Source organism: Podarcis tiliguerta (genome assembly GCF_965153285.1).
Source record: "Podarcis tiliguerta genome assembly, chromosome: 6".
Taxonomy (NCBI): domain Eukaryota; kingdom Metazoa; phylum Chordata; class Lepidosauria; order Squamata; family Lacertidae; genus Podarcis; species Podarcis tiliguerta.
In genome coordinates, this window is record NC_139539.1 from 16,650,577 (window position 1) to 16,794,755 (window position 144,179).

A 144,179-nucleotide genomic window follows, 5' to 3' on the forward strand; every position below is an offset into this window, starting at 1 on the left:
TGGACCCAAGCATCTGGGCATTAGATAGAGAGTCAGTGGTTTCTCTCAAGCATCCATTAAGAACAGACACAGATTTGCCAGTAATGAACTGAAACAAGTGAGGTCTATCATCAGCAAACTTTACAATAACAAGGTTTGGTTGGAAGGCACTTGAGGCCACCACCTTTCTGAAGAACTGAGTCTGGCTGGGTGACCACCTGAGAACCATGGATGGCATCCAGTGCACTTGCTTGGCATCCAAACCCGTTCCTGATCCCCTCCCCTAACTTAAGCAGGGGTGGGGAACTTTGTTCAGCTCAAGGGCCACACTGGCCCTTGGACAGCCTTCCAGGGGCCACATGTCAGTGGTAGGTGGGACCAGGGCTTTTTTTCAGCCAGAGCTTGGCTCCGGCATCTCTGGTGGGCAACAGTGCCATTCTAGGAGGAGAACAAGGGAGAAGTTCATGGTGAGCTCCAGCTCCTCTTTTTCTAGAAAAATAGCACTGGGCAGGACCATAAATTGAAGCTGGTGGCGCAACAGATGTGATGCTTTGTACCATAGGCTACATTCCAGCTGTGCAATAAGCAGAGGTTCCATATCTCTCTCTATCCAGACAAGCAAGAGGAATGATCCAAAACAAGCTTTCAGCCCACGTTAAAGATGCATGTAGCTGGTTCTTTGTGGTTGCTGCCTTTCCAGAAGAATGGTCATCAGTTATCACATGCTAGCAGTATTCTACCCAGCATTGCTCAGGAAGTCTAAGAAACCAAAACATCAGAGCAGTTTTAAAAGGTTCAGCCCGCCATCTTGATTCAAAATGGTGGCCAAACAAGCTGCTCCTTGATCTCAGGAACCATCATGGAAAATTTGGTTACAATACCTTAAGAGCTGTCCCAATTCATAGTGAACAAACAAACCACTTTCCAAAAGATATGGTTGATGAAGATTCAGCAAAAATAATGAAATTGCTGCATCTAAATATTTATTTTGCAATGCCGAAGGGGGGAGGGAAGAAACGAAAACAGTTCTGTGATTGTAATCTTTGCTGATCTTCGGTTTCCATTATTATTTATGACTTGAAGTGTACAAGAAAGGCTAGTTATTGCCCTTTATAAAGATAATGTTTTATTACACTGGTTTGCCTATGAAAACATTGCTCATTATTCCTAATAATTCCTGGAGATCCAGGATGGCCTAAACCATGAGTAGGCAAACTAAGGACCGGGGGCCAGATCCGGCCCAATCGCCTTCTAAATCTGGCCTGCGGACGGTCCTGGAATCGGCATGTTTTTACATGGGTAGAATGTGTCATTTTATTTAAAATGCATCTCTGGGTTATTTGTGGGGCCTGAAAATGTGGTCAGGGTTCGAATTATAAGCAGCAGGATGAAAGCAATGATAAATGAAATACAGTGGTACCTCGGGTTAAGAACTTAATTCATTCTGGAGGTCCGTTCTTAACCTGAAACTGTTCTTAACCTGAGGTACCACTTTAGCTAATGGGGGCCTCCCACTGCTGCCGCGCCACCACTGCGCAATTTCTGTTCGCATCCTGAAGCAAAGTTCTTCACCCAAGGTACTATTTCTGGGTTAACGCGGTTTGTAACCTGAAACGTCTGTACCCTGAAGCGTCTGTAACCCGAGGTACCACTGTAGAGGATAATTGTATTAGATAAAAGTATGTTATATAAAGCAATAGTTAGAAGGTGGGAATAAAAACATCACAGAGATAAGGTGGGAAGTCAAAATATTAGGAAAAAACATATATTGAAATTTAAGTAAATTTGTAAAGCTTGTGGAAATCAATAATAAAAAATATATTTTTTAAAAAAGGAACTTGGTGTGATTTACCTCTGCAAAAACATCTCCTTAAGTTGCATTCAGAGTACAAGGAGTACATGATACTTGACTGTGCAGACTGCTAATTTACTCACACGGAGTTAAGAGGCATCATCAACTCCAGAAAAGGACGCTTGTAACTGAACAGGTTTGGGTGGCCCTGGAAGCCAGGAAGCAAAAATACTTGAGCAGGGACTCCACCCTCTCCATATGTGGCTAACCCAGTGTTTGCGCTATTTGGTACGGAAGATTGCCCAAGGCACAGCAAGGCACCTGTTGGCCTCTGGGAAGGACTTTTGTAAACTGCAGCACCTCTTCCTGAACAGCTCCGAGAGAACTACGCAGCAGTGCCAGGGTCTTGGCGGAAAAGCATCCAAGGTAAGCTGTCCTTTTCTTTTTTGTTGCTATGGTCTTCTCAGAGCTTTCAGGCTTGGAGCATTTCCTCCTCCTCCTCTCTCCCCTGCCCCAAGGCATTAAGAAAGCTGAAGGTTGGCCCTTCCTATGGGATTTTGCCAGTTTCTGGAGCTGCAAAACAGTGTTGTTTTGTTTGCCTGTCAACATGGCTCTGTGTGTGTGTGTGTGTGTGTGTGTGCTGTTCCCTCTTGCTTCTGCCTTAGAGTAGAATCATTCCTCCCCCCTTGTTGAAATCAGATCTCTGATAGGGGATAAGGCCAGCTCAACTGCACAAGCAATCTCAGATTTCTTAAGGGTCGCAGAAGGAAGGTGGATAAAACTCAAGAGATGTGCTTAAGGGTCCCTTGCAATGTTGGAGAAGATCCAAAGCAGCAATGCTTTAGCTTAGGGCAGGCTACTTCATTCTCACAACAACCCTGTGAGGCAGATTAGGAGGGCGATGTGCTCAGGGGTCACTCTGTGAACTGAGATTCAAGCCTAGGACTCCCCAAGTCAGTTCCAACACTCTAGCTGCTTCTCAGTGGGATATTGATGTGATCCCAGCTCAGGCATGGAAGATCACTTTGCCCAGTTCCTATCTCCAGGCTAATCTACCTCGCAGGGTTGTTGTAAGGAAAAAATGGACTATGCTTCTTGCTTGGAGCCCCTTGGTGGAAGGTTGGGGTAAATGAAAATACAACAGGAGAGCTGTATACAGTTTGAAGTGACTTATATAGAACTGTAGCTATATCTTCCTTCTCATTTTGATATAGTCTCTGCATCTAAACATACTATAGTAAGTTTTAACGTGATGATGCAGCCAATACATTGGAGTATTTCTGTCCATTATCATCTGAATTTTGGACATGACTACCAAAGGTGATGGTGGTATTATATTATCACTATTTGTTATTGTTGTTTTAGTTATATTTATTACACACCCTTAACCAGAAGGTCCCAGGTTAGGTCATGGCAAAATAATAAGAAAAAAGCATTAAAGACAGTTAAGAAAAATAGTAGTGGCAGCAGTTGTTCCTCTAGTTGTTTACTTACACGGTGTGTAGCTTAGCTGGTGTAAGGTGTCATCGTTTTTAAAAAAGCATTTTCTTAATCATTTTCACAACACTCTTCTAAGGTTGATTACTATCATTCCCATTTTATAAAAGGAAACTGAGGCTGAGAGAGAGAGAGACATTTCAAACGGAGTGAGTCCAAATTACGAGATGTTCCACTCTTTATAATGAGACACGGATAAGAACCTCACACACACCTTTTCACACTTGTGGAGTTTGCACAACTTGAGCATTATGCTGTCGGCAAGAGAATGCAGCTTGCATACTTCACCCTTTGCACGACACTCAGAAGTGTTGACAGAGGTTGCACAAATGGTTTTGCACATCTCCTCTTGCCAGTGTATTGTAATGCACAAATCAACCCTGAATCGGATTTGATTTGATTTCTTTCATTGAAAAGGACTGGAGGGCTTTGTGGGAAAGGTGGGCTCTGTGGAGGAATGTAGTGCATTCTCGTGAATTATATAAATACATTGGTTAAGTATGCCATGTTTGGAACCAATTCACATGTTGCACCTGGGTGCAAATTTCCTTTTTCTTCTCTCCTCCAGCTCATATTAGCAGCCACGGGTGGCACCAGCAGCCAGAAGCCTTGGGCAGCTGCCAGGGCTCCACTTGCCCATTTACTACCTCTGGTGTAGTGTTGCTCCCAGGGCATTGTGGAAAATTAAAATGACAGATCACATTGCCTAGGTAGATCAGGCCTGACCCTATGACCAGCACTGGGTAACAATCTGATGTCTCACAAAGTTATGGCGCAACACTGCATCAGATGCATTATGCATTAAATTGGCACCTCACTCCCTACATCCAAGTGCTGCCTCTGCGAGGTAAGCCAGACATTGGGCCCCAGTGATGCACGGTGAACTCTGCTAGAGGGCATTTCAGCAATTGCCTGGCACTGACCCTGCTTGCAACCTCTATGAATTTGCAATGTTGTGAATAGGCCAGGAAATTCCAGAGCATTGCAGCAGCAATGTTCATGACACATGGCACTCCCGGATTACCTGCTTACTGAGCCTTCACCCGGATTACCTGCTTACTGAGAATAAATGTTGTCCACACTTTACAGTGTGATTCCCCATCATTTTTCATATATCAAAAAAAGTCTGATTGGGGGGAGGCAGGTCTGTTGCGCGAGATCACCAAATCTTTGTGCAACCTGAATTTGCCAGTAATGATTGAATCCCATCTGAAAATAGCAACAGTTTGGAAGTGCCCACAGTATTCTGACTTGCACATTACACTGGCCACCCAAGTAAACCCTGCATACAAGCAGGCAGGAAACAGAGATAAGAAGGGGCAATGAACATTATCACATTAACATGCCCTGATCCTTGCTTTTTCTGAAGAAAAGGAGGCTTGATTAGAGATGTGGCAGGTGAAGAGGGGTTGCTTAACCCTTTCCACTGCCAGTAGTTTTCCTGCTCCAAATCACCCTCCCCTGATCCACTTCCCCCCTTTCAAAATTCCCAGGACCTGTTTGCCTGTGGAGTCCAATGTGTGAGTTTCCCCTGTTAGGAGAATTCAGCACAGGGAATGAGCAATCTGGAGGCTTGCCTTCGAGGCCAAGCAGAAATCGCAGAGGCTTCAAATAGGACGTGAGCTCAGCTGGGTGCCTGTTTGAATTGTTCAAGGGTGGTTCTTGTTTACTCCGAGTGACTAATCCCAGTCCCTTCCCTTAGCGGTCGGCTCTGAAGCAGGGAAATTGCTTTCAACGCAGAGTAGAGACAGATAGAAAACTTTGCCCTTCAGATTTGTGGTGGGCACCACTTGGCACACATTTCTTGGGACCAGCAAGACAATTGTAGAAATGCCAAATGAGTGTTTCTACAGGTTGCCAACCCTTCTTTCCCCTCGGGTGTGTACACAGGCAGTAGCATCCGTCTACTGAGTGCCACTGCTGGCTGTGCAGCCGGATATTTGCTTAGCAATAAGTCACGTGTCTGACATATTTCACATGTTCCACATTTTTCCCCACCCGTGTCTTTTGCCATAGGCAGGTTGGCACCTAAGGCTTCTAGGCTCATGATCCAAACTTCATATTCCTGAATTTGGTGACAAAACTTCCTGCCTTTTACATTGTATTAGATATTGTATACATCATGCAGGGTTGTCCATTGCTAAGCAAACTTTGGGCTGCTGACTAACTCTAGTTCGCTTTGTAATGTTATGTACTTAAGCCTAGATCTTGGTTGTAGGGGTTTTTTGTTGTTGTTGTTTTGCAGGATTGAATTTATTCTGCATTTGCCCAATTGTTGATTTTTGTCATTCTTGAATTTACTGGCATGTTCTGCATTTTGTATATTTGTATTTCCAATGCTCTGTATTTTTATGATTTGAATGATTGCTGTAAGCCCCTTTGAGCACCGTTCACTGTGGAAAAGCGTCATATAAATAAACTTGTCCAGTCAATCAATCAATTAATCAAAATGGATGATACTTGATGGTGGCAGACTCATGCTTTTGCATGTAGGTCTGCCCCAATCATGTGCAAAGGCAGTGCAAATTAAAATATAAAAATGGGGAACAGTTTGCTGTGGAGTATTAAATTTTCCTGCCTGACTTTCAGGTACTTTTTGAATTATTGAGAAAATCCCTTCCAAGTGAGATCTGCTTGACACTTTCATTGCACCTTTTAAGGGACCACACAAGGTCTCTCTTGTTCGCTTCATTTTTAGTAGTTTGATTTGATTTATTGGGTGCTATCTTTCTTTCTTTCTTTGCATTTTCATAATGCTGCAACAGCTAGGCTCCAACAAGTCAGGTTCAGTCTGTGGAATTTCTGGGTCAGGCTAGGAAAGGTTCAGTCAGTGTAGGCAGTATTGAGTTAGACATACCAATGTCATAAGGCAGCTTTCTGTGCCATTGGTAAAATACATGCTGTACGTTAGGAGTGAGAGACCTCAGCCCTCCTGTCCTCTGTCCAGCTATTGGGGCTTTCCAGGCCACATGCCCATACCACCCCTGCTCTGCACATCCTCAAGGGATTTTACCTGGCTCTAGTCCTGCTCACAGGCTTCTCATAGGCATCTGGTTAGTCCCTGTGAGAACAGGATGCTGGACAAGATGAGCATTTGGTCTGCTTCACCAGGACTCTCCTTATTCCTCATGTTGTGAACATAATTTGCATGATGGAGGGCAGAGGTGTCATGCCTTGTCTCTACCACATGAGCAACAGATCTGGGTTTGAACAGGACAGGGTTAATGGTGTCAGAAGCACTGCTGGAGACTTCCTTAATGGGACATTTATTGTTAGGGGAACTGCAGATTAAGGCTAGGGATTTTCATGTGATGTTGATTCCATGGGACTAAATTGTTGAACAATTGCTTATTGATAAAGCATCTGTAGTTTTTCAAATGGGAAGGGCAACACCTTCCCCACCCCAGCTAAGGATGATGTGATCTAGGTGTCTGTGTGTGAAAAGAGCAAGACTACATTTTGAAATAGGTGCTGAGACAGAGCTGAGTTTGGGCTCTGCATCTTGAGGTGCAGCCTGCCTCTCTCAAGAGGTCCTATGTGGGTGCAGTGGATTGCACAGGGGTAGAATAGATGCCCCTTTGGGTCCCTTCCAGGCCTACAATTCTATGAACCTATGGTTCTATGACTTTCACTGTCCGGTGGAGTATTTGTAAGTTAAGCTGTGCTTCCGCCTGTGCTCTGCCAGTACATTTGTTAATACATGTAAATACTGCCTAATGCCACTAAGCCTCCAGTAACCACCTCCCAAAGCTAATTTAAAACTGGGCAAACAGATGCATCTGAAACTTCTCAGTGATTCAGAGAAGTGGTGGAGTATGTGAGAATACAAACTACGGTTTAGTGTCTCTCACATCCCCTTAGGGTCCTGCGAATACATCCCTGCTCTGAAGTGTGGCTAAAGGCTGCTCAGTCAGCCCCATGTTTCCTAAATTCTGTATTTTCTCAAACACAGCGTCCACTATGGGAAACACAATGTCCATGCAAAGGGAACCTGAAGACGACGAACCTGTTCACATAACAGCATATTCAGAGGTAAAAATCTGTAGATTTCTTTGTTCTGCTTCGTCTGGTCAAATTGTATTGAAAATGCACAAGCAGCAAACTTTTTCAGCAGGGGCTGGTCCACTGTCCCTCAGACCTTGTGGGGGGCTGGACTATATTTTGGGGAAAAAATATGAACGAATTCCTATGCCCCACTACTCATGTAAAAACACCAGGCAGGCCCCACAAATAACCCAGAGATGCATTTTAAATAAAAGGGCACATTCTATTCATGTAAAAACACACTGATTCCCGGACCGTCCATGGGCCAGCATGAGAAGGCAATTGGGCCGGATCCAGCCCCCGGGCCTTGGTTTGCCTACCCATGGCACAAGCTGTGTCTCTGGCAGCCCTCCACTACACTTGCTGGGCTGAAAGAAATGCAGTCTGTATTTAGAGACTGGGAAGAGATGGAGACCCAGCTATGCAGCATTTAAATGTTGCTTTTGTGTTTTGTACTGTGTTGGGAAATTGCAGGGATATGTGCATGCCTGGATGGATGCCTCTACCTATAAAAACGGCACATGTAAGGGAAAAGCTCCAGGATGATGGTAGGGATGGGATACATCAAGCAAGGACTGTGAAGGGTAGCAGTGGACAGGGTGGATCTCTAGCTAAACGATGATTAGGTAAGCAAATAGAACACCAGCCAGGGATAGACAAAGCTTTGTGGCTCAGAAGGATCAAGTCCCATGCTATTTGTTTGTCGAAATACCCAAATACAAATGGGAGTGATCCAAGTACAAAAGTAAATTTAAGAATTCCATAGCTGAGTCTCCTCCACCCACACATCTCCTCCCAGGATGCAAACACACTAAACATTTAAAGCACATTTGAAGCACATTGTTTCCCTCAAAGCACTCTGGGCATTGTACAGTGGTAACTTGGTTCTCGAATGTAATCCGTTCCGGAAGTCCGTTTGACTCTCAAAACGTTTGAAAACCAAGGTGCTGCTTCCGATTGGCTGCAGGAGCTTCCTGCAGTCAAGCGGAAGCTGTGTCTGTTGTTCGGCTTCCAAAAAACGTTTGAAAACCAGAACACTTCCGGGTTTTCAGTGTTCGGGAGCTGATTTGTTTGTCAACTAAGCTGTTCGAGAACCAAGGTTCCACTGTAATTTTTTAAGCGTTGCCAGGAATTGTAGCTCATTGAGGGGTGAACTCTAGTGCCCAGAATTCTTTCATGCTTGCACATCTTAGGCTACCTTCCTCTTCCTTCCTCTATTTGCACTTTCCCATTCTTTCCCTGACTTCTAGTTTAATGGCAAGCCATGGTTTGTTGTTACACCCTGAGCCTGGAAAACTGGTTTGAGCAAAACATAGTTTGCCCAGTTCTGATGTAAAGGGCATGATGGGAACAGGGAGAGGAAAGAGGGAATGCACAAGCCCAAGGTAATAATGAACCACTCTCTTCTGAACCGAGTCAGGGTTTATTACTGCAGTGTTCAAAATTGTGCAAGGGTTTGTGACCAAGCAATTTCAATGACTAACCTTCAGTCTGATGCTCTAGGTTTCATCTGAACCTCCTGAAAACCTTAAGAATGGACCTGTCACAATCGGGACTATACAGACTGTTCCTTCTGCAAATGGTGATGCAGGTATGTTCAGAGAAGGAAAGGCTGTCATGCCCATTTCTGGGTGGGCCCTCCAACTCCAGCTGATTTAAACAAGCCCCCTGTGCAAAGAGAAATCTACTCGCAAACATTTATGCAAATGTTTACTTCCTGGGTATGAAAATGTCCAAGATTTCAGGGGACAGTTGTTATGTAATCTGATATGAGAATGTGCCTTTGTGATGCATATTAGTGGGTCAACCTCTGCTAATCTAGGTGTTCAAACTCTTTGCTAGCTGCAATGGATAGAGGGTTCAGGACAGCTCTACGTGATTGCTACATATAATCCAGCCCTTGTTCTTGGACATATATGGGGACAATGGGTGTTTCTTAGTTATTTCACTTAGATCATTGTCTAGAAACAAAATACTTTTTATTCTGTGTCATTCATCGGTTTGCCTCTTCCTATACTGATTGCAGTTCAGACCAATAAAAGATATGATCTCTTTGGCATTTCTCTCTGGCATTCCTTTTCACAGGAGACGTATGTAAATCATACAAATTAAGCAGACATTAATCATATTGGTATACAGTCCATACTATATGCTATAGTATATTATAGGCAAAGGCTGGGAGCCAGAAACAATGACAAGCCAGGAAGCTTTTATAAAACATGCATGAGATAAAACCATGTAAGACAAAACCACATCATTTATCACACCCCTGAGGAAACACCTGCCTGCTTAGTACGAGCTGTGTGGCTTCTGCATGGCTAGTTTGCTGCATTTATGAAAGTGTGTGTTTAGGATCAAGGTATGGAAATCTATTTGCAAAACAGAGAGCTGCATTTGTGTCATGCAGTGAATATTAATGCAGCTGGCCCTTAATGTGATCAAGTGATTTCACTTGGGGTCTGTAATGACTCACTTCCCAAAATGAGTGCAACTTTAGTCTAAAATTTGAAATCATCAGGAAAAGTGATAGGGGAAGAGAGAGGGACGTGTTGTAAAACATAAAGTTGGACTTAACTTGAGGGAAAGTTGATCATTGCCAGTAGACCAGAAAGGAGGGGTCTGGCCTAGCTGGTTTTGTTTTCCTTTGAAACTGTGTAATAGAAAAGCAAGGCAAAGTTTGAATTCTTCCAATCTCCTAGCCTATAAAGGGTTTGGATGCTTTTTGCTGTGGGCTTTAAGGCAATCTTCCAATGTAACAATTGGGATGGGGACTGCAGAGCTTCCTGGGTGTGTCTGTGAACAGGTTACGAGATTACTACTGGATCTCATGAACAGACAAATTTGTGTGGACTAATTTCTGCATAACATTCCCACAAGCAGACCTCCAGGGGATTGTTTCAAAATGGCTGTCCATAATCTGATGGCACCAATCTACAAATGAACCCTATTCTCCATAGCCCTGCTTATATTTGATTTATTTATTGGTCACTTGACTCTTCTCTGTGTACAGTACATAGGTGGAGGTTCAGGCGCAGCACAAAAAGCAGATATGTCAATATCATATATAAGTTGTGGGTGTTAACTCAGAGTGATTAATGGTATTTGACTTCTTTCTCTGACTCATTCAGAAGTTGGCTTGTCTGCCAGACTATGCTCTCTGCAAAAGAGGATTGACATTTGCCCGCGCTTATGTCTGCCTGTCTTGTGTGTATGCACACTCAAGGACAGTGGGAGTCTCCCCCAACTTGTAACCCATGAGTCTTGCTCATGGGTTTCCTGCGGACATCTGGGTGGCCACTTTGAGAACAGGATGCTGGACTAGATGGGCTATTGAACTGATCCTGCAGGGCTCTCCTTATGTTCTGATGACAATGCCTATACTCTCCCGCCCGCCCCCCACCCTTGGAGAGAAATGAAGAAGGAAATCAGAAGGGTGTTGTTCTTTCTCACTTTCCATTTTACTCTATGTGCTTTTCAGTGTGGTGTAGTGGTTAAGAGCGGCGGACTCATAATCTGGGGAACCGGGTTCGCGTCTCCGCTCCTCCACATGCACCTGCTGGGTGACCTTGGGCCAGTCACACTTCTCTGAAGTCTCTCAGCCCCACTCACCTCACAGAGTGTTTGTTGTGGGGGAGGAAGGGAAAGGAGAATGTTAGCCGCTTTGAGACTCCTTCGGGTAGTGATAAAGTGGGATCCCAAATCCAAAACTCTTCTCTTCTTCTCTTCTTCAAAGCTCAGATTAATTTTACTGAATCTGACTGAATCCTACTGAGTGCACAGCACTCACTCAAAAATCCAAATGTGCCCATGGGCCCAAAAAGTTTGGTCACCCCAGTTGTGTAGCACAACAAGCAGAAACAGCCCAACACAGCCCAGCCTCCTGTTTTTGTTTTCTGCTGGGACTATAAAACAGGAAAAGCAAAAAAGCAAAAAGCAAAAACAAAACAGGAGGGGATGTCAAGCAATTGTCAGAATATAGACAACAGGTGTGCAGGCTTGGTGGCATTTAACTTGTTTTGTGTAACAACCTGAACAAGTGCAGCTGTTCACATAAAGCTTCTCTGAAGATGGTAACGTTTGTTTTAATGGAGATCTTGATTAAAAAGATAAGCACGTACTTCCCTCTGCCCCATGTCTGTATTAAATCAGAAGCATTTCTTTCATTAGGCAGCATGTTTTTGCAGCTGTTTGCTGTCTGTCTTATGGTGCCACATCCAGCACACATCATTCTGACGCATCAAATTTTAGCTGAACCCCATTCTCAACAAGAAACTTTGCTTATGTGGATAGTTGCTTCCAAGTTGTTGGGTCCCACACGGCATTCAAAACTGTGCATCTCTCAAGGCCTTCCTGTTATTTACCATCATAGCACAGGAAGTATTTTTACACACCTGCCCTATATGCTAAAAGTAAAAAATGTCAGCAATATAGCAATCACGCTTTATCCAGGTTTGTATCTAGCCTTGCCCACAAACAAAAGTGTGTGGGGGGGGGGGAGTTCTGCTCTCCCTTTCTCAAAGGCAGTGGTGTGATATTTGGAGTTGCACCTTTGTTTCAAGGTGCATGAAGCCATCTATATGCCTCTTAACATGTAGTCATGGCTGAAGGCACAACTGTGTAGTCAAAGCCCTAATTGGCCTAAATGCCATGGATTAATAACCCTTTCTGCCAGGGCAAATAAGTTAAGCCCTTTCACTCAAAAAACAAGCCTGGTCTTTCTGAAAAACTGGCACTTGTTTACTGCACTGGCATGCATAATTTAAGAAACCATAAATCATTGCAAGATAATCTGAAATGTGCTGGATCTTGAATTTCAAGAAATGTTGCATTACTCTGTTAAGCTACTTACAAACTAAAAACAGGTGCTGGTTAAGAGTCAAACAACAAGAACCCTGCTGAGAAAGTTAAGGTGTAGCATGTGTCTATAAATAGATATTGATAGCTTCTATACTGAGGTCTTTAGGAACCTCAAAGTGTTTTCCATGAGGCTCCCAGGAAGCCTCCTCTGCAGGGTAGGGCAGGGGCATCAGATGGGTGAGTTGGTGGGTAAGAAAGATGATGTCTCACTCTTACTCCCACTCCCCACACCATGCAAAGGGAAATTATATGGAGCAAACATAACCAGTCCCAGCTCACAATTACTCCGTACACATTTATACCATTTGGAGATCAAGGTCAATAAGTGGCCAAGCTCCAGCGAAGCTTTCTAGATCCTCCTCATGAGCAAGAGAATGAAGTATTCATAAATTAAGTGCCCATCATAAAGTGCTAAAGAACAATGCTGCCAAGGAGTGTGGTGGAATCTCCTTCTTTGGAGGTCTTTAAGCAGAGGCTTGACAACCATATGTCAGGAGTGCTCTGATGGTGTTTCCTGCTTGGCAGGGGGTTGGACTCGATGGCCCTTGTGGTCTCTTCCAACTCTATGATTCTATGATTCTATGAATGTATCCTAGTGATGCCAAAGGAAACTATAGAGAAACAAAGACATCTTGCAGCACCATCAAATTTACAATTTCTGATTCTTTCTCTGTATCTTTCATCTTGTTGATACTTTCCCAGACTTCATAGCACCCTGGCTTGTGTGTATTTAGCAGCATATTTAGTAAATGGGTGGCAGTAAGTTTACCAATCTGCTAAAATAACAAAAGCAACCCAGATAGTCAATGTGTCCAAGCTATTCCTGTGTTCTGGTGGAGCTCCAGTGCCTGAAAAGTTGCCCTCTTCATCTGTGGACCCAGTGGAGGCTACCTGCTTTGTTATATGGCCTGATTCTGCAGTTAAAATACCCAGCTTGTCCTTATTATTTATTAAATTTGTATACCACCCTTCATACGTGGTTCTCAGGGCAGTTCACATTATTATAATAGAAGCTGGGTCATATGAATAGGCTGAAAGCTATGTCTAGACCAGGGGTGGCTAACTTGGGAGCTTCCAGATGTTGTGAACTCCCATCATTTATCATACTGGCTGGGGCTGATGTGAGTCGGGTGCCTCTTAGAGGTGGAACTGTATGTGTTCAGTGAAGATGCATTTCTACCTAGATTCTGCTACACAGATGTGAATGGGGAGGAAAGCCAATATCTGTGATTCTCGTGGGGCAGTTAATTAGCTGGGTTTATTAGCTGATCCTGGATTGTTTGGACCAGCTGCAGAATATGCATCAAACATAAGTACTACTTGATGAAATTCAACCTTGGTGGGTCACAAGCTGTGCAGACATGTTCGTGCAACAGAGCTTGAAATGGAAAGTGGTGACTGTTAAATATCATGTGAATATTGCTCACGATCACTTTCTTTTCCATTTTGCTGATGGTTCTAGACATCCTGAAATAAGCCCCATTCCTATAATGCTTTACTAGTTCACAGCTGCAAAGGCACCATCGCAGTGGGATCTTTCCATTTTCCTGCTTTGTCTTGTACACTCGGCTCATGTCTTTCCACAGCTGTTTAAGAAACGCATTTAGAAATGATTTTCATGTCTGTCTTGCCTTGGTGTAGTTTCTGAAATCAAAGGTATGTCAATCGACCGTGACATGCTTTTATCTTTGTGCTTGATTTCACTTGCGTGAGTGAAAGGACACCATTTTCAGGCTAGATCCTGCTGCCTTGTACATGCTGATTAATGAGAGCTTATGGCAGGTTTTTGGATCCATTGCTCTAGAACCAGAGTTCTCAAATTAAAGCCTCTCTAAGGAGGTTCAGGGATAGGACAACAGTGACTCAAGGGAGCTTGAGGATTGCAGGGATGGCCCCAGACCAAGGACAAGGTGCCATTAAGGACAACAGAGTGGTAGGAAGTCATGGTTCAGCCCTACCCAGTCCTGGAATCAAGGCTCTCTCTCTCCATGGAGAAGGAGGAGAAAGAGTGTGATCCCTCAGCAGATCTCCGCACCCCTAACGGCCCTGAGGACCTTAACAATCTGGCCCCAGGACTGCTTGGGTTCTTGGCTGGCCCTTGGATCTTCCCTTAACACCCACCCCCAGGTTTACAAGGGCAGAAAAGAAAGAAAGTCCAGCTAGCTCAGGATTTCCTAAATTTGCGCCTCCAGTTGTTTTGGAACCACAATTCCCATTATCCCTGACCACTGGTCCTGCTAGCTAGGGATGATGGGAGTTGTAGTCCAAAAACAGTTGGAGACCCAAGTTTGAGGAACACCGAGCTAGCTGCATGTGAGCTACTTGGGAGGAGGGTGAAGCACATGTAACACCTCAAATCAGGACCCGGGCTAAGTGCTAGGAAAGGATGGAGCCTCCAGGAAATATGGTCTGCTCCACTGCTGATCAGCAGCAGCTGGCAGAGCAGGGTAGGTGTAGCTGTGTTGCTGTCCTGACAGTCCAACCAGGAGAGTGGGTGGGCCAAGGCAGCAGAGAGTTCGGCACAGTGTGGGCCTGGTAGCAGGAGCATCAGATTCGCTCTGCCACCAGGCCTGTACCTGCCAAGCTCCCTGCTGCCTTGCCACCCACCCACCCTCCTTCCCTGTAAGCGTCCACGATGCACAGTGTTGGGAAGTCAGGAGAGCAACACAGCCACACCTGCACCACCTGAATGCTGCTGCTGAAGTGGCAGTTCCAAGCTCTAGAGCAAAAGACAGTTGAATGCAGGTTAGCAGTAGGCTACTTTAGGGGGTTAATGATATGCTGGTTGGCACACTCAGCTCTGCCATTCAAGGGAGGGGAATAGCCAAAGGTAAGGCTGGCTCTGATTTAAAGGCAGCATTGGAATAGTCACAGCAAATAAAATTCCTTCAGCTATTGTGCTTTGACGGGAGTTAACAATTAGATTATTCATTCTGCAATAAAAGAACAGGTTTTGTTGCATTTCCACATTGTTAATTCTCAGAAACTGTACCTTGAAACCTCACAATTTCCCTTTCCCTTTGAGGACAATTTTACACTGTTTTTGGCAAGGGGAATCTTGCCTTTACTTCTAGAAATCTCATCTTTCTCACAACAATGCAAATACTTATCAGATTTCTAAAGATTTCCATCCCCACATTTTCAGGAACTAGCTACACTCAACTCAAAGCATGCTCTGCTTTTGAATTCTCCAGCATGCAGTTTCTTATGTGGTTTCAGTTTCTAATGATTCAACAAAGAATAACAAGCGGGAAGCTACACTTTTGTAACTTTTGTCTTTAAAAACAAAATAATAATTGTGCCCGTTACCACACAGGGCATGCAGAGACAAAGCCTTTGACAAATCCAAATTGCTGCAAATGATTAACAGTAGGATCCTTCTAACCCTGTCATTCTATGCCATCATCAGGGAATGTGCTGGTGAAGCAGACCCCTGCATCTAGCAGGCTTGAACGCTTAACACATCAGCTGGTGAGTGGGGAGTTCTATCCTGCTCAATTGGCTGTATCTACCTGTCCCCCTACAGTCAGCAAACATACAAAGCCAAAATACAGTTCTGGGCTATTTAAGAAGAAGAAGAGAAGAGTTTGGATTTGATATCCCGCCTTTCACTCCCTTTAAGGAGTCTCAAAGCGGCTAACATTCTCCTTTCCCTTCCTCCCCCACAACAAACACTCTGTGAGGTGAGTGGGGCTGAGAGACTGTGACTGGCCCAAGGTCACCCAGCAGCTGCATGTGGAGGAGCGGAGACGCGAACCCGGTTACCCAGATTACATGACTACCGCTCTTAACCACTACACCACACTGGCTCTTAAAAGCCCTTTTGCAAACAGCCCCATGTTTTGGACATTCAAAGTGCAGCATGGGGCTGTTTGCAAAAGAGCTTTCAAACAACCTCCATGTTGCACTCTGAAGTCCCAACAGTCGGGGCTTCAAAGCACAGCATCACCTGCTGTTTCTAGGACACTCACCTTTCCAATTTAGCTCTCCAGAGGTAGGGAGATAAGGATCTGGCCAGCTGGCCAGGAAGAGTTCCTCACCCTTGCCCTATAGTTTAAGGGAGCATTCCAGTGTCATCAAAGTGTGGGCCATAAATAGTCAACAATGACAATACAGTGAGCTTCAGCAACCCATATTCCATGTGTAAGCGGATAGGCCAAAGCTCACACTTTGTAACGAGAATGACACGTACACACTGTGCTTGTTTAGCCATTGCAGTTTACAATCAGTCCATTAAATACACAGGCAGCTATGATTAATAGTGCATCTTTCCTGTCATGATGGATAATTGCTGTTTTCTTGTTTGTACTTGTAGTGGATGCAAGAGTGAGTGTTGTCCAGGATAATGTGGCCGTTTCTTCCCAGAAGACAATGGAGCTCAGCTCCAGCTCTGAGGCCAGTGGAAATAATCTTGGGAAGGAGGCCAAGGCGGCCCCACCAGCTGCCAAATCTCGTTTTGTCTTTGCATTTTCACGGCCTGTACCAGGACGTACCGAAGAGAAAGCAGCAAATGCATCGGCTGGATCGGCTCAGCTTGATGTCAGCTCAGAAGCACCCCAAGCGAACAAAGCCTTGAGTGAGAATGTGGACCTTCCTGCTGCAGCTGCGACAGAGGAAGCTTCAGATAAAAACCTAAGGGAAGAATCTCTCAGTGAAATTGAACTCACAGCACCGGGGAAGGCAGAGGAGGAGGAGGATGCCGCTTTGTCCAAGCCCAAAGAGTTAAGCTTTTTTGACAGACTCTTCAAAGTGGAAAGGGGGAAAGACAAGATCAAAGCACAAGACCAAAGCCAAGGGGAGGTGAAGGAAGAGAATCCAGGTGTCATCATCACAGCAGAAGGAACTGCAGGATTACAAAGCACGCCAGAGAATGTCTTGCAGGGGAAGGCAAGTAAACAAAACAGGATGGTATAATTTGTTTCTAATTAAGTCTGATGTCTGGAGGTGTTTTTGGTTTTTTAATGGGACAAGATAGCATCACACTGTACAATGTGATAAGAAGCTAAATCCCCGTTGAGTGACATTGGTGGCACAGCCACCTGTTGGAGAAAAATAATAATCCACTGCAGCTGCAATGTTAGCTCTGCAGCACAATTTGATGACTAGGAGCCCAGAAGCCAAATTTGGCCCACTGAGCATCATTGCCTGCTCCCTGCCCTAGTCTCACTGAATGGTAATGAAGGTGTGGTGACAATGTCAACTACCTGAAATATTTCATTCATAAGAAAAGTTGTGAAAATTGGAGACATTTCTACCAATGCTCTTCTTGTGTTTTTGCGTTCTTATCTTCTTTGGGTTTGGTGTTCAAGATTCAGCCATTGGTCAACTTGTGGTGACCTTAGTGTGAGGCAGGTGCCACCAAATTTATGTATAGAGTTTCACCATGAAACTATATACACGGAGAAGGCAAGGTGAAACCAAAGTAGACTTCATTCACTTTCCTAGAGCAATTTCTGGATAATACTCTTGAGATTACAACCATTTCTACAGTTTAAATTCAGCCATGCATTTTGAACTAAACCCTTTTATTTTAAAGAGCAACCTGCACAATAAATAGAGTTTACTTCTTTACAAGCAACTGCTTGTAAAGAAGTAAACTCTATTTATTGTGCAGGTTGCTCTTTAAAATAAAAGGTGGAATTACTACTAATAGGATTCTGTGAATCGGGGGGGGGGGAGTTTTTAAAATAATCTCTCTTGTACCCCACCTTTTTATTTTTATGTTGGGTTTTGAGTTTGCCTGCAGTTAAATTTTGAGTGTAAAGACCCAATAGCTTTTATTTCTAACAACATATATTTTGGACACTTCATATATAACCCCCAAACATTCTGATGGCTTAAAAAAAAACAAAAACTTCTGGGGAATGAGAATCCTATGTGGCTCATTCCATTACTGAGAGTTAGAAGGCTTCATTTATTGCCTTTACATTTAGCTGTAGACTATCCACACTGTCTGGTAGTAGCTCTCCAAAGTCTCATGCCTTTCTATCAATGGGTCAAACTAAATAAGATGTGAATGATCTGTTCTTGGGTATCCCAACTTTTTTTTCTTTTTTAAAGCACACACAAACCAAACTGGATTTCGGCTATGGTTAACCTTCATCCGATTACATTTTTCTTATAGGGATCCATCTTATACCAACCCAGAACATTGATCCACCCAGCCTGGTGTTGTCTACTCTGGCTGGCAGCAGTCATTTAGAATCTCAGAGGTCTTTCTGTCACCAGGTCTTTTCCTAACCAGAGATGCCAGGATTGAACCTTGGATCTTCTGTGTTTAATGTCAGTGATAGGACATAAGTACTTGTGTGTTCTGCATGATAAGGCAAGTAGCACTATAAGGGAAACAAGTGAGATTGGGAAAATGTTTTCCCCAGCTATGGCCCTGGTGCAATGCACACCACCCAAGCACATCTGCAATTGCAGGGCGTTGGACTAGATGACCCTCAGGGTCCCTTCCAACTCTGAAACTATGAATTTGGAGAGAGAGAGAAGCTATATCCCCTCTATGTTGGCCCTTAACCTCTGCAGAAAATTTAACTGATTACTCTCCTTTGTCTTTCTGACATATTTCAGTTCTCTAGTTTGGCTGTTTACTGACATATAACTACATTACACTTTGTCACCATGCTATGGGACATAGTAATTCATTAGGCAAGAAAACTGAAAAGACCTAACCAGGCCACACTAGACAAAATTCACCACCACCGTACAGCAAGAGGAGCCAACACAGGGTCCTCCAGATGTTCTTGGACTACAACTTCCATCATCATTGGCCATGCTGGCAGGAGCTGATGAGAGTTGTAGTCCAACAAAAATCTGTACGTCACCACAGTGACTACCCCTATTGATTGGATGAAACAGCATTGGTAGTGGTTCATCCCATGGTTTGGGTTCACAGTTAGTTTTTTATTGGTCCAGTTGGTAAAGTCAAGTTTTGTGGAATGAAGTGAGGCAGGTGGCTCAAGAAACAGATTTTGGGCAGCAGGAAGGGTTGGCAATGTTTTGGAGCTCAGAACTGCATCCTCAAAGCTACCCTGAAGCCCTCTGGTGCAGTGAGTGAAGTTTTTCTGTCACTTGTATTGAAGTAAGATTCAGCTGCCAATCTAGTCAAATTCTTTTCCTGGAATGAGAGGGATGCCATATTGCCCTGTGCTTCAGGCAGCAAAATGTCGTGGGTATTTCTATAGCTCCTATTTACATATACCAAACCATGGGTTTTAACTGCATTCATGCAATTAATGTTTGTGTTTTACTTTGGTCCTTATAGCACTAAAATTTTAAAGAAGGCATACAAAAGAGCAAAAGATAGCAACAGTGAATGATATCCAACATTAGCAATGTTCAGAATGGGCCCGTTGACTTAGTTAGATATCACCCAATTATTTTCCATGGATGCATCCCAGAAAACAGCAATATTTATTGGTAACTAGAAGCAGTTTGAGCATAGCGTGCTTACTGCCAGGATACGGTTATTGAGATAATGTATAGGAAGCAGGGTTTGTTTGTTTGTTTGTTTGTTTGTTGAGATTCTACTCAAAAAAACCTGTGTGTAGAACTTGAAATTCCAAGTATTATAAAATGCTAATGATTTTTATTTTGCCATCAAGCTATAAACTTTATGAGGCAGATCTTTACTTTTCCAGACATATCTCCTGAAATAAATGCAATCTGCAGCTCTTATTTGACTTCCCATTAATTCCGAAGTGGTTTATTTATACAAGTGTTCAGGTGGGCAGAATTAGGCTCAAATAAAAAGCTCAGTGGTAATCAACACACTTTTTGGTAATCAACAATTGGTATCTTTGGCCTCTGACAGACGGCAGAAAGCCGAACGTCTGATTACTGTATACAGATGAGATATTTATACTGGAAGTCTAAATATTTGATTTAATCGTAATTTTCCAGATTTTGCTTCAGGCACACTTCACTCTTTAAGTAAGCCATGACTGATAGCTTCTGTGGGAGCTTAATCACTTCAAAGCTTTCCCCGCATGTCACAGTGCCAACAAACAACAACTAACATTGCTGAGAGGGAGGGAAAGAGAGAGAGGGAGAGATGCCTCCATTTTAGATTCCAGTCTAGGAACTACACAGGCATTCTGTGTTTGGCTGAACCATGGCCTTATTTTCAAGCGCCACAAAACTACATTCAGGAAGCTGCATAATTAAAACAAGGGCAGGATTCATGAACCGATGAAGCGTTCGCTATTCAAGCCAAGGTAAATTATGTGACTGAAATGTTTCACTGAGTGAGCCGTGCTCTTCATGGGAACAAAAAAGGGCTTGGCAAGAATACAAGCTTTTCATATAGCTTCTCATTATACCCACCCAAAATGGCAGAGCTGATGCTAACACATACACATTTTATAATAACCAGAATATTCTGTATGCACACAAAAAATAAATGGGTAGTGCTGACTCCCCGCCCTCTGGTAATATAGATTTTATACCCCCCCCCCAAATAGATATAGATGATATAAAGGTAAAGGACCCCTGACAGTTAAGTCCACTTGTGAACGAGAACGACTCTGGGATTGCGGCGCTCATCTCACTTTACTGGCCAAGGGAGCCGGTGTTTGTCCACAGACAGTTTTTCTGGGTCATGTGGCCAGCATGACTAAGCCGCTTCTGGCGAAACCAGAGCAGCGCACAGAAATGCCATTTATAGATGATTACTGCAGGGCCAGACCATTAAGCAGAGTGACATGGCAGCCCCAGGGCGCAGATACTGGAGGATGTGGATTGGTGGTGAGGTTTTGAAGAATGGAGCGGTATGAGCTATGTGGCCTGTTATGCACCCTCTAGATCAGGGGTGCCCAAACTTTTTTCAAAGAGGGCCAGATTTGATGAAGTGAACATGCGTGAGGGCCGACCAAACTTGTTGAGCTTTTAGCCCAGGACATATACTGCCACGGGGGCCGGATTAAATCTGGATTAGGCTCCAGAAACAAACTTTGGACATGCCTGCTCCAAATGAATCCTCAGGTGTGGTGAAGAAGGATGCTCTGTTGCCAGTGCTGAAATAAGGTTCAGCAACCAATACGGTTGGATTTTTGTAACTGGGAGAGGTAGCCATCTTGTCTTTTGCCATAGGCATCAAAATGTCTCAGCAGCTCTGACAGGACAAATAGTGAAATGACCATCCTCAGAATAGCCATCTCTCTCTCTCTCTCTCTCTCTCTCTCTCTCTCTCTCTCTCTCAGCACGTTCCCATATAACCTGTTTGTTGAGCATTCATCCTGATTTGTTTGCAGGTAGATGAGACATTGCTGGTTGTTTACTGAGCATTCATTCTGATTTGCTTGTGGGGAGGTTAGATGATGTTGAATCGAAGCAAGTGTTATCTCACACTTTCTAGTACATTTCTCCATCACTTTCCTTACTGCAGAAACTCTGGTCTTTGGGAAAAGTGGGTTTGTTGCACAAGCTCTCCCAACCAACCATTGTTGCGCAACCAGAATTTGCCAGTATGTGACTGAATCCCACTCTATTGCATAGCTCTGTGGCCTTTCTCCAGCAGCTCAGCCAGGAATTTTATTTATCAGAAATGCTTATGAAACCAACAGATGTCTTATTTGTCATCTGCTTACCCCAAAAAGCCCAACCCACTCAACACACAAATCTAAGCCTTTCTGTTCATAACTCTTTTAGGCCCCTGTTGTGTCAAAGTTGCCACACACAGAGAGATATACAAACAAGCTTTTGGGCTTCCAGAATTCTTTCTGGCTTCCAGGGACAGCCTCTTTCCCCACATACATCTCCAGTTAGGGGCTGTCTTTAGAGAGGTATGCAGACTTTATATTATATATCTAGCCTTCTTCGGGCATTGTTAGCCTAGTGCTAAACATGCGAGGGAAGGACCAGTGTGTATGAGTGTGCCACCTCTACTGCTCGTTGCCATACTTGCGCCTTCCAACTGAAGGCAACTGAAACCACAATGGAGGTGTCAGTGGAGCAAGGACACTGCCTTTGCTGCTAGGCTAATGCTTTGCCTGAAGAGGGCTCTTGTCTGTCTGTCTGTCTAATAAGGAGTTCCACGTTCTCTCTGTGTCTCCATGGCTAAGGGTGCGTACAAATGTTCATTCCTATGAGTGCCAGTGTGGGTTTTTTCCCCTCTTGTACTTACCTACTTCCCAGTTGGTAGGAGGGCTATGGATCAGCAGCGGGTTCACCATGAGCACTTCTGAAGACACCCTAAGACGTAGGGCTATGCAGATGATGGATTAATGATACGGAAAGAGAAATTGGCTCAGTTCTGATTGACTCCCATTGAGAGATGGCAAAACCTGCTTCTCACTACAACCTCTAGGATCTCTGAGCTAGATTTACTTAACTATACAAGCAATAGCGGGGGTGGGGACGGGGACATGTGCACAACCCCTGAGCTCCTTGGAAGAATGGACTACAAATTTAATAGTAAGAATAACTCTCTGTACTTGCCTCTACCCTCCCTGGCCTGGCCTGGCAGTTTAATGTTTATTTCTTTAATTAATCAAAATAAAGGAGGGAGATTTCTTCCTACATGGAAGGAAAAGGAGAATGTCAAAGTGATGCTAAAATGCTTGCTTTCCAATAAAGGTGCTGCCATACAAACAATTATTTCTATTGCAAAGCCACAGTTTTATTAGCTGACTCTTGCTAAACATTCATTTATATCACAATATCACATTTTGATCCGCATCAAGTGCGGCACAATGACTGCAGGCTTGGCTTGCCTCATTTATATCTTTATCATTATTGTTACGATGACGAAGAATGGTAAAAAATGTGCACATTCTATACGGCACATTATTTTTTCTTGGAAAGCCTTCGCACTACTTTTTGGCAGCTGCTCTTGACCGCTGCATTAAGTTTCTTATTACACGACATTTCTAAACAACGTATTAGGACATTCCAAGCCAACTGATCTGTGTAACTTTTGGAGGTCAGCTTGCAAAATGGTAGGCGGGAGAGATTAAGCAGGCATTATCTTGTGCTTTCGCCTAATAAAACAGATTCATTTAACACATTGGATGCCAGCCGGAGAATGGGCCCTTTCTCCATGAACTTTCCATGAAGCTAAGAAGAACTTTTGTTATACTGCAATTCCATGCATGCAAAATTTCACACATATCAAGAATCTCTGTCCCCAACCCACAATTGACCCACTCAGATGTATGTTTCCCTCTTAATAATATGTAAACCATTCTCTATAAATTCTTTATAAGAAGGGGAGGGAAGGAGAGAGGGCAGAACAGACTCAGCAATGTACCAAAGCAATATTACCTTTTTATTATTTTACAAATACTAAATAGATTCATAGTAGATTTGGCTTTATTATGTACCCCCTGCAATGCCTGAAATTGCTCTTATATAGGGGCAAACATCCAAGCACACAAAAATAAAATAAAGTGTAAATATTTGGGATGTAGCAGTTGGATGCTGTCATTTGCAACAAGAACTAACAAGAAATAAAACTTACACAAATATTACACAAATACAAAGCTGGTTCTATCTACCTACTGGGTACCCTAAGGAGAAGCATAGGAACAAACGAAAAAATATGCATATTTCAAAAGGCCATCTGAACGTTATCATGATTTTGAAGGCATTATGATGTTTCTTAGTGCCAAACTATCTGTGAATAAAATCTCCCACTTCTTTAGAAGAGTTGGGCTGCATTCAGACAGCACTTAAATCCCTCTGGTGTTTCCTTACCTGATAGTTTCCACATTTTATGTGATCTTTCACATGATGTAAAAACAACTTGGAATTTGTTGGATGTTTACCATGTTAATTGTTTCCAGAGACAAAGAAAAACAAGTTAATAACCTCATTATTAACTCAGAAAATTACACGAAAGTTGCACTACAATTTTCTGAGGTGAAATTTGGGGCAGTATCCTAGCGTTTAAAATTTAGCATGACATGGAGGTATGTCCATCAAAAGGCCGCAGTTCCATAATGCAACAGGTACCGCAGTTTAAAAGGAACACTAGGTCAGAAGCACAAGCATTATAACCAGGAGAACCAACCCAGTAATCCCCACATCTGACTATCACCTTGATAGCGGCCTATTAGCCCACGTTCTGAGGGCACGTGATGGTTCCAAATTAAAGTTTACCTGGCTAATACAGTGGCCATATATGCAAAAGAGGACAAGGCTGTTCACTTCTAATAGTTGGGTAGAAAAGGGAAAATTCGGCAAGTGTAGCTACACCTGCTTAAGTTCCCTCTCCTACACAACTATTAAAAGCGCGGGAGTCCTGTCCTGCCTGCTGATGTTAATGGCGAGGAGGAGAGCTTATGTGGTGAGAGCCACATCATAAGACAAGTGTGCTGGATCATGCCAAAGGCCTGTTATCTAGTCCAGCATCCTGGTCTCACAGTGGCCAGCCAGATGTCATGGGGAAGCCCAAAGATAGGACCTGAGTGCAACAGCACACTCCCTTCCTGTGACTTCCAAAAACTGGGATTCAGGCACATGCAGGACTGCTTCCAACCATATAGGCTGGAAAGTAGCAATGTGAACATAGCCACTGAGTTCAGGAAGAGCATAGACATGTTCCCAGGGCTACCAGGTCCTTGTCGTCGTCGTCTTCTTCTTCTTCTTCTTCTTCTTCTTCTTCTTCTTCTTCTTCTTCTTCTTCTAAAAATCTCTTTATTGTTTAAAGATTGAATTTTTACATAGCATGCAGGTACAATGAGAAAAAGAAACCCCAGTCACCCCATAATGGATCTGGCAACAATGCCAGCAAAATACATTCTTCCGCAAGTGAACATGTGCGTTTGGCAGGTTCCAGATGTCTTGTTGCAGTTAGAAAAGGTTATGAATGGATGCCCAGTCTTTGTCTTGAGATGGTGCTTGCTCCTTTAAGTGCACGAAGCCTATATCCATGCTGTTTTTTTGCTCCATTGATCCTCCACTCCTCTTGGCTATCCTGGGAGACATCATCAGGGGGTTTGGGCTGGGTGTTCATCAGTATGCGGATACCCAGCTCTACCTCTCTTTCAAATCAGAAGCAGTGAAGGTGGTGAAGGTCCTGTGTGAGTGTCTGGAGGCGGTTGGAGGATGGATGGCAGCTAACAGATTGAGGTTGAATCCTGACAAGACAGAAGTACTGTTTTGGGGGGACAGGAGGTGGGCAGGTGTGGAGGACTCCCTGGTCCTGAATGGGGTAACTGTGCCCCTGAAGGAACAGGTGCGCAGCCTGGGAGTCATTTTGGACTTGCAGATGTCCAAGGAGGCGCAGGTCAATTCTGTGTCCAGGGCAGCTGTTTACCAACTCCATCTGGTACACAGGCTGAGACCCTATCTGCCCACGGACTGTCTCGCCAGTGGTGCATGCTCTAGTTATCTTTTGCTTGGACTACTGCAATGCGCTCTATGTGGGGTTACCTTTGAAGATGACCCGGAAACTACAACTAATCCAGAATGCGGCAGCTAGACTGGTGACTGGGAGCGGCCGCCGAGACCGCATAACACCCGTCTTGAAAGACCTACATTGTTTCCCAGTACATTTCCAGGCACAATTCAAAGTGTTGGTGCTGACCTTTAAAGCCCTAAAAGGCCTCGGTCCAGTATACCTGAAGGAGTGTCTCCACCCCCATCATTCTGCCCGGACACTGAGGTCCAGCACCGAGGGCCCTCTGGCGGTTCCCTCACTACTAGACGCCAAGTTACAGGGAACCAGGCAGAGGGCCTACTCGGTAGTGGCACCCGCCCTGTGGAACACCCTCCCACCAGATGTCAAAGAGAAAAGCAACTACCAGACTTTTAGAAGACATCTGGAGGCAGCCCTCTTTAGGGAAGCTTTTATTGTTTGATGGTCTATTGTATTTTAATATTTTGTTGGAAGCCGCCCAGAGTGGCTGGGGAAACCCAGCCAGATGGGCGGGGTATAAATAAATTATTTTATTTTATTTTATTTTATTTTATTTTATTTTATTTTATTTTATTTTATTTTATTATTCCTCTCTTGCTGTGACCACCAGAAGCTCGGGCACCAAGTGTGGGGAGCCATGGGGGCCAACACCCCTAATTTTCAATTAGAAGGTATGGGGCCCCCCAAACTTGTTTTCCAGCCATGCGCTCATTCTGCGGGGCGTCCACACACACACCAGCATGTAGCATGCACATGCAACATCAGCATGCCACAGTGTATGCCAACGTCATGCGCAAATGCCTCAATGATGTCGCACAGCCCTGGACCCCCTCAGTCACAGAGGTAAGGTGGTGCATATGAGCAGAAGTCTAAGTCCCACCCCCCACCCCACCCCACACAGTAGGTGTGGGAGGGGTCTAGCAGTGCTTCTGGAGGATATTAAAGGGTTTGTGAGTATGTGTAGAGTGGAGCATCTGCCTTGCGAGTAGACGGTCCAAGATTTAATTTCCAGCAATTCCAGGTAGGGGTGGCAAAGCCTCCCTGCCTGAATCCCTGGAGAGCCTCTGCCAATCTGTGTAGGCATTATTGGGCTGAATGGACCAAATGGTCTGACTCAGTACAAGGTAGATTTTAGCAATGTTCACTAGTGCATGTTACAAGCAGGCAAGAGAGCCCCTTTCCTCATCACTGAATGGCTGGAAGGTATGAAATCAATTTAAAATTGTCAGAAGGAGGAGGAGTGGGTGGATGTGTAAAGGTAAAGGTAAAGGTACCCCTGCCCGTACGGGCCAGTCATGTCCGACTCTAGGGTTGTGCGCCCGTCTCACTTAAGAGCCCGGGGGCCAGCACTGTCCGGAGACACTTCCGGGTCACGTGGCCAGCGGGACGAAGCTGCTCTGGTGAGCCTGCACCAGCGCAGCACACGGAAACGCTGTTTACCTTCCCGCTATAAAGCGGTACCTATTTATCTACTTGCACTTAAGAGTGCTTTCGAACTGCTAGGTGGGCAGGAGCTGGGACCGAGCGACGGGAGCGCATCCCGCCGTGGGGATTCGAACCGCCGACCATGCGATCGGCAAGTCCTAGGCACTGAGGTTTTACCCACAGCGCCACCCGCGTCCCTGGGTGGATGTGTAGCAGGTGCCAAAACTGAACTTTGGACTGTGACTTTGCTTCTGTGCATCATACCAATCAGCTGTACATTTCTTTGCACATTGGTGTTTTTGGCACCATTTGAAAGCAAGCTGCAATAAAACAGGGTTGACCCCAGCCAAAACTGCCACTCTCCCTCCAGCCTACAGTTAGAGACAGAAGAAGGTTCTTAAAGAAAACAAACATTTAAGGTCTGAGAAAATGTAATATTGTTTCTCCAGGCTTATATACTAGAGGAAACCTCATTTAAAAATAATAACAGATTTGCCACAGGTTGTTGGGACTTCTTTGGTCAAGCATATATCTACAGAGGTTGCATTTAATGGATGATTAAACTGTCTATGCATCCCATTAATTATATACTGAAAATACTAAAACAGCTTTCTCAGCTGTTCAGTTCTGTTCTTCTGAGAGCATTAGAGGAGACAGTTTTTGTACCCACTCTAAGGAAGCAAGTTCCTGCCATAAAAAGGATCCTAAGATGAGCTTTACTCATTTACAATGCATTGTGTCTAAGCAGATGTAAGCACCATTTAGCTCAATGGGACTTAATCCCAAGAACCTGTTCTTAGGATCACAGCATTAGGGTACAATCCTATGCATGGGGAAGGACCACAGCTCAGCGGTGAGGTTTTTGCTATGCATGAAGAGGGTCCCAGGTTCAATCCTCAATATCTCCATGTAGGAGAATGTCTCCTTTCAGAAACTGTGGCGAGCCATTGCTAATCAACATGGACAATAAGAAGCTAGATAGACCAATGGCTTGGCACTTATCCTTTTTACCCTGGGATAAGCCCCATTGATCACAGAGGGAACTACTTGGTGGTAGAACAAAGAGTATTTTGCTATTAAGAGTGTAACCCAAAGCACACTTCAAGGGTAGTAAGTCCAATGGAAATCCCGAGTAATTGTGTTTAAGACTGCACTGCATGTCTGCAGGAATGAGAGAAAGGATTTTGAAGAGAGCAACATTTTGATCACTCCCTGTATTTCCAAAATAGTGTTTTGTGAACGTTCTTATGGCCTGTAGGCACAGGAGACCACCACCTTACTGAAGCTAGGTAGGTCTGATCTGTGTATGTGGACCACTTTGGGTTCCATAGTGGAAGGAAAATGGCATAGAAATGTAAGGAAATACATTTGGGAATGCTCTGCCACTGTGTATATCTGATATATATATATATATATAGAGAGAGAGAGAGAGAGAGAGAGAGGGAGGGAGAATGTATACAGTGGTACCTCAGGTTAAGTACTTAATTCGTTCCGGAGGTCCATACTTAACCTGAAACTGTTCTTAACCTGAGGTACCACTTTAGCTAATGGGGCCTCCCGCTGCTGCCGCGCCACTGGAGCACGATTTGTGTTCTCATCCTGAAGCAAAGTTCTTAACCTGAGGTACTATTTCTGGGTTAGCGGAGTCTGTAACCTGAAGCGTATGTAACCCAAGGTACCACTGTATTTACTTTAAATAAACAAAGTAAATAAATACTTTAAATAAATAAATATCTCAGTATTGTCTACACTAACTGACAACAGCTCTCCAGAATTTCAGTCAGGAGACTTTACCTGGAGATGCCAGGGTTGTACCTGGGACCTTCTTCATGCAAGGCAGATACTCTGCCCCTGAGCTATGGTGTTCCACTGTGAAGGTACATTCCCCTGAGCTCATCGGCTAATGGACTTCACCAGAGATTTAGGATCCTTGTCCTCTGATTCAGACTCAAGAGTGCCCCTCTCCTCAAGCAAACAACATTGAATTTTTAGCTGGATTTAAACAGATAAGCCAACAAACCTGAACTTGCACAATGTGTGTGTGTGTGTGTCTGCCTTCCTGGAAAAGGATAGTAAACTGAGCACGAGTAAACTGTATGTGGTGTGAACTGACAGTAAAGAATTCAGAGATCAAAGCCGCAGACATGTGTTGCTTGCTATTCAGTGTTCAGCTGCACTGAACAGAAACGGAGATTGCATGCCATATGCAACCTGGCTTCTTGTATTTGCTATTCTCTCTGGTTCGGAACAACGTTCCCCCGGCCAACGGCAAATGCTGCATATATTAGATGGGGCTTGCATAAATGCCCAATTGTTCTGGATATGTAGGCTGAAGAAATATGGATGGAATTAGGATTGTGGCTCAGAGAGCAACATGATGCAAGTGGCAAACAGGCTACTTTTACAATCTTCTACTGGGCATTCAACAAGCGAGGAACTGACTGAATTGTGCTCCCTTTTTATACAGGACGTAATAGATGAGTGCAATCAAAACACTCTGCAGCCGGATTCAGCAGGTGTCAATTGCTTGGCTGCTGAGGATCTTGCTCAAGGAGACGTAAAGCCAGAGAACGTTAAGACAGCAGCAGCTGGGACAGAATATAACAACTCTGACTCTGTCATCATGAGTTTCTTTAAAACCTTGGTAAGATTTTTGCCATCACTTTATCTGAATGGAATTGGTGTATGTATGAATTGTTGCAAGATAAAATTGCTGCCCCGCGGTTACAGAGAGACGTTTAGGAGGGAAGAGGTGCTTTGCATCACGTGGGCAGCACAAACTAACACAGTCAAAGCTGCAAAGGTTCAGTACAACGTGAAATGATTGCAAACAATGTATGTGGGGCAGGGGATTCAATTTAGTGTGCATTTAAAGGGAAATTTATTTCATTTGCACATCGGGAAACACTACATGAATCAAACTGTCCTTTGACAGCTGCACTTCTCTGAATTTCGCAAGGCAGTTCTTCCTCCAAGCAATGTGTACAAAAATGCATACAGCAGTGAAAATACAAAAAAATGCTTTTCAGACATGGGTATATTGGGCACAATTGCATACAAAAAGTGCAAATGGAGGGGAGGGGGATCACAAAACAAAAACAAAACTGCAAACTGATGTGGAAACATGAAGAACTGAACTTAAGACTAGAAAAACAAGAAAGTGAGAAAAACCAAAACTGATATATTCAATAGAATGAGTATCAGGTGTTGTTGCAGAAAGCAATTTATTTGTCGTGTAGCTAGATGCAAAAAATGATGGTAATTCAGCACTTTTAATAGATGTATAGGAGAGGGCATTTCTGTGGGTGTAGCTTATTATGCAAACTACACCTGTTGAAACTCCTACACAATTACCTAAGAAGCAGGAGCCCTGCCCTCTTTTGCATTTAGCTACTCTACCTGAATTTTGAAATGTCATTTAACTAGAAAAAAATATATCTTAAGTGTGCATGGGGATGTTTTATTCATTAGCTGTGAAGGTCAGATTAAAACCATTTGTTATTTTCTACACAAGCATTTCCATCTAGGCACAGCTAAAAGCTTATCTACACTTCCCTTTGCCCCACTGCTTTCCCCCAAGAAAATCCATGCTCTTTAGCACCGAAAACCTGCTCTTTAGCACTGAATCAGAACAAATGGCAACTGGATTTTCTGCAGATTTCCATTTGTTCTGATTTAGTGCTAAAGAGCAGGTTTTCCAGGGGAAAGCAGTAGAGCAAAGGCAAAACCACTCTGAACAGTGTCTAGAAAGCATGGGACAAATGGAAAACCACTTGGACCTGTGCTTTCAAGGCACGAGAAAAGTGGAAGTGTGGACGATGCCTTGGAAAATTGTTCTGATGTTGTGGAAGGAGAAGGAAAGCTAAATTAACAGAGGAATCACAGACATCTTTATTTGGAGAGAAGGTCCACTGAGCTCAGTGGAACTTGTTATCATTTACGGAGGACTAGGGGACTGGTTTAGGAATAAAAATGCATAGGGTTGTGTAATAAATCTAATAAAACATCTCTGCAATATGACAGGAAATGTTACCAAGGAACTTTAACTTTCCTAACATGCACTTTGTCTTTGTCTGCTTTTTAAGTATTAATCAATTTAGTTGTAGGCAGCATTTGCCACAAAAATATTGTGTTCAAAGTAGTGCACTGGTTCACCATGGGGTGGCCGGATGCAAAAGCAGATAGGGTTCTTAACACACCAAGAAGGTGGCCTGGCTATTCCAACAATTGAATCCTTGCCAGATCCAAAAATTAGAAGGGACTTGGGCATACGGCGTAACCCCATCCCTTCAAAACTCACAACAGTATGTTTATTTAGACATAAGTCCCATTGAGTTCTCTGGGGCTTACTCCAAGGTCAGCAAGCAAAGGATTGCTATCAAACTTGGTCTAGGAAATCACTATTGCCTGTGATTGCTTAACTGCTGGTGAAACAAGCTTTGCAATTTTTTTTTTAAGCCTAACTAAATGTACATGGCTAGAGGCAATGGAAAACTTGAAAAGTTGTGTACAGTTATGGCCACTACAGCACTAAAAGAAGATCATCAAGCTAGAAAAGGACAACCAAAAGGATCGAGGGGCTGGAGCAGCTGCAAGGGTACAACATTTGGGGCTATGCAGGCAAAATGTGGTTAAGAGGGGACCTGATAGAGGTGTATATGTTAAGTTGTGGGTGAACATATCAGACGACACATAAACTATTGTTTATTCACAGGCCAGGCCAGAACTGAACTGAAGGGTTCAGTCAGCCTGCTTATATAGAGCTCCAGTACATCGTTACTGTAGCAACTTTCTAAAACTATCCAATCATTGAATGTCACTTTCGATCCCTTATTTGCACAACTATCTGCAGTATCCCCCTGCTAGCCCAGGGTGAGAACTTCAGTACATAACAACATAACATTACACAAGGTATGGTGAGAGTGGACAAAGAAGTTTTTCTCCCTTTCTCACAATACTAGAACTTGGGGCCAATAATTGAAGCTGAATGGTGATGGGGGAATCAGAGCAGGCAAGAGAGAACACAACACATAGTTAAGACTATGGAATCGGATGTAGTGACGACTGTCCATTTGGATGGCTTTAAAAGCGGATTAGACAAATTCAGGGAGAATACAGTAAGGCTATCAGTGGCTACTAGACAACCCATTGCCTCTAGTAACAGGGGCAGCATGCCTCTAAATCCTAGTTGGTGGGGAGAGTTCTGATGCACTCCTGCCTTGCCTTGCCCTGCTTGCAGGCTTGCAGAACCATCAGATTGGCTGCCGAGGGAACACTGAGCCAGACTGGCAGGCAGGCTTTGGCCTGACCCAACAGAGCACTTATGTTCTTGCATTCTTGGAACAGCATAACGGGAAAGAAGAGTGGGCACACCACAAGCCATGATGGCCCTATCATTTACAGCTAGGATTCTGTAACTGGGAGCTGAGCTACAAAACCCTTTGGGTCCCTTCCAACTTTACAATCCTATGTGTCAGGTGCTGATGTGGTTGCTCGAGAGCAAACAGGCAAGACTCCGACCTGTCTTTTCCAGGCTTTATTCTTAGTGCAGACTATTTACAGTGAAGAGCGTCGTAAGTTCATGTCTGGCTCAGTCGCTAGCAGAATCTGGGAGTGGTCGGTCCTTGTACCTCCCCCAGCATAACAGTTGTGTGACCCCCACAACCTTCAACTCCCCTCCCTGCGCTGAGTGGGCGCTGGCAAAGGGGTACTTCCCTCCTCTCCGGTTTGCTCAGGCTCAGTGTTGAGGCTCTCCCTAGCATCCCCTGGTCCCACCACCTCCTCTCCACTGGAGGTGGGGCTTTCCTCCTCGCCAGAAGAGGAATTGCTTCACAAGATTTTCGGAGGTTCCCTATAACACAACTGCCCTTTCACTTCACGCCTCTGAGCTGATGGCAGTTCCCTGACACTATGGTTCCACCTTACCCCTTTCAGCTTTCTATGCGGGGAGGGTGCTCTACAATCTTGTCTTCTTGCTGACAGATACCCATTTAATTTGCCTTTGAAAAATACCTCACAATCTCCCTAGGTAGCTGTTCTAGCTTTGAATTACTTTTACAATTAGGCTGTTCTTTCCAGTGCTTAACACAAGTCTGTCTCTGCATTTGAACACCATTGGCCTTTGTCCAATCCTCCTCCATAGAATTGGAAGGAACCACTAGGGTCATACAGTCCAACCCCCAGCAATGCAGGAATCTTTCGCCTAGCGTGGGGCTCAATCTCATGACCCTGAGATTAGGAATCTCATGAGCTGAGCTATCCCAATTTAAAATTTGCACACTTAATGTTTCTCTTCAGCTAAATTCTCATTCAATTCATGTCAAGAGTTTGGTCTGGTTTTGAATATTGCACATTTCATGGATTGTTTTCTTTTCTTGAATTGAAAGGTATCTCCAAGCAAAGCAGATTCCAAGGGTGACACTGAGGACAAGGTGAGTGATTGGATCCTGGCAATATAAGTTCAATATAGACCCCTCCTCCTTTTCTTGGGATACTTTTCTAAACTGGCTTAATGTGTACTTTGGGACTGGTTCACACATGCATGCACAACCCAACCTACATTGCAAATAATTGCATTCGATTTGATGTCAGGCAATATTAAAGACCTGCGTTATTGGTTACTGCAATTTATTTATCTGACTTATTGCTTTTCATGCCACCTTTATTTCAAGGTACTCTGGGTAGCATACCAAATCACTGCCTTGTTTTATCTCTACAACAACCTTGTCATGTAGCTCACACTGAGATACAGTGACTAGCCCAAGGTCAATCAGATTCCTAGCTGAGTGGGGTTGCTACATTTTTAAGGACTATACATGGGCAGAGGGTGTTTAGGTGCATGCCAATAATGTAAATTGGCAAATATATATTTGAGAGTACCTGTTCATGTGTGAGAAAACTAAGGTGTGCTGCAACTCCCTGTTGCAGAGGGGGGGGGGTGTCTGGGGAGTTGCTTTTTTCTGTTCAATGTATGAAATGGCCCTTAGAACTGATTTGTTGTTCGACTGTTTCAGCACTTCTCTTACCAAGCTGGAGCCCCAGCCTATTAAGAACCCAGATTTTGATATTCAATATTTCTTTGGCAATTTGACACATTTGTGCAATTGGTTTTGAAAGCATTCGTTGACGGCAGAAAACTAAATTCTGCATATAATGGTGCATTTCTGCAATATATCAATTTACCTTTTTATGTATAATGTTGTGCCTGAGCACACACTTAATAACTGGGAGGTCTTTACCACTAGGTGGCACCAACTTTATTTGGAAGCTGGCTGTTCTTGGCCCCCAGATCATTTTCTGGAGAGTACAGTGGCCCACAAGACATCTGTCTTCTAGACTATTAGTCCTAAGCAGGAAGTTAAACAGACTAAAGAAAAATCAGAAAGCTCCCTACAGCATATGACTATCCTTGGCAGAAGGACCAGTTTGCATAAGCAGTAGGAGACTCCCAATTATAGCATATTGCTTCTGAGCAGCCTTTCTTGAGGAGCATCATGATGCCAATGGCAAGTGCCCAGTTGTTTTGGGGCTGCAGGACTTGGGACATTATGTAGGAAAAGGAAGCATCTTTGTGTGTCTGCCACCTTCTTGGCCCTGCATGATGAGAAGCAGTGGCTCAGGAGCATAGCTGTCAACATTTCCCTTTTTTTAAGGGAAATTCCCTTATTACGAATAGGTTTCCTCACAAGAAAAGGGAAACATTGATAGCTATGCTCAGGAGTGCAGCACACTTCATTCAAAACACGTATTCTAAGTTGTGTTCATCCAGGACTGCTGCAAAGCTCAGCATGTGCCTTTTATGCCTTTGCCAAATGTTCTGCGACACCCCAAAGATGTAGGTGTTTCTCAGCAGATGAATCAATATTTGAAAGGGTTCCATGAAGGCTGAAGGTTTTATTAGTGCACAGAATGGTGTGCTTATGGAGTGCTGCATATAATAGTGATTTTTTTCCTGCTGTATGATTTACCTTAAAACAAGGGCAGGGGACATTTTTATGTTCTAAAGGCCACGTTTCTTCATGGGCAGCCTTCTGGGAAACACATGACACTTGTATGTGGGGGCCCAATGTAATGAAATAAAAAAAAGTAGGCCAATAGATGTAACTCTTGACCTTATTCAGTGGGCTGCGTTCCCAGCCACACCAAAGCCAGACGTTTCTTCAGAAATTCATTTCTCTCTGTTTTCCACTCAGGCAAACAAGAAACACTATCACAGTTCAAGGACACATTCCAGTCAGGCAAAAGTACTCAAGAGCAGGGCTGCTAAGGGGGGTGACCAGGGAGGGGGCTGTATTAGAGGCTCACCAGCCCAGCCTCAAGAATGTTTTGGGGGAGAGACAGTGAGATAATTCTTAAATAAGTGAAACTCAGAGTCCTTTTCATTGGAGAGATGTGTAGATATGGGAACTATTTTATGACATTATAGTGCATATAATTCTTCTCATGCATAGCCACATTTACAAGTGTCACAAAAGATTTGTTCTGCACTCGTAAGCAATTGATTTTTGAGTGTGCAGAACCTATTTTCTTGAACTCCCTGCCTATTAATATTTGGCCTAGGTTGTACTCAACACTGCTAAAAAGCTTTTTTTGTTAGGGTGAGCTCCCGTTGCTCGGTCCCTGCTCCTAACAACCTAGCAGTTCAAAAGCACACCAAAGTGCAAGTAGATAAATAGGTACCGCTCTGGCGGGAAGGTAAACAGTGTTTCTGTGCACTACTCTGGTTCACCAGAAGCGGCTTAGTCATGCTGGCCACATGACCCGGAAGCTGTACGCTGGCTCCCTCGCCCAATAAAGCGAGATGAGCGCCGCAACCCCAGAGTCAGCCACGATTGGACCTAATGGTCAGGGGTCCCTTTACCTTTTTAACAGGATGTGTAATTGTATTATGTACATTTGGGGGGGGGGGGTAAGAGAGCTGCTGATTTTTATCCATATTTTGATACTGTTGTTACCTGCCCTTTTTAAAAGCTTTTTAAAAATGAGTATTTTACGCTGTTCTGCAAACCTCTGCCATAGAGCTATTTCTTTGATTAAGTGGTATACATATATATATATATATATATATATATATATATATATATATATCTTGCTAAGTAAATAAATGTTGTGAGCGAAAGGACAACAGAGCCTGCAGTGGAGACTCAGCTTTGAATGATGTCGCCCAAAAGGGATCTCAAACAGGCCTTGGCGGGCAGCTTTCTGAGAAGACGGCGGCCGATTCCCATGTGAAAGGCACCAAGAAAAAGAAGCCAGACAGCCCCAGATTAGGACACAGTACATTTAGCAAACTGTTTAGGCATAAGGTTGGTACTGGAGACTAACAAAAATGGAACCCTGAATGGCAGCAGATGAGTCTTCGCATTGTTGACGCAGAATGAAAAACTGCAAGGATCAGACTCCCTGAAGGGCAAAATCCGGCTTAGTGGGGAGGGAGAAACAAGGCGTCTTGAGCGTTTTAGAGTCTGGAAATCTACTCCTTAAGCAACATCTGTGAATTCAGGGTTCAGGAAGGAAAACCCTCTAACCAATTCATAATGACCATTTCCCATGTTGTGTTAATAACTCCCTCTCACTAACAATGCCCTGGCTGCCTTTAACCTGAGGTTCGATCTGACAAACAATGAAGTCAAAAAGAGACTATTAAATTACACCTGACCTGCATGTAAAGCGTTCAGAGAATTTCACGTGCCATTATATTAACGATCCTGCAACAGGTAGGTGGCACAGTTGTTGTGCTATTTGTGGTGTCTCTTTCTAGCAGTCTCGAAGAAGCTCCAGAAAGCTACTGGACCAGCACTGTAAAACTGAAATATAGAATAACAGAATTCGATATAACTCCCATCAGTGAAAGGGGGAAATTTGAATGTGCGCTCCACTCGTAAGAAGCATTCCACACCATAGCGGCCACTTGCGCCTCCAGTAACAATGATGGATCCAAGAGTACCCTCAAGCTACAATCTTGCTCCTTTAGGATAACTCTTCAGATAACTGTAGACAGCTGGTTTCCTGCAACTCCCTCACACTTGTAGAGCAAAGCAGTAGCTGCAAGTCAGCAGTAAAGACCCAGAATGAATGCATGGCTAATTTTGAAGAATCGTAGGATTTGTATTAGTACAAAATCGTATCCAAAACCACGTCAACGTATTATTACTCAATATTAAGTATCAATATTTTTGTTTGGAGGGAAAGAATGGGAGCATTCTATCCTGAGGAATGCATATAGACAAAGACCCTTGAGCTGTGGATGGAAAATGAAGTTAATTTCTGAGTGCAGAAATTCCACTCAGACACCCACATGGAATTTTTGGGAGTAGAGGGGATTACATAATAAGTGCATTGATTTGGAATAGAATGGGACTGGGAAAGGCACTTAGGCTGCTCTGAAACGAAAGTATCGTATCGGTTGCTGTATTTGAAAAGGAAAGATCCACACATTCACCTAAAGAGTGATGAGTTGTAACTACAAGATCCTATTTAGGGTCAAGAGAAAAGTTTTGAGGCTCCAGCCCTAACCGTGCTTAAAAAGAAATCAATATCAGGTAGTTCAGGGGTAAGTATGTCTGAGTAGACACGGGGATCAAGCTGGGGAAAGGCTGCTTCATAGTACGTTTTGCTAATTAAATATATACGCTGATAGATGCACGCTCACACTTCAGCAAGACGTGCATCTTGTCCCAGAGGGAGATGTGCAAACTTCACGCTGAAATTTATAAATTGGCACAGTGAACAGGAGCTGCCAGACTTGCTTCCTGTTGTCCCCATACCTCATATCTTCTGAAGCCAGCACATTCTTCCTCAAAACCATGGTCACCTTCTGAACCAGGGAAACATTGTTTTTCAGGTCTTAATGTTAATACTAATTTCAACCAAAAGTATGTTTTCTAAAAAAACAACAACCGAAATAACATAAATACTAATAGCTGGATACAGGTTCATTGGTGCATTGGGATTACATGAGGAGGTCATTATTGTATACAGTGGTACCTCGGGTTAAGTACTTAATTCGTTCCGGAGGTCTGTTCTTAACCTGAAACTGTTCTTAACCTGAAGCACCACTTTAGCTAATGGGGCCTCCTGCTGCTGCCGTGCCATCGGAGCACGGTTTCTGTTCTCATCCTGAATCAAAGTGCTTAACCCGAGGTATTATTTCTGGGTTAGCCAAGTCTGTAACCTGAAGCGTATGTAACCCGAGGTACCACTGTATGAGAAATTTACAATGGAAGTTATGAATGCATACTTTGTTTTCAAAAATGGTCACTTTCACAAGGAATTTATGGTGGAACAGGAACAGTTGCAATGACTGTCACTTTGAACAACAACAAAATATCTAGGCACACTTTTTAATAACAAGAATACAAAGCTGAAAATGAAAGAACTGCAGTTAAAATATTATGTTCATTTTTCACGTGGTCTAGTCCTTCCCCTGCCCACCCCCCTAATATTCGTAAGAGGGCCTCTTCTTCAGTCTTCAGAGAGTAGCTGGAAGTGGGGAGGCAGAAAAAGGTCCTACTTTCCTTCCACTCTGCAGTTTTAATCTGACATAGCCCCAAATGACTTGTGTTGTGTATTTCCTCTTCTTTTAGGCAAAGAAAGATGCCCAGCAGGCAGCAAATACCAAAGTGAGTAACATTGTTGAAAAGCATTCATGAGTTTCCAGTTGCAAAGAACATTTCTACAAGTTTCAGATTAATAGAGAGCTGACAGCCTCGTACCTGGCATTGCTCAGGAATTCAACAAACTTTAAAAAAATAATCAGTGCCATTTTGAAACTAGTGGTTAAAATCAGTGCAGAACAGCTCTTGATTCAAAATGGCATCCAGTTGTATCAAAATAGACAAAAACGTGCTCTTTGATCTCAGGATCCACCATGTAGAATTTGGTTACAATATCTTAAGTGTCCAAATGTATCGAGAGCCATCATGTGCCCAAAATGTGACTTTAACAGTCATTTCCTATAAAAGTCATTTCCTCTTCGCCCATGCTATAACCCAGCCTTCCACAACTGGTACTCTCCAGATGTTTTGTACTACAGCTCTCAGCAGTATCAGCCAGTGCTGCCATGCTGGGAATTGTAATCCAAAACATCTTTGTTGTTTAGTCGTTTAGTCGTGTCCGACTCTTCGTGACCCCATGGACCAGAGCACACCAGGCACTTCTGTCTCACACTGCCTCCCGCAGTTTGGTCAAACTCATGCTGGTAGCTTCGAGAACACTATCCAACCATCTCGTCCTCCGCTGTCCCCTTCTGCTTGTGCCCTCCATCTTTCCCAACATCAGGGTCTTTTCCAGGGAGTCTTCTCTTCTCATGAGGTGGCCAAAGTATTGGAGCCTCAGCTTCACGATCTGTCCTTCCAGTGAGCACTCAGGGCTGATTTCCTTAAGAATGGATAGGTTTGATCTTCTTGCAGTCCATGGGACTCTCAAGAGTCTCCTCCAACACCATAATTCAAAAGCATCAATTCTTCAGCGATCGGCCTTCTTTATGGTCCAGCTCTCACTTCCAGACATCACTACTGGGAAAACCATAGCTTTTAGAGGGCACTAAATTGGGGAAGGCTGCCATAATGCACAGGGTATGCATAAAAATGTAGAAATGGATGCTCTTTCATAAGCTATAGTTGTGTCATGTTATCTTGTCTCTTTCCCCCATCCTTATTATTCCCCCCACTTTGTGAAAACACATTCAGCACACATTACTCTCCCCGTCCAAGAATCCTGAGAACTGCAGTTTCTCCCTCACAGAACTACAGTTCCCAGCACCGTTCAGAAACTATTGTTCCCACGGTTCTTTGGAGGAAGCCGTGTGCTTTAAATGTGTGTTGAGCTTCAGCTTAATGTCTGTCGTGGGCCAACACCGCCCCATTCTGCAAATCTTTAAATGGCCCTTTGTCTATTTACAAATTCTTGTGTATGTTTCCAGATTGCTGAGCAGCCTGTAATCACTGCTACCGTGACATCGGAAGCAAACGTCGCTCCACCACAGGAGAGTCCAGCCGCAAAGCAGAACACAAGGGCTCCTGACCCTCCTGCACCACAACCAGCCACAGCGACAGTGATTGTCACCAATGAAACTCCAAAAGAAATAATAATAACAAAGGAGAGATCTTCTTCTACTCCTACACCCCTAAGTAAATTCTTTCGAAAAAAGGTACGTGTGGATTTTCTGGGTAGCCATTTTCCTTTCTGGCTAGATTTATTTATAGGAGTTTTTTCATATACCTCACGATAGGTCCTGGGTTGAGCCAGTGTTGAAAGGCTTCTTAGAATAGATGGTGCCACAGCAAAGCCAGATTAAATGCAGGTTTTCCATGGGAGAGTCTTTATTTATTTACTTGCACATGTCAGTGACTTCAAAAATCCAAAAATTGCTCATTGGGCAGCACAGCTAAAGAAAATAACCGCTCATTTGTCTTATATGCATGCCCTGTCCATTTCTCAAAAGCTCAAAGCAACCTGCAATATAACAGCAACTTGAAACATCAAATGTCACTTTTATTTGTGCTAGATTTAATTACAGCCAATCGCTTCAAACATACCTCTATTAACACATCAGCTGAGGTATCCCTATCAACAAAAGTAACTGTCATCAGCAAATGAGAGCCAAATCAGTAGCAGGAGTACCATCAATAAAACATTATGTTTTTGGTAAGCCATAAAATAGCCAGTCATTTAGGCTTCCTGGGTGACTGGATATTTTCCTTGAACCCAGACGTGCCTGGAATTTCCTCCCAGGATACAACTGTTATCACTAGTGAAACTAAACCCACTGCATCAACATAGCATGAGAGACAGAACGCATTTGGTCTACAGCTGTAGCAGCACTGGCTGTAATATGATCCCACACTATACTGTTTTTAAAAAAACCAAATCCCAGGAGATTGCTTCTGCTCTGCCTTATTGAGGATGTATTCTGCTTTGGGAAGAGAACAAACTCCTACAGCTAGATAACTGGTTACATCTGGTGAGCTGGAAGACCAAATATAACTGCCAATGGCATCAGTGCAACAGCTAATGCCATATGCTAATAAAATTTACATCAATGGGGATGCAGTTTGACAAGCACCACATCAATATTTGTTGTTTTGGAGTGCTTAAAAGGCTTTCTTTGAACGGTGCCATTGGATTTTAATGTCCATACTGTATTTTATTTCATAGCTGCGATTTAAGGTATTCTGTCTTTCTGTTGGGTCATCTTTTGTTGCAATATAGCAAAGCTGCATTACATTTTATACTAAGAGTAAAATAAAAGTTGAAGATGACATGGTGACCATATCACAGCTGCTAATAATGGTGCTGGTTCTTTTTAAAGTTGTGTATTTTGTTGATTCCTGGTTTATTATTTGTTCTAACTGTCTTGTCAGTAAACTCAGAACCCCTCCAGACATCTATTTTATGTGAATTCATGATTATTTGTGGTGATGGTGGTATCGGGGCGATTATTTGCAATCCTGCTTTCAGTGGGGAAAACATACTGATGCATTTCAAAACAGTGCATCTCCCCAACTTCCTCCTGATACCCTGTAACATTCCATACCACAAATGTTCGCTGGTCATAATTTGCTGTGCCATAGCACAAGAGTGCCCCTTCAGACTCCTTCCCAACATTTCAGCGGCATCTCCCAACAACTAATAAAGCGGACTGTCTGGTATAAATCCACCACTAATGAACACCCACAAATTGTCTGGAGGGGTCCTCAACTGATGCAATTTCTATTACTACTGTTAATAACACCACAGGCTAAGTAGCTAATGGTTACTTCACTCTTGAATTTAAGCGTGAAACTGCACATTGTGATGCAAACAATGGGTTGCTGGCAAGAAAAGCAGCTCTGTGTTCAGTTTTCTCCTTTTTCCTTGTGACTATTTTGCTAATCTTGCCCACATGCTTGACAACACAGCTTTATGGGTTTCTCCAACTCTGCTCCACATAACTGACTGCCCCCTGGTCAGCAGCAGGGTAGCACATTATGTTGGTCAATACCATGGGAAATTTCACTTCACGCTACCAAGGAGAAACGGGAGAACTGGATCACAGACTGCCACCTTTCAGCAGCAGCTCTCTGCTGCCTAACATTCAGTTCCTCCCCAACATCTAAACAGGCAATAGGGATTTCATAGCCTACCTCCTTGGCACTTTGTTAACCACAGTGTTGCAGAAATTCCACCATTGCCATGCCAAAAGTGGACTGAGCAGCGATATTTACAGATACCACGGGCATGTGAATGTGAGCTTTATCCATACATACAATGAAATCACTTGTACTCTTGCTATACTATACCACTTCACGCTGCAGGCAGGCGGGATGGCATCTCTGAAGTTTCCCTCACATAAAAATAAATGTCATGCATGTAGAAATGTAGCATGCCAGGGGAAAAGGTTCTAACCTAATTTTCCACCTAGCATGCTAATTTTCTTTGGGAAGGGATCTGATGGTCTGTTTGTTTAAGTCATTTGTGGACTATCAACAGATCTCAAAGTAGTTTACATCATTGAAGCAATTTGTTAGCTTTTATAAGCAGCTAAATATACTCAGGAAGTTACTAGAAAGGATTTTCTCCAAGGAAACTCTAAAATCCAGTTGTGTTTCACAGAAGGTGGGAGTGGCATCCAGGGTGCAAAAATCCAACCTGTTTCCTATAAAATCGGTCTCTTTAAGTTTGAAATAAATGTTCATCCTTCTGAGATGATGGCTCTTATTCCCGTAAGTGATTCTGAATTTCTAAAGTAGGCCATCTTAATTTACCTAAATGCATTCCACTGTTCCTTAACATTTGTTACAAATAACCTGCAGACTCCAACAGATGACATTGAGGTGATAAACACAGAGAGGATCGAAGCATCTCCCCAAGCCCCAGCTAAAGTCGAAAGCAGAAGTCAGGAAGCAGCGGAAGTAAAGTCCAAAGGAGATGAGAAGCCCAGCAAAACTAAGGATCTGAGGAAATTATTTAAATTGGTAAGAAGGGTATTTTTGAATCTGTATGGGAGGAGGTATAAAGTATGACCTAGAAGGGATTAATTTGTAAAGTATTTGAAATAGCCAAACAGAGTAGTTAGAGTACCGCAACATTTGTTGTTGACCTATGGTGGAGCAACTCCTCTCATCATCTCACCATCTCACCTCCCTTCCTTACTCCCACCCCCTGCAACAGGGACCATATTAGAAACAGTCAGACCTATAGAGTAAACTCACCACCTCCATAAGTCATACAACAGATAATGGGCACTTAGAAGTTCCAGACAGGTGTGTATTGTGGAATCAAAACTCTTCATACATGCAAGTTTCTTGCATTCCATATAACACTGCCAGCATCAAAATGCCAATGTATAATTTCCTCCCATTTAATCCCCATTTACCTTGATTTCTGGAGAACCTTAAGGCCATTCCCTCTTCTAAATGTTTGTTGATTTTTCACCCCACACACTCAGTCAAACAGCACCCACCAGTGAACTCTAACAGCACCTGCCCAAAGTTGTTGGCTGCCTTCAAAATCGCAGAAAGCCTCTAAAACACCCGAGGAAATGAGAAGTCTCCACATTTGCCCTAAATTGACATACAGTATTTAAGGGGCTCCGTAGATTGGAAAGAGGGAGGTATGCATTATCTGGATTGGATTCATTTGAAAAAAGTTCACAAGTGTAAAAACAGGGGCTAAGGAATCTTGGATCCCTTCCAGTCGGGATTCAGGCCTCATCACGGGACTGAAACTGCCTTGGTCGCACTGGTTGATGATCTCCGGCGGGCTAGGGACAAAGGTGAGAGCTGTTTCCTAGTTCTCTCAGCGGCGTTTGATACCATCGACCATAACATCCTTCTGGACCGTCTTGAGGGGCTGGGAGCTGGGGGTACTGTCATACAGTGGTTCCGCTCCTTCCTCCTGGGCCGTGTTCAGAAAGTTGTGGTGGGGGATGAGTGTTCAGACCCCTGGGCTCTCACTTGTGGGGTGCCTCAGAGTTCTGTCCTCTCCCCCATGCTTTTTAACATCTATATGAAGCCGCTGGGAGAGATCATCAGGAGGTTTGGGCTGGGTGTTCATCAGTATGCAGATGATACCCAGCTCTACCTCTCTTTCAAATCAGAACCAGTGAAGGCGGTGACGGTCCTGTGTGAGTGTCTGGAGGCGGTTGGAGGATGGATGGCGGCAAACAGATTGAGATTGAATCCTGACAAGACAGAAGTACTGTTTCTGGGGGACAGGAGGCGGGCAGGTGTGGAGGATTCCCTGGTCCTGAATGGGGTAACTGTGCCCCTGAAGGACCAGGTGCGCAGCCTGGGAGTCATTTTGGACTCACAGCTGTCCATGGAGGCACAGGTTAAATCCGTGTCCAGGGCAGCTGTGTACCAGCTCCATCTGGTACGTAGGCTGAGACCCTATCTGCCCACGGACTGCCTTGCCAGAGTGGTGCATGCTCTGGTTATCTCCCGCTTGGACTACTGCAATGCGCTCTACGTGGGGCTACCTTTGAAGGTGACCCGGAAACTACAACTAATCCAGAATGCAGCGGCCAGACTGGTGACTGGGAGCAGCCGCCGAGACCATATAACACCGGTCTTGAAAGATCTACATTGGCTCCCAGTACGTTTCCGAGCACAATTCAAAGTGTTGGTGCTGACCTTTAAAGCCCTAAATGGCCTCGGTCCAGTATACCTGAAGGAGCGTCTCCACCCCCATCGCTCTACCCGGACACTGAGGTCCAGCACCGAGAGCCTTCTGGCGGTTCCCTCACTGCGAGAAGCCAAGTTACAGGGAACCAGGCAGAGGGCCTTCTCGGTAGTGGCGCCCTCCCTGTGGAACGCCCTCCCACCAGATGTCAAAGAGAACAACAACTACCAGACTTTTAGAAGACATCTGAAGGCAGCCCTGTTTAGGGAAGCTTTTAATGTTTGATGTATCACAGTATTTTAATATTCTTTTGGAAGCCGCCCAGAGTGGCTGGGGAGACCCAGCCAGATGGGCGGGGTATAAATAATAAATTATTATTATTATTATTATTATAGCTAGCATTGCCTGTTAAAGTCCTCTGTAACCCCAGCACTACAGAAACATGGCAAGAAAAAATGCATCTAACCCTTTGTTATTCTAGCCAGTCAGAGGTGACGCAGTAGTAGTTGCTCCAGAAGAGGTAAATGGGCAAGCCCCTGATGCCCAAGTAAGTGTATGGATTTGATCTTCTCTTGGTGATGGGTTCAGCTGGTATCTACTTCCGGAGCCTCACTTTGCTGTTTCTTCTTCTTTCATGACAGCAAAACTCATCTGTCCATTGAGCATGTTTTGTTCAGCCTCTGACCAATTGTGTTCCATGCTTTACTTCCTTCATTTTTTTGCAGCTGAATTTGGGACTGTTGGGTTTAAAAACTGTCACTATCGCCTTTGGAAACAAATCTCTGTATCCATAATTGCAATCAAAACTAAAATTAATAAATTGTTTGGGTTTTTAAATGACCAGATTTATGAAAAGCACTGCAAGCATATATCCAATAGTTCATAGGTGTATGGATTTTATACATTTCTAAAGAACCTCTAACATCATTTTAAGCTATCAGATCTTTACAAAAATCCAGCGTAAGGATAAATAAAGACAATTCCGTCTTATCTGTATGTTTGTTCTCAAGTTTGTCTTAAAACCCTCCCTGTGTTCTTATTCTTTATGTGTAGTGCATGTCAGTCTGGCATCTGTGTGAAGTTCTTAATACTGTATCAAGTCCATTCACTTCATATTAACTTAGTTTGCTATTTCTTCTACACTAGTGAAATAATACATTTAAAGTTAATGCGAGTGTATCCAACACCGCTGTTCTGCTCACACAGAACTTCAGAACTTCTCCCTCTTCTCCTTTCAGTCCCTGATCACCCTCAATAACTGTTCCAGAGGGTTGGGGGACTTTCCAGAGCAGATTTGGGGTGGAGGGTGTCACAGGAAGAGAAGAGGAAGGTCCTATCTTGCAAGTGGAACTCATGTTCCATTGCAAAAGTGAACTTCCAACCAGTATATTAATTTACTGCACTTAATTAAAGGTTAGCTCTTTATCTTGCAACCAGTGATTATAAGTACCTTTGCTTCTTTTTCCCAGTTATGTGCTGTTAAAACCTTTGCCACCATTAATACATAACGAAGTAGAAAGGGCTGTACTGCAGTCTTCATATACTGGATCAATTGATTTGAGATTTAGTACCTGATGTGGACAGTACAGGCAGCGGACTGATTGCTTTCATTTGTGAAATGTGGAAACTCCTTGCTGTCCGTTGTGAACCACAAAACACAGGCCTATTGCTGAAGCCTGTGAGCTAGCCGAAGCTTATCTTTTGGGGGCTCATTGGCCCATTGCAGCCCCTCCAGGGGCAACATGAAATTGGAAGATGCACCCAGTGTGCGAGGTGTGTAAGCTCTCTGGATGAAGGACTGACTGCCCATGAACCATATATAAGCCACTGTGAGGTCTTTGCAGGAAAAGTCAGCAATAAGTGTAACAAATAAACATCCCTTCTCAGTTTGCACTGGGTAAATAAGGGACAATAACTTTTCTTTACGATGTTTGGTGTTGGGCATTGCACTGGTTGTTATCAATTCATTTAGCCGACCGTCCCTTTCAGTAAGCCTTGAGGCCTTACGTTATAACACTGTACATATGCAATGTGCCTACAACACTTCACCGTTGCTAAGAGAACAGTTCCCAATCAGCTCCATTTAACTTCATGGTGGCGGCAACAGTATAGAGCCCTGAAAGAAGAGGGGAGAGGTCACCGCACAGCAAAAATAGTGCAGAAGCAGACTGTTTGCTGCACCACTCTGGAGCACTGCCAGTGCAAGGGCCCATTTGTCCTCTGATGGGGGCATCCCCTTCTTGGACGCTCTGCTATCCCTTTCCTGATCTTTACCGAAATGCAGTCCACCAAAGGTTGAAGAGTTTGATTGATTCAGGTCTCAAGTCAATTAAAATCTCTGGGGCAGACGTGAGTAGAATTCGTCGGGAAAACTATGATCCCGTTAATCTGGTTTCCTTTCTCAAGAAATGCTAGCTGCTTACAAGCTGAGACAGATTGTTGGGTCTGGGTCAGCTGTTAGGAAGGGGAGTGATACAGTTCATTATCTACAGCTTTCCTTTTTTCTATTTCCCTGCGTTCTTTCCTTCAACATTAAAATGTGCCAAATTTGCTGCTTTGAAACATGCTGATATTCTGCCTGATTCAAAGATAAGATGATATCCTGAACATGCTCTTTGCACTTAGCTCAAGGGTAACCTTTTCTTGACACCACCATTTGTTCTTCACAGTCAGCTGAAACTTGTGAAGAGAAGGAATGGGATGATCTTAGAAATCACAGGGTGGTTGCAGTGGGGCTGCATTTTAAAAAACGCAGAGCTCCTGTGTTTTTAACAGTTTCACGGCAGGTAAAAACGGGGGGGGGGGCAATTCTTTCCTCATAACTGTACATCCTTAGCAATTGCTAGAGGGTCACGTACTTCCTTTAGTGCTTCCCCAACCCACCTTTCCCTTATATCAGTCCCTCAGCTTTTAATTCAAACCAGCCATGAATAGTTTGTGTAGACATAATGGCCCAGTCTGCATGGAACACTAAACCAGATCATGGCTTAGTGCGAATGAGCAGGCATGTGGGTTCCTGGAGAGAACTGCTTTGCTTCCTCTCTGGTCCTGCTGCTGCCCTGCTGCAGAGAGCCGAGCCATGGTTTGGCTTAGTGTTACATCCTAACCCAGGCTCATTGTTTAACTAGCAGGCAAACCAGGAACTGAAGCCAAAGTTTGTTCCATGGCTTACTGCTCATAGTTTGCTTGTTTGCATTAAGCCATGGTTCAGTCAGCCATCCCTAGCCTTTAGTCATGGTTTTTTGTAACCATGGTGGACAATGATGCACCTAAGCTAACCTTTGTTTCAAATACTGGGCTTGTGTTATCACAGTGGTTAACGGTGTTGCTGATAAAAACTGTAGGTATTGGGAGAAACTGAAGAGCTACAGAGAGAAGAAGGGCAGAGCTACAGTGAGGGCAGGAGTGCCAGCATGGCCCCGCACCATGGTTGCCTGGGGCCACGGGTGCCATGCAGTGTGCATGACCATGGCACCAAAATTTGTAGGTGCCTGGCCCCTTCATGGGGAATTTTGTGGGTGCTCCCAGGGTCCCAGGGAGTTGGCAACTATGAGTGAGGGTCTCTGCAATCAAGCAGCCCACACCTACATCTCTTAATTATGGTTTGAGTCTTGAGCAAGGCACTGCTTGTGCACCAGCCTACACAATAAAGTAAGGATGCTTGAAAAGAAACAGCATGAGAACTTTCTTCATGCAGACTCCAGAAGCTGATTCTGCAAACTGTAAATGTTATTATGCCAGAGGTATGGATTCAGAGGTTTCATACACCAAGGCATGCTGCCCGAGCAAATTAAATTCAGAAACTTTTTAAAAAAATAATACTTAAAACTTAAGAGTTTTATGTTAACCCACAGGTTGCCTATAAACCCTGAAAATATCATGACCTGTGACTTTCAGCCACCTTTAAAGCATGTGTGTGGCTTCCAGATGTATAGCTTGGGCATAACATCCCAGATGCACAATAATGGCAGGGAAAGAGGTGCATATTATTTTGTTTCACTTTGTAATCTAACATTGCTGTTCACTTCCTCTTTCTTTTAAACAAACTGTAGCATTTTGTTGTGAACCTTTTTGAACTTTGTCCATATCCTGTTCTTATTTCACTCCCTTTGCTATAGTGAACTGTCTTGTAATAGTTGTTACTTTGGAAACAAATATAATAATATTTTAAAAATGAATGAATGTAAGAAGTCATGTTTTCTCCATTTGCAATTCCATGCAGAATTTTCTATGGCATTGGACTACCTTGACCAAATCATGGCTTGTCAATCTTCTGGTGGAGTATTGTAATTTTACACTGTGGAAATTTGTCCGTGCAATCTTTCTCTTCTGTAGCCCAGTGTTATTTATTTGTTATCTTGATCTTTCAAATCTTTCTCTGTCTCTGTCTCCCATCTTTTGGTTTCATGCTTCCTGACTTGGGAAGAGAACACTGTTACTGCTTTGTTGTAATGCTGTTGTTGCATGCATGCATGTGAAAACATTGTGTCTCTAGGGTTGTGTTTAGATGGTAACTTCCTAGGCTCCAGATTATAGATCCTATTATTATGCAAATTTGCTTGTTAATTGCTGTTCACGAAGTCATTATGCAAATTATACCTGATGACATTTCCTCCTCTGCATAACTATGAAAGGTGCAGGAGCCCTGATCTCCTTTGCATCTGGCCAGCCTAGCTGCCAACATGAGAAACTGCATTATACCAAGTCAAGCCAGCAATCTATATAGTTCAGTACTGACTACACTGATTGACAGTGGCTCTGCAGGATTTGAGAAAGGGAGATGCCAGGGATTTAACTAGGGCCTTCTGCATGCAAATAAAGTGGTCCCATTAGGGATTCAAAATTTTAGGGTTCGTAGTTAATGTTAAGTACGAACCCTGTGTTTGATGTGTCAATTACTCAGTTTGTGGAGTGCTGCAAAACATGGAGTTTTTGCTGCAAAACAACTGCAAATCTTTGGCACAGGTTTGGAGGGGATCCTAAATTTTGGGGTTCGTAGTTAATTTTCGAAAAGGAAGTGCTCTGTCACAAAAAGGGGAATACCTTTTTGGTTTAGGAAACTGTGGTGGTTATTGCGGTGTTAAGCAGTACGCCATGCAAATCCCACGTTCATCTGCAGCTGGTTCCAGTCAATTGGGTGAGCGGCATTGATTTAAACAGCCCATGTGTCTTGCCATGTGGTTCACATATTGCCGCAGCCTTGAAGTCACTAAGCAGCCTTCAGCAAACTGCTACCTCTTAGCCTCAGAACTCCATCTATACTATGGGAGTGGCAGTCACCCTGGACTGCTTTAGAGGATTGTTGTAACTACTACCAAGGTTATATTTGTGGCGTGCTTTGGACACTCTCTAAAAACATGTTAAGAAATGCTGTTTGTGGGATGCCTGAAAAAGATCCATCTAGACATGGCCCTAACTTAAAGGCCTTTCCTCAATTTTTTATTATGCATGGAGAAATAGAAAAACAACAGACATGTGTAAAAAGAAATGCTTTGCAGAAAGCCACTAGTGCATTTTCCTCCATGAGAGTAGTCCCAGAACTGTAAAAAGCGCAACTTGTGTGTGAGAGAGAGGGGAGGAGGGTGGCAGGCTGAACAGACTAGTATTATGATGTGCAGCCCGATCCTATGCATGTGCAGGGAGAAGTAAGCCCTACCATGGCTCTTATTTCCTCATTAAGTGTGCATACGATTGCAGCAAATAGATTTTCCACCATTTGGGTTGCATGTGCATTGGAGGCGAGGTAGCTTTAATTTTAAATAAACTGGGGGGCCTCCTGCCAAATGCATTTCTTTCTTTCTTTCTTTCCTTAAAAAATAACTGCTGTTTGAAACTGCTTTAGACACTGGACTTCAAAGACAGGCCCTTGACCCAGGCTGAGAACAGAGAACCTGTGGCTGAGAGGAGCCAAGAGAGTTCAACAGAGAACCAGCAAGGAAACAAACAGGAAGCCAAAGACCAGCCAGACTCCACAGAGCAACAAACAGCCGAGACAGACTCCCTTCAGAACGGAGGGGAAGCTGCGAAGGAAAACGCCGTGAAGAGGATAGAGAAGAGACAGTCATTCGGAGGGTTTTTTAAGGGCCTTGTACGTTACCTTTCATTTTTCTTTAGCAAACCTGGTGTAGCCACCATTATGGGAAGCTTTTGTGTATAAGCATGTTGGGTCTTAGCCTCCGAATCTGTTCCCAGGAGTTCACTTGTATGCCACAATTTGTCAATTGGGGTTGTAATGCATTTGGTAAAGAGCAGGGCCGGTGCTAAATTTGAGAGGGGCTGGGCAAGGAGCCTTCTGCTTAGGCATGGACAAATCTCTCAATTTTCGTTTCTCATTTTTCCAAACTTATATCCAGTTCTCCATGTTTCCATAGCAGTTTTCAACTTTTTCTTTTTTTAAGTCCTCTGCAAAAAAAAAATAATCTGGTTTTTCTCCTGATCTATACACTTTCGTGTGCGATTTTGCCGTATATACACATTTTTGCAAACAATTTTCCTACTATGATGCATTGCTGCATGCTGTTTCTGCATTTTAGTACACATTCCCCTTTTTATACATTTTTGTAAACAATTTTTGGTTGGAGAACTGAATTGCAAAATTCAGAAAAGTCTGGATTTTGATGGATAATTGTGTTATGGTTCATGCATTGTTTGGGGACATAAAAATTAGATATTTTTGCACTAAAATTGCATTAAAATGCAAGTAAGGTAAATTTCTCCCTACTACTCCTTTCTCCTTCCACCCCTGGTGGTCCCGTAACCTTGTCCGGTGGCAACAGAAGTGGGGTGGCACTTAGTCCAGTACTGAAAAGAGAAACACGGGGTAAAAAGGCTGATTCAACAGCCGCCACCATCATACATTTCCTGTGAATCTTGGACTGTGAACCTGACTGCCTGTTTTACATCTTTTCTTCTGCTTGATCAATCCCACTTCTTACCCTTTCCCATCTCCTGTTCATATCTGTGTCATGTCTTCTAGATTGTGAGCCTTTGGGCAGGACAGTTTGTGCTTTATTTTTTTCCAATTGCTAATCATTTAGCAGGGGGCACTAAATTAACAACAGCAATACATACGTTCATCTCTTCCTACTGCTTGCTATAAGGAAAGCTAAAGGCATAAGCAGAGATGCCTGGAACTTCTTGGGGCAACTGCTAAGAACACCATTTATTTGAGCCTTCCTTATACATGTGAACGCTAATGGTGATTTTTTTTTTAAAACAATATATGTACGTAGGGTCCAAACCTTTAATATGTTAGAACTCGCAATTCTACACTGGTCTAAGCTCTTCTTGCCCACCAGATCACATAAGGCCCCACAAGATACTGGCTTTCTGCATGAATAATTCAAACCACATGAAGGTTATCTTATGAATGACATTAAATGCAAAATAAACTTTCCTGAGACATGAGCTTTCAGATGCTACAGCCAGGACTGTATGTTTTCTGTGATTCTGCACAAGCACAGAGAAGGTGCAAAATGGGATCACTGGGTGCATAACCTTGTCTTTCTTTTCTTAAAAAAACCCAAGTTTCTAGTCCTTTTGCTTACCAACCTTAAGTTGCAAGCATGCAAACAGTCTCTGACTCAAGAGGTGCTGAATAAGATTTCCAGTAGTCTAGGTGTACTATGGGGCTCCTCCCCATAACTTACTGGTTATGGACATATTACAGGTTTTCTTTTGATACTGTTTTTGTTTTACTCAGTATTGTGCAGAATTGTTTTTAAGTGAAAATTTACACACAGCCTATTTCACTGTCTGTATAACATGGGCTACAAGCTTAGTAAGAATGTAAGTGGAAAACGCCTATGTGACGCTCCAACATAATCAGCTATTTAGCATCTTCATCAATATCTTTACATCTCTCTCTCTCTGTTTTTTCCCCCGTCAACAGAGCCCCAAACGGATGTCCGATGCCGAAGTACAAACAGATCCAGTATCAATTGTGCCTTTTGTGAAACCCAAGTAATGAATACACCGAACCAAATGACAGATCGTTGGATCTCCGCCATCATTTCCCCTCACCCATGCAGTGTAAAAAAGGAGACTTGCTTTGGTTCATTTTTCTTCCCTTCCACCCCCTTGCTTCATATGGTTGTTGCCAAACAATAGCTGTGCTAGGCTCAAGCAAAGACTGGCGTACATTCTGGATTTCTTCAGCAAGTTTTCTTCAAATAGGCTAACTTAAAGGACACAGAAAAGCAATGGAGAAACTCTTAGAGTTGAGGAGAGCTCAGCTGCTGGGAAGGTTAATGGGAAAGGAAAAGAATAGAGAGTCGTGTCAGTCCAAGGGGTAGGGAGAGCGATATTGACTATGGCCACCAACATAAAAATCCTCACCGCATAAAAGCTCACCATTCTTAGGGCAAAGCCAGATGTTACTTTAATAGCTCTATTATCAACCACATCTGTGTATGTGTGCATTTTAAAATTGAATACCAGGGGCATGTGGGGAGGGGAGGTTTATCCCTCCTCCCCAGCTACGATGCTGATTAAAATTAACCAAAGGGAGCATCTTCTCCCACTCTGTCAAAGCTAATTGCTGTTAGTGGAGGGCATTTTTTGTCAGGATTGCATCTGGGAAGAGAATTGTTAAGGTTCCCTTACCTTCATGCTGCAGTCCCTATGAAAATTGGGGAGGCGGGGCAAGCACGTGCCTGGTCTTGATTTTTTCAAAACAAGATGTGGTTGCTAATTAGAGCATTAAAGTAATGCTTGGTTTCGACCTGAAATGGAGACTTCTGCTCCCACCTCTGGCCCTGTCATGCCATCTTATGGCAAGGCCCCCCCCCCCCATGCTCTGTCTCTGGGCAGCCTCACTGAGCAAAGACATACGTCTCTGATGACCAGATCTTAATGTGCATGCCTTTGGCCAGGGCTGAGCCCAGCAGATTGATCCACTTCACATCCCCTGCAAGGGGAAAGCAAAATTATGAGAGTCTCTTATTACCCCCAGCTGCAATAAACATGTTGGGCACTTAATTAGAGCTTCCAAATTTAGTGTACCCAGTTAGCATATTCATAATTTGTATCTTCATTGCTTTTTCCCTTACATTGTGTTTTCCTGGTTTGCGGGCTGATCACAGCCTTAACCGTGCCTTATCCCAAGCCTGTATTCCAAGCCTTCCCTGCATGTGTACCTATGCAGATAAGGTCTACTTGTATGTGTACCTATGTGTACCTATGTGCAGATGTCTACTTGTTAACAATCTTTACAGCACATCATACCATTTTAATCTGGACTGATTAGCATAACAGTGAACACGCAGCAGTGTTGCAATCAAGTGGTGTAGAATCCTTCCTTGTCATAAGTGTGGAGAATAGTGCAGACTGAGTTGGTCAGGAAGATGGTGTTCAAAGCACAAAGTTTGCGTTAGCCAGCAAAACTGCAACCTGAAGATTCATATCTTCCCACTTGCCTATCTCTGAACATGGGGAAGTTATCTTATACTGTGTGAGACCATTCAGCATTGCCTCCTCTAAATGGTCATAGCCCTCTAAGATCTCAGGTCTTTCCCATCCCAATATGTGAGATTGAATCTGTCACCTACAATATTGCAAAGTATGAGTTCTCTCACTATGCTGTTGTTCCTTTCGATTGCCTGTGGCTACTCTAGGAATCAAAATCAGTTTCAGTTGGGAGTTTTGTAGATGTACGGTCAGGTGAGATAGACAGCCTTTTAAGAGGAGGCAGTCTTCTTACACCTCTCTGTAACCTGGTGCAGATATAATGGGCATGGTTAGCATTTGTTGCTAACCCTGGTTCTATCCTTTGCAGTGAAAAGATCTAGTTTTCCTAGTTATGCTCTATAAGCAGAGAATAGTTCAGTTCAGTTAATCATTCTCAGCTTCATAAATTTGTGGTTTCATCACCTGTGGCTTATGAAGCCTGAAACAATTGTCCAATGTATATAGGGAGAACTTGTTGCCTTAACCGTGGTTTGGTCATTACAGATGCATTACATAACCACAGCTAATGCAAACTATGGTTTGCAAACACACTTCAGTCCATAGTTTCCCACCCTATTTTCCAGGCAACTCTTAATGATCATCTAATTAATCAGATGCAGTGCTTAACCATGGTTAAGAAAGTAAACCACAGTTAAGTATTATGTCTGCATAGGGTAATGTGGAAGATGGAATGATTATTCTAACAAACAAAGTAAGAAAACATTCTAAGCCTGCAATTCTAAACAAAATACAATTACTCAGAAGTAAGATTTATTGAACAGTAAACATTGCATTGGGTTGCACAGCGTAATAAGGGTCCTGTTTAAAATAATTATAGTTAGATGGAGGTGATAAGAAGGATTCTGTTTCTGTGGCAAAATTATGTGGAGGGTGGAAGAATAAGTATAAAGCTTTTAAAATCATCATTTGATAAATTGAACATTGACAAGATTTTTTTTTAAAAAAGTTTGTGGTTATAAGTGCCAAAGTCATATAACTCAACTTTTAAGAGTGTGCTTCAAATTGATTTTCAAGTTATTAATATTGAAAAGGCTGAAATGTACAGGACTTCTAACTCATTCTCATCTATTTTCTTCCTTGATGTAATAAAATGGGGGGAAATTAGCTTTTGAAAATAAAGTGATTAAAGTATTAACAAAAATGCAGCACAATGGAGCCCTTTATATCACTAACTCAAAGGATGTATTTACTTTTGTTATTAATTTTTTTCTTATCATTAAAGAAAAACACTTCAGTTTTACAGAAACGTTTTTTAGTTTATGCCTGTAACTAAACTTAATTCCTTAAATGAAAACTATACCAGATTATAAGACTGAACAAAATTTTGCCTGCTTCAAAAAGATCATATGAGATGCAAGTTTAATAGTGTTCATGGAAAATTCAGATATGTGTGTTATTGTAAAAGCAAGGAAGAACAAGACTAATAATATAAACTAGCACCTGAATTCTAAATAGTTGTATATTTTGATTTTCTTCTGATTCAATAAACATTCCTGAAGAGAACTCATTTGCATTTTTAGTGTTTCAACTGAAAGTCATCATTCATGGTCACAGTTATTTTAAATCTGATATGGAGTTGATGGAAGAAGATTATACAATATTATTTAAAATAACCAGTGATCTACCAGAGACATCCAGTGATCTACCTGTTTGACGTGCCTGCTATAACCTTTCCTCTTGGGGGAATCACTCTACCCCCTTTTATCATTTTGGCTTACCTTTTCTGAACTTTTCCCAACTCTACAATATTCTTTTTGAGGTGAGACGACCAGGGCTAGTATCAGCCACTACAAGAACTTCAAACCTAGCCCGGTAGCACACAATTGATAGCAAAATAATTTTAATACCAAAAGTATGTCTCGCATGGGGAGAGGAATGACCATGTTCTCTGCTTTCTGGAGGGTTTTTTGTTTTGCTTTTTGCAGGGGGAGTTGAGAAGTGTGTTGGGTCATTTCATTTCACTTGTATCCTGCCTTTCTTCTCCTGCACTAACTGTAGTTGATGTGGTTCCCTTTAAAGCAAGAATCATCTGACTTTGTGAACAGCAATTAACAAGCATTAAGTGAATTGGGAAACAACTCCCAAGCAATTTCTACAGCACTTGAAAGAAGACATGTGTGCTTTCCTTTCACCCTTCATCTCTTCCACACACTGGAGCAATTGCAGGGCAGTTTTTTTTCCCACCTAGTGCATCTTCAGCTCCAGATGTGCTTGAGCGCAGCTGAAATCTGAGCCTCGCTTTATAGTGCTACACAATTTGTCGCACCACAGAACATCAGTCAGGCCAGTGGAGTGGGGGAATTCAGTTTTCCATAACAATGAAATAAAATGCTCCTGGCTCTCCCTGTGACCTCTGTGATGTTTCTGAAGGATATCTTCAGTTTTATTAGGTTAGTTCGTGAACTTAAGCACAGATACATGGATGCAAAGTAACTTTTATATCAAGGAGACTGCTTAGAGAAGCGTGACTGCGAACATCTGTCCTAAGAAGGAGGAAGGGATTGCATGAACAATTCAGAATTGGCTCTCGCAAGAGGTAGAAAAGGCCGCCAATTTGCATTGCTTTAAAAGATTAGACAAATTCAAGGAGGACAGGGCTTTCAGCAGCTACTAGTTAGAATGGTTATGCGCTGCCGCCACTGTGGGAAGTTGTATGCCTCCCGGGTGAATACCAGTTGTTGGGATTCACAAGTAGGGAGAGCACTGGTGCATTCATGTCCAGAGGTGCAGATTGCAGCTACAACAAAGGCGGCATTTCTCCATCTCCGCCAAGCTAAGCAGTTGGCTCCTTACCTCTCTCACCCTGACCTAGCCACTGTGATCCACGCAACGGTCACCTCCAGACTGGATTATTGTAACTCGCTCTACGTGGGGCTGCCCTTGAGACTGACCCAGAAACTCCAGCGGGTGCAGAATGCTTCAGTGAGACTCCTTACGGGATCTTCGCTGCGAGATCACATTCATCCGGTGCTATACCAGCTGCACTGGCTCCCGGTGGAGTACAGGATCAGGTTTAAGGTGCTGGTTTTAACCTTTAAAGCCCTATACGGCCTAGGACCCCCGTACCTACAGGACTGCCTTTCCTGGTATGTCCCACAGAGGAACTTAAGGTCTTCAAACAAAAAAAATTTGAAGGTCCCAGGCCACAGAGAGGTTAGGCTGGCCTCAACCAGAGCCAGGGCTTTTTCGGCTGTGGCTCCGATCTGGTGGAACGGTCTGTCACAAGAGACTAGGGCCCTGCGGGACTTGACATCTTTCCGCAGGGCCTGCAAGACAGAGTTGTTCTGCCATGCCTTTGGCCAGGGCACGGCCTGACTCCCTCCTTTGGCAATCTTCACAGAACTCTAGCCCAATGGTTGCCATCAATTTGATTTGAAGTAATTTTTTAATGAAATGATTTTAGAATGTTGTATTATTTTATTGTTGTTAGCCGCCCTGAGCCCGGCTTCGGCTGGGGAGGGTGGGATATAAATAAAAAAATATTATTATTATTTATTATGTCCTGCTTGCAGGCTTCCCATGGGCATCTTGTTGACCACTGTGAGAAAAAGAATACCGGACTATATGGGCCTTTGCCGAAAGGGAAGCTGAGGCTTTTGTACAAAGTAAGATGATTAGAAAGGAAAAGTAGATTGGAAAGAATTTGAGAGGAGATCTTTCAGGTAAGGCAGAGAATGCTGTCCAGGAAATGGTGGGAGGGAAGACAGAAGGAAGAAAATCAAAAGGAGCTTTGGCTATCATGACATAAAGCAAATTTAAAGAGGGAAAGGAGTAGAGATGCAGACCAACCTGAAAAAGGGCTGCACAAGACAGAAAATAGTGGAAAGTTTGATTGAGATACAAGATACATTCAGGCTGTGTTCATGTCACTCGTGCATGCTACACGATGTGTCACATGCACGGTGTTCACATGACATATCAGCAAATCGCCCCTCCTTGAAAATTTGGGGGGCCCTTGGCTCCTCTGCCCTCCTTAGATGGCACTCCTGCCAGCATTGCAGTGATACTTGGGCCCTGTTGCAAAGATTAAAGGTAAAGGTAAAGGGACCCCTGACCATTAGGTACAGTCATGACTGACTCTGGGGTTGCGGCGCTCATCTTGCTTTATTGGCTGAGGGAGCCAGCGTACAGCTTCCGGGTCATGTGGCCAGCATGACTAAGCCGCTTCTGGAGAACCAGAGCAGCGCACGGAAACACCGTTTACCTTCCGGCCGGAGCGGTACCTATTTATCTACTTGCACTTTTGATGTGCTTTCGAACTGCTAGGTTGGCAGGAGCACGGGCCAAGTAACAGGAGGTCACCCCGTCACGGGGATTCGAACCGCCGACCTTCTGAACGGCAAGTCCTAGGCTCTGTGGTTTAACCCACAGCACCACCCGCGTCCCTGCTGCAAAGATTAGGGATGGAAAAACTGGTTTCTCTCCATTTCTCATTATTCCAATAATAAATTCTGTTGTCCACATTTCTACATCAGTTTGCAATTTCTTTTTTTAAGGTTTCATGAAAATTAATCACCCTTTTAGTGCAAATTTCCCCTAAAATACACATTTTTGTATGCCATCTTGCCTAATAGGTGCAATTTTGCAAGAGATTTTCCCCAACAGAGTGCATTCTTGTAAGTAATTTTCACTAACACATATACATTTTTATCCATACTTTCCCCAAATATGTGCATCTTGTACGCATAATTTGGCTGGAAAACTGCACTGTAAAATCTGGTGAAGTGCAAATCTTGAAGGATAGTTGCATATTGGTTTGTGCCTTGTTTTAGTAAATGAGAATTAGGAAGGTCTGCCTTTCAATGCGGACTGAACCAAATGTCTACCCCATCCCTAAAAGAGATATACCATGACACAGGATTGGTTTGCTAACTGCTATAAATCCAAATACTTCAGCTTAATTAGCTGATTTGTTTGCCTTCAATTGTGTTGGAAATGAATAGAAAAGGACACAAGAATAAATGTTCTCTTCTGTACTTCCTGTTTCTGTTAAAATTCTAACACAAACCTTTTCCCAGATGACTCAGGATGCATTTTTCACTGGAACTTACATTTCTGGCTCACCCAGATTTTGATTCGCAAGAAAGTGGGTGTTCCAATTACATGTAGCTTACTCCAAACAGTTGTCCCTCTCAATATTTCTGTATGGTATTTGATTGGGTTTCCAGCTCTCGACCTTAAAATGGATCTCAATGATGTATAATACCAGTCTTGCAGGAAGACAAAAGCAAAAACCCCAGCGAACCTCTAATTCCACTGAGAACCAGTGTAGCAAAGTAGAAACGTTTTTTGGAATACGGGAAGGAAAGCTCTGGGCTCCTGCTTGAACAGAACTGATGACTAACCATAGAGCAAAAAACATGGCCTTCCCCTTCTCACTGCCTTCAGCCCGCAAAGTAGATGCTCTCTGATACCACATCTTTGCTCTGTCTTAATGACAACAACAATAAAGAGATGAAGCGATATTGTTTATGGTGAACATAAGATGCCCACCCGGAATCCTGTTTCCTGCCCTGGCCACCAGATGGCAGAAGTCCACAAGTGGGTTGTTGTTGTTTAGCCGTTTGGTCGTGTCCAACTCTTCCTGACGCCATGGACCAGAGCACGCCAAGCACTCCTGTCTTCCACTGCTTCCCGCAGTTTGGTCAAACTGCGTCAGTAGCTTCGAGAACACTGTCTAACCATCTCATCCTCTGACGTCCCCTTCTCCTTGTGCCCTCCATCTTTCCCAACATCAGGGTCTTTTCCAGGGAGTCTTCTCTTCTCATGAGGTGGACAAAGTATTGGAGCCTCAGCTTCAGGATCTGTCCTTCCAGTGAGCAAGTGGGATATGATGGCAATTAGATCAGACACTGAGCGAGTGCTCCCTCCTCTGTCTTTCAGCCAGCCAGCTAGCCAATCCTTCTTTAAGAATACTCCATTCCGTTCGCCTGCAGGATCAGGCAATTGGTCCATCTATCCTAGATGGTTTCTTTCCAAGATCTCCGGAAGAAAGAGGATTTTCCCATCAACTGCTACCTGCAAGTGTCCCCCCCCCCCCCCGTACTTACCATCGCAGAGTGCCAGCACCTCTTTATTTCCAGAACAACCATGTTGTGCCCCCCACCCTCTTATTAATATATGAGTACTGGCACCTCTTTTTTTACACCCCCCCCCAAAGCACTGGCCACCTGAGATCCTTTTCTCCAGTGTGGTATATTGCACACTGTTGGTAACATAAATTATATTTCCCTAGTAAATTTCTGCCCAGAAGAGCAAGCACCCCTTTTGACTTTAAATCAAAGCAGGGCAGGCTGTTGCAGAGGAAATTAATTCAGCACACAGTAGGTGGATAAGAGGTTTCAATTGTATTTTCACTCCATTGTGTTTAATTATATTTTTTATGATTATATTTAATGTATTGTTTATGTAAGCCAGCCAGACTACAAATGTGGAATAATGAGATATAAACATTATTTACTTACTGAAGCAATGATTGATATTCAGCATGTATGGGATGGGGGGGGTGATGCTTAGTGTGAGAACAGGTGTGCCACAAGTATACAACAATATCCTTAATTTCATCTTATGCACGTGCTGCTTGCATACTGGCCAAAGCACTAAAAAAGATAAAGGTAAAGGACCCCTGATGGTTAAGTCCAGTCAAAGGCGACTATGGAGTGCGGTGCTCATCTCATTTCTCAGGCTGAGGGAGCTGACGTTTGTCCACAGACAGCTTTCCAGGCCGCAGACAGCTTTCCAGGTTATGAGGCCAGCATGACTAAACCGCTTCTGGTGCAACAGAACACTGTGATGAATGCCAGAGTGCACGGAAACGCCGTTTACCTTCCCGCTGCAGCAGCACCTATTTATCTACTTACACTAGTGTGCTTTCGAACTGCTAGGTTGGCAGAAGCTGGGACAGAGCAACGGGAACTTACCCTGTCATGGGGTTTCGACCCGCTGTCCTTACAGTTGGCAAGCCCAAGAGACTCAGTGGTTTAGACCACAGCACCACCTGCGTCCCAAAGCCAAAGCACTGAAACCATCTGGAGAAGCCTTCCTGACGATCCCAGTTATGTCATATTCATTTACGTCCTTTTAGCACAATGACACCAGTAATTTGGAGTCCCAACAGGGGAAAAGGTGGGGTAAAAATAAACAGAACAACAACAAAATTTGGAGCACTGATCCTATGGAAATCTACCTACAATCCTGATATTTCACCACTTGCTGAAAATGTATTTGTTTCACCAAGCATTGGCCTGATTCCATATTGATCTTTTTTTCTGTATTTTATGATTTGATAATTTCATGATTTTTTTAGAAGCTTGTGGTATTTAATGATTTTATTGTGCAGCAACTTGAATCTTTTGTATACTCTTATAAACAAATAAAATATATCGGTGAAATTTTGGGGAATACACTGTTGCTTTCTGCTGCTTGCAGAGATCCTTTTTCTTTTGCAGATGCAGATTTCTGAAAACTTTTCCAGACATACAATTATGTCTTCATGACACAGAAAGATAAACACAAAAAGGAAAGATAGTCATGTTGCTCATAAGAAAAATGTCTTAACTTCACATTAGGGGGAAACAATTATTAGCCCAACCAAAGTGTTATAAAACTCTGCCCATAATAGCCTTTTCCTCCTCATTACAGTCATGGATCCTGATATATAAGAGCCAGCATCCATAAAATATGCATGGGCCGCCCATGACTATCTCACAATGTCTTGCGACAAAGCACATTTTCTCCTCTTTCCTTTGATTAAAAAAAAAACCCTACTCCTGCTCTATGAACTTTAAACTATAATACATCAATTGTACACGCCTCTCTCTCTCATTGTTTTGGCTCAAGGAGTGGCTGACAAGGGCATTGTAAACCAGCTGGTGCTTAGTGTTTCCATTTAAATAGGTTTCAGAGTGAGCTGCCAAAACTGTAAAGACGTTCTGCTTTGTGCGGAGGAAAAGAAAGCAACTTGGACGATATCTCAGTTCCATTTTTCTAGTAACTTCTGTCTCACTATCTTTAAACAGAGAGAAAGAGAGAGGCGTTAGCACAAGGCCTGCTAACAATAGTCCTCACTAATACTGCGATTAGAAGTTGCCAGGTTTTGCCCGGTTTCATTAACAAAGATCCTTCAACAATTGATTCACATCACTTCCACCCTCCAGTTTCTTCCTGCTTTCCCCCCACACAGACTCCCTTCCTGAGTTTTAACCTTCCATGACCAGTAGAGGGGGCCTTGCTCTAATTTCTGGAGACCTTCATCAATAATAGCTCTTTTTCTCTCTCTTTTCCAGAAAACATCCAAGAACGCTGTGGAAATGCACTCATTGTGTCTTCGTCAGATAGTTTCCCTTCCAGAAACAAGCTCAATGCAACTTCTCTTTTTGGTCCGTTTGCTACAAAAGCCAGTACACAACCTTTTCTTCTTCCTTTCTTTTTGGCCAATTTGTAGCAGAGGCAAAGAACCATAAAACAAGAGCGCTGAAGGAGCCCTATCAGCAGTGAGTCCTTAGACCCCAGATAAGCAGCACACAGGTCACCTGATTAGTTTCACCAGCTGTAGTAGTGGTTCTCAAACTTTTTTCTCTGGGCCATACTTTCAGAATAAAAATTTGCTTGCGTCACCCTGAAATTTTTTTATTGGTAAGAAATACATTGGAAATATATTAGAAAACAAAAAGAAACAATTCTCATCAGTGTTTGATTTATAATATAGAACACAACTGCTTTATAATATGATCATGAGACATCCAGAAAGTATATAACAATGCAGCTACATAAGAACATGAATCATTTCCAAAATATAATTATAAACGAGCCTCTTACATATGTCCCTTAAATATGTATACAAACTCAAAGAGAGGTGAGTTGGCTTTTGCTGAGTCCCCTCGTTTATATTAGGTTTAATTTGAGAACAAACTCCCATCTCCTCACCAACACAAAGAAGCCTTTTCTGATCTTTTGTATTTGTCATAGTAGAAAATCCCCATTCACTACAATAAGTCGTGGAAAACTGTAGAAGAATAGCCAGTGCTCTTGAATATCTATCCATATCCTGCAAATAAATATACTGATACGATACTATGCTATACCGAAACGTTTAAATGTTTCTCTGATTGTCCTTGAATCTTCCTGCGACTCTTGCCATTCTCTCCTGCCATGCCAAGAACCACTGTGCTATATTGCAATGTACTCTGTTTTCTGCTTAAATCATGGCAATTAGTTATAATCTAGACAAACATATTAACACACATAGATTTTATGCAAACCAGTATCTTCTTTTCCTTTTCTTTGTTGGAGAATGCATTTCCTACTTGTTATGGTGATGCTTATGTGGTCGCGGGTGGCGCTGTGCATTAAACCACAGAGCCTAGGACTTGCCGATCAGAAGGTCAGCGGTTCGAATCCCCGTGACGGGGTGAGCTCCCGTTGCTCGGTCCCTGCTCCTGCCAACCTAGCAGTTCGAAAGCACGTCAAAGTGCAAGTACAGTGGTACCTCGGGTTAAGTACTTAATTCGTTCCGGAGGTATGTTCTTAACCTGAAACTGTTCTTAACCTGAAGCACCACTTTAGCTAATGGGGCCTCCCGCTGCCGCCATGCCGCCGGAGCACAATTTCTGTTCTCATCCTGAAGCAAAGTTCTTAACCCGACGTACTATTTCTGGGTTAGCGGTGTCTGTAACCTGAAGCATATGTAACCTGAAGCGTATGTAACCCGAGGTACCACTGTAGATAAATAGGTACCGCTCCGGCGGGAAGGTAAAAGGCGTTTCCATGCACTACTCTGGTTCGCCAGAAGAGGCTTAGTCATGCTGGCCACATGACCCGGAAGCTGTACGCCGGCTCCCTCAGCCAATAAAGCGAGATGAGCACCGCAACCCCAGAGTCAGTCACGACTGGACCCAATGGTCAGGGGTCCCTTTACCTTTACCTTTTATGTGGCCACTCTATCCTTGGCTGGCTTCTGTGGGTCCACCCCTGTGGAACCAACTGGCTTGGACCCCCTTTGCTGGTAATCCCAAGGAGTGCCCCCCATTGCAAGAATCCAATATATGGAGTTTACTAGCTGACTTGGATGAAACAGGCTGATGCAGTTTGTTAGAATGGCCCATGCCAACCCCCCACCCCCATTTTAGAACCACTCCTACCACCTCCACCCCCAGAGTGCCTTTGCAACTTTTTTATTATCTTACAAAAACCAAGGGGTGAACGTACATTTAATGGAATAAATATAGAGATGGGCAGGTTACTTAATGCTTTAAGTGCCATGAATAAGGTGCTTTAAACTGAAAAGCAAGGGAAAAGGGGAGGCTAACCTAAAACATGGTTGATGACCAAATCGCAGTCCCATTGGTTGGTATTTACGTCTGTCTCTCTGAGTAAAGTTGGGGGCAGCTGGGCTTGTTCTCTGAAATGAAAAACACATAGTCCCTTGTTTTTCTAGCAAGAAAAGCAGTCAGTTTCTCACTCTGCAATAAAGCAGTCTGTGGTTTGCACCTCATGGTAGACCAAACTATGGCTTAGTGGGACTTCGCAAACGTGCTCTCATCCACTTTACTCCTTCCTGGTCCTTTTAGCTCACTAGCTAAGCCAAGGTTAGTGTGTCGTCCAAAGCGGGGATCGTGGTTAAGCTCTTTCCTTCTTAACCATGAACTGTAGCCAAGAACAAACCTATTAGCTGCAGCCTCTGTAGCTATAGGAATCTCCAGCTGCTTCAATGTTACTGCTAAGGCCTTGGAAAGACTATTTAGGTTACAATGTGATGTTGCCAAATCCTTTGATCCCGATAAAAGTAAAGGGGGGAGAGACGAGAGGGAGTGGGGAAAGGAAGTCCTATCTGTGGAGGCAGGAAATACCAGCCTTTCTTTGTTTATGGGTTTTGCCACACCGTTTTTGAAAAATTACAACAGAGAGACTTTCACTATGATGCCTTTCCTGGAAATCAGTTTAGGTTTTGTTGCAAGTAGTTACATGACTATGTACTATTTTCACGGAAGTTGCCCAGTGGAAAAAAATTCTTCTGGGTAATTTCCTCCAGCTGATAAATTCTTTTTTCCCCCATTGGTAGGGTGGCAAGTTACACAAAAATGTGGAAATGCATCACCCAAAAAAAAAGAGAAAGCAGACTTGCCTAAAATTAGCAGTTGCTAATGTACAGGTGCAGAATTAGAAGCCATTACTAAAATTCAAACAGAAATACAATAGTGGGAAAGACTGTGGCCAGGTGTGCTGTGTGCCTGCTCAGTCTGCTGCCCAGGTGATAACAGCTGAAGGCCAACTCCAAGGCCCTTCCTGTTCTTATTTCTCAGGGTTATTTGTCTTTAAAAATAGACACGTGCCTCATCCACACAACACATTTGAAGAACTCTTATACCACTTTTGACACTCATGGCTCCCCCCCGCAAAAATCCTGGGAACTGTAGTTTGTTAAGGTTGCTGGGAATTGTAGCTCTGTGAAGGGGGTCTCCTGACAACTCCCAGCACCCTTTACAAACCACACTTCCCAGGATTTTTTGGGGGGTGGGGGGAAGCCATGAGTGTGAAAGTGACATAATGGCACTTTAAATATGGAGTGGGTATGGTCTTGGACTTGGCAGTTCTTCAGACACAGCCCTATTCAGGGCTCCTTCCAAAGCAGCAGCCAGCCATGCTGTGCAAGAAGGAATAATGGAAGACCATTCCATTGGCCTGCTTTGACTTAGTTGCATTGCTTCTATTCAGTTTTGGAAAAGAAAGGAGGCAACCTATATACTAATTGCAAACTTAAATTCCTCAAGTGTTGATCTATTTGTAGTAGTAGTAGTAGTAGTAGTAATAATAATAATAATAATAATACATTATTTATACCCTGCCCATCTGGCTGGGTTTCCCTTGCCACTCTGGGTGGCTCCCAACTGAATAATAATAATAATAATAATAATAATAATAATAATAATAATGTGACAAAACATAAAAAACCCTTCCCTAAACAGGGCTGCCTTCGGATGTCTTCAAAAAGTTAGATAGTTATTTATTTCCTTGAGATCTGATGGGAGGGTGTTCCACAGGGCAGGTGCCACTACCAAGAAGGCCCTCTGCCTGGTTCCCTGTAGCTTCACTTCTCACAGTGAGGGAACCGCCAGAAGGCCCTCAGAACTGGACCTCAGTGTCTGGGCTGAACGATGGGGATGGAGACACTCCACCGACATGCAAGAGAGAGGTGTCAGCAAGCTGCATGGAATTCCAAGATTTAAAAAATCATAGAACTGTAGAGTTTGAAGGGCCGCAAGGGGTCTTCTGGTCCAACCCCCTGAAATGCAGTAGAACAATGCTTTAGACATAAAATCCGTAAGTGCAGCAAAAAACAACAACCCAGTAAGGACTGAGAATGATAGTGACTGTGGAATGCAGATGGAATGTTGTGGGAAGAGGGAGGGGAGAATGGAGCATCCCCAACGACGGCATCTCTGGAAGCTGGAACGGAAGCACCCTGCACTGATACATTTTTATACAGGTCCCCTTGTATCTGCAGAATAAACAAACTTTTTATTCTGCATATTGTTCCCACACCCCCTTTCTCTCACCCTGGGCTCTGAGACTTAGTTGAGAGGGGATGGAGAAGGCCTTTTGGTCAGGGAGAGGAAATGGAGGATGAAGGAAGGGTTCAGCTCACCTCCTTTCACCCACCATTTTCCCATGCAGAACTCTGCACCTCCCTACCCACACACTTTTACAGATATTTGGAAATGTGCACATGAAGGTCAGTGTCTGTTATGTTCACATGATGTAGTTCTCTTGCTAAAAATAGTCTATAGGGTTTCTGGTTAGTGTGGAATTCCCACAGTTCAGGTGCTTGCTGAGAGCGCAAAATGCCAATTCTAGCTATTCCCTTCCAGCGTTCTTTCTTTTAATCTTGTGGGACCTTGCCAAGGTGCTGTTTCATATGTTGAGTTCCATATGCTTCAAGTTACATCCGCTTCAGGTTACAGACTCCACTAACCCAGAAATATTACCTCGGGTTAAGAACTTTGCTTCAGGATGAGAACAGAAATCGTGCTCTTGCAGCGCAGCGGCAGCAGGAGGCCCCATTAGCTAAAGTGGTGCTTCTGGTTAAGAACGGACCTCCAGAACGAATTAAGTTCTTAACCCGAGGTACTACTGTAAAGCCTTACATGGACCAAGCTTTCTACCTGCACCATTCAGTCCATGAACTGGGCCCTACTGTGTCTCTCACCACCTGTAAAAGTGTTAGGACACAGGTATTGCCAGTTTGCTTCCAGAGATTCAAGGAACTCACATGAGTGTTTAAAACCCTAAACAGCTTAGCTTCCCTAAAAGACCACATCCTTTCCTACAGACCCTCCTGAGTACTAAGATCAGCAGAGGGGGCTCTCTGGGTGGTTCTGCCACCCTCGGAAGTTCACAGAGTGGTGGCTCAGAAGAAGTCATACTCTGTGGCAGCATCTAGGCTCTGGAACGCCCTCTGCAGAGGAAGATCTCACAGGCTGTGCTAGTGCTATGTACACACACAGAGAGAGAGAGAGTTTTATTGATTTTTACCTTTGTATGTGTCATTGATGTTTTAGAATTAGCTTTGATTCCAGGCACATCGTTTTGAAGACCTGGTAGAAAGGTGACTCAGAAATGTATCCATAAAGAAATAAGCCAGCCAGCTGAGGCCTTGTACAATGCTAGAAAATTACAGCCATTGTTTCAGGCTGAAGCCTTCTCGGTGTGTTTAGTGTATAGATCCGAGGACGTGTGCAACATGCTTTGTGTCATGAAAGATGGGAGAAGATGAAAAGGAAAAGGAGTGGAAATGTTGACAATAGATATCAAAAGAGTCTTGAAACAAAAGCCAGAAGAACAATCAGAGCCTTTCTCCCTGCCGCGGGAGGTATTCTTCTATTGTTGAAGTATCACCTTGAAAGCATTCCATTACCAGCACACGCCTAAATGCATAGAGGCAGACACAGGCGATCCTTCCAACATGACATTTTATGGGTTGTTTCTTGCCATGAGTCACCCCGGGTAAGTTCACCGGTTTTAGCTGTTTGTACCACACCTGTGGTTTTTATTTACCATTGCTAAATTTGTCGCAAGTATCGCTGTCACTACCTGATAAGCTGCTAAAGGGTTTGCTACATCATTTGCAGAGGTTACGCAAGTAGAACTTGTGAGCTGGCATTTGAGCGTGGTTGATCCAATTTGGCTGCTGGGATGGTGTATCCAAATGTACTTGCCTCATGCAATGAGGATGGATATCCATTGGTGACTTAGCTTGGTAGACAAACATACGGAGAAGTGCTGAGCTAATCGTCTGCCCACCTACGTGGAAGAGAAGAATTTTACCACTATCCTGCCTCCAATAACATATGTTAGGGTGCAGCCAAGGTCACCTCCTCGAAAAGGAAGCTGCCTTATAAGGAATCGGACCATTGCTTCATCCAGCTCAGCATCGTCTCCACCGACTGAGAGTGGCTTTCCAGGATTTCAGACAGAAGTCTCTTCCAGCCCATTGAGCCTGAGACCTTCTGCATGCAAAGCAGATTCTCTACCAGTGAACCACAGTTCAAAGACAGGGTTCCCAAGTGTGTGCATGCATGCAGTGTTAGAAAGTGGTCAGCTGGCCTGCCTCTACTCCTGCAGCAAAACAAGTCTTACATGACTCAGATTTCTTCCACTTCTGTTACCAAACACTTACACAGCACAAGATCGACCCACTTTATACTTTGGTTCGTTTCCTCTCCATTTGCATTACTCATTCCCCCTCCTGGACGCTTATACCCTAAATACTTCTGAATAGTCCTCATATCCTCTCTTAGTCACTGTGTCATCAGTTTATATGACCCCAATTCCAGCCTCTTTGCTTGCAAATCAAATCCCAGAGGGATAAATTTGCTTCTGCTTTCCAAATCATCCACCACCACTCTGTTTGGTTTTCTGGTCCTGTAAGGCAAGTAAAGGCATTTTGGTGAGTGGGCGGAAAGATCAGAGCAAAGATGGAGAGGAACCTTTTGCAGCATCAAGTCCACATTCCCTCATGGGCAACCGTCCACAAGCTGCATGCCAGTGGTGGGTGGGGCCAAATGCGAAAGTGGGTAGGGCTAAAGTCAAAAGTGGGTGGAGCAAAGGCTCTTGCTACATTCCGGCCATGCATAAGTTAGAGGTTTTTGTACACCCACTCACACAGGTCTCCAGGAAAGCAAGAGGTAGTATTACTATTTAAAGACACATTCCTGCCAGGCAAACACAGGACCAGTAAGGGGTGTGGCCTGAGGATAGGGGTGTGGCCTAGAAGTGGCCACAGTGGGGAACACATTTGGGTGCCTTCCCAGTCTGCTGTCATGGTTCCAACTATTGATATTTTGGCTACTGTATGTTTTCAGTTTTTTGATAGATTTTATTGTAATTGCATTAAGTATTTCTATTGTGTCTGTAAGTCATTTTTTATGAGTAAAGTGACTAGTGAATAATGAGGAAGATGTGCAGCCTCAAGCTCCTCGCTTCCCTTTCTTAGGATTCTCTACCTTTCAACAAGACTTGGACCAGGCAGCCTTCAAACAGAGGGCTGCCCTCTGAAAAGCAGGAAACTGTCTCCATCAATCCCTGTCTCAAAGAGCCATTCCCCTAAAAAGAGAGAGTTCCTCAAATGGCTGCTTTTCTTACGATACTTCCTCTCTCTCTGAACCAACCCTCTCTGTAGCTATGGAATTGTGGCTTGTCTCACCGCAGCTGACTGCCAGTGGTTAGATGCATGTGAGAATCAGCTTTGGCAGTGCTAATATGGAGAGTAAAGATTCAATGCTGACCTCAACCGACAACATGAAAAGAGAAGTCCTCATTCTCACAATGCATTCATCTATTTAGTTACACTTCTATTCCATCTTTTTCTCCAGTGAGGCAGGGTACAAAGGTCTCCCACGCCTCCATTTTATTCTCTGAACATCTATGTGATGAAAGATAGGCCGAAAGGTCACCCAGTGAGGTTCACAACAGGGGGGGGGGGGGGATTTGAACTTGAGTTTCCTCAGCTCAGCCCACTGCTCTAACCAGTACACCACACTGTCTGTAGTACAGAAATGATAATGTCTCTGGGTTATTTATTTGATATTATAATGCATATACCAGCCTTCTTCCTAAGGTTGTAGGATGAGTTACATCAATAACAACAGAAACAAATTACAAACCCAAAGTCTGGGTGCAGCTGTTTTTCCCTGTAGTATATTCAAGACCTGATCCAGTGGATCAGGGGGAGCTTATTTCCCTGTAATTATCACCCCGGCTAGATCAGGGCAATTGCTTGTTAATTACTGGTCTACTTTTTAAAAATATTGCATCACCGCTATTGACCACAATTACAAGAAAGCCTGGTATCTTTCCCAGACTGTGAGTCTATAAATTACTGATTACTCTCTCACGGTTTAGCAGAAATAGTAGTGCATTGTGGGGAGGGCCCCAGGGCCTTAAAAGAGGTTTGAATATTACCAAGCTGGTTTACAGGAAGTCTAGATTTGGGCTGGAACTGCCATGCACAGAGGAATTTGAAAACACACACACACACACACACACACACAGAGAGAGAGAGAGAGAGAGAGAGAGAGAGAGAGAGGATCAGTCACAAAACTACACTTCTGAAAACCTGTTTCCTTCTTCCTCCTTGCAGCTCACTAGTTTTCAGTTAATAATTGGTATTCTCTGCCTGTCTGACCTTCTGCTTTGAAAGATTTGAAGCTAATTTGCTTCGTCCCAAGTCGCTGTTCTATTTGTTAGAAAAGTTATAAAACACAGAGCCCTCCTTCTTGCATACTGAGCCTTCCGTTCTTATGGGTTATGTGCATTCCCACATTGTCCTTGTATACGTGATGTGCAGCCAGCACTGCAATCCGCTCTATGTATAATATTTCAAGAGAGGGACAGCTCTATCAATGTTAGTGAGATTAATGGTTTGCAAGGATCAAAATATTGTGCTAGCTAAATAGGAATGTTGGGTGGATTAGCAAAAAAGTGGGAAGGGAGAAAGCAGGATCAGCTGTGCAATGCAAACAAGGATGGGATGCACACACACCCCACACACACACCCCAGGGATCTAAATGTATAGATCCTGTGCATCTCCCTATTTGCAATTCTGCCCTTTGAACAATACACAAGAGCTGAAACTCCCCCCTGCTTCTCTCTGTATCTCGCCTCTTCTAAGCATACTCATTGGATGTTTCCAGACCACGTTTATTGATGGGTGCCTGCTCATGCATGCAAATAGTATCAGGATAAAAATGCCAGCCTGCATCCCCCCCCCACTCTGTTTTAATCTAAATATTTTAAAGCATTGGTAAACTGCTTTTAAAAACAAACAAGCCAAAACTCTTATGGGTACACAAAAATGCAACATAAACACAATAAAATAGTGTCCTAAACACCAGTTTTAAAAAACCAGAGACACAACATCAGTTAAACTTGCGTTATAAAAATATGAATTGAAGGATAGTAGTCTAGTCTTAGGGACGCAGGTGGCGCTGTGGGTTAAACCACAGAGCCTAGGACTTGCCGATCAGAAGGTTGGCGGTTTGAATCTCCGCAATGGGGTGAGCTCCTGCTGCTCGGTCCCTGCTCCTGCCAAGCTAGCAGTTCGAAAGCACGTCAAAGTGCAAGTAGATAAATAGGTACCAGTCCGGCGGGAAGGTAAATGGTGTTTCCGTGCGCTGCTCTGGTTTGCCAGAAGCAGCTTAGTCATGCTGGCCACATGACCCGGAAGCTGTACGCCAGCTCCCTCAGCCAATAAAGCGAGATGAGCGCCGCAACTCCAGAGTCGGCCACAGCTGGACCTAATGGTCAGGGTTCCCTTTACCTTTACTTTTAGTCTAGTCTTATGGGTCATGGAAAGCATGGACAAAAAGAGATGTCCACAGTAACAGATGGCTGGTGCTTCACTTACGGCAGAGAGAAGGGCAACAGAGAACACAGGGGAACTTGCAGAAAATATCTGTTTTGACTCACCAGAATTTACCCTTTCTGGGACAAATCTGGTAAGGTGTTGTTGCTCTTGTTTTTTAATATCTGTTGCCAGGAACCCATTTGCAATACTGAGCTCTCATCTAGAAGCACATGCATTTCCTTAGCAACTGCTTCCTTCTAACACATGAAACTACCTGCAGCAGCAGGTGGAAGTTCAGACCATACCAAAGATGCACACCCCCAGGAGATGGAGTGGGGGGGTAATTCTATACTTGTTGGCATAGGCAAGGCTGGCTGGTATGCTTAAACGGTTGGCTTCAGTATAGCACCACAGATTTAAATTACTTGTGTTTAGCTCCAGTTCCCCCATGTGTGAGTCTCTGTAGTGCAATACATTATGAGAGGATTGTGGCAAGTTGGTTGCTCTGTTTCTGATTTCCCCAATCTAATAGTTTGGCTGAAGACAGGAACAGAAATGCACAGCGGTCCCTCTCTTGAAAATACAGCTATTGTCGGCCGCAGTGTGCAGCACAGAAGAGGAAATGCAAAGGAGAACCAACGCACTGAAGTTTTAGAGAGTTTCTAATAGATTTCCAAATGGCAGGAAATTAACAGGCTTTCCATGAACATCTGTTCTACCTCAGGCTCAAAAGGTGGAAGGTAAATGCTATCTTGTTAAATTCAACAGCAGGCAAAAGGGTAAGCTTATTCCTCAGCGTCCATACAAAGGTTTTCATATTTCACCTATTAGTGACTTGTCATGTTGTAGGGCAGCAGAATGCTGCATCCTCTTTTTATTCTTTATTTACTAGTGGTACCGTCTATTAGGGACACGGGTAGCGCTGTGGGTTAAACCACAGAGCCTAGGACTTGCTGATCGGAAGGTTGGCAGTTCGAATCCCCGCGACGGGGTGAGCTCCTGTTATTCGGTCCCTGCTCCTGCCAACCTAGCAATTCAAAAGCACGTCAAAGTGCAAATAGATAAATAGGTACCACTCTGGTGGGAAGGTAAACAGTGTTTCCGTGCATTGCTCTGGTTTGCCAGAAGCGGCTTAGTCATGCTAGCCACATGACCTGGAAACTGTACACCGGCTCCCTCAGCCAATAAAGCAAGATGAGCACCACAACCCCAGAGTCGGCCACGACTGGACCTAATGGTCAGGGGTCCCTTTACCTTTACCTTTACTGTCTATTAATATACACTGCCAGGGCCAGCCTGGCCATGAGGCTTTCGTAAGGCAGTCACCTCAGGCGGCAAGCTGGGAGGGGCAGCAGATCTGGGGCCCAAGGAATGTGCCACTTGCCATTTCCTGCGCTCGTTGTCCACCGCCACCAGCAACCACTGCTGCCACCACCTGCTCCTCTCCAGCGTCATGTTTTCTCTCCCACTTTCAGCACACCACGGTTTCGCCAGTGGCAAGGGGGCAGCAGCAGCAAAGAAGGAATCAGGTGGCACCAATTTTAGATTTGCCTCAAGCAGCAAAACATCGCAGGTTGGCCCTGTACACTACTCCAAAAGATGACGAACTGATAGAGGTTGGGAACAGCTGCATTAGAGCTTAGAGCAAACAGCTTAAATATCATACATAGATCTGAACAACTACTAGCCACATTTTGACTACAGGTTTCCAGTTTAAACAGATGACTGTATGCATGTTTATGTCCAGGAGAACGCAGAGCTGTTACGTACAGCAGGGGTACCTCTAGAAATGTGGTGGTGTGGTGCTTCGATCGAAATCAGATCAGAAATGGTAACCAGCAATTACTGCATGAATGAAGCTTCTCTGCAATCTCTGGGAACGGCAAAACAATTAGTGCACTGCTAATTAACACTAATGTTTTAAAATATCTAGCTCCTACATCTCATGACAAAAATGCACACATTAACCTTGCAATGAGGTTGTGCATTGTGGCTCTGATAGGATTTGGAAATGGGAATCAGATCACTTCCTCCTCCCAGTTATAAAAATGCACATTATTCTCAGAGGAATAGCTATGTTTAGTGCTTTTTTTCTACAAAAAAAAAAAAAATGCTTAGTGGTACTCTCATTTTCCTACTCATATTGAAATACTGCCCCTCAATGGGGCCAAACTTAGATTCATAAAATGTTTAGGGGTATGCGTCCCCCCCAGAAAAAAAGCACCGGCTATGTTAGTCTGTTTCTGCAACAAAAGCAACATTTGAATCTTTTAGCAATTTATAGGCCATCTCCAACTTGGTTTCCTCCAGAGGTTTTGGACTACAACTCCCATCTGCCCACACTGACTTGAGCTCCTTGAAAGAAAGGAATGAGTGAATGAATGAATGAATGATGCTGCTGTGTTCTGTCCAGACTGTGGTCTGGACTGAGGTATGGAGGATTCCACCTGGGTCTGAATTCTGTAAGCTTCTGTGGTTACATAATGCTATCACTGACAATGAGTCAACCAGACTCTGCATTACTACTGAATCATCCTGATACAAGGGGAAATACTTATATGCAAGCACATTACACACTTATTTCCACTCAAAGTGGTAGATTGCATCTCTTTTTGAAAAGGTGAGTGTGTGGGGGGGAAATTGTCATCTCTTTCTTAGGATATGTCGGAGCATACATCCCAACTGGGGCTGAAAGAAATTAAGAAGATCCCAGCTAATCTTCAGCCCCATCAATGTGCCTCAAGGCATCTTCCATCAATGTTCATCTTTTCAACAGGTCCATGGTGCTATGCAGTTGTTACTCTTGCATTGTAAACTACAAGAAAAATGCAACTGACTTTCCATTCTAACAGGGATTTTACACTTCTTTGTGTACATCCTGCTGTGGGTGTGATGTAGCCTCTGTGGATGAAGCCATTTGAAGCTGAGAACACATTTGTTATAATCCTTGTGATGGGTACCATTTTGTGACTCCATTTCTTAAAACGAATCTTTTAATTAGCAGTGATGCAACACATACAAATGGCAGAGAGACGCAGAGAGAGTGCGCGTCATAAGACTGTGCTGACATTGTTTTAAGGATCACAATTTGAATTTGTCACTGTCCGTGTCAAAACCCCACTCTTTTAAAAAAATAAAAGTGTAGCGCTAAAGCATTTACAAATGTGGTGGTTTCACTACTATTTTTCTTGGCAGGGGGAAGGAACTTTCTGCAGTCTAAGAAAAACAGAAGAACTGCAAAGAAAATTCTGGATGCTGATGACTGGATGACAGTGTTATCAGGATGCCCAATAAAAAGTGAGGGAACAAAGCGCTTTGTTGCTGTTGTGGAAAAGGGTGCGGGAAGCTCTTTCTGGGGATGTTTGTGGGAAACAATTCTTGCCTCTCGGGGCACAGCCTGGGTGAGTTGGAGAGTGGGGATGAAAGGTATTAAGCTGTTCAAAAGCCACAGAATAGGCATCTGTTGGCACAGAATGGGGCTTCTCAGAGTGTGAGGGACAGAGTGGGCAGCACCAGGAAAGAGATGGGGAAGTATTCAACTAAGTTTTACTCACCAACCCTGGCTTCCTTTCCACAACCCCCTTCACCAAAGAAACCCTCTTCTTTTACTCCTCACCAAAGCCATCTTTCTTGCCAAAGCCACCCACCACTTTCCTTTAAAACGTAAAGGGACCCCTGACCATTAGGTCCAGTCGTGACCGACTCTGGGGTTGCAGCACTAATCTTGCTTTATTGGCCCAGGGAGCCGGCGTACAGCTTCCGGGTCATGTGGCCAGCATGACTAAGCTGCTTCTGACGAATCAGAGCAGTGCATGGAAATGCCATTTACCTTCCCACCGGAGCGGTACCTATTTATCTACTTGCACTTTGATGTGCTTTCGAACTGCTAGGTGGGCAGGAGCCGGGACTGAGCAATGGGAGCTCACCCTGTCGCGGGGATTCGAACCACCGACCTTCTGATCGGCAAGTCCTAGGCTCTGTGGTTTAACCCACAGCGCCACCCGCGTCCCTTTCCTTAATACCTCGCCAAAGGCACCTCCTCCCCCTAGTCCTTGACCTCTGCAGCTCACCTTAGCTGCCCACATGCCTGGTTTGCCCAACCACTTACTCATTCGCCAGGGTGAGCCACTCACTTGCCTGCCTCCATCTCCATTTCCCCTCCTTGTTCGCTTCCCTCACCCTACTTTGACTTGAGTGTGCCAGCACCCTCTCCAGCAGCAATGTGACAATTACAAATATGGTATGGGCTTATCTGCACTTACCTTTTCCCCAAGGAAAGCTTAAAAGAGTGGCTTTTTCACTTTTCTGCGGAGAAAAGTAAGAGCGGGTAAGCCCAGAGACAAGTACTTTTAAATCCAGTTTTATGGAACAGCCTACACAGAAATGATTATAATACCAAAATCCTTATATTGTGAGTTGCATTGCATGGCACGATATTTTCCAGACTGTATTTCAGCAAAGTATAGATGCCAATGTAACATGTTGTTGGATGCTTAATAATTAGGCCAATTTTTACAAAGGTAAATCAATGTTACGACCAACAGCTCGAGACTGACATTTTAATGAAAGGTCAAAACATTTGTAGATTAATGAAACTATGAAAAGCACAATTTATCATTTTTGGATTGTACATGCTAGGTATTTTCAGTGCAAATTGATATGCAGATCAAACACGCAAACACAAAAGCCTATCTCATATTAAATATATGAAATAAAGCTGGTACACTGGAGGCCTGGCATTTTATTCGCTGTCATTTTTATTTTTTTAAAATAGAGGTAATTTTCTTTCAGCATAATATATTCTGACTTCCTAATACATGTATATGTGACTGTTTTAACGATTCTTATTTATTTAGATATTTATAAAACCACACTTTCATTTTTTTAAAAATGCAGCAAGACAGAGTACATCCTATAATAGTAACAGCAATAAAATGGCAGTAAAGCATCAATGAACACCAGCCGGTAAAAATAACTTCACACTGTAAAACCTGGTCTGAATTACGAACTGCAAGTTATGTATGCAATTGTTTTATATGTGTTGCTATTGAATGGCGAGATCGCTTTGAGATGCATCATAGGAAGCAATACATAAATGAAATAAACAAGTGTAAAAATGCTAATAATATTATCCACTAAGGCCATGACCAAGACAAAGGGTGGATCCAGATTTCACTTTCCGTGGACAAATGGGCTCCGTATGTCCCCATAAAGCTTTTGATTCAGCAGAAGAATCTGATTGGAAAAGTAGGAGGATTTCCCATTTTTTCCCCAATCCCTGCAGACCCCAACACCATCTCCCACACTGATCTGGAGTATTCCTTAAGTGGCAACAGTCACATTCCGCTCTCCAAGGAAGAATCATCCCCTGAACAGAATTCTGCTCCCCACTGGCAGAAGCCACATCTAGATCCAGCACAAAATTTAGTTTTGATTGCTGTCTGTTCTAGTGTTTGTATTAAACCATGCATAGCGCTCTCTCTCATTTAAATCAACAAGACTTAGGTGCTTAACTTTATTTGCATCCTGCTCTAAAAGACTGCAGTGATACATATGCCTACTTTACCGGCACTTACTCACGAGTAAACAAGCTTAGGATAGTGCTGCATATGACTAAAATAGGAACGACTACAAAAGAGTTAAAACATTTATTACTTATTCATTTTTTCCGCTTTTTAAAAGGTCTTAAAGCAACTTACAATAGATGGAAGTAGATAAAGGTTATTTATTGATCTAGTAAATACTGGAAAAAGAGGTAGTGTCATTTTTTTATTTGGATGCCCTTTAAAATATGAGCGTTCCAATTTTTTAAAAAAATAAATAAATAAGGAGGGGTTTTTTCCATGAATGTAATTAGCCATTGAATGCATAGTCTAATTAAGGGAAAAAGAAGCTCTTAAGCTGCAGATAATTACACTTGAGTAACTTCACACAAAGGAGGAAGCTGTGGTTGTGTTCAAGAGGATTATTCCAGTGAGTTCACTTGGTGTAACAGCTAAGCTTGAAGTCTACAAACATACTTTTGATTTGCATCCAAGGTGCCTTAAAGATCAGCAGCAATTTGTAAAAACCTCAGTGCGATGAAATATTAAATGGATGCTTTCTCACCCCCAGCCCGTCAAAATATCTCTTTGTGTTTTGCAGCTGCGTCCTGATTGCAGGGGTGTCTGCTGGATATTGTTACAGCAGACAGTGGTGTTCCATCAGGGCAATTAGGCCAGATGTCCAGAGCAACACACAGCAGAATGGGGAGGGGCCTCAATGCAAGAGGGCTGGCTTGCCCCATTTTGAAGCATTGCTGGTCACTGAGTAAGACCGTGTCAGAACCCCTGGGCTCAGAGATCTACAATGGAGGCTAATTTGCAAGTACAGTGGTACCTCGGGTTAAGTCCTTAATTCCTTCCGGAGGTCCGTTCTTAACCTGAAACTGTTCTTAACATGAAGCACCACTTTAGCTAATGGGGCTTCCCGCTGCTGCCGCGCCGCCAGAGCACGATTTCTGTTCTCATCCTGAAGCAAAGTTCTTAACCTGAAGCACTATTTCTGGGTTAGCGGAGTCTGTAACCTGAAGCGTATGTAACCTGAGGTACCACTATAGGCCCTTAACAGTTTGGGGCCAGTTTCATACTCTCCAACATTTCTCCGATAAAATAGGGGCAGCCATTCCGAGCATCTTCTAACATACGCATATAAAAAACATAGTAAAACATTAAACATTAAAAAAAAACTTCCCTGTACAGGGCTGCCTTCAGATGTCTTCTAAGAGCTGTATGCAGTGGTACCTTGGGTTACATATGCTTCAGGTTACATACGCTTCAGGTTACACAGAAATAGTGCTTCAGGATAAGAATTTTGCTTCAGGATAAGCACAGAAATCGGGCTCCGGCGGTGCGGCAGCAGCAGGAGGCCCCATTAGCTAAAGTGGTGCTTCAGGTTAAGAACAGTTTCAGGTTAAGAACGGACCTCCGGAACGAATTAAGTACTTAACCTGAGGTACCACTGTAGTTACTTATCTCTTTGGCTCAGGCGCCATGTAACCACTTATCTTCCAACATTTCTCTGATGGTTTCTGTAAATCCAGGACTGTCCCTGGAAAATAGGGACACTTGCAGAGTCTGCAGTTTACCTATAAGATCACCTTACCCCATTTAGGCCCACTTGACTGCTTTGACCTGCAAAGCTGGCCACAAAATACTTGTTCCATATGTCTAAGAAATCAGTATTTTAAGGCAGCAGCACCTACACTTTGGAACATCAGGGAGGCGCCATTGCTGTACTCCTTTTGGAGCCTGCGTAAAACATGTTTGTTTAGGCAAGCCTGCCTGGACGCGCAGAATGTGCTTTAAGCTATTTTTAACTTACGGTTGATTTTATTTGGCTCTGATTGTTTTTAAAACACCTGTTTTAAACAATACCTTATTAATAATTTTAATATTTTTTTGTAAAGCGCTTTGAAGTTTTATTGCAATCAAGTGGGATATAAAACTTGTTGCATAAGTACCATCAAAAGAGAGCAAGACATGGAAGACCACTAAGACCAGAACATATAATCATGTAGCTGTGCTAGCGGGGAACATAGGATTCTGTGCCCCAACTGATGCTGTATCCCAGGGGTTGTTGACCTGGTCCCTACCGCCCACTAGGGGGTGTTTCAGGATTCTAGGTGGGCGGTAGGGGGTTCTACAGCACAAGTTGAATCCTCCTTCCATCGAGCACTGGTGTGCAGTAAGGAAATTTTACCATCAAGAAAGATGTATTCGTGGGCGGTAGGTATAAATTAGAGGGACGCGGGTGGTGCTGTGGTCTAAACCACTGAGCCTCTTGGGCTTGCTGATCAGAAGATCGGTGGTTCAAATCCCCACGATGGGGTGAGCTCCCATTGCTCGGTCCCAGCTCCTGCCAACCTAGCAGTTCGAAAGCACGCCAAAAAGTTCAAGTAGATAAATAGGTACCACTCCGGCGGGAAGGTAAACAGCGTTAATGTGCGCTCCTCTGGTTTCGGTGTTCCGTTGTGCCAGAAGCAGCTTAGTCATGCTGGTCACGTGACCAGGAAAAACTGTCTGCAGACAAACGCCGGCTCCCTCGGCCTGTAAAGCAAGATGAACGCCGCAACCCAGAGTCGTCTGTGACTGGACTTAACTGTCAGGGTACCTTTACCTTTTAGGTATAAAAAGGTTGACTACCCCTGCTGTATCCAGAGGGAAAGGGATAAACTCTCCACCATTCTCAAAGCAGTGAGAGTAAGCACAAATGCAAAACTGAAGTATCAAATTATAATCTTTCTCCTTAGATAAAATCTATGGTTTGCGCTTCCACCTGATTATTTAGACTATGTGTGATGAGCCCCTTAGAACAGGAGCTTCAAATTTCATTAACAACGTTTGGTAAAATAAGCTGCGTACGAAATGCCACCTGCTGCTGGCTGAGAGGCTTTCAAATGTACCTCACTTGTGTGCAAGAGGTTTCAGATGCTTAAATGAGCATTGAGCTCTTCATAATCTCTGTGCAGTTTATGCAGAGGGAGTGTTGTGGTTGTTCCAATCTGCCTCAGTCCAGCACTGAATAAAACGATGGCAACCCTAATCGTTTAAATAATAATAATAAAAGAAAATCGAGATAAACAAATGACATCATTCTGTGTGTGGATGTGGGGCTTATTTCTAAGTAGTAAGCGGGGAACAATGCTTTCAGATTCAGTATGTATATTAGAACATACTACCTATTCCTCTCTAAAAGAAAGTAAGGAATCTTACTGAATTAGTTTTGGTACAGTGGTACCTCGGGTTAAGAACTTAATTCATTCCGGAGGTCCGTTCTTAACCTGAAACTGTTCTTAACCTGAAGCACCATTTTAGCTAATGGGGCCTCCCGCTGCCACTGCACCGCCGCTGCACGATTTCTGTTCTCATCCTGAAGCAAAATTCTTAACCCGAGGTAATATTTCTGGGTTAGCGGAGTCTGTAACCTGAAGCGTATGTAACCCGAGGTACCACTGTATTTCTGCAGGTCTGAGAAAGAAGCAAGTCCTTAGGTCATTTCAGCTAAGCCTGATCCTATACATGTTTGTGCAAGAAGTAGCTGCCATTGAGTTTAATTATTTTAATGGAAAAGTTTGCAAGCGATTGCAGAATGATTGACTTGTTTCAAGCCAATGTTATAATTCTTGGCAAATCCTTGTGAGCAGTAAGGCAGTAAGGGAATAATGGAATAGTATATCTTGGCAGATGGCATAGCTGGCTGGCTGCAGCACTGTGTTATAGATCCCGCATGTTCTTCACTAAACTCAGGTTATTATCAGCTCTTTGTAACCCCAGATCAACTTGCAGCAGTGCAGATTTCTGCTTCTTCATTCAGGAAGTGGGCCATCGTCTAGAGAGACTCTTTCAGGTTTGGGGTGTGTGTATTTGTGTGTGTGTACCTAAAAACGCAAAAAGGAAGTCAGGTTAAATGTCTCTGGGTTTCTCCAGTTCTGCAAACTAGTGTTAAGAAAATGCAGCAGGTATTTCTTGTACTGCAACACTTCAGGGCTGAGAACAAAGCTTTAATTCCTTCCATTTACTACTATTCCTAAGCCGCTCTTCAGCACCCTAGCTTTCCCAAAACAATTTGCATGACTAACAAATCCAGAGTTAGTCAATATCCAACATTAATAATAATAAATAATAATAATTTTTATTTATACTCCGCCCTCCCCAGCCAAGGCCGGGCTCAGAGCGGCTAACAAGCAATAATAAAAACAAGCTGAATGAATACAACTTAAAAACAAGATTAAAATACAACATTAAAATATTGAAACATTAAAATATTAAAATGCAGCCTCATCACAGGAGGAGAAAGGGAAAAGGAAAAAGAAAGAGGGGGAGGGAATCAAATTGGCTCCAAGCCAAAGGCCAGGCGGAACAATTCTGTCTTACAAGCCCTGCGGAAAGAAATCAGATCCTGCAGGGCCCTGGTCTCATGAGGCAGAGCATTCCACCAGGCCGGAGCCAGAGTTGAAAAGGCCCTGGCTCTGGCTGAAGCTAATCTAACTTCCTTAGGGCCTGGGACCACTAGGGTGTTGCTATTTATGGACCTTGAGGCTCTCCGTGGGGCATACCGGGAGAGGCGGTCCCATAGGTACGAGGGTCCTAGGCCGTGAACATTAAAAACAAACAATTCCATTTACAATAAAATGAGCCAATTTAAGTGAGGGCCATATCTAGCATCTTCCAGGTTCATTCTCTGCCATTTCCAGGTTGGCTGGGAATATCCCATGTCTAAAATCTGGGAGACTCAACTGCCTGTTGGTGCAGACCAAGGGTAGCTATTGTATCAAGGTGGCTATATACGTATGTGATCCTATTTGCCCCTGCAAAAGGTTTGGGACAGGTACACCAGTTCATTTACAGTTACTGCATGCCCCATAACTTCCTGCTGAAATCCTGTGTCATATCATAAATGTTGGGCTGGGGTTTTTTGTCCCACTTTTGTCATACTACAGCACAATAATTGCCTTGTAGATGGCAATAATGTGGTAACACTGTAGAAGAATTGCATAACAATTAATAAAATGGAATGCAGTGTGGGTGGCCCAGTATAAATCCACTATTATTGCATCAAAGTCATGCTGCAGCTGGGGAAAAGATCTGCAGAACAAAAGTAAGAAATCCACCAGTCTAGTGGTCCCCTAGGTAGACCAATGGTTGATTCCGTATGAGGCACATAGCTGTCAACTTTCAGAATTGAAAATAAGGGATCAGCAGCCTCAAAAATAAGGGATCAGCAGCCTCACCTGTCCCAGGGACAGTCTACGGGATATCTAACAATCCGGGATAGCAGCGGGAAGCAGCGGGAAACGGCGCTGGAATAAGGGAATTTCCCTCAAAAAAGGGAAGGTTGACAGCTATGATGAGGCAGCTTCTGATGTCCCTTCCTAGTTTACCAGCTACTCCTTTCTTCCATTTATGCACGAAGCTGCAGGTTTTAAGGCACTGCCTGAACGTCAAAGCAATCGCGTTTTCTGTTCTGGATTTCCCCTCCATGCATTTCTCCTATTAATCTTTAATAAAAAAAGAAACAAAGAAACAAAGGAAGGAAGGAAGGAAGGAAGGAAGGAAGGAAGGAAAGAAAGAAAGAAAATCCAATCAAATGGCAGAACAGCCATCTCTCCCAAGGCCGTAGACCAAAGCAGGACAAAAGCAGAAGAAGAAAAACAAAACGAAACATGCATATCGTACTACAAATGCTAAAACCTGACTTTCCTATAAATTCATATGCATGCATTAGGAAACAATGAGAGAAAGAAATAATTGCAGGTATAGGACTTAAGAAATTTACCAGACAGACTGGAGACAGCTTATCTCTTTGATCAACAGATACCGGTTTTAAATCGCAGTTTATCAAGCTATATTGGAGACATTTACGCTACATGAAGAATGCAAAAAGTATTTTATTCTATCCATTTTGGGGGTGGGGTGGGGGAAAGTGAGCGGGTAGGAGAATGAAAATGTGGGTTTCTTTTCCCCCCTTGAATGCAAGATTATGCAGTATGTGCTACATCCTCTGAGCCCTTTCATTACTCAACATGATATTGAATAACTGGCAGGGGGTGGAGAGAAAGAGAGTGAGTTAATGAACGGAGGTAACAATCTTTCTTGGGCGTTTCTGCAAAACACACATGAGCAATTTTGATAGCTGTTAGCATAAGCATCCAGTTCATCCAGTTTCTTCAAATAATTCATGTATACTAGATGTTTTGTGAGGAATGCCTTCTCATTTGCTGAATTGCCCATTTATGGCCACTAGCCATACCAGAAACATACTGAGTATCCCATTAGGCGAAATAAGATATTTATCACCTCAAAATCTGTACCACTAAGGAAAACAACATGACAGGTTTCCTGATCCATGCCTTCCATTGTGACAATCTATCTTCTCCCCACAAGTCTCAGATGTTCTGTTCTCTTTTGGGGGACCCACCCACCTGTTTGGCAGTCAGAAGGGGCAACAGCATCACTCTTTCATGCTGATTTCTCCACAGGTGACCGATGGATCCAGCAGGGCTGGGTGGAGGGACACTTCTACCAGTGGAGGCTGGACCATTAGGGCAAACCCCAGTCTGTCCTCAGCTATCCCTCAACCTGCCTGCCTTCTTACAGCCAGTCCACCTACAGTTGACCTCTGTGCCTTCCATGCCTCCAGACCTAGCTGGCCCCAGCCTCCACTGAGCTCTGCCCAATTCAAGCCCCCCAGGGCAGAGCAAAGAGGGTTTGACTTGCTTGTGAAGGGTGGTGGGGAAGGCACATAAAGGCAGACACTCAAACATGATAGAGCCCTGCAAAACACACCAATTTCACACGCTGGTGAGGCTCATTTTGAACTTCTGATCAATGGGATTGTACAACAATTAGAAGGAATTCAACATAGCGCTAAGCAGGTTGCGCCGTCAAGACAAGCAATTCTGCTGCACTGATGGATTGCCCTCTCCTCCCACTGCATGCTGTTTTGGGGGGGGAGTGCGGGGGTGGGGAGAGGAAGGAAAGATCTATTGAGAAGAAGAGTTTGGATTTGATATCCCGCTTTATCACTACACGAAGGAGTCTCAAAGCGGCTAACATTCTCCTTTCCCTTCCTCCCTCACAACAAACACTCTGTGAGGTGAGTGGGGCTGAGAGACTTCAAAGAAGTGTGACTGGCCCAAGGTCACCCAGCAGCTGCATGTGAAGGAGCGGAGACGTGAACCCAGTTCCCCAGATTACGAGACTACCACTCTTAACCACTACACCATACTGAGGTAGCAGAAGTCATTGCTTGGGCTTCCACTGGTGGGGCTCCTTAGCTGAACTGCACCCATTATTTTTTTCCTAGCCTATCTTTAACTCAAGTAACACATTATTGGATTTTAAAACACTGCAGGCAAGCCATTCCAGAGTAAACAATTACAGCAACTGCAGCAGACCTTTTAGTAATGTGTAATGCTTTGGATAGATGGAGCTTCAGCGCTGAACCTTGAGATGACAACTGAGATGTTTAACGCATGCCCTATTTTCGTTTGTGATTTCCTAGCAATGCTGCCATGGCCTGTGCCACTCTACACAGAGGTAAGTCCCATTGAGTTCAGTGGGGTTTAATCCATGCACAAAATTGCAACCTAAATATTTCATAGAATCAGTGCTGGTAAAAGGTAAAGGACCTCCTGGACAGTTACCTAAGTCCAGTTATAGGGTGGGTGGCGCTGTGGTCAAAACCACTGAGCCTCTTGGGCTTGCTGGCTGGAAGGTTGGCAGTTCAAAACCGCGCAATGGGGTGAGCTCCGATTGCTCTGTCCCAGCTTCTGCCAACCTAGCAGTTCGAAAGCACACTAGTGCAAGTAGATAAATAGGCACTGCTGCGGCGGGAATGTTTCCGTGTGCTCTGACTTCTGTCACGGTGTTCCGTTGCACCAGAAACGGTTTAGTCATGCTGATCACATGACCCGGAAAGCTGTCTGTGGACAAACACACACCGCTACACAGTACCAGCACCTTTCTCCTCCCCCCTTGCATCCCCTGTCCCAAAACCGCCCTCATTTTTTCAACACTTTCATAACTGCAAAAAGTCCATTTCTTTTTTAAAAAGTAGATTTGTTGTGCTAGGTTGACAACTTATTTTAATTCACTTTTATAGCAGAAGTCTAAATTTCCTAGAGTGCGCTTGAATTGCTTCTGCAAAATACCGCCAGTCTGGGGGTGCTCTTAGGCTTTTCATTTGATTTCCAGGTAGGTGTATGATTCCACCCTAAGGGTGCTTCCTGGTGATCTGTTTATTTAACATTAGTCCTGATTTGTCAGCTGGGAGATTCAATGATGTGGGCTATTTGATGAGCATTCCTTCTGAGCCATTTGCAGGGAGGTTAGATGACGTTGTCAATGCAAGCATTATCTCACACTTCTTGGTGCATTTCTCGGTCGCTTTCCTTACTGCAAAAAGCCCAATCATTTGATCGCCTTGCCCTTAAGTGCAGCTTGATATGAAAACAGGAGCATGTGATTATGCCCCCCTCCATGCTGTGAAATGATTCATTTGCTGCTTTCAAGATCTCAAGCTGTTCAAAAAGTCACAAAAGCAAGCCAGGCAGTTCCAATGTTTCTGTATTTGTGATCGGCTGGCAGCCCCACCAGTGTGTTATATTTGCAGCCTCAACAAATGAGGTGGAAAAATGCAGCCCTACCAGCTCCACCCTCCACCATATTCATTTGTTTCTGTTCTAGTCACTTCGCAGATTTTTGTTTTGCTTAGTTTAGATTTAGCTCTTCTCTAGAATTTATAAAGCAATGTTAAGCACACTTGTATGCGTTAGAGACTTAAAATGCAGCGAGGTCATCAGTGGCGTAGCATGGGGGTGCAGGGGGGGCTGGCCGCACCGGGCACAACATCGGGGGGGGGGCGCTCGCACTCGCAGCTCTCTGCCCCTACCTGGCTCATTCACTCTCTCTCACTGCAGTGCTGGCTGTGCGAATCCAATCCGAGTCGCCAGGTCGCCACCCACTGTGGAGGGGGGGTGTGCCAGGCACGCTAAAATCGAGTGCTAAAATCCACGGATTAGGGGGCGCAAATTACTTGCCTTGCCCCGGGTGCTGACAACCCACGCTACGCCACTGGAGGTCATTTCCCCCCTGCGGCTTTTTGAATTGCATTTGCACAATGTGCATACATCAGAGAGGGGGTGGGGATGTCTTTCATCCAACACACATGGCCAGTTTTGTTTCCCCTCCCCCATGGACCCCCCCCCCCCAGTTCCTATTCATGAAGCTGTCATCTGCGCTTGCATGCTCATCTGCACATGTGCAGTAGCTGTCCCAAATGCGGACTCCTGCCTTAAGTATAAAATGAATTTAGCTTAAGTTTTCTAGTTGGATTGAAGTTGATTTTGGGGAAAACGCACCAAACAGCAATATTTCTCAATAAAGGATTGGTTTGATGCACCTTGTGGCGTCTGTATGCACTTCCAAAACTAAAAATGGGAGCACACTGGATATGGAATAAATGGTAATGTGCACATAAAGGTAAAGGTAAAGGGACCCCTGACCGTTAGGTCCAGTCGCGGACGACTATGGGGTTGTGGCGTTCATCTTGCTTTGCAGGCCGAGGGAGCCGGCGTACAGCTTCCGGGTCATGTGACCAGCATGACTAAGCCGCTTCTGGCAAAACCAGAGCAGCGCACGGAAATGCCGTTTACCTTCCCACCGGAGTGATACCTATTTATCCGGTACTATACCAGCTGCACTGGCTCCCGGTGGAGTACAGAATCAGGTTTAAGGTGCTGGTTTTAACCTTTAAAGCCCTATATGGCCTAGGACCCTCGTACCTACGGGACCGCCTCTCCTGGTATGTCCCACAGAGAAATTTACGGTCTACAAATAAAAACATCCTGAAGATCCCAGGCCACAGAGAGGTTAGGCTGGCCTCAACTAGAGCCAGGGCTTTCTCAGCCGCGGCTCCAATCTGGTGGAACACTCTGTCACAAGAGACTAGGGCCCTGCGGGACCTGACATCTTTTCACAGGGCCTGCAAGACAGAGCTGTTCCACCAGGCCTTTGGTCAGGGTGCAGCCCCCTCCTCTGGCAATCTGCACAGAATTTTGCTTAATGGTTGCCATCAATTTGATTTTAATTAATTTTATAATGAATGTTTTTAGAATGCTGGATTATTTTGATTGTTGTTAGCCGCCCTGAGCCCAGCTTCGGCTCGGGAGGGCGGGATATAAAATATATATATATATATATATATATATATTTATTTATTTATTATTATTATTATTATTATTATTATTACCTACTTGCACTTTGATGTGCTTTCAAACTGCTAGGTAGGCAGGAGCTGGGACTGAACAACGGGAGCTCCCGTTGTGGGGATTCGAACCACCGGCCTTCTGAACGGCAAGCCCTAGGCTTTTGTGGTTTAACCCACAGCGCCACCTGCGTCCCAATGTGCACATACCCTAGAGCAAAAGGAACCACAGCCATTTAGTGCTGGCCACTTCTCAAGAACTTATCCTGCTGTGAGATAAACTTTGCAAGAGGCCAGTTGAAAGTTAGCCTGGATCAAGATTTACAAATTCTAAAATATATCACACCCTCCCTAGGAAATAGCATCCAATATTAGTTAGGGTGTGTATTATGTGTGTTTTAGTTTTATGACGTATGCCTGTAGGAGTGGGATCTGAACAAATGCAAGTATTGAAATCCCTGACCTAGATTTCTTGGCTTAAATTTTCCACATGGATGAGGGTGTGGACCGCTGGGTTACGGAGTGCTGACAGTAGGCAGGAAACTATGAAGAGTGAAGCAGCTTAAATTTACTATTACAGGATTTTGAAATGTTGGCAGGCATGAGTAATATAGCCTAAAATGCCCTGGTTTCACCTTAAAGATTAATTTGGGTTGTTTTATTCTGCTCTGAAGCCACACCCTGCTACAAACTTTTCTTTTAATGGACTTAAATAATATGCAAAACATCCATATTCACAAGGCAGATCTTTACCTTTGATCTCTGTGGTCTGTAAACCTTCTGCCTTATTTCTTTAAACCATACCTGTTGTTAGCGGCAAAACTTGCTGTATCTGTAATGAATTCTTTCCAGGACGTGCAATTACTGTGTGCAAGGATGTCTGCCCACAGTTCAAAGCAAATTGTTACTCACTACAGTGTAGTCAAAAAAACCCCATAAGCTCAGGGGTTTGGCTCCTCTTTTACTGTGTAGGTTGATCTGCTGTCCTACTTGCTACTGTCTTGATTTTGCCCACTAGTTGGCTCCTTACCTAAAGCAAGCTGATTATACTCTCATTTTAGAGAGGAAGCAAGAAAGGAGCTGATTCAGTGCTTAGATGAAAAAGAGAACCGTGGCTTTAAAAGGGTGGTGCTGTAAAAGCAAGTGTTTTTTTAAACAAAGAAAACCTAAATTCTTCAAACTAAATACCAAGATTTTGTATGAAAACAGAAAATCCCAATCTAGACTGTGTACACACTCCCATTTACTTTGTATTCAGTGATTTCCCCACTTCTGGTTTGGGAAAGTAGTGTACACATGTTAGCCACAATCCATATCTACCCTGTCATTTCCGTATGAAATGCTGTGTTTTGATCCAAATAGAGAAAAAGAACATCTCAGCTGCATTTTAAGCCAGTAATGTGCACACAGCCTCAGTTACCACCTAGTGATTATGTCATAGTGTTAGGGTCCAATGTGCAGTAGATGGGTCATATTTATATTTCCATTTGTCTGATAAATCAGGTCTGGCAATTTATATTTGCAATAGGCACCCCTTTCCCCCCACCCCCAATACATAGCAAAACGTAATTTTACCTAAAACGATAAGGATTTCACACAAAATATTTCATCCTTCAACTTTATTCTTGATATCTGACACCGAAGCTGAGTCATCTGTAGCCGTAACAAGGGATTATACAGTGAAAGGGGGGGGGTATTCAACTAAGTTTTACTGAGAGTAGACTTGTTGAAATTAACGAACATAACAAGTTAGGGTCATTAATTTCGATAGGTTTACCCTGTGAAGGACTTAGCTGATTACTATCCTGTGTTTGTAATAGCTAATCTCTCCCACTTACCTCTCAAAAAACCAAACACCAGCTCTGTGGAAGATTTGCTGAAACAAAACCCACAATCTTGCATGCAGCTGAATCAATGTGTAGTATTTATTAGCCAAATGGCACCTTGCCAGGATTCTGGGCACTCTACTCTCGTAACCTATTTAGATTTATAAAGGTTGCCCTTGTGGGATTCATAGCTAACGAATAGAAAGCCTCAGCGAACCGGAAGGCATTTGTATTTCTTGGTATTACTGGAGATTTGGAAATGGGTGGGTCTGTTCCTCCCATCCATGAAGACATTAGCCTGTTTAAAAAAGTCTATCATTGCAAGAAGACAAATGATGAGAGGCTATAAAAATTGCACACGGTATTTGTGTGCTGCCTTCTGCATTCCTGGATAAGAACTGTCCCATCCAATGAACTGGCACCACCTTTGCTCACTCTTTGCTACGGGACACGTTGCACTCACTGGGGGCCTCTCCCGCCTTTGCCATTCTTTGAATCACAGCCAGGAATTAACAGCAAGATGTGGTTAACCTAATTGAGCCTTGCCTTCGAGCTTTTAAGCCTCAGATTTGTTTACTGTGGAAAGAACAACTGGCTGTGTACACTGTACACTTCGAATAATTTTATAACTCCCTGCTGTGTAAGCCAGCAAGCAACACTGTCAGGAGTTAAGGCAACCTTACACTAGTAGGTCAAAAATTAGAGTTTGAAAGCTTTCTGAAAAAGTTAAAGAGGCACATCTTCCTTTTCAACCTTAAACAGGATTGCCAAACCACCTCCATCAAAACAATATCCTCAACTCCACACACATTAATCTGAAGTGGTTTAATTATTTTACTTGCAACAGCAGACAAATTTCAAATAGCTTGAAGCTGGAAAAGCACAACAACAACAACAACACCTTCCATCAGAGGATGGTAAATTAAAATTTGGGGCAGCCTAAGTTACAATGGATAAGATCTCAACTCAGCTGAAATTGATATCAAAGCCTAAAACAGAGAGTCCTGAAAAGAAGCGGTTTCTATTCTTAACTGGCACTGACTCTTTGAAATCCTTTGGTTAACAGCTTCTAAAACGTAGTGGCATATTTTAGCATACTTTGTAGTTAATTTCCATTTGTAATATTTTATTTCTTGAGGTTTAGAGGAAATTATGTTTGGTGGTTTACTATGTTTTACAAGATGGAATTTTTCTTGTATTTTATATTGAAGCTAAAGATGATGGTCTGTTTGGTTGTTAATTGTCTTATAAAACGTGAAAAATTTCAGGGGTGCATGTATTTTTTTAAATTTATGATGTTTTGACCTTTGTTAAATATGATGTTTAAATATAAACTGTCCACATTAAAAATAATTATTAACTATGTTTATTTCCCTAACAAAAAATGCACATCTATGCAGGGATTTTTTTCAGGAGGAACTCACCTCTCAGGTAAGTGTCATTGCCATTCTAAGAGAAAGAGGGACAGGCAAAATTATTTGCACAACTCTATCACCTAACAGAAGGGAATCTAGACAAAACATTAACCATATGATGCATACTTGGGCAGCAATATGCTCCAAATACAGTAATGCTTTTGCAATGTAAAATATGTACACATTTCAACATTTATACCACACCCTTATATAATTAAAATCATAATCAGATGAGGCTTACAGATAAAAATACAAAATTAAAAACAACCATAAAAATAATACAAAATAAGCAGACGTAAAAATAAAAAAGCATCATGAACATTAGCATAAAAGAAAACCTATAAAGTTATGTCACAATGGTACATCTCACCAGTGTCATTAAATAAGGCAAATGGAAGCTAAGTAACCACGTGATGGAAATGCCCCAAACAGGAAGAGATTGTTGCATGGCAAGGCCCTGCGCCCAACCCCCTTTCATAGATAATGAAACACAGGGACACCAATTTTTTTGGGTTAATGGGATAAATAAGGCCACAACTTTATTGGTTGCAGGTGTGAGATGTATTGGCTTAGGCCAGGGGTCAGCAGCCTTTTTCAGCTGTGGGCTGGTCCACCATCCCTCAGACCACGTGGTGGGCCGGACTATATTTTGGGGGGGAAATGAATGAATTCCTATGCTTCACAAATAACCCAGAGATGCATTTTAAAGAAAAGCACACATTCTGCTCATGTAAAAACACAAGGCAAGCCCCACAAATAACCCAGAGGTGCATTTTAAAGAAAAGCACACATTCTACTGTGGTGTAGTGGTTAAGAGTGGTCTCGTAATCTGGTGAACCAGGTTCGCTTCCCTGCTCCTCCACATGCAGCTGCTGGGTGATCTTGGGCTAGTCACACTTCTTTGAAGTGTCTCAGCCCCACTCACCTCACAGAGTGTTTGTTGTGGGGGAGGAAGGGAAAGGAGAATGTTAGCTGCTTTGAGACTCCTTAAGGGGAGTGAAAGGCAGGATATCAAATCCAAACTACTACTACTACTACTACTACTACTACTACTCTTCTTCTTCTTCTTCTTCTTCTTCTTCTTCTTCTTCTTCTTCTTCTTCTTCTTCTTCTGTAAAAACACCAGCCAGGCCCCACAAATAACCCAGAGATGCATTTTTAATAAAAGAACACATTCTATTCATGTAAAAACACGCTGATTCCCGGGCCGTCCATGGGCCAGATTGAGAAGGCGATTGGGCCGCATCTGGCCCACGGGCCTTAGGTTGCCTACCCCTGGCTTAGGCATTGGAAGGGAACCAACTATATCTGACGCCTGCCCATCATGCAGGTAGTCTCATAAGGGTCAACCACCAGTAGGGAGAGCCCACTGTGAGCTTCCCCAGGGTCCCCGATGGGGTCGTGGCATGGCCTTACCCCATAGCCAGGCTTCGGACAGAATCCACACCCCCAGGAGAGGAGGAGCAGGTGAAGCAGGTGAAGGCCACAACCTCCCCTCCCATAAACCAGGTTTACCAATGCCTAACCTCCAAACCTTATAAAGTTGTGATGATTGCTACAAGGCAGGCGAAAACCACATGGCTGGTGCCAATTTACCAAGTGGGAAAATTCCTACCTGGCCCTCTCAACAGGAGACCAACCGTAGTCCATAGCAAGGCCACGATGGACAACGCATGAAAATACGGTGACAGATATGACACAGGAGGAGAAAGAGACACAGCCCCGGCCGCGCGGGGTTCAAATCAGGTAAGCCACACACACACACACGGTCGACCCGATTGGTCAGCCGTGGGGCGTGACGCAGCCAGGACTCCCAGGGACATGGGAGGCATCACCTCCCCCCCCCCCCGCTGTACACAGGGAGAACTCGTGACCAGCCTGCAACTCCGCCCCCCCTGGAAGGGGAGCGGTCTTATGTGGTGGGGCCATAAACTAGCAAAAAATTTAAAGAACTGGAATTGAATCAAGTGTCAAGCGGGAAAGATTTTAGTGTCAGTTCCTGGGAAAGATATTCAATTCCTTGCTACAGTTACATGAATCGCTTGATAAAAATTTAGAATACAGAATAGCCTTGCATATGGTCACATCGGGCCTATGTGTGTGGATATTGTATCTGCAAGCAGTGGCGTAGCGTGGGTTGTCAGCACCCGGGGCAAGGCAAGTAATTTGCGCCCCCTAACCTGTGGATTTTAGCAGGGGGCAGAGAGCTGCGAGTGCGAGCGCCCCCCCCCCGATGTTGCGCCTGATGCGGCCGGCCCCCCTGCACCCCCCACGCTACACCACTGTCTGCAAGCATTTCAGGTTGCCAGATGGAATGACACCTCTCTCCTCCCCCCCGCCCCATAGGCTTTGGTGGGACTTGCAGTGGAAGAAGAGGGAAGAAAGTCCTTTTGTGCAAGAGGAAAATCTTCCTCTTCCACTGACAGGACTCCTCAGGTGGATCCTGCTCGATACAAGGGTTATTGAAAAGAAGAATACGATGTGAAACATCCCAATTGCAATTAATCAAGATCCATGCCAGGCATAGGCAAACTCGGCCCTCCAGATGTTTTGGGACTACAACTCCCATCATCCTTGACCACTAGTCCTGTTAGGTAGGGATGATGGGAGTTGTAGTCCCAAAACATCTGGAGGGCCGAGTTTGCCTATGCCTGATCCATACCATCACGTGGGCAGGGGCTAATTTGAGATAAAAGATTCTTATCACGCTACAAGTGTTAACAGCACAATCTTTACCATGTCTGGTCAGAAATAAATCCCATTCAATTCAGTGGGGCTTGTACCTAGGTAAATGGGGTTAGGACTCAGTGTTAAGACCACGTTCATGAAAGACAATATTACAGTGGTACCTTGGTTTATGAACTTAATCCGTTCCAGAAGTCTGTTCTTAAACCAAAGCATTCTTAAACCAAGGTGTGCTTTCCCATAACAGCGGGGGACTTGATTTACAAATGGAACACACTCAACAGGAAGCGAAACATGTTCTTATTCCAAGACAAAGTTCACAAACCAAAACGCCTACTTCCAAGTTTGCAGCGTTCTTAATCCGTTGTTCATAAACTAAGCTGTTCTTAAACCAAGGTACCACTGTACTTGGCTAAGTCGCCAAGGAAGCAGCAGCAGTAGCCTTAAATAGCTTATCATTGCCAGGATCTGTTCTATCTATGTGAATAGCACCACTGCAGGTGTTAATGCAATCATTTCAGCAATGCTCAGCAAATTAATCACTAACCTGCTATTGCAAAAGGTGTGTCTATTTAATATACATTTAAACTCTCACTGCTGTAATTTTTGAATCTATTGCCATTCTACTACAAGCTTACAGTTTTGTCCTCCATGCATCCAAAGTGGGCTGGACTCCACAAAACTTTATGACACTGTTGAGATGTTTGTCTCTAAGGTGCCACAAGCCTGCTGTTGTTTTTTGATAAAAGTGTAGTAAGAAAAAAATGTGGGGATTTGTCTTAATGGCTAAACTCACACATTTTGTAAGATTAAAAGAAAAAAGGCAGCAAAAAGATACACTGATCACAAACCAGTCTGTTTTAATTAATTACTGTACGACGCCTCTAACCAATGCAATATGGTTTTTCAAGCAAAAATTCATAGTGATTTAAGATATTCTATTCATAGGTTAAAGGACTTTCTGTTAAATTGTGTTATTTTAGTATTGTAGTTTTTTTCTGATACGCATTTCTTTATGCTCAATATAATTTGTGTATATTTTCAATTTTTGAATTAAATTCATTAATTTTAAATTTAATAGAAAAGGAGAGAGGGGGAAATTTCAGGATCGTTAAAGTCCAGTTGCACGACGGCAGACTAAAAACATGATCAAAGACATTCTCTCTTGGGAGCAGTACAAAGATTGGAACTGTACAATCTTAAGAGCCTTTTAAAAACTGGGCAAAATAAACACCTCCGCTTAAAATTTGTACCATGCACCATAAGAAAATGCAATGAAACAAATTAACTCTGAGCCATGTACAGTTTGGGCTGTTGGCTGGTCTAAAAAAGTACTGGAAGCAAAGGTTACCCAAAATCAATACTGACATTTCTAGCAATGATAAGATGCCACCCATTTTTTTCTTTTTAGCTCCATAGTCATCTAAATGACAACAGCAAATCAGGGGTCATTATTAAGGGGGGATAACTTATAGGAACCAGTTAATTTGTTTCCTTCGCCCATTTAAGAGTTACTGAATAACCCTTTTTTTGCTTTCAGAATCTGTAAAGCTTGATGTTTTGTTTTTCTTTCAACAAATAATAATAGCGGTCATAAGATGAAGCACAAATTTTGGCGATGCAGTAGCTGCCTTTGCTTGCACTGTTAAGAAATGGAGATGCAAATATTGTCTTCCCATCTTGGCTCCTGGAGAGGCAGTTCCATTGATATGCTAATAGAGTCTTTTCTCAGATTCCTGTGACCCAAGACTGTAGAAGCTTCAGCACTGAGTATGACCCAAGGAAGATATCACTTCTATATGGAAATTAGATATTTTTCATGATTATGGATTAGGAAACGGGCGGGTGGGAGCCAAACCTTTATAAAACATTGGATTGATCAAAAGATGCTTTTGAGGTCAAGTAATAAAAAATATTTATTTATTCAGTTCTCGGTACTTGGCCAAAACACCCCGAGCAACTAGCCATAAAAAGTACAGTGAAACTTTATCACATGAGGCACTAATAAAATGAATGTTTTTCATGATTGTGTCAGTATTTCTGATTGAATCAATAGCTTGGAAAAGCTTGTTGCAATCTTAGAACCTGGCAGCTGAGATGCAGAAAGTAAAACAAAATGTAAGAAAAATAAAAGTGAAACAGAAGTGCCTTTTTAAATTTTGGTTTACACTTTTAAGCACATTTTCATGTTGTCACTGCTAATCAATACTAAACAATTCCATTCTATTCTATTTACTCTTCCCCTCATCTTATTTAATAGGTTTAAGAGTGCAAAAACTCTTTCAAGGCAACCAGGCTAGATAGCTTTAAAAACGCCAACTCAACCACACAGACTAATGACAGATTACAACAATTTACCAGATAAAGCCTTAAGAAATTGGATAGGTGGGCAGTCACTTGTATTACCATAATGGTCTTTGTTACTCTTTTAGCCTGCTTTAGTTTTTCCACCTTAATATTGGGTGATTTATTATAATTATTTTGCAGCTAAACTGTAGGAGATTGAAGGTTAATCGTACTAAGAGGAGACCCATTGAAATAAATGGATTTAAGTAATTTTAAGGCCTTTGATTTCCATGGGCCAAACTCTGGACATGACTAACTTCAGATCTCACCCTGTTTCATGTTACAAACATGCAATTGTAAACTGCTCTGAGAATTTTATTAAAAGGTTTTATATGTGGGGTGTGTGGGTGTGGGTGTATACACACACACACACACATATAAGCAGAATGTCATGCGGAAATGGCTGGGTTTCTTGTTTGTTTTGTTTTTTGGAAGGAGGATGTCAGGGAGCCGGCTACATATATAGGGAGGGAATGTATCACAAAATCCAATGCTTATTCTTATGGAAGCGGCCTGAGCATTACTTGCATATTTATTGATTTTTTTATCAAAATAAAACAAAAGAATAAATAAATGTGAATATAAAAACATATTTCAACATCTTGAAATAAATGTGGAAGAAGAAACACATACATCTGCGTTTTGCTTTTCCTTCCAAAGGATGTCAGCAAGAGTAAATGTCTACCACGGTGTTGTTGTTGTTTTATCGTTTTCCCAACTGCCTTTGAAAAGCGTGTAAAACAAAAATAGCACAATTACAATTCAATTTGCTAGAAATCTCAAACAAGGGGTTTTGCCTTCTCTCCCTTTTCACTTTTGTTTATCTTTTGTCTCCACTTCCACAGCAGATAAATCATAGCTACAATGAACACATAGGTTCAAGTCTAGTGGTGGACATCCTTTCTGTATACACAATAACATGCAATTGTTATATAAGTAGTTGATGATATAATGTAATTATCTATAACCTGCTTTTTTGTTGCTAATTCATGATTTTACAACAACAATAATAACCCCACTAAGTTATATTTAAAAATACAAACACGAGATTTTGCGTACATCTCTACTTGTTGTATTTTCTTTGATCTAATATGTTACTTAGAGCAAACTTCAGCAGCTGAGTGAGGGAAAATATTTGTATTTGCTCCTCAGCAAATCAGCTTCTTGCATTGTAGGAGAAAAAGATCATATCTCCACCCAAAAGAAAAAGGCATTCATATCATGTTTCTCTATAAATATGATCAAAGAGCTAATGAGGGACTTCCTTAGCAATATACTGCCATTGGCAGGAGAGATTGGGGGGGAGGAGACCCCCCCCCCACATGGGATGCAGCCATTATATAAGCCTGACAACCCACTAGAGGGAATACTCTCCAGGGATTGCTATGAAAAGAAAAAAGGGGATGCATTTTTAAAGTGTGTGTGTGTGTGTAATTATTTATTTTTTCAGTCCTCATCATAGGGAAATCTTAATGCAGCTTAGACAAAGCCTGAAATACTGATCGGTTCTTCCTGAAAGCTATTTTTAAGCAGGATTTGCATACTGCTGTGCAACAATGCCCAAGCTTGGCAGTGACAAAAGCCGTACTTGAGTGATGCACACACAGATGCCACACAAGGGGCCCTTTTGAAATGTGACAGCCTGGAATGCACATGCCAAAAAATGGGGTTTCACTTTTGGGGAGAATCACTCAGAGGAAATCCAGCTTAAAAACCATTAAGCATCCCACCCTTCTTCCCTTGGTTTTCTTTTTTGTTGGGTCTCCTTAAACAAGGCAGTCTTTTTAGGCACTAGGGGTGCTTAAAAACAGTCACCATTTATCCATTTCCTACACTTTTCATGGAGGAGTCAATTAAATCCCAACTGTAGTTGATCAGGAAGTCTTGTGCAACAAGCCCACTTGCCCAAAAAAGGACACAGACTTTTTGAGATAAGGAAAGTGATGGGAAGATACACTAGATTCTAGAAAGGTAACACTTGCTTTGACACAACACCTCCTGCAAACAAATTGGAGTGTTTGTTCTGAGTGTTCAGAGTGTTCACTCAACAAACTGGGCATCTGGAAGTGTCCAAGATCTCACTATAAATGTACATTTAAAAAAGCAAGTAAGATGGTGTGCATATGTGAAAAAGACATTGGAAGAGCAAAGGAAGAAAAGTATGTCCTCCTGCATATGCCTATATATCAGTGAGGGGTGGGGAGAGAAAGGCACACTGACTTGAAATTGTTGTTGTTGTTGTTTAGTCATTTAGTCGTGTCCGTCTCTTCGTGACCCCATGGACCAGAGCACGCCAGGCACTCCTGTCTTCCACTGCCTCCCGCAGTTTGGTCAAACTCATGCTGGTAGCTTTGAGAACACTGTCCAACCATCTCATCCTCTGTCGTCCCCTTCTCCTTGTGTCCTCCATCTTTCCCAGCATCAGGGTCTTTTCCAGGGAGTCTTCTCTTTTCATGAGGAGACCAAAATATTGGAGCCTCAGCTTCAGGATCTGTCCTTCCAGTGAGCACGCAGGGCTGATTTCCTTAAGAATGGATAGGTTTGATCTTCTTGCCAGTGGCGTAGCGCGGGGGGTGCAGGGGGGGCCAGCCGCACCGGGCGCAACATCTGGGGGGGGCGCTCGCACTCGCAGCTCTCTGCCCCTACCTGGCTCACTCTCTCTCTCTCACTGCAGTGCTGGCTGTGCAAATCCAATCCGAGCCGCCGGGTCGCCGCCCACTGTGGAGGGGAGGGTGCCAGGCGTGCGGTGCGGAGAGAGAGCGAGGGACTATCTGGGGGAGGGACAGTGCAGCGGGGGGGGGCGCAAATTACTTGCCTTGCCCCGGGTGCTGACAACCCACACTACGCCACTGCTTCTTGCAGTCCATGGGACTCTCAAGCGTCTCCTCCAGCAACATAATTCAAAAGCATCAGTTCTTCATTGATCTGACTTCTTTATGGTCCAGCTCTCACTTCCATACATCACTACTGGGAAAACCATAGCTTTAACTATACAGACCTTTGTTGGCAAGGTGATGTCTCTGCTTTTTAAGACTTGAAATACCCAAGAATAATTCTGTTCCAACAACACATTGCCAAAAATAGTTTATAAATCTGAGCTCCTCCGGGTATTGTTCCGTACGTTCCTTAAAGCCAACCTGTACATCATCCCACTTACACTGCCACATAGAATCACATAATTTTAGAGTTGGGAAGGGCCCCAAGGATCATCTAGTCCAACCCTCTGCAATGCAAAAATCTTTTGCTTGATGTGGAGCTTGAACCCATGACCCTGAGATTAAGAGCCTCATATTCTACCAACTGAGCTATCCCACATAGGAGTGACTTAGGTACTTCTTCAGTATTGATTGCTAGCTCCCACATTTAGCCTTTTTGCACATCTGCAGAGACCATCATGCAGAATCCCTTATACTTCTGGGTCAAGATGTGAAACTATAAGGTGGGGTAAAGGGGGGAAAACCCTCACTCATCACTTCTAGATGATCTCTATATTGAGCATTCATCGCATTGACTATGGCCCTGCCCTCCCTGCACTGACATTTCATAGTTAAATCTCTTGCCACGGGAAAAGAGGGTGCACAAGCCCAATATTTGGCCTCAGCATGTCTGAACAACACGCTGGGACAGTGTGTCTCATGACATAATATCAGGAGAATCCATGGAAAATAGAGGAAGCTGGAGTATCTGCTTCATTCATTATGATTAATGGCACAGGAGCACAGACAGTTAAAAACAAGAACACGTGCTAGCCCTAGAAGTAATTAAAAGTTTTAAAGCATTAGGTGTTCAAGAAGGATCTGTCAATTTAAAACAGGGAGAGCAACCTGACTTGAAAGTGAGCGATGAACAGAATTGTCAGTTCCACTAATTGTCACTGCAGTTCCATGTGTCAAAATCACTGGTGACATTTGGGTGTGAAGGATCCTGCACATAAATCCCAGTCATGTATGCATTTGTTTGCTGAATTCATATCCCACCCTTCCTCACAAACAATCACAAAGCAATGCAAACAATAGTAACCACTAAATAGTAATGCTAAAGTTTTAAAAAGCTATTACATCCCACAATAAAAAATCAACCCTAACCTCACCTCCTCATGAGTCCTCCCTACAAAAGACCTCCTTTACAAAGAGGTAAGTTTTGTAGTAGAGATTTAGCAGAGTCAGCACCAGTTTTGATTGTGGGTGGAGGGCACTCCAAAGCCAGGATACCACCATGGAAAGGCCTTCGCCTGCGTAGCTGAACAATGTACATTGTCCAGGGATGGAACCACAGAAGAACTTAAAACCCAGGCAGGATGAAGAAGAAGAGTTTGGATTTGATATCCTGCTTTATCACTACCAGAAGGAGTCTCAAAGCGGCTAACATTCTCCTTTCCCTTCCTCCCCCACAACAAACACTCTGTGAGGTGAGTGGGGCTGAGAGACTTCAGAGATGTGTGACTAGCCCAAGGTCACCCAGCAGCGGCATGTGGAGGAGCGGAGATGCGAACCCAGTTCCCCAGATTACGAGTCTATCGCTCTTAACCACTACACCACACCGGCTCTCTATAATAATACAGGGAGAGGCATTTCTTCATATACTTTGGTCTAAAGCCGCTTAGGGTTTTACACACTATTACTCACACCAAAGAACATTGTGTTAAGAATGTAAGAAGAATCTTGCTTGATCGGGTCAAAGGAGCACCAAGTTCAGCTTCCTGTTCTCACAGTGGCCAACCAGATGCTTAAGGAAACACCTTAAGCAGAGCCTGAGTTCAACACTCTTTAAAATGTATTTTTAATCTTTGTTGGAAGCTGCCCAGAGTGGCTGGGGAAGCCCAGCCAGATGGGCGGGGTACATATAATAAATTATTATATTATTATAAAAACAGTTATAATGTAGTAGGCTAAGCCAGTCAAGAGTCAGGCAGCCCCTTTCTGCACCAGCGGCAACTTCTGAATAGTCTTCAAGGGCAGCCCCATCACAGTGCATTACAGTAATCTAACCAGGTTACGGGAGCAAGGAACCTTATGGCCTCTGTGTATATGTATTTCTGTGTACAGTATTAGTGCCTTCTTCTCCCATGAAACTGATTTGCATGCTTCCTTTTAACGTAGCAGAGACAAAATAAAGTATTGTAGCAAGTATAGCTAGTTTGGAAATGAAAAGGTTGCCAACAATACCAGTCCCACTCAGAGATAATGGACATTACTAACTTAGGTTCAATAATTCCTACTCTCAGTAGGAATAGCATTGGCTATAACCCAAAACATTTTGCATGGGTTACTTTTAACCCAACTTGCCAATAGTGACTAGTACAAGTATTTAAAAGATTAACAGTGCATCCCTCAGCATGTTTACTTGGGCCTAGTTTAATCACTATACCACCCAGACTTGCTGTCCTTTATGAAAATTTCCAACTGTGATATCAGTACATTCACCCTAGGGAATAGATGCCTGACTTGCTTGTTCTGTTCCGTTCTGTTCTTTTCCTGTACTGAAGTTCAGGGTGATTTTTAGTGTAGTTTCTTTCTTAATGTTGACTAATGTCTTTCTTCTCTTTCCCACTTCCTCCTTTGATGGCACACGGATGTCATAGAATTGCTAAAGAAACTTCAGCCACTAAAGTATTTCTGTGTCTGTGTGCTACTTCAATAACTGTTTTGCTCACAGATTTTATCTCTCAGCTTGAATGCACATGGCCCACAAGGCAATGCATTGGCCCTTTTATTTATTTTATTTTTTTAAGATGGGGGGGGGAATTACTCACCCTATCTCACCCACTATGTCCTCACCCCTTCTAGTTAATGTTTGACTTGTGATCATGTGCATAACACCTGATTCCGTTTCACTTTTTAAATCAGTGAAAAGCTATCCAGTTTCAAATTCACTTTCAAGTTGCATTGCCCTTCCTCTGTTTGACAAATCATGCTATTGCTTTTAAACTTTTGATTAATAGCTAGATTTGCCACCATTTTTTACTGACCCTGCTCCTGTGCTGTTAACAGCAATCTAGCACACAGAAATTGATTTTGTGTAGCATTTCCTTACTTCCAGGAGGAAAGCACCCACAAAATACTTTCTGCGCCCACTTATTTATTTGTGTCTGGCTGCTGCTAAAGACACAGGAGCAGGACTAATTAAATGATTTTTTTTAAAGTGTCAACCTTAAAAAACATTTTTTAAGGGCCAACCTCCCCCCTTCACATCTTCTTTTACCCTGTGCTCTTACAATATTTTATATAAAGGGCCAACCTAATAAACATTGCCAGTGTGATACAACAGAGGCAGTATCTTGTGTAGTAGTCAGAGTACTTGTTGATGGTGGTGAAAATCACAGTTCAAATCCCCACTCTGCTAGGATGTTTTGGACTTTGTGTTCATATCATACATGTAAAGCACACAACTTCCTTAAATAGCCCTGGGAACTGTAGCTTACCCCCTCACAGAGCTACAACTCCCAGCACCCTTAAGCAAAGCGAGGAGAAAACCTGGTATGGGCGCTGAAACTGTTATGTAAGCACTAGTCAAAACTTCATTTTGGATAGTCTTAGAACAGGCGTGGCAATTGGAGTTGTCATGGTGAGCACCTGAACTTCAGAATCTGCACACATCTAAGGCACTTTGATACTATTTTAAACAGTCATGGCTTCCCCCAAATAATTCTGGGAGCAGTTGTTGGTTAAGGAGACTGAGAGTTGTTAGGAGACCTCCAGTCCCCTCCTCACAAAGCCACAATTCCCAGAGGGGTTTAACTGCCAATCCCTCTTCCCAGGGAACTCTGGATTCAGACCAAAATAACGCCTCCCTCTTCCCAAGTCTCCTGAATTACAGATATTCAGTGTTTTGCTATTCCAATTTAATCAATATTTCCAACGTACAAGATAGAATATCAGTTCTTGCCTTCCCTCAAATGTTCCCCTTTCCTCAAATGCATCCCTAAAGGGTTGTCCTCTGAGCAAGAAACATATGGAAACCGTATACCACACCTCAAGCTGATGAAGTCACTATCCGATTATGAGCATTTAGGCTGGGAATGAAAGACATGGTTGACAGAGAATTACTCATGAAGTCTTCCCTTTTAATAGGCTGGTGTGGGATGCTGTACAGAGGCCTTGGCATCAGAATCACTAATCATTTTTGAACTGGAGGAGGCCATTTTTTCTCATCTCTCTCCCATATCTTTTTTTGTTGTTGTTGTAGAACGCTTTCTCTCAGGGAAAGGGTGAGGGAAGCCGATAGAAACGATATGAGATTATATGCTTCTCCTTTCACGGTTCACCTCTAGAATATGGAAACTGAAGTGTTTTTTGGGGGGGGGGCTAATTAGATCCATTTTCCTCCAATGGAGAAGAGAGACCCAGCTGATAAGCTTTTCCCTGCTATGTTTCATAGCTAAATTGACAGACTGAAAAGTCCTATTTATTATCACTTTTATTTAAAGCCTTTTGACCCTGATGGTTAACCACAAAAGGCTCACAGAATGACTGACGTGTGATTAGTAAAAACAAAACAGTCCCTACACCTAAGGGTTACTATCTGAAAGGGGGGGGGGAGCTTTCACACTTGTGGGATCTACTTCATTATTTCTTCGCTATAAGGTTACCAGACGTCCCCGTTTCCCAGGGACAGCCCCCGGATTTACAAATCAGTCCCCATACAAAATCTATTGAAGTTGAAAAGTGTCCCTGGATTCACTGAAAAAATCTGGTAACCTTATTCTACTAGGGTCCTGACAGTGCCAGGTGCAAATAATGGCTCGGCTGGGTGGATGTTACAGATAGGTAGCCGTGTTGGTCTGCCAGAGTCAAAACAAAATAAAATAAATTCCTTCCAGTAGCACCTTAGAGACCAACTAAGTTTTTTATTGGTAAGAGCACACTTCTTCAGATATTATCATACCAAAGCTCATACCAATAACAAATTTAGTTAGTTTCTAAGGTGCTACTGGAAGGATTTTTTTTTTATTTTGGGTGGATGTTGTTGTTCCACTTTATATTTCAACAGAAATCTCAAAGTGGTTCACATCTCCAGTCAATAATAAGCTATACTACTGTTAATTATTATTTCCACAGTTCAAGTAATTAAGCAATAGTATCTCAAAAGAATGTGCAAAAGTAAAATAATGATATATCAGTAAAATAACTGATGCCACTAAAGAAAATCATGGGCAAAACATCAAAACACACCAAGATAACAGCATCAAAATGCAATCTTGGGAAAAAAATAAACATCACCTGACAAAAAGGCCTCACATGTAGTATCACCACAATCATTCACATGACACAATCCAAGCACACAACCCCCACATGCCCAGTGTCTAAGAATGAGGGGGCCGGGAACCTTTGTACACATGCCCAGTCCAGGAATTTGCAATCAGTACCATAACAAAACTCCCTACATGAACATCCCCTCCTGGTTTATCCTTCCCATCCACCCCCACACCTTTTCTTTTCAGGATGTGTGCGTGTCTGAGTAGTTTATATTCAACATTTGGGAGTCAGAAGCCGTTACCTATTTATTTCCAAACGTACCAGTAGACCCTGATCTAAAAGACATGAAACAAAAGTAGAAAATGAATGGGGAGAGGAAACAAACTCAGACACCCTCCATTCTTTAAAAAGTCACACGGGGATACTTCTGGTTTGCTCTTTTTAAATAACACACAATGTACCGAGGCCGAGATCTAGTTATTGAACCATCTCATCTGCCCAGTTTTATACGCTGCCTTGTTCTTCCCTGTAGTCTGTCTCTCTCTCCTTAGTCCTTTCAAAGGTTATTCCTTCTGCTGGGCTGGCTCCAGGAAGATTCAGAGAGATCAGATTTCTTTGTTCTAGCCCAACAGTTCAGAGAAGTGAAACGGCCTCCCCCATGTAGGGATGTAAATGCAATTTAGTGAGAAGTTGTAAAACAGGCCAGGCAGGTTTCAGATTCAAGCCTGGAGAGTTTAGCTTTATTTACTTTACAGCTTTCCTCTGCTGCTGGTTATACGAGAGTGACTTCATTAAGTGAAGGTAGTTACTTAATCACGCAACCCATACTGTCAGTGTCCTTTTCAGCTTCGCGCCGTCTCTTTTATTCAGAGTGCTGAGCCCATTCCCTCCCAAACACTGATATTGCTCTGCCTGCCATTTTATATGAACAAAATGCCTCTTTGATCCCCCAGCAGAGTCTATGCTTCAGATTGAAATGAGGCTGAATTGGAAGAGAACCTAGGAACAGAGGAAGCTTTATTATATCAAGACAGACCACTGGTCAATATTGTCTACACTGACTGGCAGCCACTCTCCAGGCTTTCAGGAAGGGAACATTCCCAACCTTACCTGGAAATGCTGGGGATTCAATGCAGGACCTTAACAACAACAACAACAACAACAACAACAACAACAACAACAACAACAACAACAACAACATTTATTATTGACTGGGTTGCCCCAGCCACTCCAAAACAGATGCTCTACCACTGAGCAACATAGGGGAAAATAATAAAACTATCCTAATACCAGAGGTCAAGGTGAACAGTTTGTTACTTCACAGAAGTTCTTAAATGACAAGATGCAAAAAGCAGGAAGCAAATGATCTCCTTGGGGATGATTAAATCAACGGTCAGCTTAGATGCTTCATCCACGTTTTGGCTTGTATTTCCCTACCCTTACCCAACATGTGGCCCCAGAAGCAAATGTGGTCCCTTATGATGCAAAATTATGTCTATCCCTGTTCTGGCATAGCACATACTTGGACCTTCATTAATTAAATCATTCTCTCTTTGCCATGGGCAAATCTCTCTCTGTCTCTCTCTGTCTCTGTCTCTCTCAGCTTAACCTACCTTGAAGGGTTATTGTGATGCTAAACTGCTCTGATTTCCTTTGAGGAAGGGCATAATAAACAGATAACGACTGATGCCTCATGCTCCAAACTCTTGTAGATATTTCTCAAGACTTGCCGTTTTTCCACAGTTGTACCAGTTCTGCCGAGCAAAATCAGTTGCACAGAAAGCTGCAAAATTGCGGTTCTATTTTCCAGAGAATAGGTAAAGTGGACACTTGCAAATCTGCAAGCTGTTTCATGGGGGTGTAGCAAACCTGAGCTGACCCTTTCTATATATTTTTTTGCTTTATTTCTGGAATTTGTCTGAACTTTGCAAATGTTACCAAAAATATACAAATCAGAACAATGTGTGTGCGCTTTGCCTCGAGAAATGCAGTGACAGCCTATATTGTGTGATGATCACTGATTGACTCAGAGAGGGAATATCTCCATGGGAACAGATGCATGCCTCATTTTCAGCAGGCACAATCCACAGTCCTGCCTATAATTTGTTTACTACATGAAGTGTGGTGGAGGAACACAGCAAGGGCTTTCTATACCTATTCCCTGGTATATAATCTTCTCCCGGATTTTAAACAAACCTTAATAGTTTGTGCTTTCAACAAGCAGGGGAAGACCAGGATGCAACAAACATTTTATTATTTATTCATTCAGGGGTGGGGTGGGGGATATTAAGCATCATTTAAAGATGATGCATTACCTTGGTGGGCAGGGTGGGTGGGGAAGATCGTGCCATTGTTCCAGACTTTAAAAGATATGCAATTTCTAGCTACAATTCTATGCATGTTTACCAAGGAGTAAATCCCACTGAATTTGGTAATGCTACCTCTGAGTCATTATTTATAGACTTGGGCGGTGCAGGAGATGGAGGTGATCCAATCAAGATCACAGCCCAGGTTGGGAAGATCAATGCCTAAGTATTAAAACTCGGATCTTATGTAGACCAGCTGCTTATAATGTCTGTGTGGAATGTTGCTCATCAAGTACGTAAACACTGCAGCTATTGTACCCTAAGCAGGCTGACTGAACCCTAGATAATCGGCATGTAACCTTCTCTATTAATAGTGCAGACAGATATGTGAATTAGCTGAATGCCGCGGACATATGCCATGCATTAACTCAAAGGCCTTACAATCCTCATAACAACTCGGGTAACGATTATGCCAGTAATTATTCTTTAGAACTTGATAACATCAGAGGAGTAAAAGAACAGGGTGGGGGAGGGAGATCAATAAATGATTTGTCGAGCCGATGAATAATCAGTCACATAATAACAAGCTGTTAAGGTTGAACTTTGTGGGTTATTTGGCCTCTAAAACGTATAGGTTTTGATATTTAACAGCTGCTGGTCTGCCCTTATTTTTCTCTATTTCAACTCAGCAACACCCTACTAAAGAAAACACAACCTGAATCATAAACCTGCCATGATTTGCATTTCAGCACAACTTGTTAAAATATCTTGCCTGGCGTTTCCTGGAACTCAGAGGATGCTGAATCGCAGGAGTTGAAGTAATATTGGTGGTAGTAATAGGAGATAATTACTGGTAGAAGTATTAGTATTGGATGTAGTTCTGATCTTATTCAGAAAGTCTTTCGGCAAAACAAGATCATGTGGAGGACCCATGGTAGTCATCACCCATGCTAAATTTTTATAATTTCCATATTATTAAGTTATTTAGACCCTTTCTTACCACGTAATATATAAGCATTGTACAGAAAACTAAAACAACTTAACAAATGTTACAAAAATACAGTTACATGCACAAATGCTGAATGAAAACCAATTACTGATAAATATAAACCAATATCAGTTCCTTCTCTTTCTTTCACTGTCCCTTCTCCACCTCCTGGCTCTCACCCAAGGCTCTGCCCATTGACCCTGGTTCTTACAAACTTACAGACTATCCCAAAAAGAGGAGGGTTCCTGGAAATTGCTGGCATCACCTTAGCCTCTCCCTCAATCCTCCACCCGGCACACACCCAGCTCCAGGCTATAAGTAGGTCTTGGAAGTTTCCCAGGGGGTCCCAAGGATGGCAGATAGGGCATAAGAAGCGACCTTCTACCAAGTCAGACTACTGGCTCATTTAGCTCAGTACTGTCCACACTGACTAGCAGCAGGTCTCCAGGATAGGCAGGACATTCTTCCAGTCCCTCCTGGAAGTGCCAGTTATTGAACCTGGGACCTTCTGCATCCCAAGAAGATGCTCTACCACTGAGCTATGGTCCTTACGCTCCAATCACAGCTGTTCTGCCCACTTCTCCTCCTCCAGCTGCTATTTAAATATACAGTGATGTACTCAATTGGATTTTAGATATGCCTGAAATATATACAGTGGTACCTTGGGTTACATACGCTCCAGGTTACATACACTTCAGGTTACAGACTTTGCTAATCCAGAAATATTACCTCGGGTTAAGAACTTTGCTTCAGGATGAGAACAGAAATCGTGCTCCGGTGGCGCGACAGCAGCGGGAGGCCCCATTAGCTAAAGTGGTGCTTCAGGTTAAGAACAGTTTCAGGTTAAGAACAGAACTCCGGAACGAATTAACCCGAGATACCACTGTACTGGGAACGCTCTCTAAAAAAAATAAAATGTAAATGCATAATGTGGGACCCACTGCTAGTCTTCCACAGAACAGACCAACTGTAGACATGGCTAAGGTTCATTAATTTCAATGTGTTTACTCTGTATAGGATTAGGATTAGATAGAACCCTATATATTCTCCACTATATAAGACCCTATAAATACTAATACACAGTATTTGTATGATGAATACCAATAAATAATCAATTTCATCCCCCAAAGGTCCGCTCCTCCATTGTCTCCCAAAACAGACAGATGCGAATAATAGAAAATATTTGTACATCTATAAATATCCTACAAAAGCTTATGAAAGCATTATGTGCAGATATAAATTCCTGTTCTTATTTTGTTACAATAACATGAAATCTACCCCAGTGCCAGCAATCTCCTGATTCTCACTTCTTTGGATATAGAATTTAGATGCCCAGGTGTGTCATACATGAACTTCACATATCTGTGAAGAACAATCCTGGCTATCTATCCCTGCCCCTCCAAGGCCCTCAGAACTAAGTCGTACAGAATTGTCTCCACTCTCAGCAAAGCTGCAAGAAAACACTGAGCTAACCTCAGTTGGCTAAGCATTTGGCTGAACTCTCTTTAGGACAAATGAGGAATATGCTGCTTATTTTGCAAAACAACAGGAGCTATTTTATCTTTCTTGGATAAGCCTTCATTTCCCCCCACCTCCAAAGGAAAGAAGAAGTTATTCTTGTACAGTACAATGTATGACTCAACTTCTGGCCTTTTTGGAAAGAAAGAGACATTACAACACTGGAAGAGGAAAGAAATGTTCAGATTCAGAGAACTCAAGCCCTGGAAGCAGAGCAAAGGTCGGAAGTAAAGCTGGAAAAGTGGCCAAACCTGTTTGGGAGGGTGTTAGGCAGCCTGACAGTCAGTCAGTGGCACAGAACAAACTGACCTGGAATACCAAAAATACAGAAAAGGAAAATCAATAAAAGATTGGATGCTGGAGGTGGGGTGGGGACACCAAAAAAGCCCTCTAAATCCCCAGCAACATTACCATGTAGTTTTATTTGCAAGTTATGGGCGAATACTAAAATTTTTGAACTTTCTTTTGAAGCTTTGTGTGAGCATGCCTTTTCTTTCAAAGAGTGCAAAACAGGGTGTGTACCTTATTTGTCCTTAATCACATTGGAGGGTATTTTTAGGGCTAAAACTGAAGGCATTACAATTCGACCTGACAAGCAGGGCTTGCAACAAAATGTTGCAGCATGGACTGCTCCAGTTAGATGTCTTATTCAGCCAGCCATGCCCTCCACCAGGACACTTCATTCCATTCCACCTTCATTCCATTCCTTGTCTGTGAGCTATCTGCTTCTGGATACCTAAACACTCACCCCTGAATTTCAGAATTAGAAGGAATTTTTGCTGCAGATCTGTGTATTGTAATAGCAAAAGGAATGAAACTCTCCTCTGACCACAAATCACCTCCCTATACTCTTTCATCTCCAAACTTTTTCCTCCTAGAAATTCATCGACTTCTGACAGTTGAGTGAAGGAATATGTCAAAGAGAGATGGGATGGGAGATTCTGCATCCCTCCTCTTCTTTTTACTTGCTTACAGGAAATCTTCTGGATGCTCCAAATCCTGCACCTACTTTGTGAGTATATAGCAGGGGTCAGAAAACTTTTTCAGGAGGGGGCCGGTCCACTGTTCCTCAGATCTTGTGGAGGGCCAGACCCCCCGTCTCCTGAAATGGCCCCACCACCACCGCCACTCACGCAGGGGTCCGCAGGGCACAGAGCCCATGCCACTGCCTTGGCAGCGGAGGCAGCCTCCCTGCCACTGCCGCTTCCTCCCGCTTGGCTCCTGGCCATACACGGCTGCCTCAGCGGGAAGAGGTGTCGCCCAGAGGCGTCCGCGGCTTCGGATTGGCTGCAGGAGCTTCCTTCAGCCAATCCAAAGCCGCACCAGTGTCGCCGCCTGCCCAGAGGTGCCCACAACATCAGATTGGCTGCGGGAGCCGGTTTAGCATGGGGACTGACCGAGCGGGCAGCAGGGTCCACAGGCCAGATTTATGAGCCCAGTGTGCTGCATCCGGCCCCCGGGCCATAGTTTGCCCACTCCTGGTATACAGTGTAGGTGGTAGGGTCTTCTTGATGATAGCACCTTGGCTCCCTCAGACAATTCATGATGATTTGATTTTAACCATCTTTACAAAAGTTGGCTAAAACTCTTACGTATACATATGCTTTTGCTGGGTGTGTTGTTGCTGTTGTTGTTGTTGCTGCTCTCTCTCTCTCTCTCTCTCTCTCTCTCTCACACACACACACACACACACTATTACTGTTTTACCATTCTTCTGTGCTGCTTTGGATGTGTTTGGGACTGTCTGTCTCCTCTGAGGGTCTTCTGCTGGTTTCCTCACTGCAAGAAGCAAAGTTACACGGAACCAGAAAGAGTGTCCTCCCTGTGGAAAGCCCTGCCTTCAGATGTCAAGGAGATAAAGAATTACACAACTTTTAGAAGACAGCTGAAGGCAGCCCTGTATCAGGACTTGATGCTTTTATTATGTTTTTAGATATGCTGTAAGTCACCCAGAGTGGCTGGTGAAGCCCAGCCAGATGGGTGAGAAATATCAATAATAATAATAATAATAATAATAATAATAATAATAATAATAATAATATCATCTAGCTATATATATATAGATCAGTTGGTTAGAGCATGGTGCTGATAATACCAAGGTTGCAGGTTCGATGCTCATATGAGACAGCTGCATATTCCTGCATTGTAGGGGGTTGGACTAGATGATCCTCGGGGTCCCTTCCAACTCCATGATTCTGTCATCCAGAGCAGCACAATAAATTTTGCCACCTGAACTACAGTCACCCTTTGGCTTACATCTTCTTTATCTTCTGCCAGCAGCAATGTTCTCCACCTCTTCCCTCCCAGCAGTGGCGTAGCGTGGGGGGTGCAGGGGGGGCCGGCCGCACCGGGCGCAACATCTGGGGGTTAGGGTTAGGGGGCGCAAATCCACAGGTTAGGGGGCGCAAATTACTTGCCTTGCCCCGGGTGCTGACAACCCACGCTACACCAGTGCCTCCCAGTCTTGCTTATGAAGGACTAGAGATCCTGCTCTCAGCCATACTTAAAATTTAGCAGGCGGTTAGTGGTTGAAAGATGTATGAAACCGACCTTAGTAATCCTGAACAGTTTTATTGCATTTAATGTGTTTATTTTTATTGTAAGATGCTTTGAGTTTATTTTCTAAAAGGAAAGCCGGTATGCATTGTTCAGCTGCTCAAGCTGAATGGGGAGGGTCTGTACTTCAAAAGAGTTTCTGGGTAGCTGCAGCAAGAGAAGGCTGTTGCTGTGAAGCTCTCCTTGTGGCCTTTTCTAGAAGCATCTCCTAGGCCACTGTGGGAAACAGGCTTTTATCATTAGTTCATATTGACCTTTAGTCTGATCCAACAGTGCTCTTCTTATGCAACCATTTGTAAACCACTCTGAACTGCTTGGGAGAAGAGTGGGCTATAATTATAACAAATACATACTCTTGCTTTCTCCTAGGCATCCGGAATGGCTGCATCAAGGGACAGACAATTGCTCAGAAGCCAAGCATATTTTAAAGCTGGGTTGGGTAGAAGTAGGTAGATCAGATGCTATGATTGCTTGCTATAAGGCAAGACTTTTTGCTACCCAATTGCTTTATAACATTGACAGTGAAGACCAGCACTGGCACAATGTTTGTTCTGCCATGACTTGGGCAAACATTCACCAATGTAGGTTTCTAGGCATGTGTTCACATGGCAAAAGCATGTGCTCGTTACATAGCCTGTATCACTTTTTTAACTTGACAATAAAAAGATACTTTGATGACTGGCAATAAGATTATCCAATCTGAAGAGGAAATGGGTTGCTCAATTGTGGGTTTTTGTTTTGTTGTTTGAATCACTTACCTAAGCCCTCTGAAAATACATCACCATGTGTAATCAGTCCCATGTTTTGCAAGACATATTTTCTGCATAGACTCATTTCTCTCTGACACGTGCTGGTGAACATGGTCTGGATGAGGGTGCAATCCTAACCATGCCTACTCAGAAATCCCATTGAATTCAATGGGACTTACTCCCAGGTAAGTGGGATTCTTTACCCAGAAACCCCCTTGAACTCAATAAATTTACTTTTGAGTAGAGAGGTACAAGATTGCATTGCTAAGAACATAGGAAAATTATGCATGTGTGTGTACTTGAATCTTCTTTAAGGGAGTGAGACATAATTTGTATTTCTGAAGATTACCAGCTCTTTCCCCCTTTAAGGGGAAAAACAATAGCTCAGTGGTACAGCATCTGTACTGCATGTACAAGGTCCCAGGGTAGGGCTGAGCAAGAACTCTGTGTATAATACCAAAGCACTGCTGGCATTCAGTGCAGACAATACTTATCATATTTTTTGCTCTATAAGACGCACCAGACCACAAGACACACCTAGTTTTTGGAAGAGGAAAACAAGAAAAAAAAAATTCTGAATCTCAGAACCCAGAAGAGCAAGAGGGATCGCTGCGCAGTGAAAGCAGCAATCCCTCTTGCTGTTCTGGCTTCTGGGATAGCTGCGCAGCCTGCATTCGCTCCATAAGACGCACACACATTTCCCCTTACTTTTTAGGAGGGAAAAAGTCTTATAGAGCAAAAAATACAGTAACTAAATGGACCAGTGGTCTGACTCAGTATTCTTATGCTTCTATGAAAGGCTCCCACCCTCAGACACAGTATTTGGACTCTCCGTTTGAGGAACAAGAAATCATTACATGGTCTCAGCATTAGCCCAAAGTACAGGATACACAATTCATAAATCTATAGGCAGGTTTCTAACATTTCGTTCCTTGACACACCCGTCCTGCTCTACTTTTGAAGCGTGGGGCAGGACCTTTCATTCACACAGATCTCGTCCCAGTTGAGAAGATGGTGCTTGCAATTGTTTGCTCCTGTGGGTGGGCTGCTTGCACTGGTGCAGACAGTGGCATGTCTTTGATGATGCCCTCTACCTCTCCCTCCACCTCTGGTTCAGCTGGTGGTATTCAATGCTAGTGTAGATCCATTAATTTCAGTGGTGTCTGCTCTGGGTAAAATTTAATTGAATACAACCCATTGTAGCTGAAGAACATGAGTTCTATTTGTAGTATTATACCAGGGGTAGTCAATATGGTGACACCCACATTTTGGATTACAACTTCCATTAGCCAGCATGGTCAATAGGCAAGAACAAAAATTGTAGTTCATAACATCTGGAGGGTGCAACACTGGCTATCCCTGGGCTATACCATAGTCAACACTAGATGTTGCACTCAATTTTGCATGAGTCAATTCAGTTTGCATGAGTCAATCAATTTGCATGAATCAATTTGTATGCTGATGGTAAGACATATGTGTGTATCCATTTTACATTTTCTGATTTTAATTGTTTCTGGTTTAATTGTTTTTAAAGTCTCTTCTAGCCTTTTACAAAATAAACCCAGGCATTGTGTTTCTGTTCTTTTCCCAAGGTCAAAGTTTATCCATGTGTGTGTTTGTAGACAGCCCTTTTGTTTACCCGAATTTTTGTTTCAATATTTAAATTCCCAGTGAAGACGACTGTGTGTTCAATTCAGCCGATGAAGCAATTTAAAAAAAAAAAAAAAAAGTATTAAAATGCATTTCAAAGTTCACTTGTTCGGGAATTTACGGCTAGGAATTTATTGCCTGGGAACAGGCCAGTGCCATGCAGATCACCAAATCTGTAAATAATTCAGATTACTGCAATTGAAGAAAGAATATATGTGGCAAGTACAATATTCACAAATGCATAAAAATCCAAAGTCAAGGTATGAAAATCAAAAGCCATGGTATGAGCATAAGAATAGCCCTTTTGGATCAGACCAGTGACCCATCTGGTCCAGCATCCTGTTCCCATAGTAGATAAAGGTAAAGGTACCCCTGCCCGTACGGGCCAGTCTTGACAGACTCTAGGGTTGTGCGCCCATCTCACTCAAGAGGCCGGGGGCCAGCGCTGTCCAGAGGCACTTCCGGGTCACGTGGCAAGCGTGACATCGCTGCTCTGGCAAGCCAGAGCTGCACACGGAAACGCCGTTTACCTTCCCGCTAGTAAGCGGTCCCTATTTATCTACTTGCACCCGAGAGTGCTTTCGAACTGCTAGGTTGGCAGGCGCTGGGACCGAACAACAGGAGCGCACCCCACAGCGGGGATTCGAACCGCCGACCTTTCGATCGGCAAGCCTTAGGCGATGAGGCTTTTACCCACAGCGCCACCCGCGTCCCTATAACCAGATGCATATAGAAAAACCACAAGCAGGATCCGAGCAGTCTCCCTTTCTGCTGTTTCCGGCAACTGGAATTCAGAAGCATACTGCCCAATCTTTTTGTAATATGGTGACCTGCAAGGCCAAAATTTGGCACCCCCAAATGGATCTTCTCAATTACTGTATGGATCTTCTCAGTTTTGTGCCCCCTCGGTGGTGTGGTGACATATACAGTGGTACCTTGGTTCTCAAACGCCTTGGTTCTCAAAGGCCGAAAACCCAGAAGTGTTCCAGTTTTTGAATGATTTTTGGAAGCTGAACGTCCAATGCAGCTGCCAGCTATTGTTTCTGGGGGCACCTGCACCAATCAGAAGCTGTTCCTTGGTTTTTGAACATTTTGGAAGTCAAACGGACTTCTGGAACGGATTACGTTTGGTACTTTTGCTATTTAATTTGTGTTTTTGTTTTTGAGGCTTTTTCCTTTTTGAGGGTAATTTGTTTTTGTGATTGTGTGGAACCCAGTTCAGCTACTGATTGATTGATTGATTGTGTGGCTGCTGAAATGGATAAAAGCCTTCCATCCAAACAATGACTATCATCAGTTCAGGTAAGGGGGAAAAATGTAATTTTTATTTTTATCATCTACAATACTGTCTTATTTATTTTACAGTACAGTACATTGATTATTGCTTTCATTTTATGGATCAATGGTATCGCTAAATAGTAAAATTAATGTTAAATTGCTGTTTTAGGAGTTGTTTTTAAAAGTCTGGAACGGATTAATCCATTTTGCATTACTTTTTATGGGAAAGCGTGCCCTGGTTTTGGAACGCTTTGGTTTTGGAACGGACTTCCGGAACGGATTAAGTTTGAGAACCAAGGTACCACTGTATTCTAAACACACCACAGTCTCCATTAGCTTTCATTCCAAGGAAACTGAACTCTGGATAGGCGCAGGCATACCTGAAGTGTTTTACTGCTCAGACATTGGGGTGTTCACAACAGGATATTGCTTGGCACTTGCAAAAGTGTGACTTCAACAGATCAAAGTGGGCGTACACAGGGTAAAAAGATTCCTCATGTAAACAGGCTCAGGCTGTTACGGGATTTATATCCAAATAATATCACCTTGCATTTGACCTCAGCGTTTTTATTCTGTCCTCCTTTGTAGAGTAACAGTTCCACTGTGCATTTGGCCAGCTAACAAATCTGGAACTGGGCATATTTTATCTCTTTCATCGGAGCCACTAAATTAGTAAACTCTTTTTTTTATGTGGCAAACTTCCCAGGAAACTTCTTGTCATAGGGCAGCCTACAAATGCAAAAATATCTGAACCAGCCCACAGAAAAGAAATAATGGATAAACAAGGCAGGATACTAAACTGGCACCTTGAAGGTATGCCTTGGGGGGGGGGGGTATAACCACTTCTTCCCTATCATCTGATAACATTGCTTCTGCTGCTGATTTAAGTATTTAAAAATAAAATTAAACTTCAAGAGGCAAGTTAGGATCCAAGACAATGTCACTTATACAATACTAGGTTTTTTCCTGGGTGATGGGGGCAAGAATTGTATGAAATGGCGATTGGCTAATCATTAGATACTACTATGACCAGTGCTGACCTTTAGACTCTGGATTACTTGGTCTGTTAGATGTGTGGCGTTAATGATGGACTCTTGGAATTGCTGCATGTATCCTATGGAGGTCTGAAGCTGAATTTACAATTTTAACATGGGATTACAGAAGTTTATCAACCTGCTTTTTTCAAATAAGTTACAAAATGAAATGCCTGAACATATATATGGGTTTTTAGCATTCTGCATTGTTAACTGCAAGAATGCAGGCAAATGGTTTCAAGAATCCCAACTAGCAAAGTCAAATTCAAATTTTGTGGAATTCCAAAACAATACTTCACACAGTCTGCAACATAAGCAAAACGACCACATGCAACCAGTAGAAATTAGGACCAACTTCTTTTTTAAAAAAACTCCATTAAAAAAAAAGTTCCAATTGATTTATTATTTACCTAGGTAATTTATATGCTGCTTATATTTAAACAAAACTCTTAAGCAGCTTACAACATAGGTTAATACATCTTAAATAAATAACAAAACAAAACAAAAAACACCAGAAAAATTCTGCATTCTACAACAGAATTAACCACTAAATAGGGCATCCTCTTTGATGCCAAAATAAACACTAGACGTAAAAACTAGCCACAAAAATAAAAGGAAAATTCATAATGAACATAGTTAGCAAGTGAAATATCACAAATAAAAATAAAATAAGTAGAAAATTCAACCTTCCATAATAGACAATCACTTCCCAACCATCATATGTCAATCAATCATACCGTTAAACAAACCAGACCAATTAAATTTCCAACCCTCTATGTAGCAGTAAACACAATGTAATCTAACTGCAGCTGGATCGTGGCCATAGGCTTAGGACCTTGACCATAAGATACTTGGCCACAGGCCTGGTTTGGTTGCTTTTCCAGGTTCACTAATCAAATGCAACATTTTAAACATGAAACTCAAAATTGAAAGTTTCATTCCGAAACTCAGCTGCTTTGTGGATATGTATCTACTTATCCCAAAACTCATCAGCCTTATTAGTTGCACATGGCATTCTGTTGCACTGGAGACCCTTTTTGCCAGTCTAAACAAAGGCAACAATGCTACATGCTGTTACTCATGCAGCAGTTCCATTGCTTCTAGCAGACCGTATAGGTGAAAAACAATCTGAAGGGCAGCAGCCCAAACATACAACATCCTGAAATGCTTTGACTCCGCTCAAGACCTCCATTTACCCTTCCCTGCATCAGTAGCAGCCGGGTTACATCCTCAATAAATTCATACAAATGTGGTGATACAAAGTGAAACGCAGCCCAAATTTCCCAGATCCATAAATATTTTAATCTAAAGCAGTTCCTCTTGGCATGAAATGTCACAATAAAATGCCTTCCGTTCAGCTTAGTTTTATTACAATTATGCACTGTCTAAGCTTTTAGCAAAAGTAAATTAAAAGCAGCACCATGGAGGGTGGAGTAATGGATGCACGCTTATTAAACAGTAACAGGAAAAGCTTGTGGCAAGAAAACAGGAGGGACACAATCCAGCCAAAGTTTACACACATCTAACTCTTGTTGATATTAATAGGGGGAGAGTTCAGAATATGAACATAGACAGAGTCAGACCATTGGTCAATCTGGCTCGCTACTGTCTACCGTGGCGGGGTGCGCTCCCGCTGTTCGGTCCCAGCGCCTGCCAACCTAGCAGTTCGAAAGCACTCTCGGGTGCAAGTAGATAAATAGGGACCGCTTACTAGCGGGAAGGTAAACGGCGTTTCCGTGTGCGGCTCTGGCTCGCCAGAGCAGCGATGTCACGCTGGCCACGTGACCCGGAAGTGTCTTCGGACAGCGCTGGCCCCCGGCCTCTTTGAGTGAGATGGGCGCACAACCCTAGAGTCTGTCAAGACTGGCCCGTATGGGCAGGGGTACCTTTACCTTTTACTGTCTACACCAGTGGTGGCCAAACTTGGCCCTCCAGCTCTTTTGGGACTACAACTCCCATCATTCCTAGCTAACAGGACCAGTGCTCAGGGATGATGAGAATTGTAGTCCCAAAACAGCTGGAGGGCCAAGTATGGCCACCACTGGTCTACAATGATTGGCAGCAGCTCTCCAGGGCTCAGGCAGAGTCTCTCCCAGCCCTACCTGGAGATTCCAGGGATTGAGCCCAGGACCTTTTGCATGCAAAGCAGATGCCCTAATATTGATCTATGACCTTTCCCCTACGTTTAAGGTGGTCCTTGAGAGGGCATCCCAGGCCCATAGAACAGAGCCAGTTCCCTTCTCTCTGGATGGAGAAGGGTAGCTGATGGGTCTCAAACCCTCAGTGAGTTAGGGACATCCCCTGCCTGTGAAGGCAGGATCCAGCAGATTGAGCAGATGAGACGAATAGTGGGTCCAACGGTCAACAAGGCAGTTTCTGCATGTGCTGTGGAGGGAAGCGGGGGCGATGGGGCTTGTCAACCTGGAAAGGTAGCCTATCTGGGAGAAAGGAAACTCTGATCGTCAACCTCCACTACCTTGGGAGAGGGAAAGGCTGAGGAGTAAAGCCTACACAAATCCAGAGTGGAGTCCGCAAGATGGTTGGATGGCGACTTGTATGTAGTGTTTGAAACTTCCATTGTTCTAGGCGCATTTTGCGACGGGGAACATTAGTGCAAGCAGTTTCTGAGTTCTGAGAGCAGTGCTGCCCCCAAGATTTCAGAGTGCAGAGTGGAAGGAAAGGAGGACCTTTTTATACCTCCCCAATTCCAGCAACTCTCTGAAGACTAAAGAAGAGGCCCTCTTCAGAATATTAGGGTGGGTGGGCAGGGGAAGGACTAGACCATGTGAAAAATGAACCTAATATTTTAGTTGCAGTTCATTCATTTTCAGCTTTGTATTCTTGTTATAAAAAAGCACGTCAAGACATTTCGTTGTTGCACCCATAACCTAGGTTTAAGGTGCCATTTAGCTCCTAGCTTTCATATCTCAGTTTCTAACACTGCTTGTATGCCTCCTTCCAGCAACTCAGCCAAGCTGGTGACAAGTATATTGCTCTGCTTTCCTTTGGACCACATCAGTGAGGCTGAGAGTGAGGTCATGTTGTCTGGGCAGCCTCCATAAACACTCCATATTCCGCCCCGCCCCCAATGGAGGTCACTTAGGTGCTGATAATACAGCAGTTTGCCCCAGGAGGCACACTCCATTGTCTCTCAAGACAGATGGATGCAAACAAGAAGGATGGAAAAGAAGGTTTGCAGCTGTGGAAACCTCCATCTACTGGATCCAAAGATCTACTAGATCCAAAGATATTCTCCTTCCCACTGTGATCAACAGAAGGGGAAATAATAAAAACCAATGGAAGAGACGGACCAAGAAAGCAAAAACACTTCCCATGTACCTTATATGCTGGCATGAGGCTAACAGGGCTTTGGCCACTGATGGCTATGGTCTACCTCCACGGATAGTAGTGGTGTGCTTCTGGAAACCCCTTGCTGGAAACCACAGGAGGGGAGAGTGCTGTTGACCTCAGGTCCTGATGGCACGTTCCCCATAGGCATTGTGAGAGCAGGATGCTGGACTAGATGGGCCACTGGTCTGACCCAGCAGGGCTCTTCTTATGGATTTGGTGGTTTGTCCACCTTCAATAGTCTCACCGCTTCTGGATAGCTCTGCCTCTCACACATGGAAAACAGTAGGATTTTGGCATGCTGCGCAATTAATTTTGGCTGGATCAAACCTTAGTTATTTCCTGTGGCATCTAACCATCTAAAACAAATGCTTATGACAGCTGGTCATCTCACACAAGAAGGCACACACGGCATATAAAAAATAGAGAGAGGGGTCAAGGGGTGACTTTGAGTTAATCTCTCTCTCTGTCTCTGCCTAACCTATCTCAGAGAACTGTTACCTTGATCTCCTTAGTAAAGGTAGGGGAAAAACATAATACAGTCATACCTCGGGTTGAAGTAGCTTCGGGATGAATATTTTCAGATTGCGCTCTGTGGCGACCCAGAAGTAACAGAGTGTGTTATTTCCGGGTATGCCGCTCGTGCATGTGCAGGCGCTCAAAATGACATCACGCACATGCGCGGAAGCGGCGGAACACAACCCATGCACGCGCAGACGCACAGTCGTGTGTTATGTTTGCTTCAGGATGTGAACGGGGCTCCAGAACGGATCCCATTCGCATCCAAAGGTACCACTGTAACCATGTGGTGCCTGCATTATCCAATGTTGACTTGAAGTTGGGATTGGCCATGATATCTATCTTGATAAGAAAACAAGGGATGATGAGAATAAGGGAGGGGAGTGGGACAATGTTCACTCGCCCCACTCCTGCTGTATCCCACCATAGCCCCTCCCCAAGAATGTCTAGATTCGTCTGTGATGAGGCATGACTGAAGAATGTGCATAGGCTGTCCCCCTGGCTGCATTTCAACAATGTGTTTCCAAAGCAAGAAGCTATTTGAAGGACAACTGAGCTTTCTTCCTCGTCACATCCTATTGCTGTGCTCTTCTACATCATGTACAGCAGCTCCACTCTTTCTCAGCTCCTCCACAACTTGTTATGTCGGGTTAGCCTCAGAGTCTGAAATGAGATGCAAAGCAGTAAATCACCAATGGCAGAACACAACAATATCTTATTAACCCCTTTCCTGCCTTTTTATGCATGTGCAGAAGAACACCAGAGCCAAAGCTATGCATACTGTGTGCTTTTAAAAGAATTTGGTATCCAAATTCTACACACAAATAAGCTTAATTTCCTATGGATTTGCTGATGGTGTGAGGACTGAGCACGCTAAACCATCTGCTCCCAGCCACTGATAATCTTATACTGACCCTTTCCTCATACCTAGATTTGCAGAGCCATTGCCATGTGCTTTCAGTCAAATGCTCAGAGTCGTAAGGATTTTCCCCTCTCTGAAATACAAATGCTCCAGGAGTTATAGTCTGTGCCCACTGCTGCATTCCACACCTCTGCACTTCTGCTGCAAAAAGACAGGTCAGTTCACAACATTCTGTTTCTGGTGTTTTATTGCAGCTGTTTTCTGCCACAGACTCTTGCTTCCCCAATGCTACCACATTATTGCTGTCCAGCTTAGCACAGCAAAAGCAGGACAAAACCAAACCAGAACATTTTTAGTATAAAAAACAAACAAGATTTGGGTAGGAAGTTACAGGATACACACTGATTGGAGATGAAATAGTGTCAGTGGCGGAGGAAGGGGGTGGGGGGTCTGCACCATATGCCATCTCTGAGGGGGGGACAAGAAAGGCACCCCTGGGGTGCACCCCACCACCAGGACTGTGCCGCCGCTGCTGCAAGTGGAAGATTCCGCCACCGCTGCAGCCACGAGTGGAGGACTGTGCCATCGTTGCTGTGGCCACGAGCGGAGGATCCTGCCGCTGTCCGTACGGTGCTCAAGTGGCGCACCATACGTAGCAGCGCTGCACATGCGCCACAGGGCGGTTTGCCTTGCCCCGCCCCTGTGGGCAGTTTGCCCCGCCCCTCAACACCAGGGTGCCAGAGAGCCTTCCTTCACCCCTGAGTAGTGTGACCCTTGCTGGCACAAGCAGCATTGAAAGTGGGATTGCATGTGATCACCCTGATAGCATCACGATCGACATGAATGCACCACAAAAAGGATGTCTGTGATGAGAAATTGGGACAGCATGTTTCCAATTTCTGCGAATCTGTTCTTCTCCCAGAAGAAATTGAGCAACCAAAACTCTGTAAATCAACCAGATCTGGAATACAAACAAAAATGCAGTGAAAATGTTTTTATTTTATTTTCTTTTGAGCAGTGCTTCAGTCAAGCTCCCTGAAATGGTACCACTTTCTAAATGAATTGCCACCAACAGAGAAAAAGGGTGAGGTCAGTGGAGCAACAAATGTAAATTTCACCTTTGTACACTGGGCTAGCTTGTACACACACCCTTCTTTACTCTCCCATCCAGGGAAGCAAGAGACGTTATCAGAGCTCAAGGACACATTCCAGCCAGGCATAAACACCCGGGAAAGGCACAAAGCATGGCCAATGAGAGTGTGTGGCCTGGAAAAAGGACCAGACCGAAGGGTGTAGAAACCACATTTGAGCTGGGCCTAAAGTCCCCCACCTCTAATCTACTTGATATTCATGTTTGCAAACTAGGATTTCCGCATTCATGCTTCATCACTTGTAGTAAATCCTTAAAAAACAGCCCAGAGCCTTGGCTGCATAAAGTTCTGATACCCCATATTTTGTTGATTCATTGCAGCTATTCTACATTTCCTTAATGGCTGTGTACACACCATACATTTAAATCACACCCTCCCCCCAAGAATCCTGGGAACTGTGGTTTGTTAATGGTTCTGGAAACTGTGGCTCTGTGAGGAGTAAACTACAGTTTCCAGCATTCTTGGGGTGGGCGGGTGCTTTAAATGCATAGTGTATATGCAGCCATTTCCATGTTTCAGAAAGACTAGCAGCCATTTATCCAGTGTCTAGCCACGTCCACTTGGCAAAAGGAGAGTCTACAGTACCCTGCCAAGTGGTGATGAGCTTCTCTGGATTCCCAGTCCAGTGCAAAAGTGCTGTAAGATTTTCCTCTCCTTCCGGCAGCAAAATAGGTGAGGGGCCACATCTATCTACATGGTAGAACATATGATCTGCATGAAGAAAGGCCCAAAATCAATTCTCCACATCTTCAATTTCATGGATGCTTTAGCTGAGATTCCTGTATTATAGGGGGCTGGAATAGATGACCCTTGTGTCTCTTCCAACTCTGCAATTCTATGGTTCTATGATTCTAATTTTAAACACACACCCCTTTAGGTAGCAGGGCTGGGAATGTTGCCTGAAATCTTAGGATGCAGCTATCAGAGAAGATGGGATAGATTAGGCCCAGTAATCCAATCACAGCTTCATGGGTTCATATGAATGGATTATACATAGAGCATTTAAAATTGGCTAATGTAGTCACCCAGTAGTCTACAGGAATATGGTGCCATCCTCACTTTAAAGTACAGAACACCATGCTTGAAGTATAAAGTTTAAGCATGTTGTACTTCTAATGTCTGGGTATTGTGACATCCCTTATGGTAACCTGATACCGTAAGATCAGTGTTAACTATTATTCATTCTGTGTAATGTTCCCGATCCTCCCACGTAAGGGGCAGAGGCACACTGGGGAAAGTGTTAGCTATGGGCATGTCCATGTGACTGTGGTTTATAAGCCTTTAGCATGTGCTCAGATTAAGTCCATCACAGCTGAGCTCTTGACAAATGACTCCTCAATGACAGCTTGCCACACCCCTTAGAACTGGTTTTTAAGATGTAATCTTCAACAGAACAAGACAGATTGCCTGCTAGAGTATTTGACTGAGTTATGCAAAGCAGCAGGAAGCACACGGCATCAACCTGAAGCAGTCTTAAGTCATCAGTTCAGCTGCCAGGAATCATGGCAATCTTTGTTATAAAACGCATTAAGAAAACGGTGTTGAAAATTCTTATGTTCTATGGAATTGTAAGTCCCTTGCAGGAAAGCTGTGACCATTATAGCAATTTAAATATGCAATTTAATACAGGCACATCTATCCTAAGATGACTACATCATATGTTTAAGAGGGACAATGCCTATTTCTTACTATGAACTCGATAGTGAGCAAAAACTAGTATTTAACACTGGGTCATCTCCACCTTAATCTCTTTGGATGCCAAAGTATCACTTATCCTAAGAACGGAGCTTTGCTAGCTTCAACTTTGAAAATGTTAGTATTTTGAAAGCAAGATTAATGGAGGCACATACTTATATACGACATCTTAATATGAAATTTGGGGTAGTAAGGAAAGTGTATGTGGTAAGATTATTTCTTACGTTATTTATCCCACTGGTCCTCCGAGGAGTTGAACACAACACACAGGATTTGTTCCATTACTGTCACAACCACCCTGTAAGGTGGGTTAGGTTTAGAGAGTGACTGGCTCAAGGTCACCCAGGAAGCTTCATGGCAGGGCCAGAATTTGAACTCAGGACCTCCCCAACCTTAGTCCCGCGCTCTAGCCATTACAACACACTGGATCAAGTTTGAGCTGAAGCTAACAATTCAAAAAAAGGGCTTGTGTCACCAGAACTCCTAGACACAGCTTGTTTATTTGGGCTTCCCATTATAAACAAAAACATTTCTCAAACACTTAGCCATTCAGGAAGAAACTGCCAACAACAGAATGTGTGTCAAACTCTGCAGCTTCTGGAAAGAACAGTCAGTTCGTTTTTGTTTCGCAATCCCCATATAAAGGAGGACTGTGTTGTTGACAGCGGGAGAGGATGAGGCAAGCAAAGAGCTGGAGATCCATGATTCATGGGTGCAGCCGCAAGATCAAAGGGAGATGGGGCCTGAATCTGACCTTTTCAATCGAACAAACCTAGGAGCCAAATCTTTGGGTTTTTAAATATTTTTTTAAAATTAGTTTTCCAATATAACCCCAATAATAGCCAAATTATAACAACAACAAATCTTTGGCTTCGGGTCTCTTTTATTTCTTCCACTCATTACTTCCCCCTTTGTCCACAAACTGCTGCATCATTTCAGCCCCTAGCAGAAACTGAGTTCCGGAGAAGCTGACCCTTTGCTTTTGGCCGCAAAACCTGCTTTCATTTTCAAAACTAGGAATGGAGCCAAGTGTGTTGTTTGCGCTTGCTCGCTGCTGCTGCTTCTGGAATGGTGACTCATCACATTTTGTCAGTCCAGCAAACAGTAATGCATTCTAATGAGACAGTACGGTATTTTAGCAAATGCAAGGCAGAGGGAGGTAATGGAATGTGGCTCCGTGAAACGCGGGACAATGGATCGATGGTGATCTCTGGGTACAGGATGACTAACCATCCTGTCATCCTGATGCCACTGTGCAAAGATACTGTCATATCAAAGCTGTTATGAATCCAAGTTTCAGGGTTTAACGTATCAGTGAGATGTCTAAAGCTGAAGACAGGTGTGGAGGTGGAGAGGTGGGCGGCTTATTTGGAAACCGATTGCATAAAGTCCATCGAAAACTGAAACCCTGAGAGTTGCTCAACAAGGGCAGCTCTACCATTAGGCGAAGTGAGGCACCTGCCTCGGGCAGCAGATTTTGGGTGTCATGAAAAGGTAGCAAATGATTATTTGTTTCTAACTGATAAAGAAAGGGAGAGGTGCTTGTGGGACTTTCTTCCTCAGGTGCCCGTATTGGGTATTTTGCACCTTGAGATGGTGAGGGAACAGGACACCATTTGCTGCTCTTCCTTAGACGGCAAAATGTCTTGGAGGGGTGTGATTTGAGAAGGAAGGGTCCTACTGATTTCTGCACTGGATGAGGTTGGACTAGATGACCCTTGGGTTCCTTCCAACTACCATCCTATGATTCTATGCTACCCTGTGCCCAAAGGTACCCCTGCCCGTACGGGCCAGTCTTGACAGACTCTAGGATTGTGCGCCCATCTCACTCAAGAGGCCGGGGGCCAGCGCTGTCCGGAGACACTTCCGGGTCACGTGGCCAGTGTGACATCGCTGCTCTGGCGAGCCAGAGCCGCACACGGAACGCCGTTTACCTTCCCGCCAGTAAGCGGTCCCTATTTATCTACTTGCACCCAGGGGTGCTTTTGAACTGCTAGGTTGGCAGGCGCTGGGACCGAGCAACGGGAGCGCACCCCGCCACGGGGATTCGAACTGCCGACCTTTCGATCGGCAAGCCCTAGGCGCTGAGGCTTTTACCCACAGCGCCACCACCCTGTGCCCAAGGGCCCCCTTAAACCTGGAACTGGCCTTCGCTAATACATTGGGGGCAATGCAGGGGGCCAATCCATATACAGTGAACCAGACCCAGGAAATCCTGCTGGCATCCCTGGTATGCACCATATATTTAAAGCACATTCAAAACACACACCCTGAATAATTCTGGAAAATGTAGTTTGTTCAGGGTGCTAGGAACTGCAGCTCCCTGAGGGATAAACTAGAGTTCCCATGATAGGTTAGGGTGTGTGTACTTTGAATGCACTTTAAATTTATGTGTATGCAACCAGAGTCAGACCATTAGCCCATCTACCTTGGAACTGTCTACTCCAGGGTTAGACAACATGGTGTTTTTCAGATGTGGTTGGACTCCCAGCTCCTACCAGCCTGAACCAATATGGCCAGTGGTCAGGGATGCTGTGAGTTGGCATCTCACAACCTATGGGGGCATCACATTGTTTGTCCCAGTCCACAGTGATTGGCAGAGACTCTCCAGGTTTTCAGACAGGAGACATTCCCAGCTCTACCTGGAAATCCTGGGGACTGAATGTGGGACCTTCTGCACACAAAGTCGTTGATCTGCAACTGAGGCACAACCCATCCGCTTAAGTTCTTAAAACAGGAAATTATTTGATATCCTGCTTTATACTCTTGCTTAACTTAACAGAATGTATTCCCTCCACCCCGTATGATGTCCTTTATAAAATCCCTTTCTTATTGACTTGGTAGTTATAAAAATGCTCTTGGCAAAAAAATATGCTCAGAACAAAGCAATAGCAGCAAGCACACACCTACAAGCAGTTTCCCCTCTGCTTGTTTTGGAATCGTCATAAGCACTTCTTTTTATGAAGACCAAAGTGCAAATACCTCCACACTATTGCTGCCTTGCGACAAATATCCAAACATTCTTGTGTGTGAAGGTTCTCAAAAGACTGGCCATTCTGCAGTTAATGTGTTTTTAATAATGAAAGGAACCCCCTCCATGACCAGGCAGCTGGCTCATGGACTTAGGAACAACAGTATGGTGTCAGCACATTTGGAAACAGCCACAAACGAAAGGCTAATTGAGTGTTAGGAGGAAAATCATATATATACACACATACACAGAGGAAATGCCTGCTAGATATTTGAGTAGAAGAAGAATTAGGCTTTAATTCTAGTATTAATATGCTTGGCTCAAATCGTGCTCGTTACACAGTCCTGCCAGGACAAAGAATTTACTTGACTGCAGTTACTTAGACCAGCTTTCTCTGATCTGGTCCCCTGTAGATGTTTTAGACTACAACTCCCATCAGCCCCAGGTAGCACAGACTGAGGCAGCGCCACTAGAGACAAAACAGAAGATGCCGTCCCCTCCTCCTGGACTCTCTCTGTGTTATTTAAGTGACCTTACTAACATGGGCTACCTAGAGACCTGCACTATGAGTTTAGCTCCAAACTACACAATGCCTGGTCACATCTAACCTATCTGGATTTGTTTTGCTTTCTTTTGTTAAAATAAGTATCTGGGTTGGGGGAAGGAGAGATTTGAACTGCAGTGGGTGAGAAGGGGAGGGTTAATTATGGAGAGCCAGTATGGTGTAGTGGTTAAGAGCGGTAGACTTGTAATCTGGGGAACCGGGTTCGCGTCTCCGCTCCTCCACATGCAGCTGCTGTGTGACCTTGGGCCAGTCACACTTCTCTGAAGTCTCTCAGCCTCACTCACCTCACAGAGTGTTTGTTGTGGGGGAGGAAGGGAAAGGAGAATGTTAGCCGCTTTGAGACTCCTTCGGGTAGTGATAAAGGGGGATATCAAATCCAAACTCTTCTTCTTTTGCCCTGTGCTACGGTCCCAAGAAAAACCACTCCACCTCCCAAAATTGCTTTTTTTGTTGCACGTGGCAAAAGTGTTGCAAGCTCCTTCCCGCTGCCAGCATTCCCAGTGAATTGTTTAGTTATACACAGTAGAGCCACAATTTACACATTTAACTTGTATGCATTCAGCTTTATGCACTTGGCAAAGGAATTAAGAAGGAGGCAGAAGTCCGTGGGTGGGGGGGAGAGAGAGACTTTGGTAATCTCATGCACCATTGCACCCAATGCGTTTTGACTATGCGCGATTTTGGCTTTATGTGCTTATTTCTGGAATACAACACCTGGACAAGCTGAGAGTCTACTGCATTAGATTCATGTTTTCAGAGCCCCTGATATTCATCAAATGTAACAATTCAGTTAAAAGGTTTAAAAATGAAAACCATAAAAGAAATGGATCCATGGAAGAGGCATTAAAGGGAAGGGAAAGAAGAAGAGAATGGTTGAAAGACCAATTTTTAAAAATAATACCAGCAAAGAAATTATAAATTATCTTTATAGACTTGGGCTGGCTATATAACATCTTACATATGCACCAATTTTTCTCTGCTTGGCTGGAGAAAATCTCTTCTCTACATTTATATTTTTTAGAGGTCAGATTTACTACTGTACTTTAATTACCTGGGGCACCTCCAGACATCCTTTTTATCGCACGTTTGATGATTTGTGCTTCTGATGGTATAGGCAACTGCAAAATGGACATACTGCTTTGTTTCCAATCAGTGCACATCCTTTAACAACCTGCTGAATATTCTATGCCACAAATGTTCTGTGTGTGTGTGTGTGTGTGTGTGTGTGTGTGTCCTGCTTTCATCATCATCATAATTATTTTTATTTGTATGCCGCCTTTCCACAGTTAAAAAAACAATGCTCAAGGCGGCCTACAGCATAACAAGATTTACATAATTACAGAAGTCATAAACAATAAATAAACCACATCAAAAAAATACACAACCAAATGGGAAACAATTTCCACATAAATCAAAATCTAAAACTAATACTGTAATACAGCATTAATATCACAGTTTAAAATGACATAGGTAAAAAACAACAGCAATTTAAAGAAGAACAAAACAGAGCCCTCTCTGCCCAGCAGCAGCAGCGGCAGCAGCAGTCCTTTATAGAGCCCATCAGGCCCCACCCCAGGCCAGATGTTGAGTGACAGGACTGGGGCCCTCAGGCGCTGAGCAGGGGAGTCCTCCTGGGTGGTTGCCGCAGCAGCAGTTCTTATAGGCCTGTCAGGCCCCACCCTGGGCCAGGTGGTGAGTGGCAGGACTGGGGTCCTCAGACGCTGAGCAGGGGAGTTATAGTGCAAGTGGGTCCCTCCAGAAGGCAAACATGCATCTATATTTTTATTTAAGAGGATTTATATACTGCTTAAAAGGGACGCGGGTGGCGCTGTGGGTTAAACCACAGAGCCTAGGACTTGCTGATCAGAAGGTCGGCAGTTCGAATCCCCGCGACGGGGTGACCTCCCGTTGCTCTAGTGGGAAGGTAAATGGTGTTTCTGTGCACTGCTCTGGTTCGCCAGAAGCGGCTTAGTCATGCTGGCCACATGACCCGGAAGCTGTACGCCAGCTCCCTCGGCCAGTAAAGTGAGATGAGCACAGCAACCCCAGAGTCGGTCACGACTGGACCAAATGGTCAGGGGTCCCTTTACCTTTACCTATATACTGCTTAATCATCAAATCCCAAAGTGGTTTACACTGTGGAAGATTACAGAACAATTCCAGTGTGGTACAGTGGTTAGAATGCTGGACTAGAGGCCATGACTTGGTCATGAAGCTCACTGGGTGTCATTGGGCCAGTCAATCACTCTCAGCCCTACCTACCTCACAGAGTTGTTGTGGGAATTAAATGAGGATGGGGAGAACCATGTACGCCACCTTAAACGCCTTCGAGAAAAATGGTTGGGTGTTAATGCAATGAATAAAAATAAACTAAACAAATAAAGCGGAAGGAAGTGTGGGCTGGTATAAATCCACCACTACTGCACTATTATTGTGTCAATGATATGTTGCAGAATACACCTGCCCCCAAAAACCCACCAGTCTGGAAGGGGCCCCTGCAGTCAGAACTAGCAGCAGATGAAGTGGATGAAATAAACAAATGGGATTCAGAGCCTGCTGGAGCAAGAGATCTGTGGACTTGAAAGCGCCCCTGCCTGATGCTACAAGGAGGGACGAAAACCACTGTTTTCAACCTATGAGATGTGAAACCAGCTAGGAAATGAGATTAGCCCTGCATCCTGGAGAAATCCAGCCAGTGTGTGAATTTTCACAGCACTTCCGGAAGGCCTTAAGCAATCTTTAATATCTAATGGGGGGGGGGGTTCTTCCTCCCTTCCCCTCCTATTCTAACTTCCTTAGTTCCTTAATAGGTTACAGAAAAGCCATTTACCAAAGTCCCTGTATCTGGCTCAGCAGACAGGTTTCTAGTTTCCGTAAGGTTTTCGTTAGGCTTCCCATATTTTATGTCACTCTCTCACACGCAGGTGCTTAAGCTGTGATCCTCCCCCCCCCACCAACCCCCCCCCCCCAATTAGGCTTGTGTTCCCTTTTCTCAAGGCATCATCCATATGGCCGTAATCTAGGGGATCAGGTGAACTCAGAGAACAGCCAGTCTCCACAAGAGAAACAGGCAGGTGCAGCAGCTAAATGCTGGGCTGCGCACCTGAGATGAAGGTAACTAGGCAGAGCTATTGGGGAGAGCACCTGTGCCAGGTGCAACCTGGAGAAGAGCACAAAATGAACACCCAGGCTCCTGTAATATATAAATATATAAACAGTTGTGCTCTTCTGTTTTTAAGAAAGAATAATGTAACTAATGTGTGGCTTTGGGGATGGAATAATTAGGCACGTTTTCAAGTTAAAAGGCATACAGAGCTGATTCCTCACAGGCTAAGTGAAGGCAGCAGGCCCTGTGCCTGTCATCCAACATAGTACAAAACACCTTCAGACACCGAATTCTGCAGTTGCTGGAGGAAGAGGTGGGGGGGGGGGAGAGATTAGAAGTATAGCCAGTTGCTGATCTAATGGCAGCAGGATTTTTTTTAAAACACACACACACAATTCCCTTTGAACAGGAGCAGTCTACCTGATCAACAAGAACTTTCCAATGCATAGACATGTGACTGTTTTGAAGCTCCACAGCCATTCTTAATATCTGTGAGGTGTGTCAGCGCACATACATGTTTATGGCCTCAGGATATGATCTGAAGGAACTGTAGATTAGGGCTGGGTCTGCTCAGTGTCTGGGTGAGAAATCACCCGGAGATCCTTCATATTCTCCCCTAAGTTCTATGGAAGGAATATGCAGTTCCATAAACTGTTCATTTGGCATCCTGCTGCGAGATGAGCAATTTATTTTCGCTGAGCGGAAATGATGAATGTCACAAGACAGAATCTTCTATTTGTAAATATTTTCAAACAAGATTAAAGGAGAAGAGGTTATTACAACTGCATTGGATCTCACTTCTTAAATAAAAAAATATCTGTTTTGAACAAAAGCAAACTCTTTTTTAAAAAAAAATCTTCTTTACAGTTTAAGAGACTTGGCAAATTGGTTGACAGTCATTTGGCAAAACAACATCCATTTAGAAAAGCTGTGACAACTGGTAACTTCCATATGGTGCAAGTAGACTCTCTTAATACAGGACATATGCCCTGTTGCCTTAGTTCATTCGTTTCAATGAAGAACAACACTAGAAGCCTATAGGTGCTGGTTCATTAGGGCAGATAGAGTGCTGCTCCATCAACCTTGGCACTCCCTGGCTATGTGCACACCAAAAATTTAAAGCACATCCCGCCAATAATGAATCCTGGGTGTAGGGATATTGCGGGGTGGACAGTGGGGTCTGCCTGCACGCGTGACCTTGGGATGCAGGGCAAACTCCCCCTCAGACAAGCCACGGCTGTTGGAACATCGTCCCCTCTGTCTGACCTTAGGCAGTCTCAGTAGTTTGCAGTGTCCTGTCTGTAACCTTTGTCCCTGAGACCTTTTGTCTCCTTCGTCATACACTGTGCAAGGGGAAAATGGCGCGGTGGAAACAGGTGCCAAAATAACTTTGTACCACCCCACGATCTCGGGACGGAAGATGTGTAAAGGTCACAGCCCAAAATGTATCTGCCTAGCTTGCATATAGGGATGCGGGTGGCGCTGTGGGTAAAACCTCAGCGCCTAGGACTTGCCGATCACATGGTCGGCGGTTTGAATCCCCGCGGCGGGGTGCGCTCCTGTCGTTCAGTCCCAGCGCCTGCCAACCTAGCAGTTCGAAAGCACCTCCGGGTGCAAGTAGATAAATAGGGACCGCTTACCAGCGGGAAGGTAAACGGCGTTCCGTGTGCTGCGCTGGCTCGCCAGATGCAGCTTGTCACGCTGGCCACGTGACCCGGAAGTGTCTTCGGACAGCGCTGGCTCCCGGCCTATAGAGTGAGATGAGCGCACAACCCTAGAGTCTGGCAAAACTGGCCCGAACGGGCAGGGGTACCTTTACCTTTACCTAGCTTGCATATTTGTCTCAATAAAAGGAGGGTCCACAGGACTGGTCAGCAGCTCGCATGCAGCCCACCTGTGCGCAGCTCACATGATGATTAACACTTGTCTTGTGCCTTCACTTTACCTGGGAACTGTAATTTACCACTCACAGAGCTATAATTCCCAGCACCCATTAATAAACTACAGTTCCCAGGATTCTTTGGGGAGGGGGCAAATGTGCCACAGCTGTATGGTATGTATGCAACCTTAAAGCAGGCAGGTTACCAGTCAATAGTTTGCTTTCTGCCATCTGGTTCTTCATAATTCTCAGGGATCCCACTGCCTTCCTAAGACCAGATGAAAATGTCTTTCCAAAACATTCAAGGTGACTAAAAAACACTAAGACTTAATAACTTCAAATAAGAAACAGAGCAGTAAAACCCATGAAAATAAAGCCAAAAGAACACCAATAAAAACCTATCAATCCAATCAGCAGATGGATTCTCCCAAGGGCTTCATGATAATGTCAAACATATGGGTAGAAGATGGAACCCCATGGCACCCGATCAGCCAAAGACTCTGGAGTGTGTGACTAGGCTTAGTTGTAGGAATCATGGGTTTTCACTTTAGGATTCTTTTCTGTTCCTCAGTTGTTGCATCCTGCGTTCTGGATCCTTTTGAGGCTCTCGGGTAGACAGTCCTGGCATTTGACTCCCTTTACCATCAGGATTATTCTTTTGTTAGCTCAAAAAAGCCTGCTTGGTTTCCCCCCCTGCTATCTCTAAATCTCAGATACTCTGAAAGAAGACATTACTTTAGGAAGTGTAGGATGCAGAACACTTCAGTGGTAGACATGCAAATCACTTATCTATACACCAGTTAATATGATATGCAAAATCCCTAACACAGAGGTTAAACTCTGCATGCAGAGTTCCTTCTTCTTGCAAAATTCTTTCTGCCTGTTAAATGCCTTGATTGTGAGCAGGAAAATCTCAGCTGCTAAGTTCCTTTATGTGGGAGTTGCTCTCAGCTGTTATAGCAGTTTCAGTTATACTTTCATGGTGAATCATTTGCTTCTGAAGCTTGCAGCAAGTCACGCAATTCCCCAGACTCTTATTTTCACACTAGCTTTATAATGCGGGGGGGGGGGGATCTCTTGCAGCAATATTTGTGGCATAAAGCCATAAAGTGATCAAAAGACATAAGTTAGTGTTTACACACACTTGTAAAGTCTTGCTTCCCAGTCCTTTTGTACCTTTCTCTCGATCAGGGACAGGTAATTGGATCTGGTCAGAGGGCCGGATCCAGAAGTGGCCAACGCTCTGTTGGCCGTTTTGACAGGTGCACAGCACTGCCCATCTGTCAATCACCTGACAGAGCAAGATGCCAGGTGACTGTAACTGCAATCCGCAGCTGCAAAGGAAGAGTCATAACACAGGATGAAAGCTGACAATTCTGCCCTCTTGCAGGGCCACTGTCGCTTTCAAAGAGCTCTTTCACAAGTGACAGTAGGATGGCACTAAAGGTTTGTGCTCTCATTTACTCAGCAGTAAACCTTTCCTCCCCTTGATTCTGAAGCCAGTTAGTAAACTGACCATAACAATTTCCTTTTTAAAAAACAGAATATGCAGTTTCACACTGGATCTTGTTGTGTTTCTTATAAAACCAATGCCACTCAGTGCAACATCCTGCGGGAACATCTGGGTAGGAAGTTATAGGTAAGATGGTAGGAAAATCCAGTGCATTCTAGAGCACATAAACACACTCTGGAAACATTTTCACAAAAAGCACAGCCAAACTCTAGGCACATAAAAAATGAGTGCAGCAAAACAAGACTGGTGAGCTACAAAGGACTCAGAACAGAAAATCAAGTTTGTCCCTGGAGAAAGAGGAACAGCTGGAGTGCAGAATAGTGTTTTCTCATACATAATCCTAATCAAAAGTCTGTGCACAAACTTGTGAGCTAGAAACGAAGTATCCAAATGGGAGCCCACGATTTGTCTGGATCAGGGCCAGGGTCCTTTGCCATGAAGCAGCAAGGGTGATCCACACATGGAAACTGGTTTCTAAAGTCTTTCCAACCGCAACCTGAAACTCGTTTTGCATGCACCTAGCATGATCTACTCTGATTGTGATCTAATCTAATTAACCCTGAAGTGCGTGCTGTACTAAAGGTTATACAGAAACTTCATCATATTCAGGAAAAGAAGTGACTGGTGCTTCTGACTTATTAAGAATATGTTTCTTCAGCACCTTTGGCGGGTTTCATGGTTTCACTTCCCCAACTCTTCACCCGCCCTCACTCTTTTGCTTTTTGCATGCATGCAGGTTTAACAACCCTCAGAATTCCAAGGAACATGTCAGTGGATCCTAATAAAGGTATTTACCCATTGCTACTGGCTTTCTTTTGGAGCCTCATGGGCAAAAGACACACACACACACACACATCCTGCAGCGAATATGCTGACATTAATACTACTAAATCAACAATAGCTATTTTAGGGAAAGGGTGGCAGCTCAGTCTCAAGAGCATCCGCTATGTATGCAGAACGTCCTGGGGAGGGAGGGGGGGTGTTCCTGAATTAGCTTCTCAGTTCCAGGTGATGATTAGCACTGGCAGAGCAGAGTCTGTGTATTCCTGGATAGACACTACAATTTTACAGAAAGCAGGCTGGCAACTCTTCACCTCCCCAAACCCAAATAACATTTTGAAAGGTCCTTTAAAAAGAAAAACGAATGAGGAAGGAGAAATAAGATTACACCACTTTAGCCCAGTGCTCAAGTTCAGCTTTTCAACCACAAGACACTAAATTCCCAACCCTCTGATATTCTTAGCATAAAGGAAATACTTTGCCTCCAAACTAATAATGCAGTATGAGAGCTGACGATTCTGCCTTCTTGCAGAGCCATTCTCAGTTCCAAAGTGTTTTTTCACAAGTGACCCCTTTGTAGCACCGTAGGGTGGTGATAAAGGTTTGTGGGAAAATATGCTCTGCTACAAGGTCTATAAAAAATACCGGAAGCTTGCAACAGGAAGCATTTTCAAATCCACATTGTTTATAGTACTAGATAAAATTTAGCTGCATCTGCTAAGGATGCCTTTTCTCAAGGCTGGAAGCTGATCTTGGGAGATCCAAAAGCAGCCAGTCTTTTGAACAGCAGACTGGTTGTGGTATCCTCTGATCAACAAGTTGTAATGCAAATGTACCATATTTCTCTTAACTGATAAGAAATAAACTCAGTTTGTGGAAATCAATTATGCCCACTTTAGCTTCAGGCTGTGTCCCCCTGCTTTTCCTCTTCCTTAAAGGGGGCAAAATCAGTATAGAATCTTGTAGCACCTTAACAATAAAGGCTGCACTCCAGAGTGGGGGAGTTAATTTGAAAATGGGGTCCTTGAGATATTGCAAATATTAGCAACAGGTTTGCATATTTTTACTTATCAGATTTTTCCTGGAAATAATAGAACCAGATTAAGGGGAGGGGGGTATAGACTCTGCAGAAGCAACCCCCTCCCCCCAAAAAAATGTTTGCATGACTTGCACTGATCCCACAATAAACACCCAGCCAGAAGCATCCTAACATATTTTATTACGGAATAACTGTGGACATAAAGATGCTGCAAGACTCTTTGTTGATTTTGCTTCTGGAAGTTCTTAAAGGGCCAATATGCAAAGGGGTGACAGAGGACGAGATGGTTGGACAGTGTTATAGAAGCGGCCAACATGAATTTGACGAAACTCCAGGAGGCAGGGGAAGACAGGAGTGCCTGGCATGCTCTGGTCCATGGGGTCACGAAGAGTCGGACACAACTAAACGACTAAACAACAACAAAAGGGAGGGGTAAAAAGGGGAATGGGAATGGCAGCAAAACAAAGCTCCACTACAAATCAAAAGTTGCTTTCAGGCCATCACAATGTTTGGGTGGGATTCAATTACATACCAGCAAATTAAAGTTGTACAAACTATTCCACATGAAATCTGCTTTCCCCCCTACCCTGGACTTTTTGCAATAAGGGAAATGATGGGAAAAGGCAGCATTTGTGCAATAGCCAATGTCATCTAATCTCCCTGAAACAAATGCTCAGTAAACAATTTGTCTGGAAATGACCTCAGATTCATATACTCTCTCCATCTCCATGAACCCAGTCCACTCCACTGTGTTCAGTGCAGGGCAGTATTTAGCTAGCTGCACTCATAGGTTGGCTCCTCTTATTTTTGTAGCCTCAAAGGCCCAGTAGCAGTCCTGTGTGGCTCGCAGATGGGTGAGTAGCTTGACACTCCTGCGCTCACCCGGAGGCAACTGCTCCACTCTCTGCAAATGAGCAGGGAAACTGCACATTACAAGCCTTTTATTACAACCAGATTGTGAAAGAGCTGCAGTATCAGCAGCAGTAGACAGAGGCCACATTCACCCTACACATTTAAAGCACTATGATACTACGTTAAACAGTCATGACTTCCCCCAAAGAATTTTGAGAACTAGTTTAAGGGTGCTAAACATTGCTAGGAAAACTCTATTCCCCCTCAAAGAACTACAGTTCCCAGAGTAGTTTAATAACCAGTCCCTCTTCCCAGGGAACTCTGGAAATTGTAACTCTGTAAAGGGAATAAGAGTTTCCTAACAACTCTCAGCACTCTTATCAAACTATACTCCCCAGAATTCTTTACCATGACTACTTAAAGTGGGATCATGGTGCTTTAAATGTATGGTATGGATTTATTTTTGTTAAGTGTATGCCGCCTGATTATAAATAAAAACCCTCAAAGGATGGGAAAGGACGATTTCAGAAACTTGTGCAGTCAATGGCTGCAACTTCCTATAAAAATCCTTTGCCTGATTTCCGTCTCGTGGACAGCTGATGAACTCTCATCTCCCCCCCAAAGGGTCAAAAGTCACAAAGGTCAGCTGGGAGATGGCAGTTCATTGCATGGCTGGCGGGAAGCTTCATGGGGGTGGCACTCACAGAATTTCCAGGAGGCTGATAACAGAAGGCCCATGACTTGGGAGATTTCCCAGCAACTGCTGCCTACCAACCCCACCTAAGGGAAACAGTGTTCCTAATGGCAGCCATTCATGATGCCATGCTGTAAAACCTTCAGAGAAAGGGATTTTCTGTCCTGATTTGGTACACATTATTATTATTATTATTATTATTATTATTATTATTATTATTATTATTACACTATCCCCCTTTCTTGAAGTCAGTCAAGCCAAGCAAAATGACTTTAGCTATAGTTAGCTAGCTATATATTTCTTGAAGGGTTCATATCCCACCTTTCTATCTGGTCAGCATAACTCACAAAATTAGCAACACAATATAATAAATAATAATAATAATATGGGAAATAAAACAGCCTAGCAGACAAAACAGGGATGGAGAGCCTTTTTCAGAGTAAAAGGGCTGAACTTCCCCCATGGGTAACCTTCCATAGACTGCATACCACTGGCAGGCAGGGTCAGAGGCTGATATCATGTTGGAGAAATACAGTAAATACCTATCTGTTTAGGCTATGGTGCAGAAGGACCTAAGAAGAGCCTGTTGGATCGAGCCAGTGGTCCATCTACTTCTGTTCTCACACCAGGTGCCTCTGGGAAGCATGCAAGCAGGAACTGTGTGCAGCAGCACTCTCAAAGCCTGAGGCTTCCAGGACCCAGGCCTAACATGAGGCATTTTGGCACCTAGGGCAAACCACCAAACAGTGCCCCTCCCTGCCAGGGAAGAAAAGGTGAGTGAAGAGTCGTAAGGGCCAAACTCTCCACATTTTTATTGCAGTTATTAACTTGCAGTTCTGTAAGCATGCAGAAAGTCAACGAGCCAGTCACTGAAGTAACATTTTATTTAAAACACACAAAACAAAAACAAAAAAAAATTAAGTAAATTGCCTCTATCTATACCAACAAGAAAGAAAAGTGGGAGGTTCTAAGAAACCAGTGTGGCTGCATAAGGAACTCACAGATGAGCTGAGAGTTAAGAAGGGCATGTATAAGAAAGGAAGAAAGGGGAAATCACAAAGGAGAACTGGGCACAAGCTAACAAAATGAATTTCAGTAGGGACAAATGTAAGGTTCTGCACTTAGGCAGGAAGAACCAGATGCACAAATCTAGGATGGGGGACACCTGGCTCACTAGCAGTACATGTGAAAAGGATCTAGGGTCTTGGTGGACAACAAGCTTAACATGAGTCAACAGTGTGATGCAGCAGCAAAAAATGCTGGTGCTATTCTAGGCTGCATCAACAGAAGTATAGTGTCCAGATCAAGGGAAGTAATAGTACCACTCTATTCTGCCTCAGTCAGAACACACTTGGAATACTGTGTCCAATTCTGGGCACCACAATTTAAGAAGGATGTTGAAAGAATGTGTGCAGACAAGGGCAACAAAGATGATCAAGGGCAGGGATCAACAACCTAAGGCCCATGGGCCACAAGCAGCCCATGGGGGTTATTTTACCAGCCCACGAGCCACCCCCGAACCAAGCTGCCGGCTCAGTGAGTCCCAGTGCGCTGCGCTAAACCAGTGCAGCGTGGCATGGGGACTTGTTTCCGCGGTGCTGGAAATCGTGTCTGCGCCTGTACAGACGTCGGAAATCACACCTGCAAAAATGCAGATACTGGAAATCTCACCCGCACCCGCTATCTGGCCCACAGAGGGGGCTCTGCGGCAGTGAACTGGCCCAGGCAAGGTAAGCCTTGCAGACCCCTGATCAAGGGTCTGGAAACTAAGCCTTATGAGAAGCACTTGAAGGAGCTGGGTATGTTTAGCCTGGAAAAGAGGAGACTGAGAGGAGATATGATAGCCATCTTCAAATATCTTAAGGACTATCACATGGAGGAGGGAGCATGCTTGTTTTCTCCTGCTCTGGAGGGTAGGACTCGAACCACTAGCTTCAAGTTGCAAGAAAGGAGATTCCGACTAAACATTCAGAAAAACCTTCTGACAGGTAGAGCTGTCCAGCAGTCGTACAGACTCCCATGAGAGGTGGTGAACTCTCCTTCCTTGGAGGTTTTTAAACAGAGGTTGGATGGCCATCTGTCATGGATGCTTTAGCTGAGATTCCTGCGTTGCAGGGGGTGGACTAGATGACCTTTGGAGTCCCTTCCAACTCTAAGGTTCTTTGAATCTATCTTTCTTCTCGAGAACAAACCCTGGAAGCTCATGGAATCCAGTAACCAGGCCTGCCTTTATCAAGTCTCTCATGCCAATAGGCCATTTTCAATAGATCTCCTTTTCTTTTGTTATGTGCCCAATCTTGCAAACAGCACATTTTTGCCGTACTGTGTTCCAAAAGGTTAAAAAGAGATCCTGGGTTTTAAACTATTTTTGCAGTACTTTTCACAGGACAGAAACAGCAACTGCAATTAACTAAGAAAGGAATAAAAGAAGAGTACGATATTAGTTTCAAAAGAAATAAAAAGTGATGCTGCGACCAATCTTTTTTACCCTGAAACTATGGACAGCAAGAAGATCAAATCCTCTGGAGAGTTAAGTGGGAAGTGGTCATTCTGCCCCTCCAGAAGTGAACTGCCATACCATATAAATTTCAGCTACAGTCCAGAATCACAAAATGCTTAAAATAGCACTATGCAATGCATTGTTTTTAGGTTTTACATTCCCCACCCTCTAATATGTTGTGTAGCACAAACACAGTTTCTAAATCACTGGACAACGCCCTACTGGGTGACACTACAATATGTACCTGAACTCTACATGTGTACAATGTGTATAAAGGCTTCCTCACCCCTCCCTTATTCTTTAAAAATCTAGGCAGCCACAGTAGGTCAGAAGTACTTGGATCACAGCCCAAATCAGATTAAATTCTCATCACACTTCTTTGGCAATAAATGCCACTGAATCCTCAGTGAGGATTACTTCCAAGTAAATGTGTTTAGTGCAGAAGTGCCAAATACCGTAGTTTAAATCCTGTTACTTCAACTAAACTGGGCTGTGAGTTATGTTCTGTCTTCAGTCAATTGCCAATTCATTCAAGAATGTGTTTTATTATTTACATTAAGTGCCTGAGATTTCTCCTCCTCCTCCTCCTCTATTTCTCTCCCATAAATGTGTAGTGCTTAGAAAAGGAGACGGCATGGGATGTTTTAGCGCTGCCAGATCTTCAGGTCTCACCTGAAGTCTCCAGGTTTCCCGGGCCCTCTCCAGGTGGCAAGTGGAAGGCTTAATTCTCCAGGTGAGTGGAAGCCCCTTTAATTAAATAATAACAATTAAGAAGACTGTGCATGCAGCTTGCAAGATTCAGCCCAGCAGAATCTAGCTGCAAATTCTAGCACAGACATTTTTTCGGGGTGGGGGGGGGTAGGTGCTTGCCCTCCTTAGCTCACCTTTCCCAATTAGCCTCCATCACTGTTATTTTACTGGGGCACCCCATGAAGCATGACAGAATGACTAGTTGGCTGAAACTCCAGGCGACGGAATGAGGAATTCAATTTAGTTCACAATTAAAGCTTAATTTATCATATTTCAACTTTTCAAAACAAAATGTGAACTGAAACATAGTCATCCTTCAAAATCCCTATTTTTTCAGTGCGGCTTCTCCAACCAAATGATGTTAACAAAAATGCACATATTAGGGGAAAGTGTGCCTAAAAATGAATGAATATATTAGTGAAAAGGACATACAAAAATGTGTTACATTAGTAGAGGTTGTTTGCAAAAATATGCGCATTTGTCAAAACTGCATACAAAAATGTGTCCATTAGGAGAAATTCATTTATAGATTGTTACAGAAATGTGGAAAATTGAATTTAAGATTGGAAAGATGAAAAACTGAGAGAACAAAAACTGACAGATCCTTCCACACCTACTCTGCCTTCAGCATATTGCAGGTTCTACTTGTCTTTGCTATCTTTGCCTTAAATAAACAAATAAATTAAAATTATGTAAGTATATACTGGTGATTTGGGAGGGACCTCAAAATTGTGCAATAAGTGACTATGAGGCCACTGAGAGATGAGGGAGAATGGAATGGGTTATCTTGGAAAAGGTTATGACTGAACCCTGAACAAGGTGACACCCATACTACAACATTTCATTGCAGCTACCAACTTATATCTTTTTCTGGAACAAAACAGGAAAAGTCATTTAGAAAAGCTATTTTCCTTTTTTGGCTAATTGGCTTCAGCATTGTTAAACAGCTCTACATTTCAAAACAAACTAACAAGTTCTTAGCCTAGGGGTTTACAAATTTGGAATTAAATTTCTTTTTACTAGGCTCTGAATGGGGTGGTTTTTTTAGGGTGAGGTGGAGAAAACTGAATGGGTGTCCTAAGAATCTGATTCCTCCTATAAAATATCAATAGAGGCAAGGATTTTATTGGCAAAAATTATCAATTAATCCCACTAAGAAATGTTTGAGAATAAGAGAATGGATTGTTTCAATCAGATTTGCTTCTTCTTATGCAATAACATTTCTTCATTTACCAGCCTGTCTTCACCTTTATATTTTAATGCTTCAAAGCTGATACTCAAGCTGTCATTAGCCTCCATAGGAGCAGAACAGGTTTTGGATTTTTGTGTGAAGCAGTCAAGGTTCGAAACTTTGTTTAGCTTTCTTTTAAAATGTGAAATATTTTCTTCCAGCATTATTTCTGGGTGAACATGAGCTTATGCATTGCTTCATCTGAAAACAATCGACAAGTAATGGAGAAGGGAGAATTATTTTATCCCTTGTTTCCGTTTCTAGATACAAGAAACGCTGGCCAATGGCATTGAATGCCATTGAGCTGTGCAGAACCACTGAGGATACACTGTTAAAACACATCATTGTCTAGTATAAATACAGGTATGATCCATTTGGTAGTGTTGCACAAAAGGGATATAAGCCCAGATCTGAAAAGGTTAATGAACTCTGTAAAATATAGCTGCAGATCTTTTGCATAATTCTTTGGGAAGTGTTTGTTCAATTATGGGCCGCATTAAAGGTGCATCTGGTAGAAAGAATTTGCATATAATTGATGGATGTGTTGTACGTTTTGTCTTAGATCAGTGGTTACCAAACTCCCCACCCCCACGTGATTTTTCTGCCTGTTGTATCAATTGCAATGTGCTATGGTAGATCCTGTATGATTTTTTTCAGTGTATTTAACTGCTTCTTTTATTTCTTATATTGTATGAGAATTCTATGCCCCGCTTGCAGGTTTCCCACAGGCCATTGTGAGAACAGGATGCTGGACTACACGGGCCATTGGCCAGTAGGCTCTTCTTATGTTCTTGCATAAGAAATAAAATAAACAATTAAAATACAATTAAAAATCAATATTATTGCTTAATACAGACATGCCACAGCTCACCTGAATATAGCTTGAAGACCACTGGTGGTCCACAGACCACAATTTGGGAACCCTTGTCCTAGTTCAAGGAAAGAAAAGGTATATAAATGTAGGGTAAAACTGCTCCTGTATTGCTTTAAACCACCAAACTGGTGTATTATTAGAAAGATACCTATTTTAATCAGGAAAAGGTTTTAGCAAACTTGCAGAGGCAAAAATATCAGAATGCACAATAATTTTAAGACTATCCAAGTGAATATTGATACTTTGAACTACGTTATTCTTAGAACTATCCTAACACCGCCATGGGCTTATCAGAGTGAAGAGTTAATGATGTATTGAAAACAGTGTTGGCTCCTGCTGGTCATGGTGACAGGGCTTCTTTGAGGGGAGGGCAAGTCTTGGGGAGGGGTCTGGCCAGCCTAATTCTGTCCCTTAAACACCCCATTTTGGGACCCAATTCTGGCTAAATTAGTAGCTTTCCATCTACTCTGCTGTCTCTGCAGCAGCAGCAGCAACACAGTCCTCCGTCAGCCGTGCTTCATACTAACCCCCACCCCAGCCATTGACATCCATGTGGGACAGCATTGCTCTCTAAATTAGATTATCTGGCTTGGATTTGTTTATTTATTTTTTAAAAAAACACCAATTATACAAAGCAGAAACGGAATGAAGCACACACTTGCTGAGCCCTGGTAAAATCCTCAAACTTTGGAATCTCTTGCAGGAGCAAAGCAGTTTTTTTTAAGTCTCCTTTTTAAAGCCAACGCACTGGCAGAGGAAGTACTAGAAGGAAATTTATCAGCACCCTTGCCGTTGGCTCTGCTGTAATGAGCAAACAAGAAATAACTCGAATGACTCCCCTATCAGCTGCGAGAAGAAAGCACGTGACAATCATTAAACCTAGAGTACATTAGACTGCACCGTTGCTGCCAAAATGTGATAACTACATGTTTGTAAAGTGTACAGCCCTTTAAAAACAAAGCATGGACTTTCTTCCACAGTCCACACATTTTGTAAAAGACAGAGATGATTCAAGGAAACTACAGAGGGGAGGAGAACAAGAATTCTGCAATATGTTACAGGGGGATCAAAAGAGAAGTGAACAAGTTGGTGTAATGGTTGGCATGTTTGTGATTACTTTGGGATGCAGGTCCAAATCCTGTGCTGCCATGAAATTCACTAACTAGAGGGAGGCCTTCTTGATAGTTCCACTGCCCTTAGAATCTGGGATAGCAGACCCTAAGCTGTGAAATTCTCTTCCCACAGCAAATTCTGAAGATGCACCTCTTTATCCTGGCCTTTGATCCTTGAGATGTATATTTTAAGGACCTACCCTGTTCTTGAGATCTTGTGTGTAATTTGTTTTAAACTGTTTTTAATGTTGTGATTCAAAGTCTTGCGACCTGCTCTGGAACCCTAGGGTGAAGGCCAAAATATTGGTAATAATAATAATAAATCTCACTGAATCTACCTTTCAGGGTGGTTGTGAAATAGAAGATCTCTGTTGCACTTCCTTTTTATTTATAATAAACTAAACAATAGTGATAGATGTATGAGAATAGTGCTGTGGTGATTTTTTCCCCCTGTGGGGATGGTTGGGGGACCATTTCACAGCAATTAATTTAAAAATTGCATTTGAAAATTATCAAATGGAAGAGAAAATTATGGTTGGAGAAGAATATTGTTTTTATGTGTTTATCTTT

The 144,179-nt window shown here is 43.4% G+C and overlaps 1 protein-coding gene and 1 long non-coding RNA gene across 8 annotated transcripts; one reads left to right on the forward strand and one right to left on the reverse strand.

Moving 5' to 3' along the window:
• The first annotated feature begins 2,027 nt into the window (after positions 1-2,027).
• On the forward strand, positions 2,028-55,535 carry BCAS1 (brain enriched myelin associated protein 1). Of its 7 annotated transcripts, XM_083446902.1 has the most exons (13): positions 2,028-2,197; positions 7,221-7,300; positions 8,816-8,903; positions 16,485-17,056; positions 29,428-29,604; positions 33,347-33,391; positions 36,131-36,265; positions 38,546-38,581; positions 39,883-40,110; positions 42,755-42,916; positions 45,046-45,111; positions 50,407-50,652; positions 52,456-55,535. In XM_083446902.1, the coding sequence occupies exons 2-13, from the start codon at positions 7,229-7,231 to the stop codon at positions 52,528-52,530; spliced, it is 1,902 nt and encodes a 633-aa protein (XP_083303028.1). In that variant the 5' UTR covers positions 2,028-2,197; positions 7,221-7,228; the 3' UTR covers positions 52,531-55,535. The 7 variants fall into 7 exon arrangements, with proteins under 7 accessions (XP_083303028.1, XP_083303029.1, XP_083303031.1 ...); XM_083446903.1 differs by lacking the exon at positions 45,046-45,111; XM_083446905.1 differs by lacking the exon at positions 36,131-36,265.
• Positions 55,536-135,756: 80,221 nt separating this feature from the next.
• On the reverse strand, positions 135,757-142,550 carry LOC310680479. The gene is made up of 2 exons (XR_014512806.1): positions 142,495-142,550; positions 135,757-136,005 (listed from the first exon to the last, which is right to left on the reverse strand). It is a non-coding gene; the product is annotated as an uncharacterized lncRNA (long non-coding RNA).
• Between the last annotated feature and the right edge of the window lie 1,629 nt (positions 142,551-144,179).

Coding starts and splice junctions, on each gene's coding strand:
- BCAS1 (XM_083446902.1), top strand. CDS start 7,229: ATGGGAAACACAATGTCCATGCAAAGGGAACCTGAAGACGACGAACCT. Junction 8,904..16,484: donor TTCTGCAAATGGTGATGCAG/GTATGTTCAGAG, acceptor TTGTACTTGTAG/TGGATGCAAGAGTGAGTGTT. Junction 29,605..33,346: donor TGAGTTTCTTTAAAACCTTG/GTAAGATTTTTG, acceptor TTGAATTGAAAG/GTATCTCCAAGCAAAGCAGA.